This window comes from Raphanus sativus, chromosome 9, assembly GCF_000801105.2.
Source record: "Raphanus sativus cultivar WK10039 chromosome 9, ASM80110v3, whole genome shotgun sequence".
Lineage (NCBI taxonomy): Eukaryota > Viridiplantae > Streptophyta > Magnoliopsida > Brassicales > Brassicaceae > Raphanus > Raphanus sativus.
The window spans coordinates 26,082,414-26,203,142 of record NC_079519.1 but is presented as its reverse complement, the minus strand read 5'-3'; the positions used below and the strand labels follow the sequence as shown (position 1 = coordinate 26,203,142).

The 120,729-nt window shown below is 34.2% G+C and overlaps 17 protein-coding genes, 5 long non-coding RNA genes and 1 pseudogene across 34 annotated transcripts; 10 read left to right on the top strand and 13 right to left on the bottom strand.

Moving 5' to 3' along the window:
- The first annotated feature begins 4,506 nt into the window (after positions 1-4,506).
- On the top strand, positions 4,507-7,630 carry LOC108823835 (inositol oxygenase 2). Its single transcript, XM_018597118.2, is given in 12 exon segments — positions 4,507-4,736; positions 5,118-5,256; positions 5,367-5,451; positions 5,557-5,761; positions 6,241-6,300; positions 6,528-6,580; positions 6,726-6,750; positions 6,753-6,847; positions 6,948-7,017; positions 7,123-7,201; positions 7,283-7,364; positions 7,484-7,630. Coding segments are annotated over 12 exon segments (951 nt in total). The 5' UTR covers positions 4,507-4,705; the 3' UTR covers positions 7,511-7,630.
- Positions 7,631-11,764: 4,134 nt separating this feature from the next.
- On the top strand, positions 11,765-13,375 carry LOC108827525 (leucine-rich repeat extensin-like protein 4). Its single transcript, XM_056994021.1, has one exon. The coding sequence runs from the start codon at positions 12,037-12,039 to the stop codon at positions 13,210-13,212; it is 1,176 nt and encodes a 391-aa protein (XP_056850001.1). The 5' UTR covers positions 11,765-12,036; the 3' UTR covers positions 13,213-13,375.
- Positions 13,376-15,487: 2,112 nt separating this feature from the next.
- LOC108825145 (uncharacterized) lies at positions 15,488-18,687 on the bottom strand (annotated as a pseudogene).
- On the bottom strand, positions 18,629-20,362 carry LOC108826416 (UDP-glycosyltransferase 76E5-like). Its single transcript, XM_018599803.2, has 2 exons — positions 19,683-20,362; positions 18,629-19,597 (listed from the first exon to the last, which is right to left on the bottom strand). Exons 1-2 carry the CDS (start codon positions 20,119-20,121, stop codon positions 18,735-18,737), a joined length of 1,302 nt encoding a protein of 433 aa, XP_018455305.1. The 5' UTR covers positions 20,122-20,362; the 3' UTR covers positions 18,629-18,734.
- A 3,501-nt stretch (positions 20,363-23,863) lies between these two features.
- Positions 23,864-32,871, top strand: LOC130499854 (profilin-5-like). Its single transcript, XM_056994296.1, has 3 exons — positions 23,864-24,225; positions 31,894-32,031; positions 32,495-32,871. The coding sequence occupies exons 1-3, from the start codon at positions 24,094-24,096 to the stop codon at positions 32,627-32,629; spliced, it is 405 nt and encodes a 134-aa protein (XP_056850276.1). The 5' UTR covers positions 23,864-24,093; the 3' UTR covers positions 32,630-32,871.
- On the top strand, positions 25,359-29,799 carry LOC130499856 (uncharacterized). The gene is made up of 3 exons (XR_008938715.1): positions 25,359-25,517; positions 25,627-26,089; positions 29,667-29,799. It is a non-coding gene; the product is annotated as an uncharacterized LOC130499856 (long non-coding RNA).
- Positions 29,053-31,311, bottom strand: LOC130499855 (uncharacterized). 4 transcript variants are annotated; one of them, XR_008938714.1, is made up of 5 exons: positions 30,722-31,311; positions 30,145-30,462; positions 29,656-30,047; positions 29,526-29,568; positions 29,053-29,421 (listed from the first exon to the last, which is right to left on the bottom strand). It is a non-coding gene; the product is annotated as an uncharacterized LOC130499855 (long non-coding RNA). The 4 variants fall into 4 exon arrangements; XR_008938713.1 differs by having other exon boundaries at positions 29,656-30,213; positions 30,386-30,462; XR_008938712.1 differs by having other exon boundaries at positions 29,053-29,426; positions 29,656-30,462.
- Positions 32,872-33,875: 1,004 nt separating the features above from the next.
- On the top strand, positions 33,876-34,961 carry LOC108837184 (uncharacterized). Its single transcript, XR_001947294.2, has 3 exons — positions 33,876-34,003; positions 34,354-34,491; positions 34,580-34,961. It is a non-coding gene; the product is annotated as an uncharacterized LOC108837184 (long non-coding RNA).
- A 7,004-nt stretch (positions 34,962-41,965) lies between these two features.
- On the top strand, positions 41,966-44,069 carry LOC108833852 (uncharacterized). 8 transcript variants are annotated; one of them, XR_001946764.2, is made up of 7 exons: positions 41,966-42,115; positions 42,226-42,294; positions 42,466-42,565; positions 42,675-42,834; positions 43,012-43,188; positions 43,374-43,438; positions 43,523-44,069. It is a non-coding gene; the product is annotated as an uncharacterized LOC108833852 (long non-coding RNA). The 8 variants fall into 8 exon arrangements; XR_001946762.2 differs by having other exon boundaries at positions 42,226-42,565; XR_008938989.1 differs by lacking the exon at positions 41,966-42,115 and having other exon boundaries at positions 42,123-42,294.
- A 5,508-nt stretch (positions 44,070-49,577) lies between these two features.
- LOC130500301 (40S ribosomal protein S30) lies at positions 49,578-51,815 on the bottom strand. The gene is made up of 3 exons (XM_056995174.1): positions 51,689-51,815; positions 51,460-51,597; positions 49,578-49,802 (listed from the first exon to the last, which is right to left on the bottom strand). The coding sequence occupies exons 1-3, from the start codon at positions 51,690-51,692 to the stop codon at positions 49,756-49,758; spliced, it is 189 nt and encodes a 62-aa protein (XP_056851154.1). The 5' UTR covers positions 51,693-51,815; the 3' UTR covers positions 49,578-49,755.
- Positions 51,816-52,083: 268 nt separating this feature from the next.
- Positions 52,084-53,115, bottom strand: LOC108838334 (60S ribosomal protein L31-1-like). The gene is made up of 2 exons (XM_018611287.2): positions 52,956-53,115; positions 52,084-52,587 (listed from the first exon to the last, which is right to left on the bottom strand). Exons 1-2 carry the CDS (start codon positions 53,033-53,035, stop codon positions 52,308-52,310), a joined length of 360 nt encoding a protein of 119 aa, XP_018466789.1. The 5' UTR covers positions 53,036-53,115; the 3' UTR covers positions 52,084-52,307.
- A 427-nt stretch (positions 53,116-53,542) lies between these two features.
- Positions 53,543-54,925, bottom strand: LOC108838333 (60S ribosomal protein L28-1-like). Its single transcript, XM_056995173.1, has 4 exons — positions 54,792-54,925; positions 54,449-54,604; positions 54,078-54,241; positions 53,543-53,788 (listed from the first exon to the last, which is right to left on the bottom strand). Exons 2-4 carry the CDS (start codon positions 54,594-54,596, stop codon positions 53,669-53,671), a joined length of 432 nt encoding a protein of 143 aa, XP_056851153.1. The 5' UTR covers positions 54,597-54,604; positions 54,792-54,925; the 3' UTR covers positions 53,543-53,668.
- A 3,406-nt stretch (positions 54,926-58,331) lies between these two features.
- Positions 58,332-59,647, bottom strand: LOC108826029 (phospholipase A2-beta-like). The gene is made up of 4 exons (XM_018599400.2): positions 59,445-59,647; positions 59,261-59,297; positions 59,064-59,183; positions 58,332-58,739 (listed from the first exon to the last, which is right to left on the bottom strand). Exons 1-4 carry the CDS (start codon positions 59,532-59,534, stop codon positions 58,540-58,542), a joined length of 447 nt encoding a protein of 148 aa, XP_018454902.1. The 5' UTR covers positions 59,535-59,647; the 3' UTR covers positions 58,332-58,539.
- A 639-nt stretch (positions 59,648-60,286) lies between these two features.
- Positions 60,287-61,757, bottom strand: LOC108824198 (histone-lysine N-methyltransferase ASHR2). The gene has a single exon (XM_018597570.2). It carries the CDS (start codon positions 61,691-61,693, stop codon positions 60,518-60,520), a length of 1,176 nt encoding a protein of 391 aa, XP_018453072.2. The 5' UTR covers positions 61,694-61,757; the 3' UTR covers positions 60,287-60,517.
- Positions 61,758-62,228: 471 nt separating this feature from the next.
- Positions 62,229-64,768, bottom strand: LOC108827918 (transmembrane 9 superfamily member 11). The gene is made up of 2 exons (XM_018601430.2): positions 64,608-64,768; positions 62,229-64,457 (listed from the first exon to the last, which is right to left on the bottom strand). Exon 2 carries the CDS (start codon positions 64,444-64,446, stop codon positions 62,473-62,475), a length of 1,974 nt encoding a protein of 657 aa, XP_018456932.1. The 5' UTR covers positions 64,447-64,457; positions 64,608-64,768; the 3' UTR covers positions 62,229-62,472.
- Positions 64,769-72,336: 7,568 nt separating this feature from the next.
- Positions 72,337-73,611, top strand: LOC108826527 (F-box/kelch-repeat protein At3g04660). Its single transcript, XM_018599903.2, has one exon. The coding sequence runs from the start codon at positions 72,406-72,408 to the stop codon at positions 73,591-73,593; it is 1,188 nt and encodes a 395-aa protein (XP_018455405.2). The 5' UTR covers positions 72,337-72,405; the 3' UTR covers positions 73,594-73,611.
- A 1,274-nt stretch (positions 73,612-74,885) lies between these two features.
- LOC108827164 (tetraspanin-2) lies at positions 74,886-78,806 on the top strand. Its single transcript, XM_018600514.2, has 3 exons — positions 74,886-75,159; positions 75,240-75,546; positions 78,301-78,806. The coding sequence occupies exons 1-3, from the start codon at positions 74,966-74,968 to the stop codon at positions 78,592-78,594; spliced, it is 795 nt and encodes a 264-aa protein (XP_018456016.1). The 5' UTR covers positions 74,886-74,965; the 3' UTR covers positions 78,595-78,806.
- Positions 78,807-86,582: 7,776 nt separating this feature from the next.
- On the bottom strand, positions 86,583-87,272 carry LOC108825144 (uncharacterized). Its single transcript, XM_018598479.1, has 2 exons — positions 86,946-87,272; positions 86,583-86,831 (listed from the first exon to the last, which is right to left on the bottom strand). The coding sequence occupies exons 1-2, from the start codon at positions 87,270-87,272 to the stop codon at positions 86,583-86,585; spliced, it is 576 nt and encodes a 191-aa protein (XP_018453981.1).
- A 113-nt stretch (positions 87,273-87,385) lies between these two features.
- LOC108826619 (uncharacterized) lies at positions 87,386-88,702 on the top strand. Its single transcript, XM_018600006.2, has one exon. The coding sequence runs from the start codon at positions 87,570-87,572 to the stop codon at positions 88,629-88,631; it is 1,062 nt and encodes a 353-aa protein (XP_018455508.1). The 5' UTR covers positions 87,386-87,569; the 3' UTR covers positions 88,632-88,702.
- A 13,419-nt stretch (positions 88,703-102,121) lies between these two features.
- LOC130500418 (uncharacterized) lies at positions 102,122-102,899 on the top strand. The gene is made up of 2 exons (XR_008939048.1): positions 102,122-102,499; positions 102,710-102,899. It is a non-coding gene; the product is annotated as an uncharacterized LOC130500418 (long non-coding RNA).
- A 543-nt stretch (positions 102,900-103,442) lies between these two features.
- On the bottom strand, positions 103,443-106,188 carry LOC108827667 (protein HEAT STRESS TOLERANT DWD 1). 2 transcript variants are annotated; one of them, XM_018601118.2, is made up of 12 exons: positions 106,044-106,188; positions 105,804-105,961; positions 105,573-105,651; positions 105,292-105,480; positions 105,089-105,187; positions 104,833-105,001; positions 104,641-104,744; positions 104,412-104,551; positions 104,243-104,315; positions 104,040-104,155; positions 103,834-103,951; positions 103,443-103,739 (listed from the first exon to the last, which is right to left on the bottom strand). In XM_018601118.2, the coding sequence occupies exons 1-12, from the start codon at positions 106,086-106,088 to the stop codon at positions 103,608-103,610; spliced, it is 1,422 nt and encodes a 473-aa protein (XP_018456620.2). In that variant the 5' UTR covers positions 106,089-106,188; the 3' UTR covers positions 103,443-103,607. The 2 variants fall into 2 exon arrangements, with proteins under 2 accessions (XP_018456620.2, XP_056851457.1); XM_056995477.1 differs by having other exon boundaries at positions 105,804-105,958; positions 106,044-106,139.
- A 494-nt stretch (positions 106,189-106,682) lies between these two features.
- Positions 106,683-110,167, bottom strand: LOC108825141 (WD-40 repeat-containing protein MSI4-like). The gene is made up of 15 exons (XM_056995052.1): positions 109,802-110,167; positions 109,342-109,405; positions 109,155-109,241; positions 108,996-109,058; positions 108,848-108,913; positions 108,670-108,744; positions 108,458-108,533; positions 108,194-108,380; positions 108,020-108,101; positions 107,857-107,930; positions 107,616-107,727; positions 107,461-107,535; positions 107,281-107,348; positions 107,097-107,196; positions 106,683-106,992 (listed from the first exon to the last, which is right to left on the bottom strand). Exons 1-15 carry the CDS (start codon positions 110,056-110,058, stop codon positions 106,891-106,893), a joined length of 1,488 nt encoding a protein of 495 aa, XP_056851032.1. The 5' UTR covers positions 110,059-110,167; the 3' UTR covers positions 106,683-106,890.
- Positions 110,168-110,582: 415 nt separating this feature from the next.
- Positions 110,583-113,527, bottom strand: LOC108823308 (glucan endo-1,3-beta-glucosidase 8). Of its 2 annotated transcripts, none has more exons than XM_018596481.2 (6): positions 113,368-113,527; positions 112,826-112,919; positions 112,515-112,579; positions 112,088-112,426; positions 111,506-112,005; positions 110,583-111,225 (listed from the first exon to the last, which is right to left on the bottom strand). In XM_018596481.2, coding segments are annotated over exons 3-6 (1,446 nt in total). In that variant the 5' UTR covers positions 112,517-112,579; positions 112,826-112,919; positions 113,368-113,527; the 3' UTR covers positions 110,583-110,620. The 2 variants fall into 2 exon arrangements, with proteins under 2 accessions (XP_018451983.2, XP_056851033.1); XM_056995053.1 differs by having other exon boundaries at positions 112,515-112,573.
- Between the last annotated feature and the right edge of the window lie 7,202 nt (positions 113,528-120,729).

The following is a 120,729-nucleotide window of genomic DNA, read 5'->3' as shown; positions in this document are numbered from 1 at the left end:
TTTTGATTTAAATTATTATTTTGTTTACATAAACTATGGGTCTAACTGATAATCATTTCGGGAATACTATGAACAAATAGGAAATAAATAGATGGGAATAAAATTATAGAAATGATGAGGAACGGTTATTTCATAGTAAATTTAGTGAAAAACAAATTTGTTCTTTAATTCTCTACGATAAAAGAATGAAAAGGAATGACTATTCTCTGTGAATGGTAAAATTTGTTAGGAACATTAAAGAATACATTATTTCTCTTCATTCTTTGATAACCAGTTAGATATATCTTTGAATTATGTGTTTAGTACGTAATTTTTTACCTGTTGAAACTAAGATAAAAAGAAAATCTTAGAAAAACAGACTAAACCAAACTATTAACCATATTAAAACCCGGTTATTTTACATTTTTGATAATTTGCACAAAGTTTATGGTTATTAGCTAATAATAAAAGTTTGCACTATTACTTTTTATGGTAATATAATTAATGATTTGATGTATTGTACGTTAAATTAAGTATAATTAATGATGTGATATGTATTGTTAAAATAATATAGTTAATAAAATTATTAAAAGTATTATTATATTTTTATCCATATTTTAAAATAATTATCATCTATTTATATTGCTATCTATGTTTCTAAACTATTTTCAGATATATTTCAGTTCTAGTGGTATAGATTACACTAGACCATTATGGATTTTTTTTTTTTTTTTTTTTGTAACGAAGACTATTATGGATTAGAAATTAGTTTTTGGAGTTTTGGTATAAAATCAAACGATTGCATCACGGGTTGAACTTGCACTTGCACATGAAGACAAAGTGCAATGGATGGCGGAGTATCCCCGCCGCGATTTCTTATCTTATACAGTATATAACACGTTAGCAAATCTATTAAATTGACATAATTTTCTCTTTTATTTTTTGATATTGTGAAAATATAAAAAGCGAATTAGTGGCATCTACCCAATAAAACATCGATGTATTTACATAAGAAAACACGGCTTTTGGTGTGTGTATTTTTTGTAAGGGAATTGGTTCGTATAATGGTTTAAAAAACCGTTAATATGTTACAGTTACCTTTTCTTTACAGTTTACTCTTTAAAAATGTTATCAAAGTTTCAGAAAAAAAGTGCTGGATCGTATAAATGCATATTTTAGGGTCATTTTTGAACCGGCATCTGAAACTAAATACTTTCTCCTCGGTTTGATAATAAATGTCATTCTAACATATTTTTTTATTATACAAAAAGTATCTTTTATTTTTCAGCTGAAAATTAATTACAATTGCATTGATTTCATAAATAATTTTATTTAGTTCAAATACTATTGGTCATAAATGTGTAATTAATAATGAATTGCATATATTTTTGTCATTTTTTAGTCTATGTGAAAAAATATCAAAGTGACACTTATTCGGAAACAGAGAGAGTAACACTTATTAATTTTACATCTCTTTGGGAACATTTGTATTATTGTTTTTTATAACTAAGTTTTAACATTTTAATATTGTTAAATATTTCAAAATCGATTCTATTTATATATACTATATAAGAATAAAAATCTTCTTATCACCAATGATTACGTTTTGACTACTTCAAACTACCAAAATTGGAAGTTTTAGTGGTATGCTTTAGGTTCAAGTCAAGATCATTTTAATCGAATAATATAGAAACAAAATCAGGTTTAAAATAGAAAGAGTAATCTTAGAAAAATACAAAAAGGTTATTAAATCTGAGTAGATGCTGACTCAAAGGTTGGTCAAAACACAGCAAATGGAGATTATCATACACGTCATTCTGACTTGTTTTCCCTCCCAACTTGTTAATATCTTTATTATTCCTAAAATATCATAAAACAGAATAACACAGCTGTTCTTGTCTTCTTGACTCCCGATTTTTATTTTTATTTTATTTTGCTTGTAAGGACTAATTTATTTCATTATTTCACAATTCAGGACTCTTAGATTTTCTCGATTTTGAGATAATTTTATTATTATAATGTCCTCTTTCCTTTTAACATTTCTTCATTTTTAAGATTATCTTGTCTGGTATCTTTTGATAGAATAAAGTGTGTTAGTTCACCACCACCATATGTTAACCATTATATTTAAGTTTAATACAAAATAAATCAAATATACCTAGTTTTATCTTTAGTTAAGTAAAAATTCAATACAACTATTTACCCATATTTTTTTGAAATTAATAACTGATATCATTCAGAAAATATACTTGCAAGTAATAACGGAAAGAAACAATTACACTCCAAGTCACTTTTCATCTTTATAATATCATAAAGAATCACTTGTTGCTACCGGGACACTTTGTCCAAACCTTCCTTTATTACCAAAAAAAAAAATATGAAATCTCTATTCTATCCTTTTTTCTTTTTATTTCTCCTCCCACCACTGAATTCTTCGTCGCTCTTTCTCTCTCTCTCTCCCCTTCCCAATTTCTTCAAGTTCTCAAACTCTCTCAAGAGCTCAAGAACATAACTTCTTCAATTCTCAACGAAATTTTGTGATTCTTGTTGCTGAGAACTCGAAATCCCTATATCTTTCTCCTTATAATCTCGGTTTTCCTCAAAGCAAGCTAAGATACTGAGATTTCGAGTTGATTTTTCTTGGTTGAAAAAGTTCAAATTTTTAAAAGTGGGATTTGCTCGATTTCTTGTTCTAAAATCGTTATTTATGCTTCCATTAGCTTGATTGATGAGTTGGGTTGATGAAAAACGAGTTTAATTGTCTTGAATTAGAATTTCAAAAATTAGGGTTCTTGAGAATTGAGATTTTCGAATTTTTTGGGGAAAATCGTTATTTATTCTTTCATTAGCTTGATTGATGACTCTTGCTAGGCGATTGGTGTTTACTGATCTATGTTTGATAAATTGGTTTATGTGTGATGAAAAATCCTCATGAGACTCACACACTTTCCAAGTCTTTGTTTTGTAGGGCACGATGGGGAGAGCCCGTGGAAGAGTGACCAAGGAAGACAAAGGAAAGGGACTTGCATCTACTTCCCAAGACCAAGCTGTCACAGCAGATGTCAAAAGTATTAACTTACAAAAAAGTTTCAACCTTTCTTTGAAATGTTATTAACTTGTTACAAAGTTTCAATTTTTTTTGCACTGGTTATTTGTGGCATGTACATGTGGATACGAGACATAGCATATACATAGTTTTCTCGATGTACATGTGGATAACGTGAATATGTGTACATATAAGGCACTCTCTTCCACCTGCAATGACTACTCATATTCTCAAAATTTTAATTTCACCAAAACCAATTCTCTACATATGTTTTTAATGACACTTGAAAGTAATCCAAATTGGCAAGATGATACAACTGAAACCATACTAATCTTTCTTTATACGAACTAAGTGAACATGTGTACATATATATGTGTGTACACATATACACTATCCATATAAGATGTACATTCAACGGTTTTTTATACATGTACACTTCAGAAACCAATGATAATGTTTATATTGTATCCACGCATTCTATAGAAAATTTCTTGCAATTTTGATGTTTGGTTTTCAGAAAATTTAAGTAACACATATATATATATATATATATATATATATATATATATATGTACACATGTACATTATATATATCTATTTGCTCAAAAAAATAGAGATAATGTACACATGTACACTAAACGGGTTTGTACACATGTACATTTCATTTATGCTTAATTTTAATATTTTTTAATGAGAATGGCAATTTTATAATTAACTCGTCTTCTTCAAATTAGGGCTTCCTACGATTTCTGCAACTCATCTATGAGCCGCAATTGATTTTCTTCATGAAATTTTTATTTTTTTTGATGGTTTTACATCTAGAACTTACAAATGTTTATTAGATTAACCGATTATAGTCAAAACACAAACAAACACACAATTTTTCTCATAAATTCCGAATCTTAACTGATTATAACCAAAATGCCATGGCCATTTTCAAACATCCCCTCCAAACGCCAGGAACTTGTATAACTCAAAATTTAGATCTTGCTTCGTCATTCTCTGATAACAATGTTTTATTATTGAATCCTATGTGAATTTGAAATGTTTTCTACAGATAATTGAGAGATATTGAGAAAAAGGCGTACAAAGAGAAAAATGAGAAAAAAGTAACTGAGAAAATGAAGAGAGAACATGAAAGAGAGAGAGGATTATCAAAGGAGGGCAATGTGGTATTTAGCCACTCAGAAAGTGTCTGAGTATACAAAAGTGATTTATGCTGTCATTAAAAGTCAAAAAGTGACTCAAGTTGTTAATTTCTCTGACGGAAATAGTAAATGATAAATTAGAGAATCCGCGTCAATAGATAAATTTAACAAAATACTAAATAAGATAGTTCAAGAGAAGAAACTCACACTTTAGAGCGTGTCAGACACGAACTTTGCTAGAAATGGTTATGTGGGGTACACGCGGTGATATTAGCGCGTGATTTAGGTGAAACAAAGATACGGAGAAGTATGACATCCTCTTTTGAACAATAATTTCAGTTTGAGGACACAATGAAGTTAAGTTTGTGATCTAAGGACTTGCACTATCTCCAAATCTGCAGGAAGGACTTTTTGATTGGATCAATATAAATACCTTCTTCATTCGCTTCCATCTTCATCAACTTCTTCCCAATTTACAATATCCCGTTATTTCATCTTTTTTTTTTTAATTGCGTATCAAATTCCTAGCACCATGACTGTTCTTGTTGAACATTTCGCCTCCGGTAACGTTTCACTTTTTTTTTCCAAAATAGTAGCGATAGGTTTTTAAAAAAAATTCGTTATCTATATCCAATGGCTATATTAGTTTTGAATAGTGATTGTAAGATACATAAACATACAAAAAACTCTCGTGTTTTCACCGTTTTTTTAATTATCGTTCATGCCAAAATAATAGTGTGATAATAACATTATTACGTCTCAGATTATTGCCAAGATCATAAATTAGTTGGTTAATAAGTTTTTTCACAATATTGGATATCTTTTGAGAGTTATAGATATAGACATATAATCAAATTGTTGCAGGGTAGATTAAAATTATAGTTACACACAAAGCAGAAGACATGTTTTTTTAAAAAAAAATTATTTTTGTGGTGCTGTTATAGATTCAAGAATTGAGGAAAAGAAAATGAAAGATGAGAGGGATGAGGAACTGTTGTGGGATGGAGGTTTCGTGGTTCCAAAATCTAAAGAAGCTGATGGATTTGATGCTCCTGATATCAACTTCTTGGGCCACTCTTTTAGGTTTGTTTGTTATATCATTCTTTTTACAGATATCATAATTAATGTGATATGAAATGGACAAAAATGTTGCATTTCGTCTAAATGGGTTACACTCTTTTTTCTGTATCTAGGGATTATGAGAATGGTGCAAGCGAGAGACAGCAAAGTGTTGAGGAATTCTATAGGATGCAACACATTCACCAGACTTTTGACTTTGTAAGGCAAAACAAATCTTATTTTTTTACAATTTGACAAGGATTATTATATCTAAGTATTTAGTATTAATTAGCTAAACTACAAAAAATTGGATCTATTGGACAGGTGAAAGAAATGAGAAAAGAGTATGGAAAACTTAACAAAATGGAAATGAGTATATGGGAATGTTGTGAACTATTGAACAACGTGGTCGATGACAGTGATCCCGATCTGGACGAGCCTCAAATTCAACACCTTCTCCAAACCGCTGAAGCCATTAGGAGGGATTATCCTAATGAAGACTGGCTCCATCTCACTGCTTTAATCCATGGTACATGTCTTGTTCTGCTTTATCATAACTGTTCGTTTTTATCATAATGATATATAATTTATCATAATTATTTATATACACGATAAGTTTGAAAATCTACCATTACATGTATAATATAATAGTTATTCACAAAAATGATGAATTGAATTACAACTTGCCAGTAATACTAGTTGGCTGTTATGACTTGGATAAACTTTCACCATACACACACTTTGATAATTTTGAAATGAAAAGGTCAACAATTTCGAAGAAATTTTGTTTGTTTGTTGCCTTCTTTTTGGAATAAAACGTTTTACTAAGCTGCAAAGTCTAATTTATACTGCTGGTTGTATCCATATTGAGCATTAAGCCATAAACATCTAAAGTTATACAGGAAAAATAACTTAATTTAAAATACTCTGACTTAGATTACATGCACAAGATAACTTTTGCTATCTTCTGTCAGTATTGGATTTTGAATTACTATTGTCTTTATACAGATCTTGGAAAGGTTCTGCTTTTGCCAGAATTCGGTGGTCTTCCCCAGTGGGCTGTCGTTGGTATGTTTTAAATATGAATTACCATATTACAAACTTTTGTTGGGCTATATTGTTTCTTGATAAGAATGTTAACGTCATTACTTGAATGAGGAATTGGATACAAGAATAACTTGATCCTATTCTGCCATTTTATTGGGCTATATGCTAGTCTAGAATTATATTATCAATTCATTCTGTACAATAGCAACAAAATTGTACACAATTTTAAAACTTACGCTGAATTACAGGCGATACATTTCCAGTTGGATGCGCCTTTGACTCGGCCAATATCCACCACAAGGTACAAAATAAAATTACAGTGTCTATTGGTAGTATATTTCGGATTTTTTGTGACAGAGAAGTTATAAAAGTTTAATTCTAAGCTCTAACTTACACGAAGAATAAGTTACAGTCTTATTAAACATATTTCCACAATTATATTGCAGTATTTCAAAGAAAATCCTGATAATAACACCCAAAATACAATACGAAAAATGGAGTATACAGTGAAGGATGTGGACTGGACAATGTTTTTATGTCATGGGGTCATGACGACTACATGTATTTGGTAAACACATTATTTTTATCTTCTTCTTATTTGCTATAAGTGAACCTGATTTAAAAATGACCAAAACTTACAATTTGATTGATTTGATAATTTAAAATAGGTGGCTAAGGAGAATGGCACAACTCTTCCTCACGCTGGTCTCTTCATTATTCGATACCATTCCTTTTATCGTACGTATTTAAATGTCAACCATATCTTATATGGTCTCCACTCAGTAAATTAAGTATAGATATCAGCTGCTTTTTTTCTCTCTAAATATTCAAATAATCACGCAGCATTGCACAAGGCGGGGACGTACACACACTTGATGAACGGTGAAGACAGGGAGGATCTCAAGTGGCTCCATGTATTCAAGTAGAATATTATAACTTTATTTGATGTTATGTTAATCTATATTTCATTTTTGTTATTCTAACAATTAAAATAAAATTGCAGTAAGTATGACTTATACAGTAAGAGCAAAGTTCATGTAGACGTTGAACAGGTGAAGCCTTACTACATTTCACTTATCAACAAGGTAAAAACACAATATATATGAATAGAATGTGTATTAGTGTAAAGATAGATACTATGCAATTTAATTATTCCTCTCATATTTACAATGAATATAATGTATAATATATTTTGTATTTGCAGTATTTTCCGGGAAAACTAAAATGGTGAAGAATAAAAACTGGGAGAGCACTGATTACATTTTACTTGGAAGATGAGATCGAAGATTTGTGAGTTTGTTTTATAAATCAAAAGATTAATCTTATCTAATAAAACGCTATGATTTTCATTCTTGTTTTTCTTCTCGATAATTTTCAAGAATCATTTTGTATGGAAAAGCATTTTACAAAAAAAAAACAAAAAACAAATGATATTTCGCCATCAACCACACAAATACAGTTGGAGACTACAATAAGGGTTATCCCTCACTCGGTTAGTCACTTGACTCACTTCACAATATCACTGCAAGACGACACATTCATTGACATTTAAATACGTATATACAATTTAAAAAGTTTGAGAGTTCAGAAGATTGCGTTTGTTTAGTATAAATTATACTTATGATAAAGAAAAAGAAAGGGAACATAAGTGGGAACCGAATCATTCTTTTATATCCATTTTGCGCTAAACAAGTACCATTGAAAGCAAGAAAGAAACAAAACAGTTTATTATTTCCTCAATTCGGTATGAACAAAAGATTGAAGTACTAATTAATACAAGAGTGTTATGAAAATGTAAGCAAACTCTTTTCAATGGGCTTTGTCCATGACTTGTATAGGTGAAAGAATGTTGGGTTTGCTAGTCTCGACAATGCAACCATTCGTGACCATTTCCTCGAGCATGAAATGAGCTTTCTCAAGATGGAACATTATGTCAAGCTCACACTGTATGCATGAAATTTTCCACATTCAACAAAAGATCACAAAAAGAGGAGACACAAAGCCAGACAAAGTTTATTTCACTTCTAAACTTACCACATTTCCAAAATGCTTGTTCCATTGTCTCAACCAAAAGATGTATGAACTCTAGAATGGCCAGCTCGTTCTAGGACAAGACTAGTGATTATAAATCTCCACAAGCAAGCAAGCAAACAAGTTCAGAGATGGGTGGAAAACAGACAAGTATGTATCAAAAATTTACTTCATCGTCATCAACACCAACCATGAAAAACAGAGACGCGTAACGCCTGTAGACGATCTTGTAGTTACAATGCTCCACAAATGAACACTGTTTTATTAATAACCAATGCAACAACAAGGAGCTCAAACATTAATCGTCTGATCGTCGTATCTAACAAGCCATGCAACAATCCTTTACATGGCCGAAAACGTATCGAAATTGGAAACAGTTGAGTTATGGAGACGCGATTAAAATCAAAATAACGATCGAAGAGAAAGAGGAGGGGGGTGGTTAACCTGCTGGTCGTTACGAGCGAGGCATTTACGAACGATCTCGCCTTCGAGAGCTCGACGTTCCTCGAGAGTGAGCCATTCGTAGTACTGAACGAGACGAGTCTGGCCTTGCTTGTATACCATTAATATGAACCTTATTCCCATCTTCCAAGCCCTCAGCGTTTTTCAGATATTTCGATTTCTACTTCCTTCCTGGGGGATACACAAGTCATTACTTTCTTTTCCCTTTCTTTTAAATCAATTTTGTTTCGCTAGGAGAGAGATTAATTTATCAGAGTAAACTAAATGATGGAGTACTAAATTCGATAACACTATGCATCGGCCCACATACAAGCATGCTTAGCCTACTAAAAAGAAATAAAATAATAATAATAATAATAAAACCCACGATTTCAAAATGCAGGATTATTTTTGTTCAAAATTTTATTTACTAAATATTATAAATTTCACAATTGGTGTATTTTAAAGTTGCATAGTTTTATTTAAATTTTCGTATCTTATTTAATCTTATTAGTTTTAAAATTTTTTTCCTTTCTAAAAGTTGTCATTGTCTATATATATTTTCTTAATTTCAATGTTGAAACATTATATGAAAATAATATCAGAGAAATGTCATTTTAATTATTTTACATGTGTAATTTAAATTAAGTATTAAAATTGTAAAATAAAGCAAAATCATCAGTTTGAGATGTTAATATAATCATATTTAAGATTTGTGATGAGTAATTTTTGATACAAATTGCAAAAAACAATTTTTATAATTATTTTACTAACTAACCCATACTGTAATTAGCACAATATCATAGTTTTTTAAAATATATTTTGAATAAAGTATATATTATTAGTTTAATAAGTATTATGTTATTTTATGATAATTTTACTGGAATAACATATGTTCAGTCAGATTAAAGTTTTATATAAATATTAACTATATAATAATCAATGATTCAAAATAGAATAATTTGTTTAATGATGTGTATCAAATTTGTATTACTTTATTTTTAACAAACTAAAATTGAAATACAGTAATCTATGCCAGTATTACTGTATAGATTTTAAAAATTTACACTTTATATGCCAGTATTGTTGTGGTGGTTTCATGACTATGGCAGGTGTGTCATGAATACTTGTTCTTTTCAATCTTTTATAGGGTATAAATTTTGTCAAACATCTTGATTCTTGAGCATCCAATATAATATCAAGAATGTTCGTTTAGAAATAATAAAATTGATTCAAAGCCACACAAGTAACTTCATAAAGATAGACCACAATATATATATATTTAATAATCTTGCTTGTGAAATTTATTTTCTATATATATATATATATATATATATATATATATATTAATAATCTTGCTTGTGAAATTGAAGAAAATAATCGCAATTTTATAGAAAGTTAGGGCCCTTCTGAATGAGATCATGAATTATGAATCCCTCTTTGCTGGTGTGGATTTCTTAGTAAGTCTCTCTCTCTCATACGAGGTCATGTATTTTTTTTTGTTAAATGCATGAAGACATGGTTATATAATTTTTTTGTCTTTGGAAGAAAATGAATGCGCTTTGAGAGGGAAAGATGCATTAAAGCCATAATTTGTTACTTTAGTTGCTGATGAAGTTCTTATTTCCCATTTTTATATTGAAGAATTAAACTTTGATTCAAGTGCCATCGTCAATCTGTAAAATACACAAAAACACAAAAAAAAAATAATTGTTATAAATCTGTAAGGTTTTTTTGATACAGTCAAAATCGTAACAAAAACAAAAGGAGGACAATGAAAAAGGGAGTGAAAAGAGCAAAGAGAGAATGCATTAGTAATAAAAAATTTATAAAAAAATTAAAAGAAACAGTTTGAAATCTTGAACCAAATGTTTGAACGTGGGATAAGAAGCTTTGAGAAAGATCAGAAGTTTGGTTATTTGGAACTGTAGAAAATTAAAAAACAGAAAAGGATTTTCTTTTGTTTGTTATTGTGTGTTTTTCTTTTAACTTTGCCGTGTGTCAAAATTTTGTTGGTTGAATGATATTTAGTATATAAGAGATTATGTAAGTTTAGTATTTTAGGTTGACTAAACTAATAGCTAATTTTAGGGCTGAACAAAAAAAATGAACCCGAAAAATCGAACCAAATCCGATTTGAAAAAGTAGTATCAAATTCAAATCAAAATTAATTAAACACTCGAATGGATTCAAATTTTTGGTATTTGAAGAACCGAAACCGAACGCAATCCGAACTGAAATATTTTGGATATCCGAATGTATCCGAAATAGATTAATATACATATACATTTTAACTATTTTTAGATTAAATGTATATTAAAAATCATCTAAAATATATCTAATACTTTTAAATTCTAAAATACTTGAAAATATATACAAATAGTCAAAAGTATATGTTTAAATAGTTAAAGTATACTCAAAACACCAAAAATACATAAAACATGTATTGATTTTCTATCTAAATATCCAAATCAAACCAATTTATATGTTAAGTTTTGGTATTTTGATACATGTTACTGAAATTCATATTATTTTGTTTATAAATTTTGAGAAGTTTAAAGTATATAATGAATTTTAAAATTTTGAATATAATTTAAATGAGTTATCTGAACCTGAATCAAAAACGAACCAAAATTTAAGAATACCTGAATGAAGCTGAAATCTTTGACCCCGAAAACCTGAAATCCGAATAGACCCGAACCGAACCCCGAATGCCCGAAAATCTAAAAGCCGAATAGACCCGAACCGAAATCCGAACGCCCACCCCTAGCTAATTTGGTTCAGTCGAAACAAATTTGTATATTTTATGAATAAGGAAGAATGCATGTTCTATTTGAGAAAGTATGTAAATTCAGCATTGACCGTTTTATAGTTATGAAACTGTTACACTCATCTAAACCGCATTTCTACTGATAAATCCGTTTTGTACTGATAAATCCGCTAGCTCCACTAAATTTACAACTCCTGATATAATATGAGTATTCTTATAAAGGAGATGAATTAGTCAATTAGAGCACGAGGCCTTTGACGAAAAGTTGAAAACAAAACAGTAACGCTCAGGCGCAAAACTCCACAAAACCTCTGCCCCACAGAAGCCGTACTCACTCATCATTACTCAATGCTTCAACCACACTACTCACTGTAAAGAAACCCTAACAAAATCATCTCAAAACTTGATTCTCTTTCCAAGCTTCAACATTCCCCAAGAAACACACAAAGACAGCAACCAACTTTCAATCAAGCTTTGGTTTGTTGAGTTCCAAAGAGTAGGAGACAAGAAAGAAAATGATGAGGAAGAAGAAGAAAGGCAACAACTTTAAGCTACTGACTTTGTTTCTGTTTCTTCTTGGTACATGCCTTGGTGACTACGGCATTGGAGTCGGAATCGGCGACGGTGGAGTTTGGGTCGGCGGAGGCGGCGGCGGTGGCGGAAACCATAATTCCGATCCTGGAAATGCAGCTTACCGTGCTCTTCAATCCTGGAAATCCGCCATCACAGAAGACCCATCCGGTCTTCTCAAGACATGGGTCGGCGAAGATGTCTGTTCTTACAAAGGAATCTTCTGTTCTGGCTCGTCAGTAATCTCCATAGATCTAAACAAAGCAAATCTCAAAGGCACCATCGTCAAAGACCTATCCCTCCTCTCGGACTTAACCATCCTCCATCTCAACACCAACAGATTCTCCGGTCAAATCCCAGATTCCTTCACAGCCTTAGATTCTCTCCAAGAGCTCGATCTCAGCAACAACATGTTCTCAGGCTATTTCCCTCGAGTCACTCTCTACATCCCCAATCTCATCTACCTCGATCTCCGGTTCAACAATTTCACCGGTTCGGTTCCTCAGAATCTATTCAACAAACAGTTAGACGCGATTCTCCTCAACAACAACCAATTCACCGGAGAAATCCCCCGGAACCTCGGATACTCGTCCGCATCCGTGATTAATTTGGCTAATAACAGATTATCCGGCGAGATACCGGCGAGTTACGGCGTATCCGGTTCGAAATTGAAGGAGGTTCTGTTATTGAATAACCAGTTAACCGGTTGTATACCGGAATCGGTCGGGATGTTTTCCGACATCGAGGTCTTCGATGTTAGTTTTAATTCGTTGATGGGTCACGTCCCCGACACGATCTCTTGCCTGTCGGAGATCGAGGTTTTGAACTTCGGACATAATAAATTATCCGGCGATCTTCCTGATTTGGTTTGTTCTTTGAGGAATCTGATGAATCTCACCGTTGCTTTTAACTTCTTCTCCGGGGTTAGCTCCGAGTGCTCGAGAGTAGTCAGCTTTGGATTTGATTTTGCTGGAAATTGTATTCCTGGTATGAGTTACCAGCGACCGCGGCCGGATTGTTCGGCGATTCCCGGCAGCGCTTTGAGTTGCCTTAGGATTCCGGCGCAGCCGCTAACGTGTGATGCGATGTTGGGACTGAAGGTGACTTCACCACCCCCATGAAAATAACAAAGTTGGAAGCTTTTTGTTTTTTGTTTCTTTTGATTCTCTTTGTTGCAAGATTTGTTATGGTTTTGTGACTTTATTATGATAGAAAATGCCAAAAATGGTTTTATCAGTTGATTTAGTATATGATTGATTGATTACTAGAAGCTTATTTCTGATCCTCTTTTTTTCTTCTTCCAACAGATTTAATAAGAATGCCAAAAAATATTCAACTTATCATTCACGAAAGCATGGCCATGTTTCTGTTGGAAACCTAACAAAGAATTTGCCAATAAGCAAATGTCAAAGAGCCTGAAGAATTCAATTAGCAAAATGATTGAAGATCTGAAATAACCAATCAATCTTTTTTTAATAGACGGAAATGTAAGATCGAATAACAAAAGCATAGTTGGAACTCATCAACTTGCTAATTATCAAACTTCTTCCAAGTGATACAATATAATCAAAAAGACAATCATTTTGGTCGGTGAACAATGGAAGTAATGTCTTACGGCATTCTGCACAGACCCGATAAAGAACCACAGCCACCTCTTTTTCGAGTGCTTGTACACGGAGGAGGTATGGAATGGAGTGGACTTACTCGAAATTAAACTACTCTGTTTACAGTACATAACGCATTGGGACAGGATCATGGAAGTGCTTGTCGTTGATTCCCCACTAGAAAAGTTGCGGCTTTTTATATTACGTTATGTATTTCAAACTGCAATCCACTATATCTGGTTAGAAAAGAACATGAGGAAGCATGGCGAGCCTCCAAGTCCAAGTCAACCCACCAAACTTGTCCAGTACATTGATAGACACGTTTAGAATCGACTTATTTCTGCTTAAAATCTTGGAGAAGTTAGATATGAAAGGAGGCTTTTTTTTTGTTCAAAAAAAGGAGGCTAGAAGCTTGGTTTGCTTCTCGATAAAGAGTGAATTGAAACCAAAACCTTCCTTTTTTTTTTGAAACACGAAACCAAAATCTTCCTTATACTCAACATCTTTATGTACTTCTAAGAAAACAAAAACATAGCCCCTCCTGATATAAAAATGCTGTTTTCTGTTGAATTAATTTTACATTCATGCAATATATATAGGGAGAATTGGAAAAAAGAGATAATTTGAACTTTTGTTTGTCCATTTAGGATTTTTCATACTTTTGGCAATTTTTGACATATTTTGTCCTTCGTTCATGGAAAAATAGTAAACATAACTTTTAAAATATAAAAAAATATGAAAATGATAGGAAACATAGGTATGATAATTTATATGTTTAAATTTATTTTTTTGAAATGGAGAATCATATTTTATTTTCTCTTCTAACCAAAATAGAATACACATTCTGTTAGTCTACTTAATCCAGAAAACGGATACTAAGTTTAATACATAGATATATCTAGGGTATATATCGTAAACTAAGGTTTCTTCTACCTTATATCTAAGCTAGAATTAGTTACGTCACAATCTAGCAATATGTCTTCACTGTACCAGCAACTATATAACGACATATAGCATGAACTCTATGATGTACTTTACTTAGATATTGTGTCATAGACTCTTCTGTTTTTTACCTTATGTGACGCCTAAAGAAGAATAAACGTTGCACATGTTGTACTGTGTTATGGGTTAGGTATATTGTGTATTCTAGTCAAATCCGAAAATATGGAAACTTCCATTTTCGGTTATAGATGTTTCCTAAAATCTTATACCAAATCTTCCTTAAATCTCGCACTATTTTCTCTCTCACGTTTTTTTCTCTTCCATAATCTTTGAATTAATTAAAATTCGAACAACAGTAAAAAAAGGGATACTCTATGGTTTGAACCCACCACCTATGACAATTTTACAAGGGCTTTAACCAATATGACACAAAGACTTTTGTTATTTTGATCCAGAATTTAAATATAGTTATTCACTAAAATATGTTTGGGTTATCTTGTGCTCCTTCTCCATCATCCAAATCACCACCTATGATCAGATACGTTTGATGTTATCCGTAAGGAGCTGAAACAGATAAAGAATGAACGGGATCAATGGCGGGTCAAGTTCTTAATCGTAAACATTATATGTATTGGGAGAGATTCCTTGAAACTCATAGCTAGATTCGTCGCATCAAGGAGTAGTCAACTAGTGATCATCTTCTTTCTCCCCATTAGATTGATAACTACGAGTGTCTATGGTGCTATATTCCACCATTCACACGCACATTTTTTTGTTTCTCTAAGTAAAACTTAGGCATTACTCTTCTATAATAGCATTCACACATCAATTATTTCAGAGAAAAGGAAAACATCTAGTTTTAAAAAAAAAGATATCATTATGACAAACTGTTTCACCTTCTGGTATAATAATCTTACAAAGCAAGAGATTTTATTCATGAAGGGAGGGCATAAAAGCTCAGAACTTTGTGACCAGAAACTTAGAGATTCATCTTTCCAGCAAGGTACCAAGAATGCATGGCAAGGCTTCCAAAAGAGAAGATGTTAGCGAGAGATGACAAGCCGTGAATCATACCAAACTTCTTGTTCATGGCAGCTAGTTTAGGGATAGTCTTTGCCTTCTCCCTATTCTTGGACCAACCAACTTACCAACTCCATCTCCAATGTTGTTTTGTCTCTCTACTTTGTGACTTTGCTTCATCATCTACACACCAAATAGTAAATGTATAGTATTGGTTTACATAGGAACCTTGTATGCATTGTTGAAGATGGTTCACTTACATCGATGGTCATGGGAGTGAAGACGAGCAGATTGGTGAGATTGAAAGCAAAAGTCGAGACAAGGAACCCTAGCTGATACTTGTGGAAGATGACTTCTCCACACTGGATGCAAATACCCAAACTCAGAGAGTGAAATAGCGCAGCAAGAACCAATAAAAGTGAAATAAGCAGGAAACATCTTGCTCTGAAGGTTACCGAACTGATGCCTCGGCAAGTTCCTAATCAATCAAAACACAATCGAATCACACATAAACCCCGAATTTGACACGTCCGACGAAGAGGAAGAACACTTGAGATCGAAGAGGAAGATGAAGTTTAAGAGATTAGAGACTATGGCCAGATGAAACACCGACGAAGAACTAGGCTGCTCTCCGTTGAGCTTTAAATTGCCATGGAAGAGGACTACGGCGGAGAAGAAAAGAAGACGATGAAGTTAGGGTATCGACCCCTTTTACCCCTTTTGTATACTTTTAATTATTTTAATTTTTTACTATTTTCAATTAAGTTAAATCATTTTTAAACTTTTTACTATTTCAAATTTAAAATAAATTTCGAAAATTAGAAATTATAATAATAATTTAACATAATTGGTAAATTAAAGGTAGTATGGTATTTAAAGAAAATCAAAATCCTATTTTCCAAAAATATCTTCTAAAAATCCTAAAGTAACAAATCCAAGATGAAAGTGTCTCTTATTTCCAATTTTCTCATATATATATATATATATATATATAATCGTAATACATACTTATTTGATTAATGATCATTTGAAAAAGAAAAAAAAACTAGTTCACAATTTTGTTACTCACGTATTGTGTACTTCAATTTTTAAATATTTATTTATCCATACATTATTTCTAAAATTTATTGTTATCAAAGCAAACGAATTTGAACTTTAGAAAATAAAATCACATTTAATAAAAAGTAATCGGTGTAGACTGCATCTATATATTTCTATAAACTCACTAAATTGTATCTAAACTATTAAAACTGAAGTACACTTAGTATTTAACCCTAACTTTTCCTAAATAATTACAGCTTGTGCCACTAGATTTAAAATAAATAATTAATTCAAATTACAGTTACTATATTAATCATTTAGATTTGCCTAGATTTTGTGGAGAGTTTATTACCAAAAACGTGATTAGTAGATATGTTTTCTTAATTATCTTTCCTAAAATCAAACATAATTAATTCGAAATATAACCTTACAAAATAAAATTTCCAATTTTTATGTGTTTAAATACAAATCGGTTATATGGAAATAACTAATCAAACATGATTCTTTTGAAATCAAACATTTCACTTTCAAACATTAATATTACCCTAATTTTAAAACTATTTATTTTTAAGTGTTGTATATTCCTCATTTATTTCCAATATAAAGTAATTCGAAAGACATATTAAATTGAAAAGATAAAAAAAATTCCATAAGATATTTGGTTTAGAAACATAAATGTATTAGTATATACAAGCATATTAAAAGGTTAAATTTATAAGCAAATACAATATAAAAGTGATCAATATAATTAAAAAAAAAATAAATTTATTAAGATGTAATTTTAGTTAGTGCAGCATCTAACAAAAATATTAACAACCAACACATTTAAAATATATATAATATATCTATAAATCATAATTTTATAACAATATTATCTATTACAAATTTTAAAAAACACCCGGACGGACGCACGGGTACGGAATCAAAATAATTATATGGAACCATCACCTATCTTATTTGTAGTTTTTGGTTCAATCTAACAATACACCTAATCGTGAAAAATCAAATACACTTCAATCAAGAAACTCAAAACTTTATGCCAAAATTTGCAGTAAAAATTAGTAGATTTATCATTTGAGTGAAAACTTCAGTATATTTTTCTTGATTGTTTAGAAAGAACTCGCAAGGTAAAAAGTCGGCACCACAAAAAGATAAGGATAGAGATACATAAATTTTTTTGTTAAAAAAAAAGATACAGAAATTTATAAAGAAATGAGAAAACTCGGTAAAAGAAAAATATGTTTCTATCTTTTTTCCGGGGAAAAAATAATATATGGGCTTAGATTCTGGTATAAGGTCCACAATAGACGTTTCTTATGTAACTGTAAAATATAATGTACCAAATTTTTAACCATAACAAAATGGCTCAATTTATTTACTTAAATTAGGCTTGCTAAATTAAATTTGCAAAAATATATACTTATTTTGAAAGTTTATTTTTGGTAACTTTGTTTCATTATTATTTTATGTTTCTGTCTAAATAATATATTTGTTTTATAAAATCTCATAATAAAATTTGAATTTTATAATCAATTTTAAATCACAATATTTATAGTAAAATTTAATACAACCCACATATATACGTAAAACTCTAATATTTTACACTTTAATGTTTAATTTTCCAAACGAAATGAATAAAAACAAACTAAAAAATATTATAGTTTATAAATGAGCGCTAAATAAGTTGAACAAGACACACCAATATCAAAAGTCAATAACGTATGAATCTATAACAAGAAGATAACTATACGAGTATCTTTTTTTTAACAAAAAAAATTATGTATCTCTATCCTTATCTTTTTGTGGTGCCGACTTTTTACTTTGCGAGTTCTTTCTAAACAATCAAGAAAAAATAAATATACGTTGTTAAAAGTGAAATATATAATTTTGAAGAACAAACACCCGCACGGGAGTGCGGGTAAAAAGCTAGTTTGACTCTTAAAAAAACCGTGAACTCTGCAGATTTGCAAGATCAAGTTTGATCCACATAACTCAATATGATAATGGTCTTTAGTAATACATGGAAAATAGCATCTCTACTTTGTCTTCAAGTAATTGACGAGTTCATCCAATGCATGGTAAGAGGAGCCTCCACTTCTCAGAGAGGCTATGACCTCTTCTTTCAAAACAAGTGCTCTCTCCCTCATCCCTACACCTTCTTCATCAACAATCAACCTCTTCACAGTTCTCTCGACATTTCCTCTTTCCACTTCACCTTCCACCTGAATCCCTATTCCCCAAACACTCACTAAGTAAGCTGCGTTTATTTTCTGCTCGCTTTGAAAAGGCCTACAAATCAGTGGAACTCCTTCGGCAATACTCTCTAGTGTTGAGTTCCATCCACAGTGGCTCCAGAAGCCTCCCACTGCAGGATGTCCTAGTACTTCTATCTGCGGTGCACGTTTCACAATGTATCCTCTTTCTAAGACCATTGTACTGACTTCATTTGGCAATGTCTCTATCCCGTCTGATCCTGGTCTAATGACCCATAAAAATGGTTGGTTGCTATTACACAGTCCCCAAGCCATCTCCAAAACTTCCTTGGTATCAATTTTAGCCACGGTTCCCATGCTTACGTATATCACTGACCTCGGTTTCTGCTTGTTTAACCATTCAATGCAGCTCTTGTCCTCTTCCTGTAAACTAGAAGGTGGTGAAGCTGCAACGTGTAGAGGGCCTAATGCGTACACTTCAGTTTCAAGTTCTTGTTTCAGCCATGAAACAGACAAGCTCTCTAGACAACTCGTTGTATTGAAGATAACAGCCGAAGCTGTTCTTTTGTTGACTACTTCTTGACGAATCTTCAAAACTGGCTTCACTGGCCCAAGTCCTGAAGGTAGTAGGTCTTTGTATCTTAACGGACGCAAATTCTCCACCACCTTTTCTTGCATTTCATGATCTGCAGATCGAGTTAAAGAAGAAATAAACCATGTTTTAATGAAACATGTGGTTTCAAAATGAATTATCAAGCTGGTTTTGTGTACCTTCCATGTCGATCAACAACTTTTCTGAATCGAGTTTGCTAACAAGACAGCGTGCAACATGATTTGTAGCACTTTGAGTGCTGAAGATAACACAGAAGTACATGAACTCGTCGTAGATGATACACGCAATATCATTGCCTTGCAGCAATAACTGAATTATACAGTCTCTAAAGCTTGCCTCACTCGTTTTGTTGAGCATTAACAAAAACTCAATTTGACCGAGTCCCACAACTTCACTCATTGAATTTGGCAAGGTGACAAATTGAAAACCAGAAAAGTGTTGCAAAGAGCTTACTACATTGACTTGCACATGAACAACTGTAATTGAAAAACCCTTTAAGTTAAGAGCTTCTCCGAGTTGCATCATTGGAGTTACATGCCCTTGCGCTGGAACTGGGACTAATACTATTCTTCTCTTTGTTTCTTCCTTCTTCCCCATTGCTTAATATGTCCCTCTCTCTCTCTTTCTTACTCATCCCCTCATAATGGAGAGATCCAAATAATTAATAAAATCCCACTTGTAATGAAATATTCTACAATCTTACAAAGGATGCCATTTTAGTTATTCCTCATCTGGACAACTAGCTTTTCTTAATGCAATAATCTTCCCACTTGCTAATGAAAAGTTAAAACTTCAAACTATAAACATTCCCTCAAAAACAATATATTCTCTTTATTCAAAAAAAAAAAGATGTATATCCTCAAAAGTGGCGACATGCATTATTCTCCGATCTTGGAGAATTTACAGCATCAAATTATTCTTATATAACACTATGTTGTATCAGAAGACATTCCTCTAATCAGAAGTTTGGCCATAAGGTCAACTCACCATAGAAATTCTTTCTGCTGGAACTACACAAAGAATAGACAATATACAGTCAAATCAGGATATTGGATAGCTACAAACCTACTGAGGAGGAAGGAGAAAACGAAAATCATGGAACCAAGTATAACAAAACTCCAAGCTTTTGTCTGGAAAGTCAAAGCACCGAAGAAAATATGTCATCTTATGTGGCAACTGATTTGAGAACAAGTTGATGTTACAAGAAATTTAATACGGTGAAATATAAGATGTGATAATTACTGTCCAAGATGTAGAGAGCCAGAAGAGAGTGTTGTTACTCATACCATATTTGAATGTCTTCCCGCTTTGCAAGTATGGTCCTTAGCGTCGACACCATCTGCCCATGATATCTTCCTTTTACCTAGTATCTATGCCAATATGGATTATCTATTCTGGAGGAAGAATGATATTGATCGGCCAGAACTGGACAAAGACCCATATCTTTGGATAATTTGGTATATCTGAAAGGCCAGAAATGATAAATTATTTAGAGGAATAAACAGAGATCTTCTGGAGCTGGCTAGGTATGCAGAGAGTGAATATCAGGCTTGGTTTAATGCAAATGAGATGTTGCCAAACAATTTGCAGGAGGCTAGAAATGAAGAAACCCAAACCATATGCTTGGATGAGATATGTATGGTGGATGGATCATGAACTTCCATAGATCAGTTTAGCGGATGCGGATGGATTTGGAAAGATAGTCAAGGACAAATACAGTTGATGAGAATAAGGAACTTAAGCCGGCGAGAGTCAGCCTTACACTCAGAGGTGGAAACATTGTGGTGGGCGATGGAAAGTATACTATTACACTCTTTATGTCAGAGCTTTGGAACAAATTGTATGGATCTACTGGCAATGATAAGGGACCCTCAAGCGTGGCCTAACTTTGCAACTGAACTAGAGACAATAAAGACGTTGCAACTATGCTTCCCAGAGTTCAAAATCATTCACATCCCAAGAACACAAAATGGAATTGCTGATTCGCTTGCTAAGTCTGCTAGATCTTTTCGTAGGAAACTTTGTTAGATTGATTGTTCTATTCCGGTCTGGTTACCCAGATCACCTCAAGTTCTTTGAGTAATAGAAGAACCATTTGATGAAAAAAAAAGAATGTCATTTTTATACGTTTCACATTGAGGCTTTAAATGGGTAACAGAGATAAAAAATAAAGATCAAACAAAAATGCAGATCCAACATAATAAATGCAGATCAAGTAGAATAAATGCAAATCAAACTAGTTTAATAAATTATTTCATTTAAATAAATGTTGTATTTTAGTGAAAATTAAATATCTAAACATAATACAACTGATTATAAATAAGTATTTTCTCCGTTTTATTTTACTTGTTATTCTAGATTTCGACATATAAATTAATAAAATATTTAAATTTTTATATTTAGTAGATAAAAACATCATCACCAATACACCTAACCAAAAATTTAACCAATAGAAAAATAACTTATAATAAAAAGTCAATAATTTTTGCATTGAAATTATAAGATGACACTTATTTTGAAAACAAAAATTTTGCTCTAAAATGATATCTAATTCGAAATAGAAAGAGTAATAAATATCATGTTGACAAATTAAATACTTTTAAAGAAAAAGAAACCACTCACAACAAGAGATGTACTGTAAACGTATCTCAGTTTTTTCTCGACGCTTCTTCCTGAATGACCGATTCTCAGCTTTTTTATTATCTTTCTACAACTATTCCTTTTTAATTTATTTATGGACAAGACTTAGGTTCACCCCCTATGGTGAACCTTTAAATTCACCACTCCACTTATAACCAATCAAAGTGTCATATAGATAATTAAATTAAAAATATTAAATTAATTTAAAAAAGAAATAACATCAATTTTAATGCCGTTAACTAAACCCTAAACCCTGAATTTTAAAATCTAAACCAAAACCTATACCCTAAACCCAAATCTTATACCCTAAACCCAAATCATATTTCCAAATCCAAATTCTAAACCCTAAATCCAAACGTTATACCCTAAACCCATCATATATCATATACCCTAAACCCAAATCCTATACCCTAAACCCAAACCATATACCCTAAACCCAAACCATATACCCTAAACCCAAATCTTATACTCTAAACCCAAATCGTAAACCGTAAATCCAAATCCTTAAGTTTAGGGTTTGGGTTTAAGGTATAAAATTTAGGTTTAAGGTATGCGGTTTGAGTTTAGGGTATAGGATTTGGGTTTAGAGTATAGGATTTGGGTTTAGGGTATAGGATTTGGGTTTAGGGCATATGATATATGATGGATTTAGGGTATAAGGTTTGAATTTAAGATTTATGGTTTGGGTTTAAAGTTTAGAATTTGAGTGTAGGGTATATGGTTTGGATTTAGGGTATAAAATTTGAGTTTAGTGTATATATTTGGGTTTAGAATTTATGATTTAGGGTTTATGGTTTAGTTAGCATCATTAAAATTGACATTATTTTTTTAAAAATTTTTTTTTTAATAATTTAATATTTTTTATTTAATTATCTACATGGCACTTTGATTAGTTTTAAAGACAGAAGTGAATTTAAAGGTTCATCATAGGGGGTGAACCTAAGTCTTGTTTTTTATTTATTTGGTGAGATACTGCCTTATAAAATGACCGATGTGGATGGCCTAAATATCATGTGATTATATTCTTGTTAACTATACTTCATTAACTAATAATATTTAAGATAAATAAAATTGTATGTTTTTTATTATGTTAGTTTTGTTTTAATATTAACTTTTATAATTTAGTTTTTTTAGTTTCAAATTAAATTTATTTCTAAGGCTAAAAATAATTTATTTATTTGTTTTGAATTAAGTTTTTCTAAAATTTTAAAATATTTTCAAATCCAAAATTTGTTATTTTTATTCTTAAAAATTAAAATAATAATTTGAAATGTTTAAGATTTTTTTTTGAATTTAAAGAATTTTAAGTTTTGTTTGAAACTTATTAATAATTTTGATTTGATAAGGACAAAAATCAATATGTCGTTTAATTTGAGAGAACCTTATTCCATGGTAAATTATTTGCATGGTAATGTTGACGAGAGGAGCTATGGTCGACAAGACAAACTCTTTCCCGGAAATTTGGCAGTAAGCTAATTTCTAATGGACCGTTTTAGAATCAAAACGTCCGTGAATCAGTGATATGAACTCTGTACAGAATAGTCTAGAGATATCCAAACTGAGACAATCTTTCACTGGTCGTCTTGGATAACATGATTAAACAAAAGTTAATATGTATTGTTTGTTTGTTTCCTTAAATACTTCTTGTTCGTTATAAATAGGAGGAAATTGGCAAGGAAATTTGGCGTGAATGGAGCTAATGATTAAGCTATAACAAAGGCGAGACGTGAGTAAAATTCAATGAATTTTATGAGCGGCTGAGAATGTGTCTTTAGAAACCAACGGTCCAGATTTCATCTTACGACTTTGTTGTTAGCTCCCTATTTATCGAGAGACGACGAAGTCCCGTCAGAGTTGCATTGCACATACACACGTATAGAGATTAAAGAACGAAAACAGAAAAGGAAGAACAAGAAAGAGATCTAGATAATGTCGTGGCAAACTTACGTTGATGAGCATCTGATGTGCGATGTCGGTGACGGCCAAGGTCACCACCTCACCGCTGCCGCCATCATCGGCCATGAGGGTAGCGTTTGGGCTCAGAGTGCTAATTTTCCTCAGGTTATCTTTCTCGCTCTCTTTCTCTCTTCCTTGATCGTCCATGACTGCGTTATTGAAGATTCATAATCCTATTTTCTTAAACCTGGCTATATATAACCGTTAAAACTATTATTTGTAAGTTAACCAGCGGAGTTAGCCTAGTGGTACTTGAGAGAGCTTCGGCCTCAATACGGTCCCGGGTTCGATTCCCACTGGCCACACGGATATGGGTCCATTGCTTTCGACTCATTTGAATGCCCAGGAGAGGGTCTATCCGTGGGCTGTATCTCCACCCGGGGGTTAGGCTTGTGTCATCATTGACCCGGGTTTAACCCTTTTTTTTCAAAAAAAAAAAAAAAAAAAACTATTATTTGTAAGTTCTGCGTAATTTTATTAATCTATTAAAAGAATACTAGATCTTAACCCGCCCAACTGGGCGGGTCTTTACTTTAATTATATATATAAAATTTTGAAAAACAAAAGGTTAATGTGTACAACTTCTACTACTTTAGTTTACTGTGATAAATAATATTAAAGGCTGATTCGCGCATCGTCGTGGATATTGGGATGGTATTTGTTTTTAAACTTTGTATTTGTAATTGTATTGTGTAATCACAGACTTGCCAAAAATGTTGTTCACAAACCGAAGGGAGCAAACCGAAACAGTATATTGAATGTGTTTGTAAAACGAATAAATGGATAGCTTATTTATACAAAATCAAAATTGTTTAAATCTTACCATGTGTATTAAATGTGTTTTTAGTTAGTTTAGAATATTTGAGAAATACAAAATTATAAGGATATGAAAAATTTGATTCCTTTTTACATCTTAATTATGTTTTAGCAAACAAAAAACATTTTAGTAAAATTTTGTTATGGAATAATAAAAAAATATCAAATTTTTGATACATCGAATTATGTGTGTTTATAGTAAAATTTTATAGTTAACTTTTTTACATTTTAAGTTATGTGTTTTACAAATTTAGTTAAATCCAATAAAAAATATAAAGAATAAATAAAAATAACTAAAATTTCTGGCCCAATTAAAAATGTACTAAACAAAATAGTCCATAAAATAAATGTGGCCCAACTATATACACAGATTTTTTTCCGAGAAAAAAATCTGTTTGGTCAAACCTAACCACAATTAACGTGTTGCTCTCTCTCTCTCTTTCTTTCTTTTTCGCCGAACGGTCTCTCATCTTCTCACCTAAATCTCATCGAAAAAAATCTTGAGTTTGTTCTGTTCTGGATACTTTTGTGTTTCTCCAAAAGAGTTTCAAGTTTGTTTCTCAGATGGTTTAAGATAGAAGGTTAGATTTTCATTCTCCTCTGTTCTTCCCAATATCTGACTCTATGCGTTTTAGATCTTTCTGGTTTGTTTCTGTTTCTAACCGAAGTTACTCTGTCAATTAACTGTAGATCGGCCATGTTTCCTATATCGACAGCTGAAAAATGACCAAATCAGATTGTATATGTGATAAAGATTAGAAGACTCGGCAGCAAGAAGCAAAGCTTTATCAGAAATTAATGGAATGGCAAGTTGAATATTTCAATTAAGAAAGATTAGAGCAAATTCTTCTGATTTATTGTGTTTTTATTTCATAATTTTTAATCTTGATTTTGTTATCTTGATTTTCAATCATTGTCACCGTTTCTGATCTGTAGCTAATATGTGTTATATTGTTTTAGATATCTTTTACAGTCTCATGTAAAACAATCTTGCTAACAGTGATTATATTTTTTTTTGTATGCTTTGAGTTCATGGACTGGCTATAGCTAATGGAGAGCCGATAAGGATACCCAAAAGAAGTATTCTTCGGTGATTGTTTACTGGTGGGTCACAGGGCACAATACATATGCTAAACGTCAAAACAAAGTCAAGGTTAGCAATGTACTGTCTTTCTCTCTCGTCAAATTTTCATGCTTGATATTAGAAAATGATTAGTTCATAAGTAAAAAGTAACTTAGAATCATATAGAATTATAATTGAGATTAAACTCTAAGATATCATTGTTGTTTAGGTTATGGCTGCTCATTGTTTTTGTTATAACCTGCTTAATGGATATATAATTTTCCTTTGCATGATTGTGAATGCTCTAATAGTTTCTAAGTACTTTAGCATCATTGAATAAACGTGTCTTGCGTATGAAAACATGGATTATTGTAGAAATCGAGTAGTTCAGGAAAATGTAAATTTCAATGCTGGTAAAAGAAGAAGTTTATAACAATGCTGCGTGTTGCTGGCTGTAGAATCGACATTCTTGCTGCGATTAAATCTGCATTGAACAAAATTATACCAGATTAAGTTAAGGTGCATTACACAAATATGTGAAAATCTAATATACATTTTTTCAAAAAATACAATTAAGTAGTTCAGGAGACATACCTCATCACTCATTCTCTTCAAGGTTGTTGAAAATTTCTTTAAAAACAACATTCATGGTTGTCTTCTTAGGCTTACCATCTTTGTCCAGAATCAAAATTTTCAACCCTTTCTTCGATGTCACTCTAGAAATTGCCACGTATAGCTGTCCGTGTGAAAACACCGGTCTTGGTAGAAAGATACCAACTTGGGATAATGATTGCCCTTGGCTTTTGTTTATAGTTATAGCAAAAGCCACAGCCAAAGGCAATTGCCTTCTACGCATTTTAAAAGGCAGTCTAGTATCTGATGGTGTTATCAACAATCTGGGAATATATACTGTCTCCCCAACTTTTTCTCCAGTAATGATTCTAGCCTCAACCATAAAATCCATTAGCTGAGTGATCTGCAGCCTTGTTCCATTCATTAATCCTTCTGTAGGAGCAATATTCCTGAGAACCATAACAGGACAACCAACCTTTAGTCTAAGACTATGGTTTGGCAATCCAGACACCTTAATAGTGTTTAGAAAATCAGGACCAAGAGCTTCATCACTAAGTGAAATTTTATCCATTGGATCAATACTATCTGCACTTATGTAGATCTTCTCCTCGCCTGCAATTAGACAATTCATAATTAGCACATAATTCCTGAAAAATTATATAATTTCGAAAAGACAGAGTAAAGGCAGAATCTTACCATCAAGCTTATCTAACATGTATTGATTAATCATGTTCACGTCTTCATTAGTAGGACATAGAATAGCTCTCTCTTGGAAGAATTTAGGCTCTTTGTTTTCTTGTAACGAAGCAGTATCACCATACACAGCTTTGCTTATGGCTTCTATAGGATCATCAGAATCGCTAATCAAAAACTCTTCAGGAATATCGATCTCAGCTTCACCATCGTTAGGCTCTGAAATTTTACCTTCTCCAACCTTTAATATCCACTCAGAGAATTCCTTAAGTTCCTGTGCCTCTTCGGGTGTCAAATCACCAGACAATAACCTCATGTTCTTCGTGAGTTTAAAGACTTTACAGTGCTCCCAAAGATAAGATTTATTCAGCGAGGCCAAAACGATTTCAGCTCTACAAGCTCCATTAATTACAGGTAGAATCTGTCGAAAATCACCTCCAAACACTACAACCTTCCCACCAAATGGTTTCTTTCTATGCTTCCCCATAATATCAGACATGCTTCTATCTAGAGCTTCAAAACAATGTTTGCTCATCATAGGTGCCTCATCCCATATAATGAGTGATGCTTCTTTTACCAAATTAGCTTGATCTGATCCAGAAGCCATAGTACACGAAGAAAACTCATCAGGGCTAAGTGGTATGCCAAATCTTGAGTGAGCTGTCCTTCCACCTTGTAATAACAAAGAAGCGATTCCACTTGATGCAACATTAAGAACAATATCCCCTTTACAGCGAATAGCTGCAGATATTAATTTCCAGAGAAATGTTTTCCCGGTACCACCAAATCCGTAAACAAAGAACATACCCCCTCGTCCTTCATTAACAGCAGCCAATATTTCATCAAAAATTTTCTTCTGTTCAGCCGTCATCTTCTGAACGTCTCTATCAAGGGTTTCTAGCAGTGCTTGCCGATCATAACTCCGCTCATCTAATATCAGAACATTGGAAGCACTATTGTCTGTAGGAGGAAGTTGTGGCATTGAAGTAAATTTTGATAGAGAAGACCCATTTCGCCTCAAATGCTTCTGAATCTCTTGTAAAGCAAACATCTTTTTCTCCTCATCACTTAACAAAAGATCTTCAAAAAAAAAAAGAGAATGAAATTAGCACAGAGGGGCAAAATAATTAATCTTCAAGTAGAAAAATTGTGATTACGAACTTTGACATAAAACTTCAACAGAAATAGAAATTAGCTCAAAAGAAAATAAATAAATTAAAACCTGGTCTGTTGAAAAATATCCGACGATTATGCTCCATATCTTCAGACAAATACTGCCATGTGTTTTCCCAAACGGTTTCTGGCATAGATAAAGGAAGTTTTATCCCCTTAGCCTTGTTCCATGCATATAATAAAAGGAATTCTTAAATTTACAACACGACATTGACATTTCATGTGTTTTAAATGTGAGATTGGATACAGCTGACACCATTACCAGCTTAATTTTAAGGTAAATAACCTCGTTCAGAAGTTTGAATATCTTTTCGTGAACAACTTCCATTTGCCAAAAGTGATAGATACCGAATATCTATCTACTGACGTGGAAAGTGAGGAACTGTAAATTCTATCACAGAGCCCCTATGCAACAAATTTAAATCAAATATGTGACAGAAAAAAATCAAACAGGTAGGTGCTCTATCAGTTCATTTCTGCATTTAAGTTTTTTAAACAGTCTCATTCTGTATCTTTGTGACTTGAACATCAGGAAAGAAAACACAAGAAGTTTGCTAAAAAAAGATTAGAGGATCATTGAATAAGTCAATCTAAGTATCTAACTAACAGACATAGAGATGAACTGATACTATATTATAGCTGTATTAGTTATTGAAAGATTTCATTACTCGGTCAATACAGTGGACCCAAAACGCTAATCGCAAGAATAGCCTAAAACCCATAGTGTGAAGAGAAGAATAAGAAAGAAAGACACAAACGTTATGTGCGTTAATTTTTGAGTTTGATAATGCGACCCTTGGGAGTAAAATAAAACATTGCCGCTTCTGCTGTCCACTCTTCCCCTCATCTGTCTCTTTCTCTTGGGAGTAAAATAAAATGCAGACACACTGTAGCTTGTAGCTTAGCCATTTCAGCACATGGCTGTACTCTATGCCCTTTGCTGGCATAGGTGAAACTCCTGACCCCTCAGATCCCATATTCCTCTGCTCTATTAGATTTTTCAACATTTAGACATAAAACTTATATAGAGAAAGTTTGAACATGAGTAATTGTTTTTTTTGCCAGGAAAAAAAGAAAATACACTGACCTTTGTTTGTAATGATGATTGTTTCACTTGCCAAGGCTTTGGCCTGCAAAAAAAAATGTGTTTCATCAAGTAATACATATATACAAAACTATAGATAACACCTATACGCTTACTTTATGTATATGCTTACTTTCTGGCCAGTGAACAAAAGTGGCACAGTTTTCCCTGTCAAAGAGAGGTTATGGATTTGTGCAATCAGCAACGATTATATGAGTTGGGAAGAGGATGTGGACGACCGACATAGCGCCAAACGTCTCTGGGGCCAATACGTCTCTGGGGCAACTGACTCGAGAAAACTCGGTGGAGCGAGTTAAACGAACCCCTCCTCAACTTCTCCTGCCATGTGTCACCGTTGCAGAGCATCAGCTTCTCCAAAGCTCTCTCCTCCGCTAAGTTAACGTGAACTGGAATTAGATCACCAGAACTTCACGCGTACGGTGTCGTAGTCGGCTAGTCGCTCATCTAAACAGCAAACACAAATATCCATCTGTCTTCAACATATATTAGAGGAACTCTTATAAACTGCTACATGAAAAATACATCAAAAATATCTTCAAAAATTATGAAAATGTCTATAAATTATTATAAACACACACAGAGGGAGCCAGAAAAGACTTACCAAAGCATGGATTCATAGTGATCGGAAGGATTTAGATTCTCTTGATTTAAACTAAAACGTCCACATAAACTATAAGGAATACCAAAAACAAAAACAATCAATGCTTAAACTATTTTACTGATCTGGCACAGTAGGACAAAGTAATTAACTGACTCATTATTATCTAGAGACTGAATTGGAGAGATGGCCATTGATGTTCTGAAACCTGATTTCCTAAGGAAACTAAGAGAGGAATAGTTACACTCAAAAATTAAACGCCTTTGGCTGAAAGTCTCCTAAGGGATCTCGTGCAACATTTCCATTTTACCATCAAGTTGTCTGCAACACAATATAAATAGGTGAATTATCAACAAACGTACGGTATGAGAATAAAAAAGGTCGAAATCATTTAGATATCTAAAAGGTAGCATGCGTATACAACCAAAGTGATTTACTATATGACAAAAGAACTTTTAGAGAGAAACTAAAAGATATATATCAATACTTTTGTAAACTGAAATCAAGGGAGATTATTTATAGAAATCAATTGACAGGGAGTTGCAGAACTCAAAGACACAAAACTTGAGCGGTCTCCAACCTTCCTCGTCTTAGTCAGTGGACCTTCTTATCACACAGCGATCAAACACCACGATGACGGCCTCTTGCATTTCTCTTACGCCGGCAGAATCGGCGAGGGAAGAGGCGTGAAGTTTCCATCAGTTACAATCGGCTCTGGGTTTCTAATCTGAAAGTAGACAGACCCTTCAGGCAAATAAAGCGGCTCTCTGGGATCTGATACCGCAAAATGAAATGGAAGAGTAGCGGTTTTCGATTTCGTTTTATATAGGAGTTCCAAACCGTTCATCTTCGGCATGAACGTTACCAATCGAACTAAATACATATCTATACGATTACGAAATCTTCCATTTAATAGTCATAAGGTTTTCATTTACTCTGAAGTTGCAAGGAAGGAGAGAACCAAGGGAAGTTGAGACGACTGAGTTGTAGGGAAGGAAACATGTAGCAACGACAACATCTTAGGGTTAGTGTTGGAGTGGGCTTATGGGCTCATCATAATTAAGTTTACCGTAAATGAATTGCAGCCCATTCCGTAAATGAATAATCCACAGCCATAGTGACATGTCAAAATAGAGACCTCTTATTGGACGATTTTATAGTCCGACGTGGACAGCCTAGATGTTGAGTTTATTCTCCTTTTAATAGTGTTAGATTTTATTCGGTGTTCTGTTCGATGCTCTGTATTATATATGTTAGAAGATGGATATGAGTATCATGTTTTGGTTTGATTTTATTTTAATTTTTTTCCAACTGGTAGAACAAATAAATATTTCATCGGAGATAGATACTTGTGTCCCAAGTTATTTCCAACCTTTTTTATTAATCTGATATCCCGAACTTATGAAAAGATCAAAACTATTCTTCAGTGAAAAATACAATTTACAGATAGACCTTCTCTACAGATATTCAAATGAGATCCAAAACATGATGATCTGATATCTGTTTGACCCCAAAGTGAAAATGTAATAAGGATCCGGATTACTTAGCAAACTAAAGCACATCTACAACTAGACCACCATCTTATGGCTTATTTTTTCATTATTTGTACATAAACATATCACCTTTGTGATTTCTACATTTTCTGACTGGGTTATGTATAAATGCAATTGAGTTTCTGATTTTGGATATGGTTAAACGTTTGGTTTAATTGGTTCCAAAAAGTACATATGATGATTAATTCTCCTCAAACAGTTCAAACCTCAAGAGATGACAGATATCATGAAAGATTTCGATGAGCCTGGTCACCTCGCTCCCACAGGCTTGTTCCTCGCAGGACTTAAGTATATGGTTATCCAAGGCGAGCCTGGTGCAGTCATTCGTGGCAAAAAGGTATGATTATGAGATTTTTTTAGATCAACTAACGGTTCAGTGTTTGTTTTAACATTCTGAAATTAATAGTTTATGAAAAGCTTTAAATATATTTTTTCCAAAAAGCTTTAAATATTCCTTGAAAAAACATTTTATTTTCTCATGGGCGTGATGTGCAATGTTCTATTTGTACATATAAGTCTCACAACATTAAATATTTAAAAAAATATTCTGTTTGCGTTTGGCGTTTTTACTGTTTTTCTTTCAGTGGCGTTTTTAGTTTTTTTTTTTAACATAAGTTCCATGCAAATGCAAAAGTAAACACATAAAAAGCATTTGAAACAATTTAAGGCAACAATTTATGCCTATTAGGAGAATCAACTCTTGCAAAGATGGTTATATAATCACTTAATATCTGATTTAAGAATCTAAAACCGTTATAAAAGATTGGGATTTGAGGGATTCTTATTTAATACTTGTGCAGGGGGCTGGAGGAATCACAATCAAAAAGACAGGACAGTCAATGGTGTTTGGTCTGTACGAAGAACCAGTGACTCCAGGACAATGTAACATGGTCGTCGAGAGGCTGGGTGATTACTTGGTCGAACAGGATCTCTGAAACCTTATAGAATGCTATATTGATGTTGTTCCAATCCTTTGAACCATTGTTTCACTTTTACTTTTGGCTGGGTGCATGGGTTTTATGTTTTCCTAATTTAATTTTTGGCGTTTCTACTTTAGCAAAGTTTAAAAGAATGTGAAACCTTCCTCTTTTGCATGGTTTCCTGATTAATTTTGTGTGTTTTGGTTTAATTTTATCTTAACATGTATTTATTGCGTATATGCTCATGTGGTTCTGACTTCTGGACTAATATGTACTCCATGTGTATAATTTTGTGTATCATTTAAGTAGATTTTTAGGTTTTTTTCACGAAGATTAAGAAAATACAAAATTTTATGTAATTTATCTTAGTTGTATAAAAATAACATTAAATAAAATTAATTTAACCAATAAAAACACATTATTTTGTAATTGGTTACAAATTTTAAATGACATTAAATTTTGTCTAGAAAAATGATAATATCACTTATTTTGAAATAAAATAGAAATCTTTATAATTTGAACATAATCAGATTTTATTGGAGAGGAGTGAAGAACAACAAGCTCAACAATCTCCTCAAACATCAACTTCATTTGGGTAGTTCTTAATAATTTTAATGGATCAGGAAGTGATTTACCAGACTAAGTGTTAGTTTATGTTGTATTAAGTATTTTATGTTTAGTTTGGTGTTATCACTCATATATTTCACTTTTATATTAATGTTATATTTTATTTAATATATGTTATTAAATACTTAATATCATGAAATTAAATAAATTTATATAATAAATAAATATTAAAAATTAATTGGGTTACATTGATTAATATATTTTATTTTAATAAAAAGTAAAAACAATCAAAAATTAAGAACTACCTTTTTGATAAGAAAATTAAGAACTACTTTATAATTTAGAAAGTTCAGATTCAAAAAAATGAAACACCATTAGAGCAAAAATTTATTTCAAATGAAGAAAAAAAGTGAAAAAAGAGGCAACATTGAAAATGATCCTATGTGCGAAGTTGAAGGAGCCAACTCGCCGCCGTTATTCTCGGTCAAGACGGCAGTGTCTGGGCTCAGAGCGCTAACTTCCCTCAGGTTTCTTCTTTCCTCTCCTTCTTCTCTGATTCGTCTCTCAACGTGTCGAAATCAGATATGAGTAATCTCGGATCTGATTCCGATTTCACCATCTCCGGTCTAGAATCTGATGTAAAATTGGGATTCATGCAGTTTGGAGAAAGCAAGACAAGATTATGCATGGTGATAAATTGTTGCCGTTACCTGTGATTAAAAGGATGGTTGATAAAGGGATCCGAAACAAGATCACTTTGGTGGAGAAGAAGGGAATCAAAGGGTTGGAGAAGCTGATGCAATTTTAGTTCCATACTAGAATGTAAATAGCTTTGAGTTTCCTTGTTAGGGGGTAGAGGAGCTTTGGGGTTTCTCTTATAGTAAAAAGAAAGCACAAGTTGTATAAAGGCATTTTTAAATAAATTTAACATTCATTCGAAAAAAAATTGGGATCCATGTTTCTGAACCCTAGGGTTCTAGATCCTAAGTCTGATTATGAGATTGTTTGGTCCTAGGTAACTTCTTAACAATTGTTCCACTGATAATCTTTGTTTCCTGTAAACTGAGGAATGGTTCTACTGATTCTTACCCGTTACTCTCCCGTCCGCCCCTGGAAATCTAAAGTGGCTTCAATCTAATGCGACTTGTGTTATCGATATGTTTTTTTGTCAGTTGAAGATTGAAGAAATCAATGGAATCACTAAGGATTTTGTGGAGCTTGGGTTTCTCGCCCCGACCGGTCTATTTCTCGGTGGAACCAAGTACATGATTATTCAAGGTGAACCAGGAGCTGTGATCCGAGGAAAGAAGGTAACATTCTTATCGATTAACCCTTGCTTGCACATCTTTGATAGAGAATGGAATCAGAACTCATTTTACAATCTGTGAATATATGCAGGGACCTGGAGGCGTTACTATCAAAAAGACGTCTCAAGCCTTGGTCATTGGTATCTAGGAGGAGCCCTTGACCGGAGGTCAATGCAATTTGGTTGTGGAAAGGCTCGAGGATTATCTCTTCGATTCTGATCTCTAAATTTATATTTCTAACTTCTTTGACTAAAAGAATCCCATTGCCCTTTCCATTGTAATTGATTGTAATAACGCAATTGATTTTTATGGTACTTAAGAACCAAATATATTTGTTGTTGCATGGTCTTCTTGTTCCGGGTTTGGGCTTGTGTGTCTTAGTCTTGTAATGGCATTTGATAATATCTTTGTTGGTCATATGTATTTAGGGGTTACTTTTAAGAAACTGCAGAATATGTTTATGGTTCGGTATATATACGGTTTGTACAAGAAATTGACTAATTAAAAGATATTAGTACAATCAGACGATTTGTAAAATCTCAGGAGGACATGGCTAAACCACCCAACCCCAAAGCTCTCTTTGCTTATATATAAATTAATAAAATTAATAATACATAAATAATTTATTTTAATATTTTTTTATTTTGTTCTAAGTTAAAAAGATTGTTTTGTTTCTTATTTTCATCAAATTAGATAAAACATGATTTCTGCTTTGTTGGTAAATATTTCTGCTAAATTATATTGACACAATAATATTATGATATTATTTTAATAGTTAAATAAAACATAAAATATTATATTTAAAAGTTAGAGTAAGGAATATATATTCTGCTTTAATAAATCTGATTTCTAATCATATAAACTAATTTATTACCGAAGATAAAAAAATATCATATGTTTTTTGGTATAAAACCGAATAACCGACAATCGATGATATATAGTCCGAACTAAACCAAATTAAATATGGATCCAACATGGTAGCTACTTTTTTTTTATCACTTATGGTAGCTACTTTTTATAAAACAATATATACCGAAAACCCAAACCGAAACTGAAATTGAACCAAAATCCGGATTGAACATGGATATATGTATAGGCTTTTTGATTTTTGTTTCTTCAAAATTTTATTACCTGGACCATTCCGCTTCCGCTTCCAAGCATCATTACCTGGATCATTACTACCCCAAGCTATGTAGACCATTAAGAACGACATCATAGAAAATAAAAGGGTTTTCTATTGCAACGTCTATAGAGTCTGAGTTACGACTTTCTGACTCCAAAAACGCCAAAATGTTATAAGAACTTCCGTAAAACGTTTCTGGTTTCTGTAAATGGTCCTTAAAATGCTTCTAAAGTGAGTTTGTGGGAGAAATGAAACACATATACAAACTGTTTTCGCGAACTCTTTGAACGAGTTTTCAAAACGGGTTTTGGTTTATTATAATGTATGGGGATTAGAGCGTTCTTGATTGATATTTAGTAAAACCAATTAAATGATATTGCACTGTTATACAACTATTTTGTATATATAATGTGTTGTTTATTATCAGTGTACTTATAAACTCTCTTGTTTATGCCAACAGAAAAAGTTGACGAATGATAACAACAACAACAACAACAACAACAACACTGATGTTCATACTCTACTCAGCATTTCCAAAACTTATGCAACCGTGACCGGAGCCAGTGGGAACAAATCGATTCCATTTTATCAACCGGAGGCTCTGCTCATTTGTTTGGTCTCGAAACAGCTGTTCATATACAATTAGCTTTGCTGAACTAATTTACAAGCTTAATGGACCGAATAAAAATAAAATTCGTGATTTCTATCAGTCTTTCAGCAATTGTAATCTATGTTTTGCATTTTCTAATTCAGTTCGACTTGACTGGTTCATCGAAATCAGTTATTTTATTAAAAATATATATACTAATGTATTGCTTTTTATAACATCCGAATCCGGATTGAACATGCATATGGCTTTTTTGATTTTTGTTTCTTCAAAATTTTACTGCCTGGACCATTCCGCTTCAAAGCATCGTTACCTGGATCATTTATACCCCGAGCTACGTAGACCATTAAGAACGACGTCATAGGAAAGAAAAGGGCTGTGTATTGCAACGTCCATAGAGTCTGAGTTACGACTTTCTGACTCCAAAAAACGCCAAGAGTACTGGTTCTTGATTTTTGTAATTGTCATGGGATGCTTTTGGAACAATAAAATCCCAATGGCTTGTGAAAGTAAATGATATTGGACTTCAAATGTTGTAGGCTCAATGAAATGTCAATTAAATGGACATGAGTAAGGGGAAGAGTCCCACATCTTCTACGAAGAGAGAAATGGAGTAGTACATATGTACATTCATATGCAGTAGCTTAAAAATCTTGAAGAGAAAGATGCCTCCCCAAGTGTGCGCCACTGCCAGCCTGCCTCGGAGAATGTGGTCTCAGGGAAATTACAAGATGTTCAAAAGCGACAAGTAGTTTACCTCAAAAACGTCACGCAATTTATTCCTTGACGGATAGTAAACATAAGAGAGTGAGCGAGTTTTGGGAATAATTTTTTGTAACTTAAAATTCCTGTGCCAAATTCCTATTAACGATTGCACATTTCCCAACAGTTATGGGAAGTCGCTTGTCGTCTACCTCTTTAAATATCAGTCTTTCTTTTTCTTCATTTATCACGTTTTACAAAACAAAAAACAGCAAATATCCCAGTGTATGTTCTAGAGAGTGTTTAGTAGAATCTATAGTTTGCAGAGACGTTCACAAGTGATGTGTGAATCATCTTATATGGTTGTAGCATGGAACTTGGTATTTCGCTATGTCTCGTCTCATTATGAAGTGAATATTTAGAATTAAGGAAAGAGATTGCATCTCGACTCCACATCTATTGACGAAAAAGTTATTTTTGGTTTTCATTTCATCTATTTCCTTTATTCTCTCTTTTATATTATTTGTTTCTGTCAATTCGGGTTTCTGGCTTCCTACAGCCTTAACTGTAAATCGCTTTTGTTCATAAGCTTTATCGGATTGAAAAAATGTTTTTATAAAAAGATTTTTTAAAGGATTTTTAAAATGTTTCGGTTTTATTTCAAATGGGCTTGGGATCTTCTTTAAACACTTCCACAAAACGTTTCTGGTTTCTGTACATGATCCTTAAAAACAATTCATTTCCGCGAACGCTTCTAAAGTGAGTTTGTGAAGGAATCAAAACGCATATACATATGGTGATAAGAACGTTCTTGTGTGATCTTTAGTAAAACCAATTAAATGATTTTGCACTATTTATACAACTATTTTTGTGTATATCGTGTGTTTATTATCAGTGTACTTATACACTCTCTTGTTTATGTCAACAGAAAAAGTTGACGAACGATAACAACAACAACAACAACACCACTGATGTTCATACTCTACTCAACGTTTCCTAAACTGATGCAACCGTGACAACCGCCGGAGCCAGTGGCAACAAATCAATTCCATTTTACCAACCGGAGGCTCTGTGTAACGACCCGCTCCCGGAGTATTTTTAAATTTGAAGGAAATAAATCGTGAGAGGTTTAATTCACCAAGGAGTCTAATTTTCTAAGTGTGGTGACACTTACATTCATGAAGATTGGAAAAATAAAAGTATTTTTAACTAAGTACTGGATCTTCAGTGAGCTCATGGAAAATATTTAGAATGGGTTGAGTGATGGTAAACCGATCATGGAACAATCAGACCATACATACAGAGAAATCAAGACCGCAAGACCAATTAAAGAATGTTTGGATGTTGGATAATGCGGGTTCCAAGTAAGAAAAGTTTGACTAGCCACAATTGCGGGATAATACAAAAGGAAGGTCGGATCTGCAGGAGTCATCTAAGGAAAGAATCAGATCGAGTCATTGATTGTGATATTTGACCAAGCCAAATAAAAAAACTGGCATTAAGTGTCCGGCTTGGTGAGAAAGCTTAAGAAATCCTATATAAGGACCCCTTGAGCTCTCATTTCTGGGACACAATTCAGAAAACAAGATTAGAGAGAATTTAGAGAGCGGAAACGAGTTGGTATGGAGAGAAGTTCGAGAAGAGGGATTCAGAAAGGAGGAGCTAAGGAGTTCTTCGCTTGAAAACGCTAGGTAGTTCAGAGTCTTAGAATCCTTGAGATTCAACTAAGGTGAGGACGTGATTCGTGATAGTCCAATAAGAACTATTTCTCCGGTTTTGATTCGATATAATTGTGTTTATGCTTGAATATAATTGTTAATGGAAAGTTCGTTCATCATGTTCATAGGGAAATGTATGATAGAAATTGTTTATGGAAAGTTTGTTCATCATGTTCATAGGGAAATGTATGATCAAAATTGTTTATGGAAAGTTCGTTCCTCGTGTTCATAGAAAAATGTATGATAGAAATTGTTTATGGAAAGTTCATTCATCGTATTCTTAAGAAATATATGATAGGAATTGTTTAAGGAAAGTTTGCTCATCGTGTTCTTGAGAAATGCATGTTATTGATTTGCGGGATGGATTATCGAGTTATGTTAGGATGTTTATGTGAGAAATGAACGTTTGATCTTGAGAACCTAGGTCAGGAAATTATAATATGTTTAAGGAAAGAATAATTGAATTGAGTTAATAAGGAAAAAGGTTAAGGAAAGAGGTTAAGGAAAATGATTAAGGAAATGTAATGGACCGACGGCTCACAGGTTGGCTACGGCCGTAGGTTTGGCTACGACCGCAGGTTTGGCTTCGGTCGCAGGTTGGCTACGGCCGTAGGATTATGGACCTTCGGGTTGAAAGGTTAAGAAATGTCAAAGTAACGGAACTAGTGAAGTAAAGGAATGATAGAACATGATGCTATGGTGTTAGTTTGATTGAGTTTCTGATTATTGGGCTGTATTGAGCGTCCTCATTGAGTACTTTTGTATGCTCATGCCTCCTTTTGTGATGCAGGTGATGAGTAGTTGGTCGACCGGAGCGCGGAACGATGAAGACCATAGGGGCGGAGTTTCTTTTCTTATAAACTTGGGTTTTTATTTGGCATTTTTATGAATCTTATATTATTACTCTACAGTATATTGCTCAGATTTATTAATAAAGTTTAAACATTTGTAGGAGTTTTTTGTTGGAAAATTTCTTGAATTTTTACTTCGAATTTTTCGAGGTTTTAAAAAAGATTTCCGGGTCGGTGTGTTTCACTCTGCTCATTTGTTCGGTCTCGAAATAGCTGTTCATATACAATTAGCTTTGCTGAACTAATTTACAAGCTTGTAATCTATTTTTTTTTTTGCATTTTCTAATTCAGTTTTATTTGACTGGTTCATCAAAATCAGTTATTTATTAAAAATGTACATACTAAATTTACTGTTTTTATAACAGCTGAAAATAAAACAAAATATATTTATTTGATAAATCCAACAAACACGCATACTTAGTATTATATCAATACATAATAAAATAAAATAAAACAAAAACAAAACAACATATATTCTTATAGAGAATACTTAAATTTAAGAAAATGTGTAATTATTCATATTTTGAATCAGCAATCGCCAGGTCTGTAACTGCAGTAAAGGTCGACAATATAACCGCCGCCACCTGGAACGACATACTTCGCATGGACCTGATGCGGTTTATTGCAAAACTTCTCACAAACTTCTTTACATGTGGTTAAATCAGGATTTTTTATTACTTTCATGCACAGATTTGGAATGCAATTTTCTTTGCACATTACATCGACTGAATGAGATATATGTGTAGAAAACACAATCATAATTGTAATTATGATCATGAAAACGCTTGATTTTTTTTGAATCCCCATGACGAATATATTTAATTATCACAAATGCTAAGAAGATGCAATTTCTTCTTTTTAAATCGTAAACAATATAATTTGTTGAGTAATGTCAGGTTAATGCAGGTGATTTATATAGTAAAACTAATAATAACTATTTTTAATAGTTGCTTAAAATCAGTTTATTAGTTTTCCTTAAAATATATATGTCAGATAAGTTTTGTAAAGTTTTAGCTGTGGTTTGTCCATTATAGTTCTCCAAACAACTTATTGTTATAAATAAACAATAGTTAACCGTTTGTATTGCAGATTCTAACTTGCAAATGAAAAAAAAAAAGAGAATTTATAGGAGATATAATATAAACCCACTCCGTAGAGAAAAAAAATCAAAATCAGATCCTAATCAAGCGTGCATATGACTCCAGTCGCCTAAGTATATGACATGTTTTTTAACTCTGATTTTTTGATGAGTTTTTCTAACACTAATTTATAACATACATTTTTAAAGCAATGCATATGACTCTAGTAGTCTCCTACGTAAATAATGTTTCAAGCAATGTACATGCCTCTAGTTTCCTAAGTAATCAACACCTGATATATATATATACACACACTGTTATGATATGAGTAGGACTCATATATGAATAGCGCTAAGCACTGGAGGAAGAGTTAATGTTTTTGTAAGCTGTAAATTATATTTCCCATCAGTGCATTGAGTTGGCAACATGTTAAACATGGTTTAAATGTCTGGTGGATTGGGAATATTAGGTCTATGAAAAATTCTCCATTCATAAACACTATGAACTATTGGTCTCGTCCCCTAGAGTATGTTACCTTACCATCCTCCCATGTATAACACTGTATAGAAGGATATCATGTTTTCTACCTCTGTCGTATATGAACGCTCAAGTAGATGGATCGTAGTAATTTGCCCATGAACTTAAGATTCGGGGTCCTCCATTCCGCGATCCCATCCAAGTTTCATGTCGGGTAGTAAAACGTCAGTGGGGTAATTTCCCATGATTTTAAGATTGGCGGGTCTAGTGATAGAGCTTTGATTACCCATGTTTTACTACCCTACATAAAACTTGGAGCGCTCATATAGGATTCATATACGACGCAGGAAGAAAAACATGGGATCGTTCTATACAGTGTTATATATGGGAGGGGGGTAAAGTAACATACTCTAGGGGACGAAATCAGAGAGTTCATAGTGTTTCTCAATGGAGAAATTTTCAAAGACCTGCTATTCCAAACCATCACCACATATTTCAACCGTGTTTAACACTTTGCCAACTCATTGCACTGATGGAAAATGTGTTTTACAGCTTAAGAAAACATCAACGTCAACTCTTCCTCCAGTACTGCTTAGCGCTATTCATATACCCTAGATTGCACATAGGGGCGGATCCATAAAAATTTTACCGGTGTCATGAATTAAATTAATTATTTAATATAAAAATATTTTAAAATAATTAAAAATTAAAATGCTATTAAAATAATGATTATGTATAATATTAGAGTTTTAATATTATTAATATAAAAATAAAAATTTATATATATAAAAAATGTCCCTTCTCTCACAGTGCACCACTTAGGATCCACGTAGGAAAGTCACTTCATGTCTACATGACACGTGTCTATTTATATAAAGTAGACTTTGCTCACTCCTGGTGAAGCCACGTCCTCTGCCACATAGATAATTCAATGACGGAGACGGTGACACGTGTCGGAGTATATTCGTTCATGGTTGAAACCGTCGGAAGTCGGAGCTGTAACATCGTCTTTAATCCCACATTCATTGATCCTTATCTCTTCAAGACGGTGTTTCTCAATCTACAAAAAGGTATTCCTATACCCATAGAACATCATTCCAATCAGTTCATGAAAATCCTCAATAAACATAATATTTGCAATATAATGGCTAATTCACCTGTTTTTTTGGTGTTTTGAAAGCCCGCAACTGTTTTTCCGGTGTCGAGCTGTGTTTGCTCCGATTCTAGGAAGCTGGAAACGTCAAACGTGGTAGACATGCTCCTCCTTGATTCGAAGGGTTTTCCGATCTTTAATCTTATGACCATATTTGATTTATTGTTCTCATTCATGAGCTTCAAGTTTTATCCCCATACCTTCTATGAATCTCTTTTGGGTTATTTACTTTGAGGCCGTTTGTTGATTATGCTCTCTTTTCACAAGACCCTCACGCCAGCCATCGTAAATGTTCACCGTCTCGCCGCTTTTAGGGACTGTCTCAAGACTGGTTCAATGTTCACACCCTAGCTCCTTGATACAGATGGTTTGTGCTTCCCTTCTTCTTTGTCTTCTTTGTCTTACCAGTCCAAGTGGTTTGGGATTGTATCTTATTAGAACAGCTTTTATTTCTTTACGATTGATTTTTTTTGTAGTGGCCAATTACTAGGTGGTGCAGGGTCCTTTCCAGTGAAGTTCGCAGCGACGGATCTGATTTGTTGTCTTACTCTTCTCGGACACACCAGAAAGATGAGTGAGAAGGTCCATCGTATTCGGTACATATATTCAGCGAAGAATATCTTTTTCTTCCTCCACGTATGCTTCTTTATGGAGTTTTGTAGTTTGTGAATATATGTTTAGTGTAACCAATCTTTAAAGCTTCATTCTTGGAGGAGTTTAAGTGTGAACGTTCTATACGATTTGAAGAGTTTTCATGTTTGAAGATTTGGTAAAAATCTTAACTTTGTAACTTTAACATGTGTGGCTTCACAGGTCTAAATCTTTGGAATGGACGCCTGAGAGGAACCGAATGTCAGCGCATCCTAACAATATGGGCCTCTGCTAGAAGTGCAGAGTGCTGTAAAAGGGAAAGACAAAAGAAAAGGGCCAAGTAATAAAGTGCTGAAAATTGTAATCGTTTAGATCTTGAAGAGGGTGGACATTAGTACCGTGAGTTAATTTTTCAACCTTTAATGTTCCACAAACTAAACTACTTGAGATGTGTGGAATAAGACAAAATGGGATTCTCCTGAGCAAACTTATAATTATATGAAAGATCCTGCATTTTCTGAAAGCTGATTAGAGTTGGTTGTATACTAATATCTATGCAAACACTGATTTTCCTTTATATCTAGATGACCTTATTAGAGGATTGTTGTTCCTCTGCGGGCTTCATCATGGACATCATCAAAGAACTTTGGTATGAACACATTGTTTCATTAATTTCTTTCTTTGGTGCTTCGTGTTTGTGTATGTAAACATAACTGTTTCAACCATATTTCAGCTACGGAGTTCAAAGATGATCTCATCCCAAGAAAGAAATCTACAAAGCTAATGATCCAAAATGAGCTCACCGGATAAGCAGAAGCGAGGATGAGGAGGAGAAGAAATAAGAACATGGTATAAACTTTTGTTGTTTTGTTTTGTTTGAGTCTGAACTGTGCAAAGCATTTTCGTTTTTGGTAGCAAGAGGAAGAAGCTGCATAGCCAGGTAGGTTTTATGTATGTCTATACCATTTAACAAAACGCCTCCCTTAGATCACCGTCTGATTTGTGAGGCTCACTTTCGAACAATATCCGGTCGGAATAAATAAAGAATATGATTGTCTTATTATATAGGTTATCGAGTTAAACAACTACTCACTAATTTAATCGTCTCTCCCTTTTATTGCAGACTTTGTGGGCAAGACGTACTACTATTAAACATCATACATTGACAATAGCTTTATGGTTTGCGTACATGACCTGTTCTTATTTATTTCTTCAGTTCGCTTATAAATTAAAATTACTATTTTTTTGCGTTTCTTCATTATAAACACATTAAAATTTGATATACCTATCCACATAATATATAGCAAAGTCTACCTAATAAAGTCATGGTCCAATTTTTTGTCGCACGGAAATGGAAACACAAAATTTAAATTGGTGATCATCAACACATACGCATTCTCCATAAAATTTAAATACCGTATCCCCACAAAATACATACAGTATAATAAAAGGCATACAATATTCAGCTCACCTCAACACCCATCATCATAGCAAGAAGACATTAAACAAGCAGCATTGTAGAAGCATGAGCAATAAAAGCTTACTCAGCCACATGCAAAAGGATCGGTTCCAACAAAAAAAATATTAGTCCATGTAAGAACACAAAACGTAGCAACCAATATCAAATATTTATCCACATATGAGCTCGAACTCCTAAACAACAACGTCAAATGTTCGGGGCTTTATGGAAAAACCATAACAATCAAAAAAATCAGGACAGACACAAAACGAACATGAAAAAAAAATGAATTCCCAAGTAACTAAAATCTCAACAAAAGATAGATACAAAACAAATCTGTGAGTATTCATCAATTGTTAGCTCCGAATCCGAGTAAATGAACACCCAAATCTCTACAACTACAACCAAAAAAATGTATGATAAAATAATCATTGTAAGAAATTTATGAATGTCAATGTTATTTTAATGAAAACAAATCAAACCTTAAAAAAAATATTTAAATACGGGCGGGTTTATCCTAGTTTTCTATAAATGAAACTCATCGTTTCATTTAAGTCGGAGTCTGATGGGCTTTGTTTTTAATAAAGCCTTATATATGCACAATTCGCCCAGCACGTCGCGAGTAATTCTAACTGTATATAAAGATATTAATAAGAAAAAACATAGTTTGAGATCGAGTTAAAACCGGAAACAGAAATGATAAGCAAAAGACGGAGCTTGAGATCAAGTTAAAACCCGAAACAGAGACGAAAAATACTTACTCCTTCAAAAAAAAAGAGTGAAATAAAGTTAAAACCCGAAACAGAGACAAGAAGTAGAAACAGAGTGTTTGATATCAAGTTCGAACCTTGATTTCTTTGAATGGGATAATATGACTTTTCTCGATCTTCGAATCGAAACCGAGGATTCGAGATGCGTGACAGTGACGGATGTTCGTGTCCGTTGCGGCTAAAGCATTTATGGCTCACTATCAAATCAAAAGTGTGATCAGAAGGAAGAAAGATCCAAACTTTAAGAACACAAAACGAAATCGAAAGAAGGGTTTTTGAATCACTTTGATCTGATAGTTGAAGGTTAATGAGATGAGATGATGGGAGGAAGAAGACGACGAATGTAGTAATTGTAGGGGACGAAGACGGAGACGCATTTTTTTGAATGGAAGATTATTTTTGACGGAGACGAACGAGAAACTCTCTGTATCCTTGAAAATGTATATTGTGTCCATAACTATGTAATTTGGTTAATCATACAAAAAAATATAATAACATAGATCATACTACGGGCGGAACGAGTCTAGTTTATTATATATGAAAGTGAAAGTTTTGTCAACAGGGGTGGAAATTATCAACTTGTTAATTTAAAAGTAACACAATATTCAACTTGGAAACCCAAATAAATAAGAAAACATATAGTTAAATTAAAATTGTCCAGCCCAAGAGATTAATTTAGATCTAGAATTTTTTTTTTGGCTTTTGGCCTGGACGCAACAAAATCAAAAAAAATAGAAAAAAGGGGCAAATTTTTGTTTGGCAAAATAGAAACAATATTTAACCATTGAATTTGTTCATTCTGATATATATAAAAGAAATTAAAACATTGATATAGATTTTTGTGTGTTTTGTATGTTTAACTTATGATAAATATATAAATATATTTTTTTGACTCGTATCTAAATTTTTTGATTTTACCATTTTCCATCTCCGTTTCGCACCCGTTTCTAGTCCTCGTACCTGTGCCAGTGCAACTTAGCAGTTAGCATATACCGTATCGACCCGAGCTACATCATCATCAAACGCATGATTAATCAACAACAACTATATAGAACAACTTTAAATAATGAAGAGAAAAGAAATATGATGAATGGTTCTTACCCAATCATGGCACCTTCTGGGTTTCCAAGAACCACCGGAACATCTTGAGTGTGAACCTTGGAGTAGTGTACACCTCTCAATTTAATAAAGGCGTGTATGTTCCTGTATTAACCAATCATATTTGTACAGACGACTGAGATTTGGTATCGTGGATGATCTCCTTAGAGCATTTAAGTTTTACTGAAAATCCAATCCAAAATATCTGAAACCAGATACTTTAGATTGATTTCCCTTAAAATTTAGAACCCACAATTATATATACATATATAATATATACATACATACATATATATATATAGAACCTTTAAACTAAAATCCTCTATCGGAATGCTCTTAATAGCACTATTAGCTTCTACCATTGCCCACAGATTTGGACCCAGATAGAGATAGAAGAAAGGGACAGTGTTATGCCCGTCATTATTTCCCTATAGGAACGTGGCCCTGATCAAATAATTGGTTTCTCGCTTGGTGTTAATTTTGTAACAAATCCGTTCAGGCCACGGGAAGTTTCTAACGGTCCAATAGGGCCCTCAATACATGGTCTCAAATAGTTCATCGATTCTGCTTGATTCCATACTTTCCACTAAATCTGCGTCAGTGGTATATGTCAACCTAGTCTTGAGTTCTGAGTAAGAGATTCGTGGCGCGAGAGGCCCCAATAGTTGATGAAACCTTAGTGATAAATGATATACAAAATTTAAAGAAAAAAACGAGAACAAGTCTTCGCTTTCAGATGTTCATATATAAAACCTTAGATAAACCAATATAAAAAGAAAATGGTTACACACCGATTCGATTTTGGGAGTTGACAAGAACAAGTATCATGAACATTTGCCACGACATCAAACAATATTTCTTCATTTTTACGTCCGTCTCTTGTATCTGTTAAAATGAAAGAAAAAAAAAAGAGAGAGAATTTTTAGGAGATATTTTGCCATTGCACAATAGAACCTTATATAATATAAACCACTCCACAGAAAAAAAAAAATCAGACCCTAGCTAGCATGCCTTATTAAGCAGTGCATATGACTCTAGTCACTCACGTATATGACATGTTTTTTTTTTGGTAAGAATGTTAAGAAATATGACATGTTTTTTAACACTGATTTTGTTTTTGATAATTTTTTAACACTGATTTTGTTTTTGATAATTTTTTTTAACACTAATTGTTAACATACATTTTTAAAGCAATGCATATGACTCTAGTAGTCTCATGTCTCCTACGTAGATAATGTTTAAAGCAATGCATATGACTCTAGTAGTCTCACGTCTCCTACGTAGATAATGTTTTAAGTAATGCACATGACTCTAGTTTCCTAAGTCATCGACATGCTTTTTTTCTAAAAAAAAATAACTAGAGTTTGATCCGCACATCCGCGCGAGTGTTCTTTTTATTTTTATATTGATCAGTATTTTTTATATGTTTAGTAATACATATTTTAAAACATTAACCTAAGACATTTATTTGCATAATATGACATTTATATACACAATACTATTTTTTGTTTAAATACTTTCGAACTAGGAATGAGTATATTTATATTGTTTGGTGGAGGGTGTAAGTTTTTAACGAATCTTAGAAAAGAAATAGATATCAAACTTGATTTAGATTTTTTTAAAGAGAATATATGTGTACTATATAAATTTAATAACTGTTCATATTCCATATACAAACCATGTTTCAGTATGTAGTTTGACTGCATGAAAATATTTCACAGAAAACCTGATTCATATTCCACATTTGTAATCTCTACTAACTGATATGACATTTGATTTAGTGGTGATATACACATATTAAAAGTATTTTCATATAAAAGATATTTAAATGGTCGAGAGTTCCATGTTAGTTTTATTATTAGTATATAATTTTAAGAATACATCATATATGACTTTTGCAAAGGAAAATTTTCACCGAGTACAATAAGAATAATTGTGATGAATCTTTTTTTTTTTTGTGATGAATCTTAGTTGACTCAATTGATGATAATTTTATGGTTTAGATTTGTCATACAAGATTTGTTTAGTTAAATAGTTCAGTTGACTAAACAATTGAATGAGGTGGTTCGTTTAAGTTGTTAATGACCGTGTAGGCATAATGTTTAGTTAACTATTTAAATTCAATTTAAATTGTTTGATTTAAGTGTTAGACACGGTTTAGTATAGTGGCATAGACTTGTAATATTTAAGACAAACTAAAGGTTAATTTTAACTTCTACTTCAATTTTAATAGATTAGCTGCATGTGACTGTACACTATAAGCATCGAAGATATGTAGAAGAGGAAAAACACAGAAAAATACCTATTTTAAACCTAATTTTGCGGATCGTGCATATTTACCATTATGGACTCAACAAAATTTTAAAATATCTATATGAATTTTCACAAACGTGCATATATACATTGTCTATAATGGTGGTTAGTCAATCATTTATTTGAGTGACTAAATAGCTGACTTGTCATTTTTGTTAAAGCGACATAGTTTTGCAAATCTCACAAAATTAAAATTTCAAGTATTACAAACTTGGAATCCTCATCTTCACGGATAAAATTCACTTTGAATCCGCATTTTGATATTTATCAGCCAAACTGTGGGTTCGAAGACTATAAGATTCAAATTTTAATTTCGTGATATTTACAAACGACATCGTTTTAACATAAAGGACATGTCAGTTATCTAGTCATCGGAATAAATGGTTGATTAACACTGTTATAGTCAATGTATATATATAAATTTTGTTAAATTCATGATGGAATAAACACTATATTAAAGTTCATGATGGAATAAGAACAACCCAGAGAATTAAGTTTGAAATAGACCCTTTTACCCGAAAAAAACACTCGCAAACTTAAATGTTCACGTTGTCTTTTTATCTTCTTTTTTGGTCATCCAATTCCCTTTTCTTAGTAACGTATGTTTTATCAAATCACTGAGAGGAAATATAATCTCCATCCAAATCCCTTTTTATGTTTTGAATTATCTCTACTCAAATTAAAGCCAAAGAAAAGCCAGTCATGCAAGATCCCATTTTATATAAACTAAAGCCAACTCTAGTATTCCCAGTGAATTTGGTTCTCTTGGGCATGTGTTGCTATGTGTCACATGTTATGAAGGTTAAGCTCAATCCTAAATCTTAGGTGGAGTGATTTTTCTTTTGCAACTGCCGGTATTGCAAGGGTCATCCTCCCGGCAATTAAGCTCTTCTGCTAATGCTGCAGATTTTCCAACCCTTATAGCTACACAAGTATCAGTGAAGATAGTGGGCATTATGTTCGACTCTTGTCAAGTATTCTTTCCCCTTCCCAAATTTGACGGAATTCAGAATGAATTTCAAGGAATGTCATTTGATATTAGATTATATTTGGTATCTTTTGTTGTTAGTTGTATTGTATTACCATATTAAACGTTGCTTAATCAGTTGTTTGTTGAATCATTTTATATGGTTTGCCTCTTTATCGTGTACTTTCTCCTCCTATAATGGAGTTTGAGTTTCTTTAATATAATAAAAATAATCCAAGGAGAAACACGAATAAAATTGACAACAAACATCGACTCATTACCATACCGGAACTAAAACGCATTATCAAAACATCAAAATAATCCGAGGGAAAACCACACCAGAAGTCTTGGTTTTGTCTCTACTTCTCTGATGAGTTTGGTCCTCTCTTTTTGCCAAAGCCAACAACTGAAAAACAACAAAAACAAAAAGTAAATACGAATGCAATTGTAAATTCAATTATAAAAAAGCAATTATACTACACTAGATAAATGTTCAAGTGAATAATTAGCACCTAAAAGTGTTGATCAAAGCACACTAAGATTATGGATCACTGTCAAAGCGATTAAAAAGATCTAACAAAAAGTAATAGGAGCCAAAAAAAAAACAGAAACAGTATTGTCTAAGCACAAAAGTCCTACAGTCTTGAGTGAATACAACAAAAGTAAATGAGAATCAAAACCAACAAAAGTCTAACAGATGTAGAAGAATTTAAAATGGAACTGAAAATCAAACACAAATCTATCATCCGAAACTATTAACTTGGTCCAACAATGTTAAGATAGATGAGATAAGGTAGTATTGCGTTGGGTATAAAAGAGAATGAAACGATGGAGGAAGTTTTTACTCGTCATAGAAGAAGAAGGCACAGAGTGCATTTTCTAAATGAAATAGAGGATGAGATTGAGAAGGTTAAAAGGAGAAGCAATCAGGAGGAAGATGTTCCCCTTTGGAGACAACCTGATAATAAATATTCTACACTCTTTTCCACTAAAAAGACTTGGATGTGCATTCGACAAGCTCAACCAGAGTGCAGTTGGAGTAAGGGTATTTGGTTCTCTCAATCCACACCTAAATATTCCTTTATGGTTTGGGTTGCTATCAAAAACAGATTGCAGACCATGGATAGGATTTTATCTTGGAGTAGTACAGCGAATAGCATTTGTGTGTTGTGCCAGGAAGAGGAGGAAACATGCCAGCATTTGTTCTTTAGCTGTAAATACTCAAGCAAGATATGGAGAGAAATGGTTGGAGGCATTCTAAGGGAGAGGTTTACTGATCACTGGACTGAGATTCTTGAGGTAATATCTCATGCAGGAAGAGACCGAACAGAAGTGTTTATCATTCGATATGCATTTCAAACGTTAGCACACAGTATTTGGAGAGAACGAAATGCTCGAAAGCATGGGGAGAAGCCTATTGATGAGAAGACATTTTCAAAGTTGGTAGACAAGATGATCCGTCTAAAGCTCCTACTTGTAAAGGGTACAGGCAAGAAATATTTGGAAGATGCTTTGATAAAATGGATGGCTACAAGGCTATGAACCGGTGGGATATCTTGAAGAGATTTTTTGGAAGTGATTTTGCAATAACAGTGTGCAGGGGAAGTAATTCTTTGTTTTATCTCTGTCCCCTAGCTATGAGTTTTCTTACTCTTTTTCCCCCATTAGAGTTTTGTCCCAATAGGGTTTTCTCTAATGAGGGTTTTAATGAGGAGAACCTCATAGCATTTCCAAATTGACTTGTTTCACATGGTCAGTTTGAGGGGGGTTTGGAGAGTGAAGTGGGTGTTGAAAGGGATTAGCTTCTTGAGTAGAGCTTGTTTTAGATTTAAAGTCTTTTTGGGGTTTGCTTTGTTTTTTTTCAAACTTGCTGCACTAGTTGTAAAAATGGTTTTGATTGAATAAATTTTACATTCATTCAAAAAAAAGATAAGGAGACACAAGAACGATCAATAAAACACTAATTAAAATTCAGAGAGTACACTATCAACTCGATGGATCTAAGAATCCTATACTGGAAATATGAAGGTATTAAAATCAAATCCTCAGTATAAGAATTTTACCTGCAGTGACGAAACGGCGGTTGTGTTGCAATCGCTTGTGAGCGCGGCCACGAGGCTTCTTCTTCTTGTCCTGCTTAGCCACTTTCGGTGTCTGACCTCTCACCTTCCCGGCACGAGCCAATGAACCGTGCACCTTTCCTGCGATCGATTACGACACGAAAATCAGCAACATTTTTAAAAAGATAATCAACATTTATATCAAAGAAACTGTAAAGTCCAGGAGAATCACCCATGGTCGATTACAGAGAATCTTCTTTCCTTCTCTGGCTCTGCTGTTGGAGGCGACGACGACGACGACGCTAGGTTAAAACTTTCTTTAGGGTTACGAATTTACACTGTTGTTTATGTATTATATCATTTAAAGCGTCTTTATGATGGGCCACCCTGGACTTTGAAATGGGCCTTTCAAGAACAAAGTTTATCAGCTTTTGTTTCAAGATCGAACCGGACTTGCACGTTCGACCGGAAACCACTAATTGAACCGGCAGAAAACTCTCTTGACCGGTTAATTCAATTTATGGATTATTAAATCAGCTTGTCTCGGGGATTCTGTGGTTTCCTGGTATAGGTTTGCTTGAGTCTCACGTTTTTGTTACATTCAGTTTATCCATCAAAAAACCCATAAGGCCAAACGGTAACAGAGTTTGTAAACCGGTGGGGTATGGACCCCAATTAAGTTTCACAAAGTAAAGAACGTCACAAAAAGATAAAAACTCATGTCTCTCTGTCTCAAGAACTTAAAAACATGCGAAATAAATTACCAGAGTGATCAAAAGAAAGCAAAAGTCTTTCATTTGTCTGTCTTTCATCTAAAGATATAACCCAAAAAAAAGACAGGAATTTTGGTTTCACTCGTCTTCATCGATAACCTTGGTGCCCAAACCAGACAATCCTTCGGCCGGAATCTCAGCGACAGTGACAAGAGAGTAAAACTCTTCTTTGGCATCTTCATCATCGTTCCTCTTCCGGGCAACACGGACTCTGACTCTCCTAGGAGGACCACGGATACCTTTGCTCCAAATCTGCTTGTTGAGCTTGACGTCTACTCTGACGTCCTTGGTTCCCATTGCTTTCAGTGCAAACTTCCTGATCTCTTTGATGGCATTGGGTGCCTTCTTCTTGAATGTGCTGTTGTGTACATATTAATACATTTTGTCAAATCAGATTGAATTCTCACAAGATCAATTAAGAGAAACTCTATTGTAGATGTAACTAACAAATGAAATGTAAATAAAGATCAACAGCCACAAAGAAGATGCTAATGATCATAGTATGTCAAATTCTAAAGGGCAACAATGTAATTGAACTCATAGAAAAGAATGCAATGCTATATTTTCATCATCAGACAATAACCTATGCACAGTAGTAACGAGCATAGAGGCATTTTTGAATCCGAGTGAAGCTACAAAGTCTTCACTCATCGAGAAACCCTAAATCGAATCAATAGGAGTTCAAATTTCAAATGTGAACGATTCTAATAATCATCTTAGGTTTACCAGCTATGGAGGCGCCTGTGGAGGTTGATAGTGTACTCCCTGGTAACGATCTCCTCCTTTCTTCCCTTTCCTTTCTCCATTTCCCTCGATGTCTCTCTCTTCAGAATGGAGCTGTTGGAGACGGCACAGAAGAGAAGATTGATCACTGGGTAAGAAACCCTAATATAAATCCCCCATTTTGTTAATTATAATTTGGGCCAAAATATAAGCCTGATGGGCTTCGGGATACGCTCAAGTCACGGTATATAGATCTCATCATTTCATGTTCAAAACTTTGATGTTTTTGGTGGGGTCTAAAACAAAATTATTATCAGTGTTTCGCAAGCTTACGTTCGTTTCAAGTTTAATGAAATCAAAACTAATATCATCAAGTTTTGAAACTCCATCTCATTTTCCTAAGACTTTTTGGGCACTTTACACTAACCAAGTTATACGATGGCATTTGGCAAACAAGTATTGTCACTCATTATTTACCATTGCATCAACACAGGCAATGGCATGTTCGTTGTACAAGACTAATATAGGTTTTAACAAGTTCTTGATTTGATGAAAATAGATCCAAAAAAACCACACAAGTAACATAAGCATAAGTGAAAAACTAACTTCTTTTAAATGAGCATAGTGTAATGATTCAACAAACAACTTAGAGATAAAACATGTTCAGCAAAATCTTTTAAACTTCCATAAAAAAGAACATATTCTGGAAAAAGCTTTTAAGCTTGACGGTTTCTTTGCTTGGCACCGGACTTGGCAACCCTAATGCTTTTGCTGATGACACTGAGTCTAGCAAGAGCAAATTTCTTCAAGTCTGGCCTGTAGTAGTTGTCAACCACCTAAACCAATTTCACACAATAACCCGGTTACGACTATTTAATAAACTTAAAGCCAAGATGAATAGGCACTATCAAATGTCACAACAGACAGAGAAGTTAATCATAAACCGATTCATTAAGCAAAATCAATTCCAAAACCTAAGTGTCACAACTACTATAAGATGATCCACAATGGTGCATTAATGAACTATCTAGCACAGCTTATAGACAAAGAAACAAATTAAACCTATCTAGCACAGCTAATAGACAAAGAAACAAACATTTAAAGTAGAGAGCGAGATACACAAACCTGGTTAGCAACAGCCTTGGACATCCTGGGGAATTCCTTCTTCAAGATAGACTTGTTGACAGAGACCTTAGGCTTGTTCTGCTTCTTGGTCTTGGTGGTGGCGAGGACAACACCTTGTTCCTTGTTAGCTGGCTGGATGGTCACTGTCTTCTTGTTTGCAAGACCTTAATACACAACAAAAGATTGAGACATAAGTCCACTTCCAAGCAAGAATCATATATTAAAGAATCCAAAGACAAACCCAAACAAATCTTTAAAACATAAAAGATTAAGTAGCCACATTTTCTCATACAGACACAAGCCTATTTAAACTAACTAAAACATCCAATTCCAACACAGTTATCTTAGATCATTGTCGTAAAGTTACTTACCAGAGTGCTTGTAGGAGTTAAGGTTGCAGAGATTGTTCTTCTCTTTGCTGAACTGAACCTTAGCGTTGCCTCGTCCGAACTGTTTGACCAAGAAACAGTTGTTGGTCTTAACGATCTCCCAGATCAATTGTCCTGGAACTGTCGCCATTTCCAAACCTATAACCAACCAGAATAGAAATGACACTAAGCATCAACAATACAGACATGAACGGATCGATGTAATAGCACGCTTAATCACAAGATCCTATCAAATCACAACCAAAATGCTAGAAACTCAAGGCAGATCGAACCGGGAAAGGAGACAAAAAACGAAGAACAATTAAGAGAGGATCTAAAGACTCACCGTGAAATTTCGCAGAGAGAGAGCGAGCGAGTGAGAGCAAGACTCTGGTTTAATGGTGGCGCCGGAGCTTTGTAAAAGACGATCGATCTCTTTATATATGACCTCCGAAACAAAGCCCTAATTCATGTTACTGATGAAATGTCTATGTTACCCCTATACATTACTTAAATATTGAGATTGTCATTAGGATGAGAAACATCACCAAATCGTGTATCCTAATCCTAATCATTGCAAATTTGCAATGTGTGATCTCTCAATGTAAAATATAAGCTTTTGTTCTTGGTTGGAAGTGAGATTGCATCCAATTGTAAGTTTAATTTTTTTACTCATTTTGGTACTTCACATCTACTGGTGAAGAAGGGCATGTCTCTCCCTTTGCCAATCCTATAGTCTAACTTGCACTTGTGTTCGTTTTTGTGTATCTGTACATGTATCTTGTTTTTAGTATCCTGAGTCATCAATGAATTCATCACAATTCTTTTTCATAAAATGTGATCACCCATTGAAAAAAAATGTGACCACCCATTGAAACCAATGATGAACAAGTTTACATTAGAATATTACACAATTAAAAATTGAAGATTACAAAAAATACATTAAAGAAATGAGGAACTCATCATAGACAGATGTTACGTAAATGCACCAAAATTTGATTAATATAACATCTTCAATTTAATCATAAATTTGGAATTGAGTGAGATTGCAGATAACACTATATCATAATCGTAAGCATATATATGAATACAACTTAGAAACATATAACTAATTTATATATTCCTAAATAACATCAACTTAGAAATATATAACCAATATGTATTCTCAAATAAATCATCACTCACAAAGAATATAAAAAGAAAATGATAAGTTGAGACCATCAATGGATGGATACAACATATTTGCATGTACATAACAAAATAGAATATACAAATAATTATAACAAAAAATTACATTTCAACAACATCTTTTCAACAACAAAAATTAACTTGTAATATATCTCAAATTTGAGTCTTGAAAAAAGTATAATGAACAGAATGTATATATGTTATTTTTCTCTATTTTACATATATATATATATATAATGGTACTTTTCTACAGCATTATATTCTAAAATATTTAATAAATTAGATCGTAAACACTTGTGGTAGTTTATTAAGATTCTTATGCACCAAATAATATGCATGAAAATATTAAAATCCATGTCATGACACATACCAGTTTTGTTTTGTTTCTTGCAAAGAAAACAAATCGCTAATGAAATCTTTTGATTCATGATCAAAAAAATCAACCAAAGACACAATTTGTGGATGATGCAATCAAAAATTTGATAGTTGAATGGTTTAATCAAAGATGTATATAGGAGAATATGATCGATGATAAGATATAGGTGAGTTGGTTTGATGCGACTAAAACTGCTGACAAAATAAGTGTGCGCAAATTAATCTGTCGATAGTAAATATAGTGTTAAATTTCTATTTATGTTGGTTGATATGATAATTGAAAACCTTAAATTTGTTGCTACTATAATCGAATGACTAGACACATACATAAAAATTATGAAGTTAATATAAAGCTAAGAAGAAAAAGCTCGCATCATTAGTATAATAATTCTAACCTTAAAATATACCGGTAATTTGTATATATATTTTTATAAAATAATAAAGCTGAAAATAAAATAACAATAATAAATTTATTTATAAATAATTTATTAGAGAACTAAAAAAATATGGTTGTACAAATTATGTATGTTAGAAATGGGTTCCGCCACCATGTCAAGTTTTCCATTAATGTTTTGTTCATTATGTATTTAAAATATTCCAGTGGATACTAATCTCACTCAAATTTAAATGAATCTAACTCAAAACTTACAAATGATGGAACCTTGTTGTTTAGGATTTGTTAATATTTTCATAATGTGACTGAAACACTAAAATCATCAGGAAATTGATCACATTTGGGCATTTAAAAGACACAAAGAAATTTAATAATATAATAAAATTTATAGTAATATTTTTTTTACTCTCAGGCTTACATTAACATTATAATACCTAAAATAAAATAATCATTAAATTTAATCGAAGGAATATGATATATTAAAAGCATGATTTTTTAGTCAATTTGTTCTTCATCAAATATTAGAAAAGAAATGTTGTCTTCATAAATTCTTCTATGCACTAGGAAAAGAAAGGAAAATGAGATCTATGTATCAAAAAGTTGAAAAAAAAATAGAAAATTTAATTAGTATAACTTATAAGGAACAATGAATTAATCATAATTGTTTTCATAAAATGTAATGACCAATTGAAAACAGTGATAAAGAAATTTACATTAGAACATTATTCGAAAATAAAATATTACTCAATATAAATTCAAAATTCATTAAATTCGGATAGATATCTGAAAAACTTGAAAAATTCAAAATCCCAAAACAGCTTATGCCATACCTAAATTCCCAATAAATATTCAAAACGTTATTCATTGAGTACTTAGCATAAAATCGATTATATAGATAATTAACTCAAATACTTAGTTTAGTTTAATGTGTATCATTGAGTACTTAAAATAATAATATTCATTGAGTACTCAAAATAAAATCTATTGTATTTGATATTTGGTCAAAAATTGAAGTTTTTATATGTTGACAATTACATTTGAAGTTCAGTTATGAATATGTTTACTTTCGAAATTTAAATATTACTACTTTATTTTGAAATTTAAATAATGTTTCATACATTTATAACATTGTTAGTTGCTAATTTTAATTTATATATATCATGCCACCAAGCTTTTGTTAGTGCAACTTGCCAAGTTTATTAATTGAATCACAAACAAGTATTTGGATAGAAGAGTTAAAATGAGTTCAACAGAGTTTCCGGATGTGTTACTGTTCCCAACCGAGTCCAAGGAAATCCGAACTAGACGGTAATTAAGCAACGTATCTTCTATTAAAAGGTATTTTTTTTTTAAATCATAATTTGCTTAAGCAACCTTATTAAGATACACCGATAATTATGGTTTAAGAATATCTAAATAAAATCAATTTCATGCCCCTGAAGAACCAAAACCCGATTGAACCGTAACTGGTTGGACACCCGAACACTCATGCCTACTGTTTAGAAGCATTTGGACGTTCGAGAAAATTTAATAGCTCCCCAGAATTCACTCTCAAGTTTTTTCTAGGTTTTGTTTCGATTTCTTCTTATATTTAGCCATTGATGCTTCTTGCAATATGTGTTCTCGCTTACAATGAGCAAGACTGTTGTTTCTGATTTTATACTGCGAACTGATATTTTGACATGAATAAATTGTGTTGCATTTCAGTTTCAAGATAGCTTCACATTTCATGTATATCTTTTATTCTTTGGGTCCCTTTTAGAATTCGGATGGTGAAATATAGCAAATCTTGCATCGCATATTCGCATGATGTATGGGAAGGAAAGAACATAATCATTCTCGCCAGTGCTAGAAGGCACAGTTACAATATCATGATCATAATTCAATTCTTGACCTTAAGAATAGAGAAGACTTTTCTGATCAAGACTAGCAAGTCACATCAGCTGCTTATAGTTTCCGAGAAAACATGTCATAAAATCATCCAAAAGGTGTTTTGAATTAAGCTACTAATCTAGCAGCGACGTGCAATGGCAATAGTTATACAGGTAATCCTCATCAGTACCAAAGAATCTTCTAAAATTAAAAGGATCAATGGTGATGCCTCCTCTTAGGCCAAGAGTAAATGAAGCAGCAAAACTCAGAGCTCGGTTTTCAGATCATTGCCTAGTTGACTGAACATGATGCCGATATCCATTCCTTGATTCATAGTTGGTATGACTTGTGAGTAAGGGCATTGTTTGGAAAAGCCGACTTTTTTGTTTTTGGACTGTTTAATCGATTTGCTAAGCCTGTTTAGGCATTGCTTGAACTTCTTATGGCAGCTTATGTTAGTCATACCTGCCAAAAAAAAATGGGGAAACAAAATCACCAAAGGAAGGTTTCAGAGTAAGGGTGTCAACTAAAGAGCAAAAGGTTAACCATTTTGCAATTCATTTAAAAAAACTAAAGCAGTAGAGTCACTTAAGATCACCGAGATGGCTACATCCTAGAACCTTGCATCGTGGATCAAGCCAAGTTACATTCATACTGAATCTGATGTTAATTTCAGGATTTTCTCATAGAGAGAAAGTGTACTCTTCTCACAAAAAGGTAAAAGAGAACATTTCCAGGTGATAAAACCAAAAACTATGAAGTATTTGTAATCTTGAATTGAGTTTTTACCTTTAGAATCAACGCAGTTGTCATGAGCCATACAACAAGCATCAAGATCATCACAAGGTTCCTCACCAGGACATCCAAAGTGTCCGATCCCACAATACTTGCCATATCGTATAGAAAGTGCTGAAAAAACAGACCATATCAAGAAATGTATATGCATACACAAGTGAAAGAAAGAAAAAAAAGAATAGAATCATTACTGTCGCAATTCTGCGCAATGCAGGTTCTGGTGCACTCCTGCGTGACAACAAAAACAACCAAAAGAAAAAAATCGTTAACCAAGTAAAAGACGAAATCTTTGTTCCAATTAAATGTCTATTAAAATCTACAACAATTTCGATTATATTTCTGGAAACTCAGATTCGCAGAGGAAAAAGTTCAAACCTCGGTGCGACCAACGTCGAAGAGGAAGAGGGCTACGAATAAAGCAGCCTCCACAAAACGCATCAAAGAAAAGCGAATCAACATCGTCATCTTCTGTCGTCGTGGTCTCTCTCTCTTTCTCTTTTATAGAAAGAAGCTTCTGGATTTGATTTAACGTTGTTGCTTCTGAGTCTCCTTGAGATTTCATTGGCTCTTCTTCCAGCTTTCTCGCCGCTCATTCTTTTATTTATTCCAAAATTTAACATTTTTTTTTGGTCAAAAATTAAAAAAAAAAACAATTTTAAATTTATGTTAAAAAAAAAACAATATTTATTCCAAAATTTATTATTTAAAAACAATATTAAATTTATGTCCTTTTTTTTGTGAACGACAAATATATGTCTTTAGATTTCGAGAAAATACGTTTTAATAATTTAGCTGCAAAATTTGTTTCATACTATTTGTTCCAACTCCTGTGACACCAGTTATATACTAATCTAGGTTGGATAAAATATTTGAATGAAAAGTTGAAAACTTTTGTACCATTTCCCACGCAAACATGTAGGCTGAGCAAGAAGAGAAGTCAATTCACATAGACTATCTACAATAAAGAGAACGATCTAATATGGTATTTGATAATACATTCTCCAAGACTAGTATCAAGATATGCAAACATGATGCATCACTCACAACATTCGAAATGTGTCCTAGACAAGTCTCTTGTTATTTGAGTTAGCCTGAGTCAACAACATAACTAACTTGAATCTTGTCTCATTGATCTCCGACAACTTCATCCTCCTCCTTCAGGCTTCCACAAAATTACAGTCAGGTTTGAAACCCTAGTCCTCCTCAAACAACTTAAAAAGTAAAATAAAAGTCGTGATTTTCTTTCTACTAGGAAAAACTGATGCTCCAATATCACAACAAAACTGTTTCAAATGATTCTGAAGCCTGTCTAGAACAAAGACAGTCCTAAAACATGGAAGGACCCCAAAGCTACTAGAATGTTCCCTTTTCCAAAACAAAGTACAAAACCGCAAAACAGCAAACGACATTTTGAAAAGAGATTTCGAAAACACTTCCTCTCTAGTCTCTCATGGGTTTCCGCCAACTTCATCCTCCTTAACACTTCCACAAACATTACATTCAAGAAACCTCGAAACATCATGACCCTTCGGCGGAAGCGGAGCAAGAGTGCCAAAACAATTCTCCTTCTCACACATATATCTCGCAAAGAAGTAAGCATGCGGGAAACTAGATTCATCACCATCCACACCATCCCCACAACCTTCTCCTTCATCTTCCTCCATCTCCTCCTCTTCTTCTTCCTGATCATCTTCACCACCATCCATCTCTTCCATATCCTCGTTCTCATCTTCCGACCAACTAGATTCCACCTTACACCGATCACACTCACATCTAAAACCGTAATCCTCAAGCAACCTCTTCTGTCTACTCGAGTAATTCATGTTCACAGGGAAGTAACTCAAACAGACTTCCCTACCTTGAGGAACATCATGGATCATCCTAATGATGATATCAGTATTACCATCGGAACCACCACCACCAGAGTCAACGTAATCGAATCTACAAGCATTAGGGAGACAATCATGATTCAAAAACGACGTCTTCGGATATATCCCATACCCTCGCACCGATCTCTTCTCGTTGGATACAGAGAACGGCTCCATCAATCCGAAACCGTTAACCTTATCCTTTTCAAGAAGAGCCGCCGTGAGCTCCGGCGAGATCGGAACCGGAAGAGGCGGACACACGGCGGATAACAGAGAGTGGAGGAACTCGGAAACGGAACGATCTCCGTTGTTTTCGCCGCCACCGCCTTGGAGAGAGAGCAGGATCTGGAAATCGGAAGGAGAAGCGGCGGCGAGATTGTAAGCGGAGAGGAGGAACCGAGCTTGGACTTGGCGCTCGGGAGATTGATCGGCGAATGCGGAGGATGATTGGTGAAGGCGGCGGAGGGATTCGCAGAGCCATGGAGTGTGGGAGGAGAGGCAGTTAGGGCTGCAGAAGGAGACGAGGGAGCAGGATCGGCATCTCTGAGATGATTGAGATAAGAGTCGGAAACAATGGTCGCAGTAAGGAGAGGGAGGTGATGAGAGAAATGGGAAAGCGGAGTAGAGGAGGAGAGGGGATTCTCTGAGGATGACTTGTCCTGCACGGAGAGGCTGTGCCGCTACTAGACTCCTTCCTCTTCCTTCGATTTCTGTAACTCGTAGCAGCGTCTCCGACTTAGCTCCGCCGTCGTTCATCTTTACCACCAGCCCGTTGATTAGGGTTTTTCCAAAGAGTAAAAAGATTTATATGGAATCAAATGGGGGAACGAAGTAAAATGATGCCGTTTGTTTACGGTTTCAATTTACTTGAAATATACTAATGGGCCTTCTACGATCTTTATCAAGTTGTTGGCCCATTTATCTACTAGACCCGGCTTCTACAATTTTTTCTTTTGTCAACAACCTTTAGAAACGGCGTCATTTCAACACAAATCATTTATTTCGTTGATATCAAAACCAAATACCAAACTACATAACTTAAATTATTAAGCAAGTAGGAATATAGATCATATTCTAAAAACGGTAAAAGTGAATTTGATAGTGATTTCACTAAAGCCGTATCCGCTAACAAATTCTTTGATCCTTTATTTTCATTTTCCCTGTAATATATATTTGTGACTAATTTTCTTTAAGAAGAATTATTCTTATGGATTATCAAACAGAAATTAAATAAATTTTGTATGAAAAGGCATCAATTCACCACTAACATTGCGTATTCTACAGCGGAAGAAATCAAAATCCATTTTTAATATAGAACTAAAAATAAACATTTTCTAAGTTCAGATGCATTCCCATAATGATGTAACAAGATGAAAACAAGAAACATGAACAAATCCTTGAGACTGACATTAAAAAGAAAAAAATATTGAACCCTTACACTTGGAGCAACGAGATGGACTTTGCTTAAACGACATTACTCTCTTCTTCAAAACTTTAAACGATCATTCTGAACCGTAATCCTCCGGTTCCGATCCTCAGTCAAGTTTCACCGAAGAGAACAAGTAGTGCACGAACCAGAAGGAAGAGAGGAAACCGACAGTACCTGTGGCGAGCATGATAGCCAGGACCATGAACAGAGAGTAGCCCAGATAAAGAGTCGCTGAAACGGGTCCACTCAAGTTTTTGAGGTCGAAGACGAGATAGTTTATGGAGTAGATGAATATGTAGATAGCAACGGATCCTGACGCAAAGAAAGATTTCCACCACCATTTATAGTCTTCCACACACAAGTGCATGTACGTTAGCACTAGGGAGACCTCAGCACACACCACAACGAGAAGGATCATGACAACGAACAGGAAGCCGAAGACGTAGTAGACACGGCCCATCCAGATGCTGGACATGATGAAGAACAGCTCGATGAAGAGGGTCCCGAAAGGAAGTGTACCAGCGCCAAGAACTAGAAGCCACGACGGGTATTTCTGAGCTGGGATTTCCCTGGGAATCTGGTTGGTTCGGACCGGGAACTCAATGTGAGGAGCCCTGGCTCCAAAGTAACCACCGATGAGGGTGAGAGGAACCGAGATGCAGAACCACAGGAGGATGAGGATGACAAACAGAGAGAAAGGAATAGCTCCAGTACTGTGGCTACCCCATAGAAGGAAGTTCAGCGTTGTGAGGATCAGAAACGCAATGCCCGGGAAAAAGCAAGCAGCTTTCCATGCAACAGACATCCATCCACGGTGTTCACCACATCCAATCGTCCTCCAGAGACGAACAGCAACATAACCAGCTGCAATGCCAAGGATCATGTAGAAGAAGAGCATACCGGTGATAAGTGTTCCACGTGAAGCCGGTGACATGAACCCAAGAGCAGCGAACAAGATAGTCACAACAGCCATGCCAAGAATCTGAACACCGTCACCAACCATAACACACAGAAGCGAAGGGTTGGACGGAGCACGGAAGACATCACCAACGACAAGCTTCCACCCAGATAACTCCTCATTCATCTGAGCTTGAGCCTCCTTGTCCAGCTCCTCGTAACGGGTCAAATCCCTCCTAACAGTCCTCAAGAATATCACAAGAACAATACCAGCCAAGAAAGTGATCACCATAAGAGAGTTCAAGATCGAGAACCAATGAACCTTTGAGCCTTCCATCTTCAGATACGCATCCCACCTAGACGGCCACTTGATGTCACTCTCCTCGAAGCTAACTTCATAAGAGAACACAATAGACTGACCTTCCTTTACAGACATTGAAACACTAGTGGAATCACATTTGATCGGAGTCGTGTATCTCTCATACATCTTCAGCTTCTTTGTCGAGTCAGCGTTATGAGCAAAGCTGCAAGGAACCACCTCAAACCCAACAACCATATAACCAGGCTCATCAGAATCTTTACTCTTCCCCATAGTCGGAATCACCTCAGCCGCATCCCCAGTACCCATGACACGTGCCACATTAGCAGCCTCTTCGTACTTATGAACAAGAACCTTAAACTTCAAGTGGTTAAACACATAGTAAACATCCTGAACCTTGATCCCAACAGGATACCCAGTCCACCTCAAAACGTAACCATCTTTCTTAGTGTAACGGATCGCAGGCAAGTTGTCAAGCATGGGGTTCACCTGATACATCTCATCAATCCTCTTCTTGAGAAGCTTGAAACCATCGCCAGAGAGCTTCTCCGTCTGACAAAGAAAGATCTCGCTCTCGTTCTTGAACATCTTAAACCTATACGGAGAATTCTCGATCCGATCTCCCATGAGAAGCTCCCCTAGATTCTCGGCACTATCCTTGATTCCTTCGGCAGGTTGACAAAACGGCAAGCTGTAGTAGCTAAACGGCATCTCGGTTTCGATCGAAGTGAGAGAGTTCACCTTGACGTTCAAGTAATCGCCGACTTCGTACTTGTGAGGATAACTGCCTGGGAGGTAAAACGCGAAACCTAATTGGATCAGCGAGAAAACCGCTGCGAGGAAGCAGATCTTGATTCGATCCATCGAGATCGTATCTGGAAATGAGAGGAAAACTTCGTCAGAGATCTGGATCTAAGTCAAAACAAGCACCCTCAGATCTAAGATCTTAAGAGAGAGGTGAATCAGAAAACGAGAATAATAACTAAGGGTTCTGCAGAGCGAGAAAGGAGATCGACGACACTCACCTGTTGATTATCGCGTAGGGAGGGAGGAAGAGAAGAGCTTTCGTTCTTTGGTAGCGAAGAAAACTAATAAATCGAGAAGGGAGAGAGGAGAGAAGCTGATCGATGAAAGGGAAACGCGAGCGAGAGAGTAAAACACGTTATTGTGTCATCCAATGAACACATTACACGTCAGCTAAGTATTAATGTGAAGAAAAAGGAACGATGCCGTTTGTTATGACGTCAGAATGTCAGATGTATACTAGTGAGCCTTATAAAAGCTTCACGGAGTTTTGGCCCATCAGGTAAAATAATGGATTGTGAATAACAAACCAGATGTTAATCCGGTCTTTCAATTTTATATTTTAGTTATGTTTGTACTTAATATTATATTTGTAAATACAGTCGTATTTATAAATATATATGTTATATTTGTACTTAATTTTATATTTTTCATTTTAGCGTAAAATGAAAAATATAAACAAATTCAAAATTTTATATAATTAGATCAATGTCTAGGATATATAGCAAGTATTTTTTTTTCTAAAACGAAAAGTACAAAAATAGAAAATTATGAATTAGCATGCTAATTATAAATGATACATTAGCTATAGTACATTTGTAATAAAATAATATGATTGTTAAATTTTACCAAATTTGGATCATATAATAAATTATTTTCTATACATGGTAAGTTGGTAAATAATTATAGTGGTGCATGTAATATATTTATATTAGTAATATGGGTGGTGGGGAGAGTGAAACAAATGTAACTTATATTATCAGATAAATATTTTGTGTATATTATTGATAATATTAATATTTATAGTATTGATATGCAATATGTAAGTTAAACGATTTACACTGAATTTATTGTGATATTCAATTTAGGAAATTTTTATTAATTTTGGAAAGACATGAAAGGCATAGAATTAGGAGTAATTATTATTTCATTTAATTTGAAAAAGACAAAGATTAATATTTAAGTTCATTTAATTTATTCCAGTGACATGGAGTTGTAAATAAGCTGTAAGCTTAAGGGATGATTTTTATCGATACTTCTATTTTAATAATATAGATATGCAAATTTTATAGAAGATATTATTTATTTTTTCATTCTGTTTTATAAATTTACGTCACTAATAAATATATACAGTATAAATTTTACGAAATAATATTTGATACATTAATAAACACTATAAATTAGTAAATTTATTCGGTTTCAAGCCGGAATCATTCAAAATATGATAAAAATTGATAAGATAATAAGATAATAACTTCTTAAAAATTCTATGTAAATATATGGTCTCATTGAAATTATAAATTAATATATATATATATATATATATATATATATATAGTTTTTACACATATACAAGCAAACCATTATATTGTTTGTTTTATATTCACAATGAAATTGTATTTATATTTTCTTAAGATGTAATATATTTTGATGATATTTATTAAAATTATATATAAAACCACATTTAAAATCTATTCAACATATTTTATATACACTAAATAAGATAATAAAAACAAGATGAATATCAAATTTCAAAAAGTATATCACAAAAATCAAATCTTTACATTAGAACCTCTATAAAGTAATACTAGATAAATTAATAATCTCTATAAATTAATAAATTTCACCGGTTCCAACTTGTGCCGGTATAAAATATAACACAAATCGATAAAATAATAAGATAATAATATTTTAAAAATTTCCATAAAAATATATAGTCACATTAAAATCATAAATTAATAATCTGTGTATATATAATATAAATACAAACTAAACATTATATTATTGATTTTATATTCACAATAAGAATACCTTTATTTTCCTTAACATTTAATTATATTTTGATAATATTTAGTAAAATTATATCAAAGACCACGTAACAATTCTATTAAACATCAAAATATACACCGAATAAGATAATAAAATAATATGAAAATAAAATTTCTAAAATTTAAATAATTTAGATACTGTAAAATAAAACAAAATATTATTTTATAAATAAAAATATTCAAAAATAGAAAAAAGGCTAAGAAAAAAATTTGTAAATTAATATCACTATAAATTAATAAAATTTTAAACTCTCAACATTATTAATTTATAGAGGTTCTACTGTATATGTCCACAAAAGTTTGCTATTTTGTATATCTTGTACGGATGTGGAAAATATTATACTACTGAGTAGAAAATTGGTGTGTTTGTAATTATATTATTGTGCATATAAGTTTATATATAATATATAATATATAATATATAATATATAACATATTTCAAATATGCGTATTTACATAAATAATATTATTCATGTTATATTTGGATATTATTTTATATATGTATAAATCATCTCTTTGTGAAAATGAATATGGTAACGATATATACAAATTTTGGAAATTACTTTCCAAACAAAGTTTTTGAAGGATGTGGTGGTAAAAGACAGTTACAAAAATTAAATCCGTGAGAATCCTTTGTTTTTCATTTCTTATGGGTTTTGTTTCATTGGATTTGAGTTTTTCATTTTATTTTTGTTTTGATTTGTCGGACTATATATTGTATATCTTGATGTCTGGGTTTGAAATTCGCATAATGTAATAGTTATTGCAATACTATGAAAATGTCACATTTAAGCTAAATTGATTATGTGCAGTCAAGATAGTTATTGAGATAGAGCTATGTCAATCTAGGCGGTCAACGCAAAAATTAGGCTGTCATACTCGGTCAACGCATGAATTCACCGATTTGGTCGAATTCGATGCGGTCAACTTCCGAACAGCGTCTAGGCAACCGCATTTGATACTGGACACCTTTTGATAGCATTCTTGTTGACTACTTATGATTACATATGTCTATCCAAGCAAAAGTCATTCACAGTGTTTGATAGAATGAATGTTTGCAGGCACACTGTTAGTTCTATACTTGTCTTTAATAAAATTAAAAATGGCTTGTATTATCTGCGAATATCTGAATCCAAATTCGCATCCGTGAAATAATCACAAAAAATAAAAATAATCACTAAAGGGTTTTTGATATATGAGCATATGAGGATAACCAAAGAGTGTCATTGACAAAAGGGAACATAATTAAAAAGTTATCAGATTCAGACAACAAACAAACAAAAGATGCAAAATTATCAGATTCAACAGATTGAGTACAAATCTATGTCTTTTTCCACCAATATAACCAACTTGAACTTGTCTTCTATGCATGAACTTCTTCAAGAACAACAAGTCTTTTTCTCTCTTCAGCAGCTTCCTTTCTTTCTTTTTCAGCTTTGAGTTCCACTGCTTTCAATTTCTCACAAACTAGAGCAAACTCTTCAGTGAACCTTATCTCTAGCTTTTTCATCTGACGAGACATGTTTTTCTCCTTCTTCATAACAGAAGCATCGAAGATGCTGGCTTTGGTAGGTTTTATGTTTCCGAAGAAGATGATCTATGTAAAAAGAACCATGAACATAATTTCAAATATGCTAAATTTGTTATGTTTCTATTGGAAAGCTTAGGATTTGAAATCTAGTGCTTGTGAACAACTTTAGTGCACAAATTGTATTTTTGTTTCATCTTCTAATAATCTATATTTTTCATATTTGATGAACAACCTAAAATGACTATAATCATTAAAATAACATTAATTTGTTTCATCATATGATCGAACAGCATAAATATTATCTAAATATTTATATTTTAATTTTCATCAACTTTCATTAAAAAAATTAAGTTATTATAAGTTTTTTTTATTCATTCATTAATTTATTAATTAACCTTCTTACTGAATCAATCTTTAATCATTCAACTAATATATTTTACAATGATTAAATGCGACTAGCTCAACAATTTGGAAACTTTTTTTTTTTGGAAACTTGGTTGTTTTCACTTATTAATAAATTTTCTTGTAATTGCAAGCATTTGTGTATCACTAAATTTTGATATTATTAATGTTGTTTCCTTTATTAAGACACTTTTACAATTAATTTTGGTAAGATACATATATACTCAAAATTTTGCTATTTTTATATCTTGAACTGATGTGGAAAATATTATACTATTGAGTAGAAAATTGGTGTGTTTGTAATTATATTATTGTGCATGTGTAAGTTTATATCTAATATATAACATATTTCAAATATGCGTATTTACATAAATGATATTATTCATGTTATATTTGGATATTATTTTAATATATTTATAAACCAATCTCTTTGTGAAAATGAATATGGTAATGATATATAAAAATTTTGGAAATTACTTTCCAAACAAAGTTTTTGAATGGTGTGGTAAAAGACATAGTTACAATGTTAAATTAAATCCGTGAGCATCATTTGTTTTTCATTTTTTATTGGTTTTGTTTCATTGGATTTGAGTTTTTCAATTTATTTCGTTTTGATTTGTTGGATGTATATAGTATATCTTGATGTCAGGGTTTGAAATTTGCATAAAGTAATAGTTATTGCAATACTATGAAAATGTCACATCTAACTTGATTATGTGTAGTCAAGATAGTTATTGAAATAGAGCTGTGTCCCACACTGTTCATCAATTAAGTATGAGATTATGGTTTTAAATAGTGTGGGATGCTATTTTCTTCGGTTTAAGGTCTTTCTTTTCTAAACCAACAAGTTTTATCCAACACAGAGTCGTCGGAAAAAAAAAAGAAAAACACAGTTCTAAACGCAAAATAATCTTTCTACTATATAAGTGGTTACAGAGACGCGCAAAGATACACAACCCAAGAAGCCGGTTCGACTGGATTAACCAGTTCGCTCTATTACTTTTTGTGGTTAACTGTAAATATCATATATTGATGAAAACAGGTTTTAGTTACAATGGTTGGAATATTCTCAAACATAAGTATCTCTGGCAAAAACATTGAAAAATAGAGATACAAAAATAAAAGATTTCCAACGCTTTGGACTTAATTCTCAAGATGCAGAGCAGTGCTCCTCCAGAGATCCTTGGGGAAGACACAAGGGATGAGTAGATGATCCCTTGTTTCCTCGTTAGTGTCACGAAGACAGCAGGATGTAGTAATTCATAGTCCCAAAGAGGAGAGCCTGTTAAGTTCGGCTGTCAACATAGTAAAGGAATGCTTCGGGATATAACCCCTAAACCGTATTTGCTCGAGCCCATGGTTTCCTAGTTATCTTCTCTCTCTCTCAGTTGAGACCAAGTCTTTTGTGAAGAAAACCTATCGCAGTCAAAACAATTAACTCGCAATAAGAGAACATCATCTAACATGCATGAGATAGGCATGAAGGGGGGCTGATTCATTAGACCTCAGGTCTGGAAGGGTACAAGTAGTGTCGTTAGAGGCTGCTGTGACCTTTGCTTGAAGAGGTATCCTAAGATCACGAGGACCATGAAATCCAAGGAGTGAGATTAAAGGTCCGAGTGGGATCCATGAGTCAAACCAGAAGTAAGCATTATTACCATTACCAATCGTGCGGTGTATAAATCTCCCAGCTAAAATGTATCGCCTAGCGAAGGAGATCGGATGGAAGCTCTTTTGAGTTAAGATGGTGTGAATGATTCTTAGACTCAGTCCCCCTTCCCTTTTAGGGAGGCATACATTTGTCCATGAAACTTGTGCAAATGCATGACCTTCAATACTGCCTGCCCACAAGTAACGGCAGCAGAGAGATTCAACTCTTTTCACACAACCCTTAGGTAGAAGAAAGGTTTCCATTCAAATACCACTGTCCCGGAGATTACCGAGGATATAAGCTGCAAAAGAAATAGATTTTGCAGACCACGATTGAAAGTTTCGGGCGCTTCAAAGGAAGGTCCAAAATAGTGATACTTATAACAGCGTCAGGGATATGGCCTGCATGAAAGGCTGACAACGAGTGTGTAAAAAAGTTGACTTTTTTTTTTGAAAGTTTAAAAACGGATTGTAACTGTAGATGATTATAAATTTATAAATAATTAAATTCGATTATAGAAAAATTCTACAATTTTAATTTTTCGGAATTTCTCACTGATGAACAAGAGTTTGGAATAAGTCTTTGTTGCCGGCCATGATACTGGACACTTTCCTGGATTAACACGAGTGGGAGCTAATAAATGCATATAAACTTCTGTGAACGGTTACTTGATTAAGAAGCAATATATATTGATGGAAAAGAAGTTAAGAACCACGACTTATTCCTTATATATTAATTGAGAAACCCTACAACCTCTACATGTCACCACCAGAATGAAATTCAGAATCTTTAGAAAATATGTTGATCCAATTAAATATATATTATAATTTTCATTAAACTAATCATAAAATTAATTAAAGCGTACAATTACTATTTTATTTTCTTTCCTTAAATAAAAGTTACGGAATTACCAAATATGACTATTACATAAATAAAAATTAGTGATTATAATAATAAAGATTTGATAACAATATATATCTCCTCTATCATTTTTGTTTAATTTTATACTATTAAAATAAATTAAACAATCAAATTAGCAATAAAATTATTTTTTTTTGTATATGTTATATTTTGAATTTAAAAAAACGACAATAAATTACTAAAACCGTTAAAATTATTATGTTAAAAATAATGATCAATGGTTGAACATTTTTTTTGTAACAACAACATTTCTTATATATTAATTGAGAAATATTATAACATTTTTTGTAGCCAGATGTCACCATGATGGTGAAATTCATAATTTTTCAAAAAATAGGTTGATCCATCTTAATTTATATTAAACTATATATTAAACTAACTATCAAATTGATAAATAGTGTACAAAAGAAAATTCTTGCACTTTTGTATTTACGAATAATAAATATTTGATAATATTTTCTTATAATTGTTTAATTTTATATTATTAAAAGATATTAAACAATCACATTAACCATATAATAAAAAAATAATTTTTTCTTATATGTATATTTTGAATTTTTAAAATGAATATAAATTATTAAAAAATTAAAATTCTATTCTGAATTTTTTGTGATCAATGGCTTATTTAATTTTTTTTTGTTATAATAAGATACAAATGATCATAAAATTGTATTAATATAGAATTTTATTTAAGAAAATATTCAAATTAAATTATATATATATATATTCAGCTAACAACTTAAAGCAAGAAAATTAGTTGTATCAATTTAGTCGTTTAGTTGAAACCTTCAGAACTATATGAAATACTAAGGTCAAAGTTATTTGATTTTGAAAATAAGACTAAGCTGCTGATTCTAAAATTATTAAAATGGTTTTCAGTGATGTTAAAGTGAAATATTTAAAAAAATTATGGAACTTGTTTTTGTAATAAAAATTCACCTGATGACCATATTACGATTTTTATAGGTATAAAAAAGTGATAAAAATTTAAACTCAAATCGATCAGTTTCATTATAAATTTAAAATAGATTTGTGTCAATAATTACAATTACAGTTACAAATGCCGAGCCCAAAATATAGATGATTATATAAAGAAAATATAATTGTATGTATATTAATAAATTCAAATACATATACATATTTAATTTGTTAATACTATATATTTTTAATTTTTATTATATAATCTCATTTTGCGCAAATGGCATGTCTTATCCTAGTTTTAAAAAAAATCCTAGAAAAAGGTAATTACTCATAAGTATTTCCTTTTCAACCGTAATAAACAAAAGAGTATTTTCCTCTAAGAAATTCAAAATAGGAGGTTTTATTTGCAAATCCATAAAATATTAACACGATATACAATACATCAAGGAATTGGTATCGCCTATTTTTACGTTTAAGAAATAAAGATATTACTCTTAGGGTTAAGAGAATGAAACAGTGAGAGGCGGGATCAGTTGAAAGTCGCCATGAAAAGGGTCAAGAGGTCCAAGAAACGAGACGAAAGGAATGATGATGTAAACGATCCGTTTATCATCATTCCTACGGAACTGAAAGTAGAGATTCTCATGAAACTGCCGCCGAGATCCATAGCCAGGCTCCGTTTCGCTTCTAAACACTTGTCATCGATCATCCTCGGCAAAGAGTTCACCGAGTTGTACATGACTCGATCTTCGACTCAACCGCGTCATCTCGTCTCAGTGCACCGTGGCAGCGACATGCAGCTCTTTCACTCCTTCTCTCAGGAGGAGCATCCGTCGGCTTCTAATGATCATGACAAGGTTAGTTATACACTGGATCCGGATGTACGGTATGTTTTCACTCCACCTGTCCGCGGCTTGATCTGCGGTCGGAACGGTATCAAGATGATGATTGGAAACCCTAGTACGGGTCAGTTCGTATCGTTACCTAGAGTCAAAACGAGGAAAAAAGACATTTTATCTATTTTTGGATATGATCCGGTTAATGATGTATACAAAGTGTTGTGCCTGACGGTAATAACTCGACGTGGTAATATAGCTCGTGGTATTATATCCCGTGATTATTTCTTGGAGGATGTTATGGCGTGGGAGGCTGTTATGTCCGAGGAGCATCAAGTTATCACTCTAGGAGCTAAACAAAAATGGAGAATGATCAAGTGTAAGTATCCACATCGTCATTATTCTGGATACCATGGGATATGCAGGGACGGTGCTCTGTATTATTTAACTTCTTACAAACAAAAGCGATCTCTAATGTGCTTTGATCTGAGTTCTGAAGAGTTTAATGTTACTAAGCTACCCGACGACTACAGTCTTCAAGAGTTTGGTAATCTGGTGAATCACAGTGGAAAGATAACCATAGCCGTCCAGGCCTATGATGGACCAATTGACCTATGGGTTCAGGATGATGTCAACAAAGAAGTATGGTCAAAAACTGCTTCCGTGGTTCCTTCTATGAATGAGATATTTGGGGGAGATCAACGTTTCATGTTCAGGGGTATACTTCCTAGTGGCGAGGTCATATTCAAACCGCTCCCGTCCCCTAACCCATTCTTTTTTATTTGTTACGATCCCAAGGAGAAAAAAGTTAGACAAGTTGAGGTCGATGGAATACGAGATGACTCTGCTGCTATCCAAGTCTATTTCGATCATGTTGAGAGTTGTATGGTTCTGTGAAAGGTTTGTTGATCCGTCGATGAACCTGAACCTTCTTGTTTCTCTTTTTGTTCTTGTTTTTAGACTCTTCCTTATTACTGGAATTGTGACATCTGATTCAACAATTTATTCAGTCTTTTCATCAGGGACGTTGTAATGCTTGTGGATTATATATACAAGTATGAGTTGATTTAAGTTTTTTTTTTGTGTGGAGCTAACAAGATTCGGTTTTCTTTTCATTTATATTTTGAGTGAAAAATAGTTTGTGTTGGCTTTTAACCTTGCTTTATTCCCATTTGTTCACAGTTTGGTATAGGTTAAAGTGATGTATGTATATATATATATATATATATATTATCCACATAAATTTTGACATATATCCAAATGAATAAACATGAATAAGCTAACTTTAGATCATGAAATCGATATGAGTTTACTACCATATTTTAAATATGTAAACTGAATAAATGAAATTTCTAATGTAATATGTATTTAGTTGTTATAATGTTGTAATGTTGTATTCTTATAAGTTATATCATTTTGTGAAAATAAATGTGGTGATGGCACATATTAGCATATAAAAAAAATACCAAACAATGTTTGACGAAGGATGTTGTATTAAATCCGTGAGCATCCACGAGTTCTTCATTTCATAAATTTGTTTGATTGGATTTAAGTTCGTTTCATATTCTTTTGTTGGATCGGACCAACTACGTACATCTTGATGCATGGATTAGAAATTCGCATAACATAATAGTTATTGCAGCATTATGAAAATGTGACATCTAATTTTCTTTAATTATAAATTTTGTGTGTGTGTGTCACATCTATTTTAGAAAGTGAGATGATGTTTTTTTCGTTTTGAGGTCTTTTTTTTCTAAACCAAAAAGTTTTACTTAACCCCAAATAGTCGGTGTCAATATGCCCGGTTTAGTTCAACGCCAAGAATCTTTATAAACTATAAAATGGTTACGGCAGCGCCGTAAAACACCAAACGCAGCTCAAAACTTTCAAAAGGCATCTCCGCCTGCTTCAATGTGTCCATGTCCATCCATGTGATATGATTCCACTGCTGGACCCAAGAGAATAAACGGTCCGGCCAGATTAACTTGTTCACCGCAAGGAAATATAAATAACATTCCCCTTTTAACGAATTAACTTAAGAAAAATAAACCAACGTGAACATTATTTTTAAAAAAGGATACAATAAACCCACATATCCATTCCCTTTAAATCAGCACTAAACCGGATAACTGTACCGTACCGAACCTCGTGCTGTGTCAATATTAGCATTAAACAAAGCTCACACTTCCCATCATCTCTCACCACCAAAGCAGTCCTCTCACTTTTATTACTTCTTCAATTTTTCAAGAGAGAGAAAGAGAGTGAGTTAATGGCGCTGGCGAATAACTTAACGGCGATACTGAACTTACTGGCGTTGCTATGTTCTATACCTATAACGGCGTCAGGAATATGGCTTGCCTCAAAGCCTGACAGCGAGTGTGTCAATCTCCTCCGCTGGCCCGTCGTCGTCCTCGGCGTTCTCATCCTCGTCGTCTCTGCTTGCGGCTTCATCGGCGCCTACCAGTAAGTTTTACATAAAAAGACAGGACACTTTTGCTTCAGTTTGATTCAAGCGTCGTTTGAGCTCAAATGATCATTCTCAGGCACAAGGAGACTCTGCTGGCTGTGTACTTGTGCTATATGGCGATACTGATCGGGCTTCTGCTGGTGGTTCTGATATTTGCTTTCGTCGTGACCCGACCCGACGGGTCGTATCAAGTTCCGGTTCGAGGTTACAAAGAGTACAGGCTCGAAGGGTTCTCGGATTGGCTGAGAGAGAATGTTGTGGATTCCAGGGATTGGGGGAAGATCAGGGCCTGTTTGGCTGATTCGAATGTTTGTCCTGAACTCAGCCAACAATTCATAACTGCTGATCAGTTCTTCTCTTCCTCTTCCATCACTCCTCTCCAGGCATGTTCTCTCTCTCTCTCTCTCTCATCTTTTATTCTCTTTATTTTGAACCTGAAACTTCTAGTTTGTTACAGTTTGGCCTCCACATTTTACATTTCATACCGTTTGATTTGACTCTTGTAGTTTTTTTTATTCCTTATCTTATTTTGTAAGCAAGCTGTGGTTATTTGATGTTAAGCAGTGATAAATCACAGTAAATGTAGTAAACAGTGATGCTAAAGTCACCAGCGCGGTAGTTATGTCCCCTAATTAATCAAAACCGTAATTTCACGCACTCTGGACATGATTATTGATAGATAACTTGCAAACTTAACACCTTAATTAAGATTATTTGGGTAATTACATCTCTAAGAGTGAATAGTTCACATAGTTAGTTGCCTTTAAATGGAACTATTTGTTTATATCACTTTAATCATTACGACTAGTTGATTAGTTAAAATTATTTGAATGAATAATATTTTGTCAATATCTAGATTATGTGAGACCTATACGGTTTGTTCTTATAAATGAAAAAGAAAGAATTGTCCATTATTCAGAAAAGTTTAGCTTTCCACTTTAGCTTTTGTGAAGTCCAAAAGAGCATTGTTCTTATTCTCTTTTTTTTTTTATGTTCAAATATTCTTATTCTCTTTATTCCTTTTATTTTGTAGTACCTTTAACGATTTAATTATTTTCCTTTTGTATTTCCTTATCCTTTAGAAAACTAAAAAAAAAATGCAAAACAGGACAAACTAATCCAAGTAATGTTGCAATTAGCTCAATTTATGTGGTAAGTTACTACTAAGTTACTCAAATTGTAGGCATATGTAGTCTCAATTATTGAGAACTTATCTTGAAGCTCTATTATTTAAATTATTAGATGTCTGATAGATATATACAACCATATGTGTATTCTACGAGGGTAGTGCGAAAATTTATGGAGATCAACAGTGCAAAAGATTATAATAAGATAAATAACAATTTCAAAACAATACATTATCATAAGGATCCACCATCCACCCACAATATGTTACATGATAACATAGCTTTTCTTTGTTTATTTATTTTATGTTCTTTATCATTATCTCACTTACATAATTTTATGATCCATTTTCTCTTTAGATAATCTTTTAAAAAATTTCAACCCAAACTTGAAATTTTTTCAACGTTTTCTATTCAGAATTATTTAAGAAATGCCACTCTCAAAATTCATTTTCATGGTTTTGCCTTTAAACAATATCTTGGATTTTTGTTATTTGAATAGGTTCCTGTTCTATTTAACTGATATTAATACTTAATTGGTAACCATCATAGAAACATTAGGAATGGATAGTAAAAGAACGAGTATGAATAAAATTTTGGGAATGATGAGAAAATAGTGATTCCTTATAAAAGTTAACAAGGAAAAAAATTTCTCTCTAGTTCTCTACAAAAAAAATGAGAATGAATGAAAAGGAAAAGTTATTACTCTTGAATGGTAAATTTTTTAGAATGTTAAGGAATGTAGTGTTCCTTTTCTTTCTCTTAGTTATGTAAAAATCTCAATTCAAAATTTGACAAAATTTCAAAATTTTCTATCCATAATTATTTAAGAAATGCCACTCTCAAAGTTCATTTCAATCTTTGAATTTGGTTATTTTGAATAGGTTCCCGTTCTATTCAACTGAGATTAATACTATAATTATGTGGGATATTTGTTATAACTAATAAGATCATATACTTTATAGTCTTTATATGATTCAAAATTTATAATTCTGTTCATCAATAAGTTTAAGTCATTTAGATATTTTATTCATTTAGTTACTAGCAAGTTGGTACCCAAGTCCTCTGTAAAAGTATTCGATGGTGCTTCATTTTTCTTTTTTTTAATTGGTATTTCATTTTTTCTTCATTTTTTCAGATTTTGAAGAACTGAATAGTATTTCCCCAAATTTGAAAAATACTATTCAATTCTTCATTTTTGAAAATGAAATCTTTATTTATTGTTATTTTTACCTTAAAGATTAGAAGTCATCCAATTAATTTCAAATCTTACATTATTACTTTTATCTAATCGAATTTTAATAACAAAGAACATGAAATTATTAGTTTTTAAGAATTTTATGTTTGATTTAGAAGAATTCAGAATATAATAAGCTCATTTATTGTTTTAAATTACCTTTTTAATCACTTAAGAGATATAGGTATTTAGTGATTTTTATTAAATCTTGTTTATTTATTTATGTTATGTGTAATAATTGTATTATATAATAATTTTAATTTATAAAAATAGTAATTGAGTCAAATTAATGTTAAAATAAAATAGATAAGTGAAATTAGTAAATTTTAAAAAGGTGTTATTAGTAATTAAATATAAAGTGGTGATAAAATAAACTTAGAATATTCCATTTTGAAGAAAAAAATAAAGTAAACTATTGGAGAATATGCTGTTTCGTTTTTTGGAAAACTTTAAATTTTAAAGAAAAAATAAATCTAACCATTGGAGATGCTTTTACGAGACTACTGAAACCACTGATAATTAAATGAGCCTAGGTGATGAAGTTTTGACTGATTGTATGTTAAAAGTAATTAGACATTATTAAATAGTGGACCAATGATTAAATACGATAATTACAATCAAAATTCTTTGTCTCCACTATATATCTCACATGTTATTTCTACCACTAAATAACACAATATGAAAATATTCCAAACTATATATTCAAAAGATTATCAGTATTTCATTGGCTGAGCTTTTGATCATACCTAATTGTGCATTTTCTTTGTGTTGTACAGTCCGGTTGTTGCAAACCACCAACCGCGTGTGGCTACAACTTCGTCAATCCGACACTTTGGCTAAACCCAACCAACATGGCTGCAGATGCAGATTGTTACCTATGGAACAACGATCAAAGCCAGCTTTGTTACAATTGCAACTCATGCAAAGCTGGTCTTTTGGGAAATCTTAGAAAAGATTGGCGTAAAGCAAATCTCATACTTATCATCACCGTCGTTGTTCTCATTTGGGTCTATGTTATTGCATGTAGTGCGTTTAGGAATGCTCAGACTGAGGGTCGCTTCCGTAAATAAAACAGGGCTGCGTCTTAAGTGTGCATGTGTATAGATTTGTTTGTCGTTTTTGGGATTGGAGTATTCGAAAATAGATTGTGATATTATCACTGTGTTTTAAAAAAAGCAACTTTGCATGGATTTTTATGTTTATGTTAGATTGCTTGTGAAAGAACAGATAACTGAACCAATTTATACGGGTCAAGTTAACAATTTGAATATTTTATTGATTACCATTTGTCACTTATACAAAATCTAGAAGATTTAACCATGAACATCTACGCCTTGAGTGTCTCTTTTCTAAAGCTTATTTTCATCCTGCAATGTCAACAACATACATAAATCTACTCAGCTTCTCTATACACATAACACAAGAAAGTAAACACATATAGGCATAAGGCATGGTTGTTTTAAAAAGATATTTATAAGTATATACTAACGTCTTCAAAATGAAATATCATTTATACTTAAATCACGTTTAAATACACTATTTTTACTCTTTCAAACAAATATACTATAGTTTACATAAACACAAATTTAACTATATAATTACTGTGATGATGGTGATGGTGATGGTGATGGAGCACTAGGTGATAGGCCGCATGTTTCGCCCTTTAGAGCTTGGTAGAGAGATTTTCTTTCAGTAAGATGCTGGTCTTGTGGGCTCTTGAAGAAAATGCACGTTAAAACACACTCGCAGAGACAAAATCTTCTCACAGAAGGATCCTGATGACGGCACTTTTTCAAGCAATCATATAAACATACGGGGTCGGTTCCTTCTGCTTCTCGTTCCATGGTAGCTATCACCAACACTACCATCATCATCACCACACTCCACTTCGTCATCCCTATCTCTCTTAAACGTTTCGTTGTTTTAGTTTATAATAGATTTGAGTTTGACTATGTTCACTCAAAACTAGTTTTATACAGAGTTTCAAAAAAGAAAAAAAAACTAATTTTATACACATCAGAAATCAATAACCACATCTTGATCTATTGTATATTCTTGGCGTTACGATATGTTACTTTTCTATGGTACAGCCATTTGTGCGTTCTCTACGCCTTTAATTAAGATGTAATTTTCGTAACTTCTTGGAAAGTTATGAAAGGTATCGTCTTTTTAGTACCGTCTTTTCTTTGTTTTACTTAAATTGGAGAATCCACTTTCAAGACAAATCAGCAAAAGGCTTCCAAATGTCATATACTGTTTTAAAATCATTATTTTACTCCATATAAAGTGAAACTTTAGTAAACTTGGTGATCAACAGAAAAAAAAAAGAAGAGATTACAGTTTTGCTTAAGTCGGCGCTTGCTCGAGTCTCATTATAGGGTCGATCATGGATGCTCAATAAACATTAGTTTTTATTTCTAAAATTTAAAGAACTAACATACAAGTTTAAAAGTTTAAAGCATTAAGAGTTAGAAAAATTTTCACTAAAAATGTTTTTAGCACTTAAAATTTTAGGAGTTGACAACCCGTTAATATTTGTTAAATCAAAATGCCACATTATCCCGAAAATCATCAAACAATCTATATAGACACATAATAGGGATGTTGTTCAGACATATAAAAATGTCAGTTTCAAACTATAAAAAATGTTAATCACTAGCAACAAATAGTTATCATTTGTTCCGGCTCTCTAAGAGGAACAAAGACTTATCTATTGCAACCAGTCCGGTTTGGTTTCCTCTTGATCGGGTTTTGTTTTCAGTCTCTAGTCGTCAACCAGTCATAAATGATGAGTCTCAGAATTATAGTTTAGTGATAGTTAGATGGAAAATAAATTTTGTACAAGGGTTAGCTATAATTTTAAAGTTCATAATCTAATTTTGTATTGTTAATTTGACCAAATTTTCCAAGAGCGAGAATGTAATTAAGAATTATTAGACGGAAAATAAATTTTGCACAAGGTTAAGCAATAAAGGTTCATAATCTAATTTTGTATGGTTTGAGATATAAAAACTATATATAATAGGTTGGAAGCATACAAGTTCGATCGGATGTAGTGGATAATCCCCGACCCCGACCCTTTTCTTTCTCTCATATCATTCGATCTGAAAACTCTATTGCGGATTCACTAGCAAAAACGACCCTTCGTGTTTCTGTAACGAGAATCCCAATGGGCTAACATTATCTTTTGGGCTTTAACCCATTTCAATGCATCATTTTCGTGACGGAAAAAAGCATACGAGTTCAAAAGCAAAAATCAAACAACAAACAATACAATCAAGATGGGGTTTACAAGATGCAATAACCACTAAACTCAAGTCGTTAACTAGCATAGACCAATTAACTTGCCGTCTGAAATATTCTTAACTTAGGTTGGGTACGCACTAAATAACCTAAATAGCTACAAATAACCAAAATACTTAACAAGACATATTCGGAAAATACGTAGTATCCATGTATATACCAATCATAAACGCACATGAATCTTTTAGTAGGTACAGTTTCGGATAACATACATTTCATATAATTCTAGATGCTTCTATTATAAGCTGAAACAATGCCTGATATGTTGACTTTTACTCTATTAAATGAAAGATTGTCATCCTAGATTAACAGATGTAAACTTGTTCGTGGATGGTATTGTTGACATGAAGTAGAATTAAGCTGTCAGACTTGAGAATTAAGCTAGAAATTTATAAGACTTTATAAGATTTTATAAGGCTTTATAAGACTTTATAAGGAGTACTAGACTTGTGTTTACCAACATAAAGAGAAGAAGAAGAGAGAAGGAGACCGTTGAAGATATTATAAACAATAAATAGTTTATTATAATATGTACTGAGGCAACTTGTCTTTAAATACTTGTACTCAGATATACAATTAATTAACAAAGAAAAATTATTCTCTTCTTCTTTCTCTTACAGTTTGAAATCTAGATCTCTCTTATTTTCTCTCTCTCTCTCTCTTGTTCTTCATTCTTCCAGAAATAAATTTTCAGATATTTCTCTAATTCTCACATGGTATCAGAGCAATAAGCTCCTGAAACTTATTCTACTTCCGTAAATCTACTCTTTAAATTTCTTTTTCTTATTCTGATAATCTTTTGAAATCTCTACCACTGGATAATAGCTGTTCTTGATGTTCTTCAGCTGTTCATGATGGAAAAATCAGAGATTCTTATTCCTGTAACCCTTGAGGGGTCTAATTATCTGATATGGTCAAGAGTGGCCATAATTACCTTGGGAAGTCATGGACTTTGGGACAGCCACATTATGAAGGCTGGAACTTCAAAGAGGATGACTCAAGAGGATATTAAGGCTACACGTCTGAAGCATGACAACAAGTGGGTTCAAGAAGACCAGCAAACACTTGGAATCATACACAACTCTCTGTTTGAGCCAATCTTAAAGGCTCATTCTCACATTAAAACCGCCAGGAATCTATGGGAGAATCTTCAGACTGTCTATGAAAGTCTATGGGAAAGTCTTCAAGCTGTTTATGAGCAAGACAAGTTTTTCAGCTTTCTCCTGCACCTGGATTCAACCTACAACAACCTGATAAATTATTTCCTTAGAGAAGGAAAGATTCCAGATTTAGAAGATGCATGTTTCCTGAGAAGTCAGCCAGCTAGATATGAGTTCAAGGAGTTTGAGCATCCACTGATTCAAGGAAGAACCATGTACTCAACTCTCAGTAGTGACTCAACTGAAGTAGAAAGGTGGAAAAGTGTGGCTGGCGCAACCAACCCTGATGGCCTAGTAACCAGAAGAGACCTTGATTCCTTTATCAAAGCTGCAAAATCCCTTATTTCATCCAAGGAGGCTGGTAAATACTCTCCTGACTCTAAACCCATTATCATAGATTCAGGAGCAAGCCATCACATGATTAGTGATAGGAACTTGATTAGTGATATTCAGTCTGCCACAGGGAATGTGCTTATAGCAAATGGTGATAAGGTGAAGATAGAAGGGATATGGAACCTTAGGTTGTTCGATAGGGAATCAACTGCCTTATATATGCCTCAGTTTACATCTAATTTGCTATCCGTGAGGAGGGCTACTGTTGATCTGAGCTGTCAAGTTGTCTTCAGACCAGATGAGGTTGAGTTTCAAGACTTAAAGACAGGGCATGCTATAGGAAAAGGTCACAGCCATCAGGAACTGTATCATCTTCAGAAGACTAAACTATATGAATCCGCTTCATCCCTTTGCTTGGTCAGTACTTCTACTGGAGTTGAGAGCACCATATGGCATGCTAGATTGGGACATCCTCATACTAGAGCTTTAAATCTGATGCTTCCAGGAGTGGTGTTTAAGAATGAAGAGTGTGAAGCTTGCATATTGGGGAAGCATTGCAGGACATACTTTCCAAGGTCCAACACTATCTATGAGAAGTGTTTCGACCTGGTTCACTCTGATGTGTGGACTACTCCTTGTATGTCTAGAGAGAATCACAAATACTTTGTCACCTTCATTGATGAGAAGTCCAAGTACACTTGGGTGACACTGATACAGTCTAAGGACAGAGTCTTGGAAGCTTTCAAGAATTTTCAGTCTCATGTCGCCACTCATTTCAGTGCTAAGTTGAAGATTCTCAGGTCAGATAATGGTGGAGAGTACACAAGCACATCACTCAAGCAATTCCTATCACAACATGGGATTATTCATCAGACTAGCTGTCCTTATACTCCTCAGCAAAATGGAGTTGCTGAGAGGAAAAACAGGCACCTTATGGAAGTGGCTAGATCAATGATGTTTCACACTAATGTCCCAAAGCGGTTCTGGAGTGATGCTGTGATGTTTGCTTGTTATCTGATCAATAGGACTCCAACTAAAGTCCTCAATGACCTCTCTCCTTATGAAGTTCTCAACAAGAGCAAGCCATCTCTGGATCACATGCGTGTGTTTGGATGCATCTGCTTTGTACTGGTACCAGGAGAGCAGAGAAACAAACTTGAAGCCAGAAGCACTAAAGCCATGTTCGTGGGTTATTCTCCTAACCAAAAAGGCTACAAGTGCTATGATCCAGACATGAGAAGGGTGCTAGTCTCTAGAGATGTAAAGTTTGTGGAATCAAGAGGATACTATGAGGAGAAGAGTTGGGATAAGCTCAAGGACCTCGCTCAAACATCCTCTGATAGGGCAGACAACCTAAGGCGCATCATGGAGTCAATTGGAATCAATTTACCAAACTAACCAGCCCCGGTCAGAGAGGTTCCAACACACGCTGTAGATAAAACAGTGGAAGATGTTGAGATCACTCATCTTGATCATGAAGGGGGTGATAGAACTGAGCAGCCTGCGCAAGCTCAACCTGAAGAAAGCCCATTATCTCATGATCAAGATGATAGATCAGAAACTGAGGTACAGATGGGAGAGCCAGGTTGAGTCAGTAGATCAGAAGCTGAGGTACAGATGGGAGAGCCAAGTGGAGTCAGTGAGGCTGAACCTGAGCTGATTCAACCAGTGAGAAGGAGTACAAGAGTGAAGAAACCATCTCAGTGGGTTGACACTAGAGTGTATTTCAATAGCCAAGCTGTAGCTCACCCAATTCAAGCAGTCTGCTCACTTGCTCAATATCCAGTGGAGCATCAAGCTTTCATGATCAACTTAGATGAGGAGTATATTCCAAGGTCTTATGAAGAAGCAATGGCATTGGACGAATGGAGAGAATCTGTTGGGGATGAGATTGGTGCTATGGTTAAGAATGACACACGGTATGAGACTTAACTCCCCAAAGGCAAAAAGGCAGTTACAAGCAGACTACTCTTCACTATAAAGTATCAAGCTAATGGGAAACCAGAGAGAAAGAAGACCATGCTTGTTGCAAGAGGCTACACTCAGGTGTATGGGGAAGATTACTTGGATACATTTGCACCTGTGGCCAAACTACACACGATCAGAGTGGTTCTCTCATTGGCAGTCAACTTAGAGTGGGATCTATGGCAGATGGATGTCAAGAATGCTTTCCTTCAAGGTGAATTAGAAGATGAAGTCTACATGAGACCACCTCCTGGTATGGAAGATCTTGTGCAACCAGGAAATGTGCTTAGGCTAAAGAAAGCAATATATGGATTAAAGCAATCCCCAAGAGCCTGGTACCATAAACTCAGCACAACACTCAATGGAAGAGGATTCAACAAGTCTGAAGCTGATCACACCCTTTTTACACTCACCACACAACAAGGCATCATAGTCATATTGATATATGTGGATGACATTATTGTCACAGGAAGTGATAAAGAAGGTATCATCTCAACTAAGGCTTTCCTCAAATCCTCATTTGATATTAAAGACTTGGGTGAACTAAAGTACTTTTTAGGGATTGAGATATGCCGATCTAAAGAAGGGCTATTCTTAAACCAAAGAAAGTACACATTTGATATGTTGAGTGAGGCAGGTGATCTAGGAAGAAAGATAACAAAGACTCCACTAGAAGATGGTTACAAGGTACTGCGTAATGGGGAGTTTGAGGACAAACCATTTGAAGATGTGAAGCGGTACAGGAGGATGGTTGGAAAGCTCATATATCTAACCATCACAAGACCATACATCTGCTTTGCTGTGAACCAAGTGAGCCAACAGATGCAAGCACCAAAAGTTCATCATTGGAACATGGTTGAGAGGATCCTAAGATATCTAAGATTGGCGCCAGGACAAGGAATCTGGATAGGATGCAACAAAAGCACTGAGATAGTTGGATATTGTGATGCTGATTGGGCAGGAGACAGAGTTGATAGGAGATCAACTACTGGATATTGCACTTTTATTGGAGGGAATTTGGTGACTTGGAAGAGCAAGAAGCAGAAGGTGGTGTCTTGCTCTAGTGCTGAAGCAGAATATAGAGCTATGAGGAAGCTCACAAGCGAGTTGATTTGGATTAAGGGATTGCTCAAAGACTTGGGAATTGAATCTATAACTCCAATCACTATGCATTGTGATAATCAGGCTGCTATACACATTGCCAGCAACTCAGTCTTTCATGAGAGGACCAAACACATAGAGGTTGATTGCCATAAGGTGAGACAAGCTGTTGAGCAGAAGATCATCCTCCCATGTTATACCAGAAGTGAAGACTAGTTGGCTGATATCTTCACCAAAGCTGCAAGTTCTAAAGTATGTGAGTTCATCCATTCAAAGCTTGGACTTGTGGATCTCTCATCGCATTGATCCTCTAACCATGTGGTGTTCTACTCTTTCCTTGATATGTTTTTTTTCCCACTAGGTTTTGCATATCAAGGTTTTAATGAGGGAATGCTTCATGGTTTCCAAACTTGACTTGTTCCACATGGTCAAGTTTGATGGAGAGTGTTGACATGAAGCAGAATTAAGCTGCCAGACTTGAGAATTAAGCTGCCAGACTTGAGAATTAAGCTAGAGACTTATAAGGCTTTATAAGACTTTATAAGGAGTACTAGACTTGTGTTTACCAACATGAAGAGAAGAAGAAGAGAGAAGGAGACCGTTGAAGATATTATAAACAATAAATAGTTTATTATAATATGTACTGAGACAACTTGTCTTTAAATACTTGTACTCAGATCTACAATTAATTAACAAGGAAAAATTATTCACTCCTTCTCTCTCTTACAGTTTGAAATCTAGATCTCTCTCATTTTCTCTCTCTCTCTCTTGTTCTTCATTCTTCCAAAAATAAATTCTCAGATATTTCTCTAATTCTCACAGGTATATCATTTGTTGTGTCAATTCCATTGTGGATTTTTTTCTTAGCTCTTTGTTAACACTCATTTTTTTCTGGAAAACTAGAAAAATAATATCCACACTATTCAACATATATTAATATTCAATTTTTAGATCATACATACAATAACAAATGAAATGTTATCAGCTAATCCAGATAAGATACACTATGTGATTTTTTTTTATTCTTTTAACAAAACATTTGCAAGTTTTTTTTTTTTTGAATATACGTTAAATTTATTCAAAAAGAAAATAACATTTTTACAACTAGTTCATCAGTTTTAAAAAAAAAAAATTATGGAGCTTCTACGTAAAATATAGAAAATCGTGTGTCATCTTGTGGCAAACCACAGAGATAGTCATGCTGCCAGTTTGAAGTTTCCCTGTTGGTGAAACGCTAAGCACCGATCTCGAACTTGTCGATCCACCATTCTCGCAAGTGTTGCTGCTGTAGTAGGTGTAGCCCCATGTCTCCTGTCATTCCTTTCTTTCCACAGTGAATATATTGTGGCTTGGATGGTGTACCTTGTAAGGAAAGTCTCAAGTAGACCTCGACTGGTGTCCATACTCAGGTCCATTAATTCCGACCATCTTGTAGTGAAATTTGCCTGCAACAGACCAGACATTAAGAGTGACCAGACCTCCGATGAGTAGGCGCATTAAAACAATAGATGATCCCGAGTTTACAAGGGGTCATGGCAGAGAGCACATGCTGGATTCACGTTAGCGTTCCAAGCAAGCATTCTGTTTCCTGTTGACAGCCTATTGTGTACTGCATACTTCGGAGTACAGTGTTGGAACCATATCGCTTTCCACCATGCGACTGGTTGCTCATGTTTCCGAGTTAATTCCCAGGTCAACTTCGTGACAAAAACAGGTTTGAACTTATCACTGCCATGTTTCCAAAGGAATTGATCCTGCATCAGCGTCATCTTCTCCCTTTGCATCGCAATAAGTGTTTCAAGCTCATTAAAAATATCAAGTCGATGCCGTCGCCTTCTCGTGTTAGTCATAACCTTGTGAACCGTGGAGTTTACTGGAATGCCCATTTAACATTTGCAAGTTTATCATATAAACAAAAATAAATTCAATTTTACAGAAAAATTATTGTAAGTATTCATGAGAGAGATAAATAACGGTAATCAAGTCGGTAACAACTAACTATATAATCACATCTACTAAACTAAACATCACATCTCTTCTGCTTCTTCATCTTCTTCGTCCCAAGAGAAACAAAGTCTACTTTGCTTCTTCTTCTTCTTGCTTTCTCTCTAGATCTTTCATATCATATTCATTTCTTCACTGCAAAAATCTTCTTCTTCTCATACTTTTTATAAGAAGAAGACATGGAAGATCACTCTAAAATATTTCAAGAAGACGACCAAATCGAACCAGAAGACGAGATCATAATCTCGTACTACCTGAACATGATGATCAACAACCGCAAATCCTGGCCTGGCCACTTTCTCCGAGACGAAGAAGCAAACGTGTACAACCTGAACCCATGGCGTTCCTTCAACACTAACCCTTACAACTTCATCTTCGTCAAAAGCAGAACAGATTCTTGCGGCAAGACCGATGGAAGTGTCACTGGCTGCTGGAGGATCATGGCCCGTGATAAACCGATCAAGTCCGAGGAGACCGGGAGGATTCTAGGGTTCAAGAAGATCCTCAAGTTCTGTGAAAACGACAAGAAACGACCAGAGGAAGAAGAAGGAGAGATCATCTGGGTCATGGAGGAGTATAGGCTCGTTGATAAATGGAAGCAAGATCAAGTCATTTGCAAGATTAGGGCTTTGCTACGATACGAGGTCACTTCCTTGCTCGCCAAGCAATTCTCGTTTCTCTCTAAATGGATCATTCCCTTAACTCGAAGAGATCTCTTGCCGAGTTTTGATCTCTGTGTACCGAACCCACCAACGGACGAGATCATCTCGTACTATCTGAAGATGTGTGTGGATGCTCGAAACGACTGGCCTAGCCATTTCCTCCAGAGCGAGCAAGTGTACGGTGCAGTGCCGTGGATGATCGTGGATGCTGACCAGAGCTCCGTGGAGCTGCACAAGGGACGCTACTTCTTCGTTAACCGTGAAGAGAGTTCTGGTCGGACAGATCACGGATGCGATGGGGGTTGCTGGAGGATCATGAGACGAGATAGAGTGATCAGTTCGAAGAGAAACAAGGAGGTTCTTGGGTTCAAGAGGTTGTTCAAGTTCTGTGTCAAGGAGGGGGAAGCAGAACCGGTTTACAAGTTTTGGGGAGATGAGAAGTATGAAGTGAACGAGTTTAAGGTGACTTGGGTGATGGATGAGTATAGGCTGGCTAAGAAGAAGGAGCAAGGTAAAGTTATTTGCAGGATTAGCCTTCTCTTCCCATCTCCACTTGACAGTCATTTTGAATATTTCTAGGATTCCATGTGTGTTTCTCATACGAATATTTCATTCAGATTCTGTTTCTATTTCATTTACTCTCTCTTTAAAATCTATAGAACTGGTGATGACTGATTAGTTTCTGTATAGTTCTATATTCAATCTATTGGGAAAACACACATTGTTACGTTTTTTGACAGAGAGCAACTCTGTTTTCTTTTGCTCTGTTTCTGATAGTTTGATCAATAGTTTTGAAGATTTGAGTTTCACTTGTGTGAGTGAATATTGTGGGTGACAATTTTCTCTATGCATCATTAGTTGTCACAAATCGGAAAGCCAACTTATTTTACTACACTTATAAGCATGAGTAATTGAGTATATATAGGGTTCTTCCATATATTAATTAAATAACGTAAAGCCTCAGAGTATATGGAAATTGATCTCACCATAATCCCAGATGATGATAGCGAGAAGAAGGTAGGCAAGATGCATGCTATTACATCGCAATTCACGGAGGATCAAATGAGCAGAATGTTTCAGGAGATCTACTCTTCTTCATAGATCAAACATGAAGAAGTTATTAGAGACTATAACAGGGATTAAAAAAAAAGTGCTCAAAAAAAAAACAGGGATTAAGAATATGAACAACGACGACCCTAGGCTTTCCGTTGTTAGTGGTATATAGCAAAAATGTTTGTCGGTGAACTTGTGGAAACAGCTCGACTTGTTATGGTCAAAAGGAATGAAACAGGACACATCAGGCCCTGCCACATCCGAGAATCCTATCGTAAGCTCAAGCTTCAAGGAAGAGTGCCCCAAAGAACAGTACAACGCCTTTTCCGCTAAGTCAGAGCTAGAGTGACTTTAAGAAAGACAATCATTATATCAAAATGCTAAAACCCATAATATATGTGGTTGTTTTGTTTTCTATTATTCTTTTATAAATGGGTTCGTAATATCATTTGTTACGTGTTGTGATTTTGGGTAATGATTAACATCGTTTTAGACTATAATTTTGTTTGTTGCCAAACCACTATTGCTCTTTTTTGTTTGTTAAGTATGGATGTGATTTTTATTTTGTTTTACTAGTATGATCAGATGATAGGCCATCTTGACTTTTTTTTTGGATAGCTTAACAAAAATCACATCCATACTTAACAAACAAAAAACAAACCTTGATGTTAACAAACCTAACATGTATACTTCAAGATTCCATATGGAGCCAATAGAAAAAAAACAAATGCAAGATATATGAATTGTCTAAAGTTACAACTGAATTACCAGGAAGCCGTAATAAACAATATATACTGAGAAAATGACCCTTTTACTTTAACAATCATCTCTGCCGTTTCTTGGAAACGTAAAGTTCATAGCAACCAAAACTGAAATTTCTACATAAACCTCTTTACTAGAGAGCTAATAACACTTAACAACTAGTATAGCAAAATAGCGTTAGACTTAATCGAAATAAAAGATTAAGCTTAGAACAAACTTAGCCTGAATACAGAATAGGGAAAATTAGAACATATTTGCCTATAAATGAACCGATAAAACTAGAGCTCAAATCATGATATTTTCTAAATTTTTGACATCATGCATAGAAGTATATTATGAGAATAAAAGTAGCCTAGGGAAATCAAGAAAATCAATTACACATTCTAAATAAATAAACCAGTGATTCAATAGTTTTTCAAGACCCATCAACTCTATAAGACTAAGAGATCTTAGTACCATTAAGAAGATATTTTAGATCATTGTATATTAAAAACTCATGTCAATGGGTACCATTTATAGAATCTAATACAGCTCAAACATACAAAATTTAACTATAAGATTGCAAGGACATGATGCATAATGCAGAATTGTGAATGCAGAAAGCTCATACAACAACCAAAACCAATGCATAATGTATAGGACACTCACTCCAACAACAACCAAAATTAACCATAAGATTACAAGAATGTAATTTCCTATGTGTAGAGTGATCACTAAAGGGCTTAGTGGATAAAACACAAATAATTTCGAGAGTTGAAGAAATTACAACCATGAACTGCAGAAGTCTCACATACCTTCAAATTACATATCTACATGAGACTCAACTAATTACAAAAAGGTTTTACAAGCACATACCTGTCATAGAAGTCTGCTCCACTTGAAATCTTCTCATAATCTCTAACACCTTCCTGAAACACAAACGTGAGGAAATCAGAATCAGTTGTTTTTTCTTCCACGTACTTCCCTTGTTACTTTCACTGCGCATATCATGAATCAGTTTTCGATTCCTTGACACATGTGGTATGTGATCAAACCGGTATCAAGTATTATAGTCGTTGTATTTTGAAGCTGAAGTTCCATCCAACAAATCACACTTATAAACCTTGTGGTAGAGAAAGGATTATGTCATAGACTTTTTTTTTCAGCTTTTGGTCGTTAGTTCCATCAAGCAAGCTGAACACCACCCATAGTCTTTTGTCTTTCTAAACCATATAAGATAATTTGTTCTCGTTTCAGTCTCTGTCCTAAAGATCAAATCAAAGTCATCCTTCCCACAAGTTTACCAGTTGGTCATTTATTCCATTCAACAAGCCGAAACCCATCCAGTCTTTGTATTAAAACTTTTCGTCGTAGTCCTAAAATAAAGAATCTGTTTCCGTTACAGTCTTTATCTTCAGACTTTGTTCTGTCCCCTGGTCGTTATTTCCATCCAGGCAGCTAGTCGTGAATCAGCACATTGTCTTTTCTAAGCCACAATACGAACTTGTTTTTCATTTCAGTCTTTGCCTTTAAAAATTCTTTCAATAGTTGGTGTTTTTATTTCCATCCAACGAATTGAAAAACTGAATGTACTCATTGTCTTTTCTGATCTGTCTATAATGGTTGTCCACTTGTACTGGTTATGACTTATGAGCAACAACAACTGCTCTTGAAGAGAAAAGTGGTCGACTCTGTCATCCTGATACCAAAGTGTTCGCTTCATGGAGCAACTGCTTGATCACAGGTTCTCTGCTCCTCATCACACGACATGAGACATGTCTGACTACTTTTTCCACTTGTAAAGCCCACCTGATCTCTGTGTGTAGGGTGTTGCTTTGATGTCCACTCACTTGTCCAAGAGATTCCAAGAAAAAACAACTTCAAATGTTTCAGGGGCAGGCAGTAAGGAAGATAGCAACTGGAATTGAAGGAAACGCGGAAACGCTTCAGCAACTGTTTCATTACACAGCTGCATCGATGAAGAAATGCATCATATTGTTGATCTGCATTACATGTAGCTTGAACATCAATATGTTGCAGCTTTTGCTTTTGTTGTCAGTGCAGTTGTAGCCAACTTTTGAGTTGAAACGAAATCAGGTATCCTCCGAACACAGTGATCCTGCTTTTTGTACTCCTCTGAACCATTGTAAATGTCTTTCCGTCCACATGAAAATCCAGCAGGTTCTTCTCATTAATATGCTCCCTTGATGACTTATTCTCTTTGGCTGCGTGCGGTAAGCACGGTACCATGAGTTTCAGAAACAGTCTCTGTTACACTTTCACTAAACTCATGCTGTTTGTTGTATAATCAAAACTGCAGTCCTTTACTCTTCCACCTATGCTTCAGGTGAAACTTCTCACCTGACATGTCACTGGCGAGTCGCAACCCCAAATCAGTATTTGCACCATCTTTGTCTTAATCTTTTATGTACTGTGAGTACTGAACCTGCTGTAGCTGAAATGCACCACCATGTCTCACATGCATAAACAACCATACCAAAAACATCAGCCTGCAACATCGCCTTGTTTTTCCAGAAAAATAAAGTCTCTTGGCCAAAGATGCAGAGTACAACACAAGAAAATGCCATTTTGTATTGAAACCTGAACAGCCAAGAATGAGGACACAGTAGCTCCTTCCTCTGGAAGGATACTGTAGTTCCTTCCAGCTAGAGAGAATTATGTGTTTCCATTGAATCCAATAACATATAACTGTACAGAACCACCCATATCTGGTGCTAAAATGTGTAGCCTTGGACACATGATCACCTCCACAAGTAGAGCAGTAGCAGTAACGTGTGATTTTCACTCAACCTAACAGCAGGGCTTAGCAACACCCTGAGCTTCAATCATAGTTCCGAAATGTCTTCTCCATAAAATATGTATCCCTAGACTCAGAACTCAACCCGCTCTCCTGCGGACATGCAAAAACAGGCTGAAAAGGATCATTCTTGTTTCTCTTGCTCAAACGGCGGAGTTGAACTATGCCAAACCCCAAACTGTGAAAGAGTTGCCACTGCTGCAGGACCATGCCATAAGAACGTGTTATCTGCCAATGTACGTTTGCCAGTGCAACCCAGGTCTACGCATGATTTCTGTAACTTTCTCTGCACATTTTGTATCTTCTCTCTTCTCTCAAGTCCAGAAACATTCTATATCGAATAATTGGTGTGCAAAAGCGCCCCATAGTAACATGTACTGGCCGTGTCAACAGCAACTGAACTCTTTCAAACAAGTGACTCATCACAACCAAAACCAACGGAAAAATCATCAAAGAGCTTCTCTTGGAAGAAGACTCTTCTCCATGATCTCTTCTTGAACTTATACTTCCAACCTTTTGCTTCTTCTTCTTGCCTTGTACCCTTCTAAGCACTGGAACAAACAATTTGTGTACCTGTTGCTTCTCCTTCACACATGTTGATGTTTGTACCAAGTCCTCTATCTTCATAGGACAAAAATTGTTTAATCTTGATGAGCGTGTATAACCCACCACTGTCAGAACCCAAAGACAGAGTATCAACAACAATGCCAGAAGAGGAGGACTGAAACTGGTTCACTGAGTCACATCCTTCATTAGACACATGCACTACCAAACCACATTGTCGGTCCAGTTAACAATCTTGTTTACGGTTCAGTCCTTGGCTTGAGACATTTTTGCAGTCACTCTGCTCGTTCTTTCCATCCAGAAAATCGAGAAGCAGCCGTTGGTCCTTTAATTCCATCCAACAAATTAAAAACTTCTCTAAAGCCCGTAAGTGGTAACATAAGAAGCTGTTTTTCAGTCTTTGCCTTGAGACTTATTCTATTAATTCTTCAGCATGACCTATTGATATAGGTTTAGTCCAACATTTTTTTTTCTAGATAATCTACTAAAAATAATTGTAACCGCTTTTTAATATCCCCCCACTTTAATCCCAAAATTCTCGGGAACAATTTCATTCTAATTCATACGTTAGTGGATATATATCGAGAATACTGAAAATAATATGAAAATAATGAAAACTTCAAAAATAATATAAAATAATATAAGTTGATTGTTTGGGTTTTACTTCTTATATATCCTTTTGTTAAAAACCCATGTAAGATAAGCACTTTATAATTGTAAAACAAAAATCATTAATAAAATATGAATTTTGAGTTTAAATATAAAAATTAAATTTATTTTTTGATATTTTTCTTTCTTTCTGTTTATATTTGTATTTTTAATTATATTTGTGTATAAGTTTTAATAAAAATATATTTTATTAAATAATAACAATTTAAAAATTGAACTGGTACGCACGATTAAGGTTGGGTTACGGGTGAAACTTGCCCCGCTGATCCGCCAACCCACTGGTTTTCAATTTTGTTTTGGTTAAAAAACATGACCGCACAATCCGCAACAATCCGTTAAACTAAAACTCATAGAATATATTTTTATAAATAGTAACTTCCATAATAATATCAAAGGGCGGGTTTATTTTCTGTTTTACGATTTTTTTAGAAATTTAATTTTTATATTTATATTTATTTAATCATATTTATAGTTTTCTTTGTAATTGTATTTTTCCTTTTAATCCTATTTAGCAAAAAAAAAGTAAAATGGGTTTTGAAAATTTTAATTTTTGATGATCACCTTTTTTGTTTATCTAATTTTTAATTTTATATATAATTAGTGTTTACATGAACTATTTTAATTGGTCTATTAGATGGATTAAGATTTTAGGCGAGAGTTTTGACCCGCAAAAAGCATAATATTATTTTAATTTAAATATTTATAGATTTTCCATTTTCAAATAATTGTGTACATATAATATTGCAGTTCTAATAATAATCTGTGAAATTTTTATCCCTCTGTAAAGTATACATAATACGGAATCTCTGAAGTGTCCACAATGTCTGATATAGTTTGTTTTTAACAATGTTGATATTGATATCAAACTTGAATAAATGGTAGAAGTTAACCTATTATAATATTTTTCTCTAACATATCTAATATTTGTTCCTTTAATGTAGGGTTAGTGGGTTAGTTTACAAAAAAATAATATAGGGTTACGTTAGTGGTACAGTTATATTGTTTGCTTACAATTAATTTGTATGTCTATTTATGTATTTGTGGCAGTTATAAAATTTAAAAAGATGGACACAACATTTATCAATTGGACATGTTGAAGAATTAATAGAATAGACTAGATTTTGACCCGCCCTTTTAAGGGCGGGTATATTTTTGGTATACATTTTTCCCTAAAAATTTAATTTTTATATTTGTGTTATAAATTTTTATTATTTTTTTCATTTTTCTGTGATAGAATATGAGTTCCTAAATTAAGCTTCGGGTTAATGCTATACATTATGCTTGAAACATACTAATAGAACAAAACTAATTTACAAAAAAAAAAAACATAACTAATTGTAAAATTATGACTGATGTCCATGTGTATACTGATTCGTTTCTAGTTTATTTCAGAAGAGTTTAAAAAGGCATTGCTTGAAATAGACTCCTAAAAAGGAAATGATGGCTGTAGGTTGTATGAGCATTGTTGAAAATACGGATCAACAATATTAAGTTGATTTTTAACTAATGGATTTAGATGCATTAGTTTATACAACAAACACATATTTTGTATGATATGATTATTTTTATTGATTGCTTTGCAGCTCCCAACATTTCTAATGAAAGTAAAGGAAAAAAGAACGTACAGAGATTCACTTCTTTGGCGTTCTATTCGTCTCTGTTCCTCTTGAACTATCAATAACAGTAAGATAAGACGCTTCTTCATGTTCTGATAATATTGGTGATATATCTCCAACCTGTTTTGAAAAGTTTGACATCAGACATATTATTGATTTTTATGATAGTAAATGTCATAAATTCGTTAACCTAGAAATGGATGATATAAAGTTAGACAGATATGCAGTGTAGATGGGAGTTAAGCTGGCTTCAAATAGCCTCAAGCTCAAAATATTAGATAATGTAGATGGTAGTATTTATAGTAGAATGAAAAGTCAGTGACAGTACGGATATTCTAAAGGAATATATCCTCGCTAATGATATATTATAGGAGCATATCGCTTGAAAAATATTTGGTTTAAGATTCGAAAACATTTTGGTTATCGACTGGAACATAACTTTGCGATCTCACGTGATCTTCTGTGATTGAGGTCGAGAACATCTCGAGTAAACTGGGTATCAATTAATTGTTAAGCTATAAACTGGACCTTATTTTAAACAAATACATAGCTTTTTAGAGTTTGGACCCATTAAAAAAATTAGCATGCGTTATATAATTCAAAATTTGTCGTATATCAATACTAACATATAAATATAATGACTTAAGAGGCATAGATATATATTTAAATTGTTCAGAACAATATGCTTGGCTTATATCAATTATATAGTTTCTTATTTTAGTGTTGATAGCATTAAAATAATCTATCAAATTTTCATTACACCAATAGTAGGGCTGGGCGTTCGGATACCCATTCGGGTTTCGGTTCAGTCCATTCGGGTTTCGGGTTTTCGGGGTCAAAGATTTCAGCCCCATTCGGATATTTCTAATTTTCGGTTCGGGTTCGGTTCGGATCTTTGCGGGTTCGGTTCGGGTTCGGATAACCCATTTAAAATGTTTTTAAATTTTTAAAATTCATTATATACTTTAAATTTTCAAAATCTATAAGAAAGATAATATATGACATATAAATTATCATAACATATATGTCAAAATACCTTAATTTAACATATAAATTGGTTTTCTTTGAATATTTGGATAAAGAATTAATAGATATTTAACTATTTTGGTGTTTTCAGTATACTTTAGCTATTTTAAACATTTACTTTTGACTATTTGCATATATTTTTCGAGTATTTTGGAAAATTTAAAGGTATCTTATATATTTTTAATATTTTTAATATACATTATATATAAAAATAATGTATATATTTAAGTATATAAATTTAATTCGGATACATTCGGGTACCCAAAATACTTCGGTTCGGATCGGGTTCGGTTTCGGTTTTTTAAATACCAAAATTTTGAACCCGTTCGGATATTTAATCAATTTCGGTTCGGGTTCGGTGCTACTTTTTCGGATCGGGTTCGGTTCGATTTTTCGGGTTCGGATTTTTTGTCCAGCCCTAACCAATAGGCAATAGATGAGACTAATATGAATAGGGGTCCATTAATATTGGTTTAACAGGTTCACGTAGAAATAGGTGACATATATATAAATGATAAGCTAGATATTAGGTAGTTTAGGTGGTCCTTATTTCATTTCCTAAACTATCCTTAATGAGTTTTAATTTTTAAGACAAATCTGATGGCATAAAAAGTAATATACCATGGAAAATTAAGGGCAAATCCATAAAAGGGATCCTGAATTAATAGTATTGATGTTCTATCTAATCTCTTGGGTTTGATAAAAACCGCACAAAACTAAAGGCTTTTAAAGTCTTGTTAAAAGAGGGATTCATTTGTTGAATCAAAGACAAGACAAAATCCAGTTTAAAGGATTATAAACCTTGTGGTAGAGAAAGGGTTATGTCATGACTTTTTCAGCTTTTGGTCGTTAGTTCCATCAAGCAAGCTGAACAACACCCATACAGTGTCTTTTGTCTTTCTAAACCATGAATAATAATATAAGATAATTTGTTCTCGTTTCAGTCTCTGTCTTAAAGATCAAATCAAAGTCATCCTTCCCACAAGTTTTTTTCACCAGTTGGTCATTTATTCCATTCAACAAGCCGAAACCTATCCAGTCTTTGTATTAAAACTTTTCGTAGTCCTAAAAATAAAGAATCTGTTTTCGTTACAGTCTTTTATCTTCAGACTTTGTTCTGTCCCCTGGTCGTTATTTCCATCCAGGCAGCTAGTCGCGAATCAGCACATTGTCTTTTCTAAGTCACAATACTAACTTGTTTTTCATTTCAGTCTTTGCCTTTAAAAATTCTTTCAATAGTTGGTGTTTTTTTTCCATCCAACGAATTGAAAAACTGAATGTACTCATTTTGTCTATAAACTAGACACGTTTAAGCCTTGTGGTTTTCATTCAATAAAATAAATTATCCTTGTTTTATAGGCTATCTTAAAGTTTATTTCAACCATTGGTCGCCATATCAATCCAACAGATTGAAACCTTGACTTTTTTTCAGCTATTGATCGCTCTATTCATCCAACAAACTGAACCAGTGAACCCCCATCGTTTACTAACATCCTGATAGGAACTTGCTAGTTTATTGATCAAGAACTCTGATTACAGTCTCCAGAACCTAGGGTTTACTGAGAGTCCTTATTATCTCTCCCAGATACATCCCCACAAGATGCATAACTCCTACACACAATCGCTCATCTATTTATACAGTGAACTGACACTCTCTCTCTCTCTCTTTACAACTCTATGCCAGATCACTCTTTCTCTTCTTATTCTTATGCAAGTGCCATGTCAGCAGCTCCTCACCTATCAATAACCCCCCCCCCCCTTTTGAAGAACCAGCTTGCCCTCAAGCTGTTGGTTTCTGATCTGTCTATAATGGCTGTCCACTTGTACTGGTTATGACTTATGAGCAACAACTGCTCTTGAAGAGCAAAGTGGTCGACTCTGTCATACTGATACCAAAGTGTTCGCTTCATGGAGCAATCACAGGTTCTCTGCTCCTCATCACACGACATGAGACATGTGGACTACTTTCTCCACTTGTAAAGCCCACCTGATCTCTGTGTGTACGGTGTTGCTTTGATGTCCACTCACTTGTCCAAGCGATTCCAAGGAAAATCAACTTCAAATGTTTCAGGGGGAGTAAGGAAGATAGCAACTGGAATTGAAGGAAACGCGGAAACGATTCACCAACTGTTTCATTACACAGCTGCATCGATGAAGAAAATGCATCATATTGTTGATCTGCGATACATGTAGCTTGAACATCTATGTTGCAGCTTTTTCTTTTGTTGTCAGTGCAGTTGTAGCCAACTATTTGAGTTGAAACGAAATCAGGTATCCTCCTAACACAGTGATCCTGCTTTTTGTACTCCTCTGAAGTGCTTGTAACTCATGTCATGTATTAAACCCCCCCCCCCCCCCCCCCAATAAACCAAGCCTCTGAACCATTGTAAATGTCTTTCTGTCCACATGAAAATCCAGCAGGTTCTTCTCATTAATATGCTCCCTTAATGACTTATTCTCTTTGGCTGCGGTAAGCACGGTACCATGAGTTTCAGAAACAGTCTCTGCTAGACTTTCACTAAACTCATGCTCTTGTATAATGCAGTCCTTTACTCTTCCACCTATGCTTATCGCAACCCCAAATCAGTATTTGCACCATCTTTGTCTAATCTTTTATGTACTGTGAGTACTGAACCTGCTGTAGCTGAAATGCACCAACATGTCTCACATGCATAAACAACCGTACCAAAAACATCAGCCTGCAACATCGGCTTGTTTTTCCAGAAAAAATAAAGCCTCTTGGCCAAAGATGCAGAGTACAACACAAGAAAATGCCATTTTGTATCGAAACCTGAACAGCCAAGAATGAGGACACTGAAGTTCCTTCCAGCTAGAGAGAGAATTATGTGTTTCCATTAACTCCAATAACATATATAACTTGTCCCGTAACTGTACAGAACCACCCATCTTTGGTGCTCAAATGTGTAGCCTTGGACACATGATCACCTCCACAAGTAGAGCAGTAGCAGTAACGTGTGATTTTCACTCAACCTAACAGCAGGGCTTAGCAACACCCTGAGCTCAAATCATAGTTCCAGAATGTCTTCTCCATGCTGAAAAGGATCATTCTTGTTTCTCTTGCTCAAACGGCGGAGATGAACTATGCCAAACCCCAAACTGTGAAAGAGTTGCCACTCCTGCGACCATGCCAAAAGAACGTGTTATCTGCCAATGTACGTTGCCAGTGCCAATCCAAGCCTAAGCCTGAACTTAAACCACCATGATTTCTGTAACTTTCTCTGAATTTTCTAGTAAAGGAGGTGTTTCTTCCTCCTTGAATTATTTGCTTCTCAAGCAACTCTGTTTCAAGTGAAACAAATTCCCATAGCTTCTGCATCCCTTCATCATCTTCATCAATCTTATCCATCACTCCATCAACACGATATCTGTAGCTTGAGACAATGATGTTGTATCTATGATTTCTCTTGAAAGCACAACTGATTTGGACTCTGTTTCCCCATGCTGTAATTCTCTCTCTCTCTCTTGTTTTTTCTTTTCTTCTACAGATGCCAAGTCACTCTTTCTCTTCTTATAATTATGCAAGTGCCATGTCAGCAGCTCCTCACATATCACATCATATGCACTACCAACCCACATTGTCGGTCCAGTTAACAATCTTGTTTACGGTTCAGTCCTTTGGCTTGAGACATTTTTACAGTCACTCTGCTCGTTCTTTCCATTCAGAAAATGGACAAGCCGCCGTTGGTCCTCTAATTCCATCCAACAAATTAAAAACTTCTCTAAAGCCGTAAGTGGTAACATAAGAACCTGTTTTTCAGTCTTTGCCTTGAGACTTATTTCAATCGCTGCTCGTTTACTCCAATCCAACGAGTTGAAAAGCGGACACAGGCAGTCATTGTCAAAAAAAACTAGACTACTTGTCTTTTGTCTTAAAGACTTTCATAAGCCGTGGGTAGGGCATGACTTTCTTAAATTGTTTGTCGTTATACTCCACCCCCATCCATAAGTTTAGAAAGCCGTGGGGGGTCTTTGTACTAAAATTTATTTCAACTCGTGGTCGTTTATTCCATCCAACGAATTGAAAAACAGACATGTAGTCTTTGCCTTACGACTCCCTCAAATGGTCGTTTTTTCCCCCATTCAAATGGTTCTCGGTTCCCATTGTCTATGGACATTTCCCATCCATAAGTCTTTTAACCGACCTGTCTTAAAAGAAATTTTTAGACAATGACTTTTGTAAGCAGCGGGTTGTAACTTTCTTTCCCATTCAAATGGTTCTCGGTCACACCATCCATCATAGCCTTTGTTTTGGACATTTTCCATTCAAAGTAATTTTAACCGACATGTCTTAAAAGTCTTTGTCTCTGTAAAGCCGTGGGTACAGAGTAAGGAATCTGTTTTCGATTTGTAGTCTTTTTGTCATAAGACTTTTGGTCGTTATACTCCCATCCATCTTTATAATCGAAAACAGATTTTAGAAAAAGCCGTGGGTAAGTAAAGTGAAGTAAGTCTTTGTGTTAAAGACTTATTAAGCCGTATGGTCTCTTATTTGCCCATCCCCTAACATCCTTACTTAGACATGCACTACCAACCCATATAATCGGTCCAATTAACAATCTTATTAGGGGGATGGCATAAGTTTCCTCTCGAGGCAACAACAACGGGACAATGTTCCCAAAAAAAAAGAATCTGACAGAACACTATTAGATTAGTGTCTGCCTATGATCTTATTGGGTTTAATATGAAAAACCAAAAACCCAAAACACGATTTGGTAGAACATTAAGAAGAATGTTCTATCTAATCTCTTGGGTTTGATAAAAACCGCACAAGACCAAAAGGCTTTAAAAGTCTTGTTAAAAGAGGGATTCAGTTGTTGAATCAGAAAAAAACAAAACCCAGATTAAAGGAATCAGAGCATGTACCTTAAAGAGGTTTCACGCGGAGTGAAGCTTCAGAGAGCACAGCCGGAATAAGAAAGACTAACCAAAGTCACGCGGAGTCAAGGCTTCACCACATGCAGTTCCATCCATTGCGATGATTTGAACAATTGGGAAAATTGAAAACCCTATAAAAACAAGATCGCGAGGAAACTTAGAAATCATTAGCAAATAGACAAGATACGACGATCGTATACCGAGCGAGAAACACACAACCCAGTCGGAATCGGTTTCAGGCGATCGTGAAAAGGAAACCCTAATCAACCAAAACGATTAGGAAAAAAGAAAATAAACTTGGAAACTAAGAGGAATTCTTCAAACGAATTCACTATCGAAACACTTTCTAATCTGAGAGTGTAAAATAGATTTCACGTTTCTGCAAATTGTGGAAGAGTCGATTGATTTCATTCTTCAAAGCAAAAAAGATGCAAAGAGTCTCTTCTATTTGTGAGAAAATGTTCTCTTCCTAACGGTTATATTTCAAATTTTTTTGACTCGGGTTTCGATCGAGAAAAAAGAAACACGCGTGGGTTATATTTTAAATTTTGTAATCAAACCGGTTCTGCATTTCTAGAAAATCATCTAAACCGAACCGGTTCTTTTTCCACGATGTCTAAATAATTACACGTCGTCGTTTTTGATGAAGACCCGTGTTGTCAAATTAGCAGCTTGCAAACTAGGCCTGGGCGTAAACAACTATAACCGAAGTCCATACTCATACCCGAACCGAAGTAACGGGTTCGGATCGGTAGCGGATCCTTGTTAAACACCGAATGGATCTTAAGCTTTTGCCTTTCGGTTATCTGATCGGTTCGGTCGTAAACCGAGGCCCGAACTAAGCACCGGGCTAAACCGAAATATATAATTTTTTGTTATACACAGTTTCATGTATTCTCCTCTCTCACCTGTTCTGTTTTTTTTTTCCTTCGGCTACCAAACCCTAATCCTAAAAGGACAAAGCTCTTTTGATTCGATCATAATAATAAATTAGAACAATAAATTTCTTTGTCTCTCTGTCTCCTGCTTTATCTGAGAATTAGAAGAACCAAAATCAGTTACAGGTTCGTCTGTTTTTTCTTTCTTCTTCTTCGGGTTTTCCGGAATTTTTTAATTGATTTGAAATCAGTAAAAATATCTTCTATTTGCCTGTCTTTTGATTCGCTTTGTTCATTAACTCATCTTTTATATGCATGTCTTCTGATCATTTTTCATTGTTTTCTGTAATTTCTTGTTCTTATTATTCACTTACATATGTGTTTTTATGTTTACAGATAGATTCTACATCATCTTTTGGTTGAGAAACCATAACAAAGCAGATGAATGTTATGACCGAGCATTTGGTTTAGTTCGTGTTGTCTAGTACTTTAGTACTGTTATGTGACTTTCGATTTCAATATTTTTTGAAGTTTTAGACTGGAGTTTGTTCTATTTTGATGTGTTAATAAATGAGGTTCGTTTTTTTTTCCAGGATTATTCGGTTATTTCTATCGGTTTTACCGAATATTTTCGGTTATTATGATTATATTTGTGATTTTTTGGTTTTTTTGGTTACATTTGGTTGTTATAGTCCGAAACCGAACCGGATCCGATTAATTTTCGGGTTTAGACGGATTTTCATTGTCTCACCAGAACCAATCCGAACCCGATTGGTTCCGAACCGGAACCGTACCGGAAATGTCAAAAAACCGAATGGTACTTCTATGCTTTGATCCGAAAATCCGAAAAACCGTTTCAACCGAACCGAACCCGATTGGTGGACCGAACGCCCAGGCCTATTGCAAACATTAGGAGTAGTATGTTTTCGCTGTAAGAGGCATGATGATGATGATCCTTCTGTTGTTGGTAAAAGAAGTTTGTGGCTTTTAAGTTTTGTTTTCAATCCATAGATAGATATGCTTAAGTAAAATATGATGATCTAATTGGAGTACTACTGCGAGTTTTGAATAGTAAGATCATGAATGCTTGAAAGTTGTGAAATAATAAACTCAAAGTAAAAGAGAGAGCTTTTCAAAACATACTTTGACATTTTGTCACAAATTGAAGCCAAATAACGGTTAAGAAACTTCAAGTTGTGAAAGAGTATAGTTCTTGAAGTAGTAAAACAGGGAGGGCAAATACAACTCTCAAGAGACAACAAAAGTTTTTCAGTAAAAAAAGACAGCAAGTTTTTCAGGCAGCGAGATCAGGAAGTGTGTTCTGAATGTTGTAAGGCATCAAGATGTTGAACCCATCTTCAGCAGTTGAGATGATCATCCCTGGAATCTGGTTGTGCCAGTGAAGTTCCTTCAAGTCCTTTTGTCCCTGGTTTTACGGTATAGAAAAAAGTTTTCAGACAAACAAGACATCAATGAAATATTATAACCAGAGCTAAAGAGGTTAAAAAGTAAGATGTTACCTGGTGAACGAAAAGAAGCTGAGGAGGCAAGTCTTGAGGTGTGTTAACTTGTTCCTTAGTCTGTGCTTTGAACTCTGCTTCCTCTTCTTCATCCTTCTCCAATGATAAATCCCATATCCTGCAGATATAGCCCACAAACCATCAGACAGTTTCTCTGTGTTTTTAGCGGATTATATGTGTGTTTATGCATAAACTATGTGGCTTACGTGAGCTGGTTATCACCGGAAGAGACTGCAAGTGTTGAGGATTCATGAGCGCTCCACTCAATCGACGTGATAGGATGCTTATGATACTCAAAATGTGCTACCTTTGCATCTCCCTCCTAGTTCAAGTTTTAAAGGCTTATCACATCACAGTCTTGTTAAGATAATTGATATGGATATCATAAAAGCCAAGGTCTTCACCATACCTTGATAACTCTAAGATCATGGATAGAGAATGCCCCGTCATCACTCCCTGAGGCCAACATGCAACTAGCCAACCTTCATGAAAGGGGAAAAACAAAGAATGAGCCAACCTGCAGGTAACACAAAACCAAACAAGAATTAAGTTACACAACAAAGTGTGGCAAAGAGAACCTGTTCCATGAGATGACATTCACATCTGCGTTATGTGCTTTGAAAGATAATGCAGGCGTCTTCCCAACACGGACATCCCATAGTGCAATAGTCCCATCCACAGAACACGACGCAAACACGTTGGCTTCAGCTGGACTCCACTGGCAACAGAGGAAAATCATATTAAGCCCAAAAAGGAGACGGTACCAGTTAACACACAATTTAGCTGCAGCAGAAGCGACAGTTTTACTTGTAAATCTTCAACACTTGCGGTGTGTCCTGTTAACGGAATAGGATCAACAGTCCATGAACCAGAAGCTGGTTCCCACAGATGAATCATACTCATGCAGTCCCCTAAAAGGGTTAAGAAAAAAATAAATAAATACACACTGACTATGTTGAAAAAGTATGTAACTGTCCGAGTATTGACGAAAAATCATACCGGAAAGAAGTCTTCCAGCAGTTGCAGGACTCCAATCTATAGCATAGCCTTCGTCTTTGTGGCCAGAAAAGTTAACTAAGGGTGCTTGGTTCAGAGCCGGTGAAGTTCCATCTTTACCTTCTGTTTCTGACTCTGCTAAAGCATTAAGATGAGAGCTCATGTCCCACACCTGCCCACAATTACAATAACAAAAAATCAGACTCTAGGAGAAACATATAAAACATGAACGTGCAAGTGGATAACAACGTTATCTTACTTGAACATGACCAGAATCTGCCCAAGAGACACAGATATGAGGATTTTGTGGCATTGCACGAATGCGGTTAACACATCCATGGTGAGCAACCCTGCGGACCTGTTTATCAAAAACATTTGAGATAAAAACGTATTAACCATGATAATGACGACTCTCTACTAAATGAATAACATAATAGTTAGACAGAAAGAATCAAAAATTACCTGAATAACTGGAGCAGTGGAAGCTCCATCTTCGCTTTCCTCATCGCTGTCACTGTCCTCATCTTCATCATCCTCATCCTCCATATCATCATCACCATTCACTACCTTCTTGGGCACTACATCGCGTCTCTTGCCAGATACGTTGCTGATTTTAAATAATCCAATGGAGTTCATATTTGCTTTCTCAGCCTAAAAGGGAGAGGAGGAGAGTTACTATTCACAACTTATAAAGAGAATCAAGAAGGAAAGAAAAAAACACATTCAAAAGATACAAGACTCACCTGAGTCCCAGCCACCATATACAAGGTGTGAGGAAACTCAGTTCGATTCAAACCCAACTTATCACCTAAGATGTCAAAACTGAAAGAAAGAAAGAAAAAGAAACAGTAAATCTCTTATGATGCCTTTGTATACATAATTTCACAAAGCAGTTTCTCATCAAAGGCCCTATGAAGATATAAAGATCTCTTTACTAAACCCTAAAGTGTGAGGCTTTTTTTAGCTGAAATCACCTCAAACAGGGCCAACCAACATGGAAGCCATGAAGGGAGTTATAAGCAGAAGGGTCGCACTGAAGCTCTTCTCCTTCTTCTAGCTTATCCACACCTGGCTGCCATACCCTTGTTGGCATCGATGGTACCGACGAAGACGAAGACGCTTCTCCCTTCTTCTATCAAAATTGAAGAGTTTTGGGATTCAGTTTAGGTTACTATACAATCAGATTGAAAGAGTTTGGGATTCAAAGTTCAAACCTTGTTCTTCCTCTTTGCCTTCTTAGGGTTTATGCTGCGAACCATTTTTGCCTTCCTTCCGATTCTTACTACCAAGACTCTTGTCTACTTTTGTTGCTGAGTTCGGCTAAAAGGCTTGTCATTCTTTTAGGGTTTAAGGCAAGCTAATATTTTACCTCATTTGCATAGATACCCTTTAGTTTCTTAAAATTATCTAAAATTCCTAAACTTCTTATAATATTAAAATATCACCCAAAAGTTCGTTAAATAGTTCTCACATTCAGTCTGTTTCTTTTAACTGTTCGTTAAGTAGTCTACAAAATCAAAAGGGTTTGTCATTTTCTCTAGGGTTTTAAATTAATTTACGCCTAATCACAAAATAAATTACCTGTTTTGCATAGATACCCTTTGTTTATTGAAAATTAATCTAGATTCCTAAATCTTTTCTAAACCTCATATGTAACCCTAAAGTTTGATAAGATATTTTCTACAACTGTTTGTTGATTAGAGTCAACAGAATCGATGTAGTAAAACGAAGTACATTAGTCTTGTGTTAGGCTTTAGTTTGAGATGGATATTAATTTCGTTCAGGCATATGTTCAATGCAGACTCAAACCAGCACCAGTCTTTTAATTGGGTTAAGATCTAAGTTGAACAAAATAGCAGTTTCAAGAGTCTTGAGGAAACCGGGATCAAGAACCAAGACTATGTACCCTTAAACACGATTTTGGAAGAGTCCTAAAATCTACTAATATCTCAAAAGACAAACCAGCGTTTTGACAAAAACCAAGTTTACTCGCTAAACCGACAACTAAACCGCATAACAGGCGATAGATAGAAAGGGTTTTTCTTATTTCTTTGCACTCAATCAAGGCTTGGAGGCACATGTCATGACATGCGACTTGAACTTCTCCAATTCTGTCACAACTTCCTCTTCCGGTCTGTAAATCAAGTCACTCATCCTCCATATCTGCCAATAAAGAAGATAGTATAAGCACGACACAATTTCAGTTTTATCAACAAAACTGCTACCAAGAAACAAAACTGCTACCAAGAAAGTGATTAATGGTTTACCTGCAATGTTCCACCTCCACCAGTAGTCTCACAGTCATCAGAAACACTGACAATAGTCCATGGGTCCGCCGCATTCCAGTGGAAATCAACAACTTTGTCCCTGAAAAAACAAAAATATTAATTAATTAGAAGCAAGTAAAATGAGAAAGCAATCAAGCGAATTAGGATCAAGTCTTGTACGAACCTGTGACCAGCATGTTGGAAGAAGAGCCCCGCAGGGTTTTTAGCTGCACGATCAGACTTCTTACTGACCTGATGCATAGTTAAACAAACCAAACATGAGTAAGATGAAATAGCTTTCAATGAAGAAGCCAACAAAGATTAATTCCAGACATATCTGAGTGAATTATATATATGTACACACCCTGTCATAATCCCAGATGTTCAAGAGACCATCTTCTGCGGAACTCCCAAAACAGGATGCCTTATCAGGAGACCACTGATTTGATCAACAAGATGGGTTATCAGTGAGTTTTATTAAGTACAAGTAAAAAAAAACATAAGAGCTGTTGTTGAAACCTGAACGCAAAGAACAGCAGCTTTGTGGCCCTCAAATTTGTAAATAGGCGTACCAACTCCATTTGAGGTAAGGTTCCTACGATCATACAGCCGGACAGTGTTGTCTGCTGACCTGATGAAACATTCAAACTATATCTAATGAGTACACATACGTACAGACTAAAAGTTTTATTAATTAGATGCTAAGTGTGCCTTAAATCATCTGTCTATGGCACATGTATATATATCTATTTCCCCATACCCTGTCAGGATGAGATTGTCGTCATGAGGATTCCAATCAACACAATGAACATCAGCATCATGCGCCTTTTCAACCTGGTAAACACAAAACAAAAAAGAACAAGATAAAAGATAACAGAAGGTAAGAACTTTGAAATTTTGTTAGGATCAAGACGATACAGCACCTTCGTGACAGGGCTAGTCCCAGTTCTTGCATCCCACAGTATAAGGCAAGAGTCGTCACCGACACTGCAGAATTCTTGTGCACTAGTTCACGACCAGAAACATCATCAGAAAGCATTAAAAACATGGAAAAAAATACGAGATCAAAAGGAAGAGAGAATATTCTCAGAAGTTACCTAGTTGGGCTGAATGCAACATCTTCAACCGTATCGTCATGGCCTTGATAGACACCACGTGGGCCAACAGAAGGACTCTCACTCTTATCACCACTCTGTTTGAGGATTGATCCAGATGATTTGGAATCAGTGCCAACCGTTGTGATGTGGTCCTGGATGCTCCACAAAACCACTAACTTGTCCTTGCCTAAGAGAAGAACCTTTTTATGAGAAACTGGTAAAAACCAAATGATCAGACACTAAAAAAATGACAGAGACACAGACCTCCAGAGAGGACAAAGGGTTCGGTTGGGCACATTGCAAGAGCAAATTCAGCATTGTCTTGGTGTCCAGTTAGTATCTGCGAGAAGAAAAAAAAAAGGGTTCAGATGATGCAAACAAGTAGCAATTTTTAACAAGATATCAAAGAGATACATCACTGCTTCCAATGATGAGGTTAGGACAAGCGAAAGAAATGTTCTTAGAAGTGGAAATACCAAATCAGGACGGGAATTGGCAGCACCAAGCACAGCATGACGGTTTGGTTGGGTGTCAACATCCCAAATGAGAACCTGGAATCAAAGCATGTAGAGTATTCAGATAACTGAAACTTGAAATTGGTCCAAAACAAAGGATGCTCTATGATTGCCAAAAAAAAAAAGAAGCAGGACTTACATCAGGACTATCAGTGTGAGTAGCAATAATCTTACTGTTTTGTGGGAGTTCCCTGATTCTGTTAACCTGCAAATGCGAATTAGTCATCAAAACAGGGTTTTACTTTCCTCAAAGTGCAAAACAAGAATAATGATATAAGAATTCAAACCTCTCCAGGGTGAATGATGGTCTTGAACTTCTTCACAAATGGAGAACGTGCTTCTTCATTGAACTGAAACACACATTTCCAGAATAGGAAATCCATCCATTGTAGTGAGAAGCATAGTAAGGATAAGAGCTATAGATTGGTGGAAGAACAACTAGTTACCTGAGAAATGTGCTCAGCCGCAGCAACTCGTGGCTTAACAACTTCGCAGTTGGCTATGACGAGAGTGTTGGGTACAGTGCCATCAGTCTAGTGACAAAAAAAATATACAAATATGATGAGACCATGAAGACAACTTTCCCAAATGGTGTCATGGCGAGTAACATTCAGGAGAAAGTGAAGAACCTACTTGTTCAGAGAGGTAAAGACGCTGGCGGTTCTTGTAGGTTGCTTGATCAAGTTGTGGACCCCATCTGTGAAATAAAAAACAACAAAATTCACCCAAATGAAAGACCTCATCAAATCAAACATGAACATAGACAGCTAAAACATCTGAAGCAACAGACAAAACATCAAAAACTTCTACATCCTTTCCTTTGTGTTTGGTTAGGGATTTAAAAAAACCGAACAGCAGATACATCAAAACGTGAAGACAGACATATAAAAAGCTCAACACCAAACCAATAACTTGAGAATCACAGACAAAACCCAGAAACTGAAAATGTATGTGTATCTCTCTGAGCATCAGAATGGTTCAACACAAGATCTAACCGAGGAAAGATTTAATTGAAACCCTAGAAGAAGAAGAAGAGAGAGAGAGAGAGAGAGAGAGAGAGAGAGAGAGAGAGAGAGAGAGAAAGGAGAGGGACCTGCAGGAGAGAGAAGGCCAGACGAGGTTGTGGTTGGCGAGCCAGTCGTAGAGAATGGGGACGAGACCTTTCCACTTAGAGTACTTCTCGTCCACACTCTGCTCCTCCTCCTCCTTCTTCGTCTTCTTCCCGCTTTCCTTCATCTTCCCCCCGCTCTGAGAATCCTCCTTGCTCTTTGGTTTCCGCCCTCTCTTCTTCGGCAACGCTGTTACTACTGTTCCTCCGCTACCTGCTGCTGTTGCTTCCTCGCTCTCCATTTTTTCCTCTCCTCTCTCTTCCTTTTTTGTCGTTTTATTAGATTTCACTCTCTCTCTTCGGTGAGAGACGACAATAATACCGTATCCGTATCTCTCCTCTCTACGCTGCCTTTACTAACATAACAAAACCACCACCGTCTCCTTCTTTTTCTTTTGACCAAAAAGAAAAATAATAATAATTATTTATTACATAATAAAATAATGGATGGAAACTAAAAATATTATCAATTAACCGAAGTGAACCGAACCGTTATTCTCGGTTTTCCGATTCAGAAAATGCTCTCTACTTACGAACCAACCGGCAAGATTAGATAATTCAAACCGATTCAGCAAACACCAACCGATCGTTTTAACCTTAACTGAGAATCAACAATATAGCTTCCTATATAATTAACCGAATATAACCGCGTTATTCTGGTTCAGAGATAACCAAATTAACCGACTTACATGCTAGACTTATTTCAACAATGTTTTGTTTTTGTCTTTGTCTTGTACGATTAACCCAAATCCAACATATTATCACATAGACCAAAATAGAAATATATATAATCAATAAGGGACCTCAAAACATCAAGACAAACAAAACTCCAGCGATGATCAACCAAACAAAAAGAGACACAGAAGAAGAAGAAGACGAAGAAGCAACAATCTGAACAGGGAACTCACACTGTCCCTGAGATATATTCTTATCTGTAACTCTGGCCAAACCTTGGAACACACAAGCCATCTCATCCTGGTTCTTCACCTGAAAATACATGTTAAACGCATACGAAGCGTTCCCGTTCGCATCCAGACCATTGCAAGAAGACCCGTAACCGAGCGCGGTACAGTCCGAGAAAGTGCACGCGAAATCTATGTTCTTGGCGAGCTTCGTCAGGTCTTTGGCGTCCGGATTAAACTCGCACCACTTGTTCGGTAGATACGTCACGTTCCGCGCACCGACCAGCAGCGTGTTCTGCCCTTGTCCCGAGAGGTCTAAAGGAAACTTCGGTTGCCCGTCGAATCTGAACAGTCCCCAGTGGCGCTCGAACGCTCCTGGCGCTATGCTTTTAGCGTCCTCGTCTAGTAACCCGAACAGGTACACCTCGATGTAGGTCGGTCTAAGCGGAGTGCCTTTGTTTGTTCCGAGCCTCGGTAACAACCCGTTGTAGAACCTATAAGCATCGCCTACAAAGAAAAAAAAAACGTTTCTTCAAAACCAAACATTGCAATCTAAAGCACTATCAAGCCGTCTAACAGCAGGTGCAAACGGAACTAACATGATCCAAGTTGAAAAACAAAAGAAAAATTAAGAATTTTTAAAATAAATATATAAGTTATAATATAAAACTATAAATTTTTAAAACTATTCTATTATATATTAAATATATCATTAATATTTTTTTAACATGGTCCATAAATAATTCGAGACGGCCTGAGCACTATGTTAGTTTCAGAGATATGTTACCGGTGTTAGCGTGTTTGTCACCCTCTGTTGGCCAGCCAACTTCTCCTACTATAATCGGCATATCTCCATGACCAACAGCTTTCAGAGACGACACCAAAGTGTCGAAGTTGGCGTCGAAGACGTTCGTGTAGCTAACACCGTGGTCGTCTATCGGTTGAGCACCGTCGAAGAAGGCGTAGTTGAGCGGGAAGTCGTCGTTACCGTAGAGGCTCAAGAAAGGGTAGATGTTGATCGTGATCGGTGCGTTGTTCTTGCCGAGGAAGTCGACGATCTGAGTCATCTGACCGAGGATGTCGGGACGGAATCTGCCCGCGGATGGGACGGGGTCGCTCGCTGGCGAGTCGTAGACGTCTGCGTTTAGAGGGACCGTGGCTTTCACGGAGTTTCCTAGTCCTGCTTCGTTTAAAGCGTTTTGGATGTTCTGGAGCGCGGGGAACGTGAGGTTTATGAATGTTCCGTTGTATGATTTGAGGAATGGCTCGTTCCCTACTGCTACAAACCTGAAACACATCATCATCATCAACAGTGTTGTTACTACAACCAACCAATGTGTAAGTAAGAAAGCAGATATTGATAACTCACGTGATATTGACACCACCACTGAAGTTGTAACGAGTAACGTTCTTGCGAACCCAATCCTTGGCACGGTCATAGCTTCCCATGACGTTGAGCTGATCATTGGGGATAGCAACCATCACTTCGAGACCAGAGCCGGCGAGTGCACCCATGGTGGTCTCGTCAGCGTCGAAAAGCTTAACCTTGTTGATGTTATTGTCCTTGAGCATCTGAACCACTGTCTTTGGTGGGAGCTTGTGTGTGGCCATTGTTCCCCAGTTAACTCCCAGCCCATCTACTACCGTTACACTTAGAGGACTTATTAGGATTGCCAATCCGACGAAAAGGGTTAACGGATTCACCATCCTGACAAAGAAGGAAAAGGGGCTTTGAGATAATTACAGAAAGAAAAAAAAACAGCCAAATAAATGCAATTCCAGGCTGTCACGCTTACATCAGAACTGTATATGTGCCTTCCTATTTTTCTGGGAGTTTCCTGACTTTGTTAACTTGCTGCAACTGTAAATTGTTTAATCAATACAAAATCCAAAAACAGAGTTTTGCTATCCTCAAAAGTGAGAAAAACAAATGCAATGTTTCAAAAACAGAAATGCAGCAGATTCTGATCAAGTAACAATTTTACTGCACCAATAAAACTAGAAGCAACAATGTGGATGGAATCCTGGAAACACTTGCATAAGAAAGAAAAAAAGTAATGTGTGAGGATGATCATGGCAGAAGATTGGTAACAAAACCATTATTTACCTGAGAGTGAGATATGTGCTCTGTCCCAGAGACCCTTACGCTTAACAACTTCACAAATCGTTATGATTCGAGTATAGAGCACACTGACGTCAATCTGGTGACACAACCAAGAAAAGAAAAAGGAAATAAATTTAGAGAACATGAGACAAGACAAGTTTCTGAAATGTTAGCAAGCAAGATACAATAGAAAACATTCATATATATATATATGATTGTTTCAAAAGCTGTGGAAACGTATCTATTAAACTCAGAACAACATTCAACAACCGGTAGATCTTATCAAACAAGAATCCAGATAAACATCTGTGAAAATCATTTGAAACCAACAATGTAACACAACGAAACACTAAAGCGGTTATCAGACCCATCTGCGTTGATCAAAGGGCTTAACAATGATAACATCTATAAAAGCCAGAAACTTTAGAGACATAACGAAACCCCTAACTTTCAAACCCACAAATCGAAAAGTAGACGAAATGCAAATTAAATCCAAACATCAAAAAAAGGTTGAAAGCTTTTCAAAGGAAATCGACTATGGTAACCTGAGAAAGAGAGAGAGAGATAGTGATGGGCAGAAGCAGAGAATAATGGGGGAGCAGGATGAGGAGGCTCTCTTCTTTTCAAAATCAAAGGGACTTTTGTCGCTGAGCGGTGAAGTAAACCTAAAAGTGAAGCCGCGTTTTTGAACAAAGTGTGAAACTGATATTTTATTACAATCCAATAAAAGAATAAAACGTTCAAAACATAACGGATGATTGGAAGCGATAAATGACTCATTCAAGTGTCCCACCAGAACACCGTTAGTAATGGAATCTTTTTTTAAAAACAAAATTGAGATTTTTTCCTTATTGACACATTCCGAATTTCCAATTACCCACAAAGACATTGGGTATGCACAGTTAACTCACAACAATTATCACTAAAAACTACTTATAAAACACAAATGAAGATAGATAAGTATCATTATATATATATATACTGATTTAAAGGTATAACTAATTGTTTTTCTCTTCTGAAATCTTCATCCTTAACTTAGAAAGGTAGGCTTTATGTAATTTGATTTCCCACATCAGCTTTTGTATCACTCCAAATCCACCTCTGATATTATCATCGGTCCATGCACCACCTTCTTTTAGTATCGAAGATGCTAACAGATGTTTTTGTTCATGCGGAGCAAGTTTCATCATTCTTATAATATTTGGTGTACCAAACAATTCACAAGCAGCTTCATAATCGGATTTCCTATAAAAGATTGATTTAACAATTTATCAACATTAATATCTAGTTCAAAAATCATGTTTATGATAACACATTAACAGAAAACACATATAGCGTATAAGAAAATATATACACTTCATTTGGAAAATATGCAGCAAATTCACAATTTCTGGTACATATTTTGTTTTTCTTGGTGCAAATGCAACAAGGACCATGTTTAGTATTGGTTCCTAGAGCTTCCATCACAATGTTTTCTTTTTCTTGGGAACAAAATATGTAGATTAAGTAAGATGCATCAAAACATTTTTATCAAAGAAGTATTTGTATGTGAAATGGTGGAAATTCAGTAAACATAAAATAAATTATTTATCCAAATATGAGGATATGCTTAAAAACTTCATGATTTTGTGTAATTAATAACTCAAAAGTAATCAGACATCCAAGTTTTAAGTTACATGGATATTCCATATTTATAACCAAATTAAAACCAAATTATTTATAGTCTGATAAAAATATCAAATCCCTTATGTATTAAATAATTCACAAGATTTTCTTGCCAAAGTAATTGACAAGTTGTGAAATTCAGAGAACATTAGGTGTTTTCCTCCACCATGTGCAGAAATAAAAGTTTTAAAATTTAAATTATATTTTAAAATAAAATTTTGTTAATTTTTTAGATTTTATTATTTGCTTATAATTTAATTTTTAATTTACTTTAATTATATGTAAAATTAAGATAAAGTAAATTTTTTTTATTTAAATTTATATATAATAATAATGTATTTAAATTATAATTTTGAAATATTTTTTCTATTTATTTTGGCTAAAATATATTAAATTGAATTCTGTAAAATTAAGAGAACAATTTTAAGGTATATAAATATCAAAACTTAAAACTAAATTATATTTTTAAAATTTGTAGATATCAAAAAGAAACTAATGGTATTTGGATTGGAAAATTACATTTTTTAAAAAAGAACAGCTAAACTTTTGAATAATTGTTTAATAATAAAAATTATATACTTATAAAAATAGAATTAAATAATATTTCAAAATTGTAAACTGTTAATCACTGTATTTCTATTTATACTATTATATTATTTATTTTCATATTAATGTGATCTATGAGTTATTACCACATTGTAAAAAATTATCAAAATATAAATCAATATTAAATGTAAATGTTCATGTCACTATTAAATTCAAATCATGTCATCATTGTTAGTGTGTAATGTCAAAAAAAATTTCAAAAATCAATATGGTGATGATACATGACAATCATCTTTTAAATAATGTCAAAGAAGTTATTTTGACTATATTTTGCATGACAATAATTTTTTAAAATAATGTCAAAGTTTATCAAAGAATTGAATATACAATTTTTATTATGAATCTAACTAAAAATTCATTTTTAATTATATGATAAATATGGAAATATTCATATCTCTAAATTTTCAAACATATCCTCATACTTTGACACATAATTAGTTTATTTTGAATGTATTTTTCAGGACTTTACCTATAAATACTTCTTTCATAAATACTTTCCAGGACACATAATTACTTCCATATTTTAACTACTAATTTAAAGATTTTTGATCCCAGTAAAATAAAAAAAACATTGTGACAACAGAACCACTTTTTATCAGCAAATAGAGTCATAGATTAAAAGGTTTACAAGATGTTAGAAGAGTTATTCAGTGCCTCCTTGGCTAAACAGTCTGCATTGATATTGTCTTTTCGAGGGATAACGTAAAAGAAAATAGAGGAAAAGGAACAAGTAAGCTCATGATATCATGAAGAATTCCAAAAAGCTCCTTGATAGATTCTTTTCTATTGATAACTCTCATGAGATTCTGAGTGTCTGACTTCTAAAAGAGTTTCGACAGGCCGAGTTCTGAAGCTTGCAAGAGAGTCGTTCTTAACGCCAAGCCCTCCGCTACAAGGGATGGCGAGACAAACTCTTCCTTTTTCGCCGATTTTGTGGAAAGTCCTTCCTGTCTAGACTTGGATCATCTTGCCACAATAATAGCATGTAACTATCAGATGTGAACTAGGGCTTGTGGTCTGGTGGTGATTAATTTAAGGGTAAAGTTTAATACAGTGAAGCTACCAAGATTCGAGTCCTGGCCACTGGAGAATTAACATTTCGACATCGTCAGAGACATAAGACTGAGACGTGGCAACACGTGACTAATCTGGACCACTTATGTGAGGCCAAGATACCCATGTATAATTAAAAAAAAACAAAAAAAAAAACAACTCCCAGACGTGAGTCAGATCGTCTTCAAAATTGGTCTCGACCTGTGATTTTGATGTGAACATGAGTCTCCTCTCTACACCGTCTATAAATGATTATAGCATATAAATAAGAGTTCGATCCTTGTTCCTTCCTCTGAACTTCTTCGTTTATTATTTTTTTATTGACGTTTTCCATGGTAAGCTTTCCTTCTGGTTATGAATTTCTTAGAGTGACAACTAGTGTTGCATTTCGTCTTCAACCTTCACTCAATTTTGTTAAGATTTTTATGAGACCCTTTAAAATGTTCAAGTGTTCCATCATACTCTGGCCATTTATACTCCAATGTTACCAACCGTCGAATAAGAAAAGCTTTGTTTCAAGGCATTTTTTGAATCATGGAATCAAGTTTTGTCCATAAGTCAAAAGAATTTGTGTAGTTAGACTTAGAGACATGTTCAAAAGAGATTGGTTGACGTGCTTACGGATTACTGCAACCACTTTTCTACTAAGAATTTCCGATGCTTTGTCATCTTTTCCTTCTGGCTTATTTTTCATGATGATGAATTCATGAAAATCCTTGTAATAAAGTAATCTTCCATCATCGGTTTCTTGAACATGTCACCTTCGAAGGTAACAGTTGCTTCCACATTCACTTCCACTAGAAGTTGGTGATAGTAAAGAACATGGCTCTGATACAATTAGAAAAAAAATCCATAGTAGTATTTTTTGCATTGTTAAGATGGCAATTATACAACTATGTTTAAAATAGCCTTCATATATTAGGAAAGAGACTTTCTACAAAAGCTTTGTATTTGGAGACTTTCTTAGAGCATCTCCATTAGTACTGGGCTCCAATTCCAAGACAAATTTTTTTATTTTTTTTTTTCTTTTTAATTTTAAAAAAATAAAAATAAAAAAATAGAGTGGAACCAATCGCGGGCCGCCACGTGGCGTGGGGCCCGCTAAACAGTTAAGAAACAGGTTCACTCAGAAGGATTTTTAAGAGACAGGTTCAAAATAAATGTGGGCCCCACGATTTTTTTAATATTTTTTTTTTTTGGAACAGTTAAGGATTAGGGGTATTAAAACCCCTAATGGAGATGCTCTTAGAATTCTTGTAGAACTCTTTGTAGTGTTTTTCTCTTCTTTATTTTTGTTTTTGCTTGATTGATTACAAGTGATACGAGGACCCCTATTTATACTAGTAAAGAGTGAGTACTACATATTTCTAAAGTACTCTCTAATCCTTATCCACAACTTTTTATCCTTATCCACTTTTAAATTACCTTTTCACTTTGCATGAAATTATTCATAGAATTAGAAAAAACTTGATGTAAGAACAGTTTCCTGGCAATCATTTCTATACGGCTAGGTGAAATGAGTTTTAGAAGAGTTACTAGATTTTGAAGGGCGGGTATATTTTTGTTTTACATTTTTTAAAAAAATTTTAATTTCATGTTTGTGTATTCTTTGTAAATCATATTTGTGTTTTCTGTGATCATATTTGTGTAAATATTACTTTTTAAAAAGTTCAGTAAAATATTTTGATAGTTATATTAAATTTGTGATTTTTCATAACTATAAACACATCTATCATAGTCATTTCATATATTAATTGTACTTTATTTCTAACAGCTATAAATTTTTTTTTTCTTAAATAACAAAGTAATATTATTTTTGATCCACGTTTTCAAAGTGAAATTTATTTGCCGAAACAAATTAAATTTATTGAATATAAATTTATATTTCTGACTATTTATTTACATTTAAATGTTACAAAGAAAGCATTATATATGTGAATATTATAATAGGTTAATGTTTTAATAAAAATAATTTTGATGATGAAATATATAATCAGGTTTAAATAAATCAGAATATTGTGGTATTTATTAGCATTTTGAATTATTCACGCAATTAAATATTCGTACTCGAAAAACCAATATAGAATCTATCCCATAAGTCTAGGCCTCGAATCTGATTAAATTGGACCTATATATTAAAATATTAATTTATTATATTTATCCAATTTTGCTAATTTATGATATAGTTTTAGTATATTTTCATATATGATATGAATCCACGGCACCAGTGGTAAATCTAGTGATCTACATTGAATTCAGCTTAGATTTTGAATTAAATTATAAAATTTCTATTTAGAATTCTATACGATTAAAAATCCATCAAATTTTTATTTATCCGTGATTTTGTAATGGTTGACCCGAAAATTTGAGATAATTTAATTATCTTTTAATTATTTAATTTCATGATAATTATTATTTATCGGCAAAATTCTAATTTTGTAGATATATTAGTTAAATAAATTTGTATTTCATGAATTGAAATAAAAATCTAATTATTTATTTTATATTAACTTTTTCAATGGTAAATAATATTATATTAATTATTATTATTATTAAAAGGTCAGGGTTAGTTAAATATAAAGCATTAAACTTAGATTTTTAATATTAGTAGTCATAATAGTAAGAATAAAGGTGGTTATTAATTTGGATTAATTAATGTATTATTGTGATTAAATATATATATTTCCGTAACAAAATGTGCATATATTTTCAAAAAAAAGTGTTGTAATTATTATACATATTTAAATCAACATATATCAATAATTTATTTGTACATTTTCATAAATATTGCAGTTATGGATCCTCCTAGAATATAGGAATTAAAGGAAAACAGTTATAAAATATTTGGTTTTTTTTTAATAAGCCCCGACCATTATAAAGTTAAAAGGTGGTTACAAAATATTTATTTAGATTCAGTTATAGAATATATGGTTTTTTTATTGTGGAAAAAATAATTGTTGGACATAACCCCATATCAATTGGACATGTTGATATCTTACTTATTTGCATTGTTTTAACCATTCATTAGTGTGCATTTTGATCATCAAAGGCATCATCTAGGCATATCTAGGATGCATTTCATTGCACATGTCCTTATCAGGTGTTGGAGATGCAACATGGTGATCATGGAAGGTTTGAGAGGTGTTTTAAAAGCAAGAGTGATGGTCCAGCTCGTGTGCCTATTTCACTAAGTGTTGCAGCGGCCTTTTGCGTCCACAGCGGCCTTGAGTCACGGTGTCATTATGCCGCTGCAAAACCAAGTGTTGGATAATAAAATTGCGTACGCTCAATCGGTTTCCTGAAGCGGTTCGTGAAGCCGCCATGTTACAATAATGGAGAAAACGAGGCTAAGTGTCCCAGCGGCTTTTAGGCACAGCGGCCTTGAGGCCATGAGTCAGGATACCGCTCCACATCGAGACCCAGCGGCCTTGCTACCCACAGCGGCATAGTGGCCTGTCATCAAGCCGCTGTGCACCGTGTTTTACGTTAAATTACTATTTTGCCCTCTGCGATTTACACACTCTAAACCTATTTTGCCACCAGGCAGATTATCTTTGGTTACTTGGTAAACATCATTCTATTGAAAGTTCTTGATCTCTTTTGATCATTGATTTGATTGTTCTTGTTGTTTATCTTATTGATTTCTTATTCTGTTGATGATCAATCTGAAACCTCAAATAGGTTTAAGAATGATCATGAACCTTAGTGAGTAATCCACCATTGAATTCATGGGTTAGGAAGATTTAGGGTGATTAAGTTAGTTCTAGGATGTTTTAGTATAAATCAAACCTTATTCCTTGCCTAGGAGAGTATTCGTAATGCATCTGTTGAGTTGGCCTCTCAAAAGTTGATCTTTAGACATCTCCCACCCACAAGGTGTTCGATGATATGTCTGAGTCAACTCTCCTAAGCTCTTAACACACTTTACCAAAGACATTTGTTGTTAAGGATGTTAAGATAGCCAATAGACTTGTTTGTTAATGATTGCTTTTATATTATTCAGCCAAAGACATTTGATGTCTGAAATATGTTAGCAAATGAGCATTCATCTAGACATAGAGTTTGTTTAGAATTGTGTCTAAGCTTAAGGTTGATTAGTTTGATTGATTGTTGTCATCCTTAGTTCGAAGCTTGATCACCAAGGTCTAAATTCCTATACCCATGAGTTCTCCTTTCTCATAAAAGAAAGTTAATTGATTTACTGTTTTTATTGTTTAGTTATTGCATTCTAGGTTCTAGAAATCATCAAATCATCGATTGCACTTAGATTAAGAAAGTACTTGCATTCTTGGTGCTTGAATCCCTTGAAATTGGTTCCACATTTCCACTCATATTACACATTTGTTTTAGGAGCTTTGAACTCCTAGCACACATGTTGAGAATTATAGTATTGATTACATAAAATGGGGCTCGATCAAAGTGGGAACACGTGGGTGATATTTTATGTGAGATCAGTAGCAATTTTTGTTTTGCTAAATGGACAAAATCATGGTTACATTAAGCCAGAGAGAGATCTTTGCCAAGGAAATACGCTTGGTCACCGTTTCATTTTTAGTGTGTTGAAGCCTTACTTCATGTAGTGG

What these genes read in the sequence shown, in the direction of transcription:
- LOC108826619 (XM_018600006.2), top strand. Translation starts at nt 87,570, where the DNA reads ATGGAAGATCACTCTAAAATATTTCAAGAAGACGACCAAATCGAACCA.
- LOC108827164 (XM_018600514.2), top strand. Translation starts at nt 74,966, where the DNA reads ATGGCGCTGGCGAATAACTTAACGGCGATACTGAACTTACTGGCGTTG. An exon ending in GGCTTCATCGGCGCCTACCA is followed by an intron (nt 75,160 to 75,239) that starts GTAAGTTTTACA and finishes GATCATTCTCAG; the next exon opens with GCACAAGGAGACTCTGCTGG. An exon ending in CTTCCATCACTCCTCTCCAG is followed by an intron (nt 75,547 to 78,300) that starts GCATGTTCTCTC and finishes TGTGTTGTACAG; the next exon opens with TCCGGTTGTTGCAAACCACC.
- LOC130499854 (XM_056994296.1), top strand. Translation starts at nt 24,094, where the DNA reads ATGTCGTGGCAAACTTACGTTGATGAGCATCTGATGTGCGATGTCGGT. An exon ending in AGAGTGCTAATTTTCCTCAG is followed by an intron (nt 24,226 to 31,893) that starts GTTATCTTTCTC and finishes CTCCTCAAACAG; the next exon opens with TTCAAACCTCAAGAGATGAC. An exon ending in CAGTCATTCGTGGCAAAAAG is followed by an intron (nt 32,032 to 32,494) that starts GTATGATTATGA and finishes ATACTTGTGCAG; the next exon opens with GGGGCTGGAGGAATCACAAT.
- LOC108827525 (XM_056994021.1), top strand. Translation starts at nt 12,037, where the DNA reads ATGATGAGGAAGAAGAAGAAAGGCAACAACTTTAAGCTACTGACTTTG.
- LOC108827918 (XM_018601430.2), bottom strand. Translation starts at nt 64,446, where the DNA reads ATGGATCGAATCAAGATCTGCTTCCTCGCAGCGGTTTTCTCGCTGATC.
- LOC108838333 (XM_056995173.1), bottom strand. Translation starts at nt 54,596, where the DNA reads ATGGCGACAGTTCCAGGACAATTGATCTGGGAGATCGTTAAGACCAAC. An exon ending in TAACTCCTACAAGCACTCTG is followed by an intron (nt 54,242 to 54,448) that starts GTAAGTAACTTT and finishes TTGTGTATTAAG; the next exon opens with GTCTTGCAAACAAGAAGACA. An exon ending in CCAAGGCTGTTGCTAACCAG is followed by an intron (nt 53,789 to 54,077) that starts GTTTGTGTATCT and finishes AAATTGGTTTAG; the next exon opens with GTGGTTGACAACTACTACAG.
- LOC108827667 (XM_018601118.2), bottom strand. Translation starts at nt 106,088, where the DNA reads ATGGTTCGCAGCATAAACCCTAAGAAGGCAAAGAGGAAGAACAAG. An exon ending in CAAGTGTTGAAGATTTACAA is followed by an intron (nt 104,552 to 104,640) that starts GTAAAACTGTCG and finishes CTCTGTTGCCAG; the next exon opens with TGGAGTCCAGCTGAAGCCAA. An exon ending in TCCGGTGATAACCAGCTCAC is followed by an intron (nt 103,952 to 104,039) that starts GTAAGCCACATA and finishes CTATATCTGCAG; the next exon opens with GATATGGGATTTATCATTGG.
- LOC108826029 (XM_018599400.2), bottom strand. Translation starts at nt 59,534, where the DNA reads ATGACGATGTTGATTCGCTTTTCTTTGATGCGTTTTGTGGAGGCTGCT. An exon ending in CATTGCGCAGAATTGCGACA is followed by an intron (nt 59,184 to 59,260) that starts GTAATGATTCTA and finishes CTGTTTTTTCAG; the next exon opens with CACTTTCTATACGATATGGC. An exon ending in CAACTGCGTTGATTCTAAAG is followed by an intron (nt 58,740 to 59,063) that starts GTAAAAACTCAA and finishes TTTTTTTGGCAG; the next exon opens with GTATGACTAACATAAGCTGC.
- LOC130500301 (XM_056995174.1), bottom strand. An exon ending in CCGCCGTTTCGTCACTGCAG is followed by an intron (nt 49,803 to 51,459) that starts GTAAAATTCTTA and finishes GTTGTTTTTCAG; the next exon opens with TTGTTGGCTTTGGCAAAAAG.
- LOC108825141 (XM_056995052.1), bottom strand. Translation starts at nt 110,058, where the DNA reads ATGGAGAGCGAGGAAGCAACAGCAGCAGGTAGCGGAGGAACAGTAGTA. An exon ending in CGGCTGAGCACATTTCTCAG is followed by an intron (nt 109,059 to 109,154) that starts GTAACTAGTTGT and finishes TGTGTGTTTCAG; the next exon opens with TTCAATGAAGAAGCACGTTC. An exon ending in GTTGCATTCAGCCCAACTAG is followed by an intron (nt 108,102 to 108,193) that starts GTAACTTCTGAG and finishes GTCGTGAACTAG; the next exon opens with TGCACAAGAATTCTGCAGTG.
- LOC108826416 (XM_018599803.2), bottom strand. Translation starts at nt 20,121, where the DNA reads ATGGGGAAGAAGGAAGAAACAAAGAGAAGAATAGTATTAGTCCCAGTT. An exon ending in GTTGTTGATCGACATGGAAG is followed by an intron (nt 19,598 to 19,682) that starts GTACACAAAACC and finishes CTCGATCTGCAG; the next exon opens with ATCATGAAATGCAAGAAAAG.
- LOC108825144 (XM_018598479.1), bottom strand. Translation starts at nt 87,272, where the DNA reads ATGGGCATTCCAGTAAACTCCACGGTTCACAAGGTTATGACTAACACG. An exon ending in TGCTTGCTTGGAACGCTAAC is followed by an intron (nt 86,832 to 86,945) that starts GTGAATCCAGCA and finishes GGTCTGTTGCAG; the next exon opens with GCAAATTTCACTACAAGATG.
- LOC108826527 (XM_018599903.2), top strand. Translation starts at nt 72,406, where the DNA reads ATGAAAAGGGTCAAGAGGTCCAAGAAACGAGACGAAAGGAATGATGAT.
- LOC108823308 (XM_018596481.2), bottom strand. An exon ending in AGTGGTGGTGTCAATATCAC is followed by an intron (nt 112,006 to 112,087) that starts GTGAGTTATCAA and finishes GATGTGTTTCAG; the next exon opens with GTTTGTAGCAGTAGGGAACG. An exon ending in TGACAAACACGCTAACACCG is followed by an intron (nt 111,226 to 111,505) that starts GTAACATATCTC and finishes TTTTCTTTGTAG; the next exon opens with GCGATGCTTATAGGTTCTAC.
- LOC108824198 (XM_018597570.2), bottom strand. Translation starts at nt 61,693, where the DNA reads ATGAACGACGGCGGAGCTAAGTCGGAGACGCTGCTACGAGTTACAGAA.
- LOC108838334 (XM_018611287.2), bottom strand. Translation starts at nt 53,035, where the DNA reads ATGGAGAAAGGAAAGGGAAGAAAGGAGGAGATCGTTACCAGGGAGTAC. An exon ending in CACAGGCGCCTCCATAGCTG is followed by an intron (nt 52,588 to 52,955) that starts GTAAACCTAAGA and finishes TGTACACAACAG; the next exon opens with CACATTCAAGAAGAAGGCAC.